The 144,179-nt window shown below is 42.8% G+C and overlaps 2 protein-coding genes across 6 annotated transcripts; both read left to right on the top strand.

Annotated features, from left to right (window-relative positions):
- Positions 1-5,094: 5,094 nt before the first annotated feature.
- On the top strand, positions 5,095-13,971 carry KCNK18 (potassium two pore domain channel subfamily K member 18). 3 transcript variants are annotated; one of them, XM_006111378.4, is made up of 3 exons: positions 5,095-5,395; positions 7,094-7,240; positions 10,629-13,971. In XM_006111378.4, exons 1-3 carry the CDS (start codon positions 5,179-5,181, stop codon positions 11,465-11,467), a joined length of 1,203 nt encoding a protein of 400 aa, XP_006111440.2. In that variant the 5' UTR covers positions 5,095-5,178; the 3' UTR covers positions 11,468-13,971. The 3 variants fall into 3 exon arrangements, with proteins under 3 accessions (XP_006111440.2, XP_075791498.1, XP_014429261.2); XM_014573775.3 differs by having other exon boundaries at positions 5,263-5,395; positions 6,908-7,240; XM_075935383.1 differs by lacking the exon at positions 7,094-7,240.
- A 67,010-nt stretch (positions 13,972-80,981) lies between these two features.
- On the top strand, positions 80,982-140,691 carry SLC18A2 (solute carrier family 18 member A2). Of its 3 annotated transcripts, none has more exons than XM_006111379.4 (17): positions 80,982-81,154; positions 82,999-83,061; positions 83,726-83,876; positions 86,033-86,384; positions 101,084-101,142; positions 102,432-102,515; positions 106,147-106,239; positions 108,712-108,801; positions 108,909-108,952; positions 109,035-109,095; positions 116,605-116,700; positions 125,062-125,140; positions 125,403-125,454; positions 125,951-126,014; positions 127,455-127,574; positions 128,196-128,329; positions 138,508-140,691. In XM_006111379.4, exons 3-17 carry the CDS (start codon positions 83,756-83,758, stop codon positions 138,610-138,612), a joined length of 1,554 nt encoding a protein of 517 aa, XP_006111441.2. In that variant the 5' UTR covers positions 80,982-81,154; positions 82,999-83,061; positions 83,726-83,755; the 3' UTR covers positions 138,613-140,691. The 3 variants fall into 3 exon arrangements, with proteins under 3 accessions (XP_006111441.2, XP_075791495.1, XP_075791496.1); XM_075935380.1 differs by lacking the exon at positions 80,982-81,154 and adding an exon at positions 81,553-81,774; XM_075935381.1 differs by lacking the exons at positions 80,982-81,154; positions 106,147-106,239 and adding an exon at positions 81,553-81,774.
- The last annotated feature ends 3,488 nt before the right edge of the window (positions 140,692-144,179 follow it).

The raw sequence follows: 144,179 nt of genomic DNA, 5'->3' as shown, positions 1-144,179 counted from the left end.
GCCAGTGTAGACAGCTGGCAAGTTTTTCCGCAAAATCAGATCATTTTGCAGAAAAACTTGCCAGTCTAGAGACAGCCTTAAAGTGTTATCTCTTAACCCCCTATCACCTCCCTGAGTGAGTGCAGAAGAATGTCTGAGCTGGACATCAGAGGCGAGAAAACTGTGAGGTAAACAGCAGGAGTAAACAACAGTGCACACAGCCCCCTGCAGGGAGTGCACATGGCCCCAAGAGGCCCAATGACACAGAAGCTGCATGTGGCTCATCCTAAAAGGAGAAAGGGTCAGAGACACAGTTGGTTGACCATCAAGTGGAGCCTCCCAGAACACCCTCTGCTTGGATCGCCTGGCCAGCGGACCAGCTTAGGAGTCAATTTGGGAAGATTAAACAACATGAACTGCCTTCTGCTCGCCTTATCATCCTGCCTGGGACTGTAAGGATATGTCTTACGGGTATGTTCATCGACGGAGCCATGTAGATGAGTTTACTAGACATAGGGAAATGAAGCGGCGATTTAAATAATCGCTGCTTCATTTACATCAAAATGGCTGGTTATATGCAGGAAGAATTATGTGCCTATCAGCTGTTTGGCGGCACAGCGCAGTAGTCTGGACACGCCGCGGTCGACAAGGGAAGTCTTTGTTGACCGCCCCGGTATGCCTTGTGAAATGCCTCTAGACATACCCTAAGGCTGTGTCTAGACTGGCAAGTTTTTCCGAAAAATCATCTGCTTTTGCGGAAAAACTTGCCAGCTGTCTACACTGGTCACTTGAATTTCCGCAAAAGCACTGACAATCTCATGTAAGATTGTCAGTGCTTTTGCGGAAATACTATGCTGCTCCCGTTCGGGCAAAAGTCTTTTTCCGAAAGACTTCTGCGCAAAAGGACCAGTGTAGACAGCAGAGATTTCTTTTCCACAAAAAAGCCCCGATCACAAAAATGGCAATCGGGGCTTTTTTGCGGAAAAGGGCATCTAGATTGGCCACGGACACTTTTCTGCAAAAAGTGCTTTTGCGGAAAAGCATCCTGCCAATCTAGACGCTCTTTTCCGAAAATGCTTTTAACGGAAAACTTTTCCGTTAAAAGCATTTCCGGAAAATCATGCCAGTGTAGACGTAGCCTAAGTGTAGTTGAGTGTATGACTGAGATTCCCCTCCCTTCCAAGTTTTAACTGAATAAACAAACCCTTTACACTCCTATGTGGTGATCCCCTCTCCTTAGTGTTTAAAGCAGTTGCAATCCACATCTCCTTGCAACAGGACAATCCAACAAGCATCACATAAGTTAAACCACTGGAGCTCTATTAGGTTTTACTATACGGCTTTTTGTCTCATCCTTTAAATCATTCTCAGGGCTCTTCTCTGAATCTCCTCTAATTTACCAGAACCTTTCTTGAAGTATGGGCACTAAGAATGGACAGAGCATTCCAATATCAGTCATACCTGCATGGAGTATCCTCCATACTCCTACTTGATAGTTCCCTGTTTATACATCCCAGGATCACATTAGACCTTTTGGCCAAAGACTGGCTAGATGATTCCAGAGGCACTTCTTCCCTAGATAGAGTCTCCCATCCCATAAGGATGGCCCACATTCTTTCTTTCTATACATATACATTTACTCAGATTAAAATAATTGAACCTGACTTACCAAGTGAGCCAGATAACTATCAGGTGACCCATCCTCTTCATTGCTGTACCACTTCTTCAAACTGTGTTTCGTCTGCAAACTTTATCCATGGTAATTTTACATTCTTTTCCAGGCCATTGCTAAAGCATAGTGCTTAGAACTGATTCTTGCAGCAGTCCACAAGAAACACATCTGATCCGATTCTCCATTTACAACTATGTTTTGAGACCCATTAGTTAGCCAGTTTTTAAATCCATTTAATTTGTGCACGATTGCTTTTGCATTGTTCTGGTTTCGTAGCCAAAATGTTGTATGAGGCCTACTCTACTGCCTTTCAGAAGTCTATTCCATCAATATGATTACCTTTAATCAATCAAATTTGTAATCTCATAAAAATTCAAATTAGTTTGAGAAGGTCTATTTTACATAAATTCACATTTTAAACATTCAGTACTGACTGGGCCTGAATACTCCAAAGAGCACTGCAATATACTGAGATATTCGTGCTCATGTGAGAATGGAGAGCACTGAATAGTGTAATGCATTTCAAACAAAAGCAAGCCAAATCCTTCAGTTGTTGGCACATAATATTGCAAGGAACTGAGTGCTTTCAGCTTCCATTGATTTGAAAGTGCTTAGGTCTTTGCAGAGCTAGTATCTTGGTCTTAATACACACATTTTTTCCCATTGGAGCCAATGCCGCCTGCAAACCTGTAGCTGAGTAATAATCTGTCCTTGTTTAATGTCTATGAAATACTCACAGATACCTACCATTTGCATCAGACATATATTGAAACAGAAAAAGCTTAAGCCTGGCTAGATATTGTGTTACATGGATTTGGATATTGGAGCATTTAATACTTGAAAGTACAGTATATTGAATGTAATGGAGATTGATTGAAGAACATCTAAATAGCAGATCTGTTGACAAAATAATGGCTGGTTATATGCAGGAAGAATTATCATTAATTACCTAAAAGCCTCTCTGTGTACAAAGAAATGACTTTCTAATTTGAACTTTTGTAATCAAAGAAAACCAGAATGAACTACCAATGGTAATACACATTTATTGGTATTGGATTAATTAAATCTTGCAGGTTTGCCCAAAACCTTTTCAAGTGTCATCTCTAGAGCAATGTGTATTTTGCACTAATGAAAGAAATGGAATTCAGAAATGGCCTTTAGCAAATGCGTAAGTTTTTCAGTCCATTAATATGAAAAGGAAATGTGGACTGCAAAAGTCTCTCTCTGAGCAAGTAACATTAACTCAATTTGGACTAGCTTGCGGTTATCAGTTTGCTTTTAAGCACTGGAGCCCAAATATGGAACACAGGAACGGGGGAAATGCTTTAGAGAAAGCAGCTAATGTAAAAATCATTTACTGAAAAAATAAATACACATAATTCATTAAATTCTCTCATTGCTGCAGGCTCTGAGATTGATACTTCAAGTGGCTGAGGATGTCCTGAAAATAGCGACACAATCTTTGGTTCTTCTAAATATCAATGGTTCTGAAGGGTCAAACATATCTTATAAATCTGAGGCTGAAATTTGAGAAGCAGGTGACAAAATCTATTGGAAAAAGCCAAGTCTGCCCCATGATTACAATCTTGTGATATGGAAATGCCGCAGGCTTTCTTGCTAATTAAAATTGAACTACAAAATAAACACAAGCAATTTTCAAGCATACAACTAAAGAAGAGCCGATTAAAATGGCAAAAATTATTTCTAGGTCTATTGCCTCTATAATTATAAACTGGCTGATTTTTATTTATTTATTTATTTCACTGAACTAATCATGTAGTGTCTCCTACCAGGGACTAAGCCCTGAAAAGCCATCTGATGGTCAGAATGCAGTTCCCAGTTCCTGCTTTACTAGCAGAAGAGCCAAGCTGGGATGAACACATCCTCCCTTGGTGCTCCATCATGGAGCATACCCAAGGATCTAGCCTATAGATCTTAAGGCCAAAAGGGATCATTATGATCAGTTAGTTTGCTCTCCTTCATTGTAAGGGCCATAACATTTTAGCGGCCATTAGCTCAGTATCTTGTGGGTATATTAGAGGGTTTCTGGGCTTTGTTTAAAGCCTTACAAGAGATATAGAATTTACCACAGGCTTTTAGTCGCCTGTTCTAGTTTACTCTCGCTGTTAAAACAGAAAAGGACAGCAACTGTGCTCAGCACTTCCAGTCTCTGGGACCAAGTCTACATGGTCAGAAAAAAAAAATCAATGTAAATATGCAATTATAGCTATGACAGTTGCATAGATGGTGCGGACATACCTTATATCTTTTTTTGGTGTGGCCCCACAGTGAGAGGTTGATGGGAAGAAACTCTCCTGTTAACTTCCGTTACTCCTCGTGACTAAGAGGAGTACCCGTGTTTGATGGGGGTGCTGTCAGTTTTTGATTTAGTGGGTCTTTATTAGACCTGATATATTGAATGCGGGAAAAACGACCATTGCAGCATTGATCTCCACAGCTGTGAAGATAAGCCCTAAGAGTGAGGGTTTTAGTTTTGAAGGTGGAGATTAAAAAAAAAAAAATCACTAGCGTGGGGCTAACTCATTCACTACAAGCTGGAATGACAAGCAGTGACTGATCCAGTAGGGATCAATTTATCATGTCTAAATTGACTGCTGAGTGCTCTCCCATTGACTCCAGTACTCCAGCAAAATGAGAAAAGTAACCAGACTCAACGGGAGAATGTCAGCTGTCTACTTCACTGCAGTGAAGACACTGCATTAAGCAGACCTAAGTACATCGATTTCAGCTACGTTATTTACGTAACCGAATTTGGGTAACTTAGGTTTACAATCCTCGGTAATGTTGAAAAGGCCTCACTCACTGAAGTCAGTTTTGCTTAAATAAAGATTGGGTAACAACTGGGCAAGAGCTAAATGATTTGGCCTGATAGACAAAATCTTTTACAATTGAAGAAAACAAAAAATATTAGGAGGCCTTGACAGCAGCTTAGTGCAGCAGTAGGAGAGAGGGAATTATTCTACAGACTGGAGGGAAATGACCATTAGTACAATGATAGAGTCCAAGCACTGTCTGCCCCTGATAAATAATAGATCCCTCTCCTTCATTCCCAATGGAGTGTCCCATATCACATACATGTCCATTATCTATCCCGTGAATCTTTTCATCTGTTACTGGAAATTTGTTTATGTTGTTTTGATAAGAAACCAAAGCAGTAATTCAGTGCAAGAAACTTTAAACAGCAATTAAGTCCAATAGATATATACAGTAGCTTACCATCTGTGTGCATTACAGCTCTCCCTGATCAATAGTAATTCAGTGCTATAGTATGGTGCATCATCATCTGACAGATATTTTAAGACTTGATTAGTTGTAGGCTCTTGCGAGGGCCCACTGGGACACTACTACTATGTTCAGTCTTCATTTATAAAGTCCTGGCTTCTGAAAGCATGAAACAGAATGTTTCTCATTTAACAGATGGGAGAGGCCTCACTGAGATGCCAGAAGTTTGCCACTTCCCTGTTTCTGAAAGCTCTAGCTGATTTTTTCCTGATAGAGAACTGAGGATGGAACTCAGCTCTCATCCCCAGCAAGACAAAAGGTTGTGCACAAAAGTCTTTTGGGCAGTGTTTCCTCATGCCTTCTTCATCTCTTCTCTTGTGATCTATGCTCTTCTGGGGGCTGTCATGTTTTCTCACATTGAGGGTAATAGAGACTGGAATGAAAGTGAAGAATTTAGGAATTTTATGCTGGATCTGCGGAACTTCTCAAAATATCTAACAGGTATGTACAGTAATAGAAAAATGACTTGGCTTACAGGATATTGCATCGCTTAGTTTATGAGCAGATATTTCAAAATCTGGTAGGTTTGGAAGCAGCTTTTCCTTCTGTTTAGAGTGTATTTATTTGCTTTAGTTATGATTTCCAGGTTGTAAGCTTCCATAGTCCCTATGAGAATGTTTTGATGAGATGTTTGATGAGATTATTTACCTCTTTTTTTCTTGCATCACTGGAAAGATTTAAAAGTTACTTTGGCTAGTTAAAGAGTGACAGAGATTGTTTAGCTATTGTAACAAGATCAGTTCAGCATTTCCCACATCCCTCATGGGGTCCCCTGGAGTCATCTAGCAATAGGAGATCAACCTACTGCCCAACAAAGCAGAAATATAACAATTCAGAGAATCAGAGAAAAGCTGGATCTTAATAATTATTTATGTGAAGGATGGGTCCAAGTACAGGGGATATAATGTCAGGATGGCAAAGGAAGATCGGATGGTAGGAATGGGGTGGTGGCAGCTATTGATTGTCTACAGTAGACTAAATAGATGAATAGCTTTTGGTGAATGGTCACTAGTTCTTTCTAAGTGATTTCTTACACTTAAAAATTTATCAAAATACCTACTCCAGAATAATTATTCCAAAAGTGTTATTTATTTCAGTATAAATCCTCTGTGGACACTGTTATTCCATAATAATAATAACACATTTCAGCTGATCTTATTCCATTTTGAAAGTGATTCTAAAATAAAATAAAATAAAATAAAATAAAATAAAAAAACGAACTGGAAGGGACCTTGAGAGGTCATCAAAGCCAGTCCCCACCATTCTCATAACAGGACCAAGCATAATCTACACAGTTTGTTTGTCTAATATCCACCGATGGAGATTCCACAACCTCCCAGGAAATTTATTCCAGTGCGTAACCACCTTACAGTTAGGAAGTTTTTTCTAATATTTAACCTAAAACTCCCTTGCTGCAATTTAAGCCCACTGCTTCATGCCCTATCTTTAGAGGTTCATGAGAAAAAATTTTCTCTCTCTTTATAACAATCTTTTAGATGCTTTATATTTATCAGGGAGGGATTATGGGGTTAAATCACATCAAAAAATGTCTGTTTGTGCAGATTATGGGAGTAGCTGCTTGAGGTAATGCATTTGGTATTTATCCACAGATAGGGGCCATGGTCCTCAGCAGTAGACTACTGAGAGACATTTCTGTTTACCTTCTGAATACAAATAGTTTTACTTTGTTAAGTAAAAGAACATGCTGATTGCACCTTTTTCCCCCTTTCACCTCCCTCTTTCCCCAGCTCTGTTATTCAATCAGAAGAAGAATAAACCTAGTAGAAAATAGCTAGATATCGTGAGAGACAGAGGTCAAATTTTGTGTCATTGTATCTTTGATATTTCTAGCATTCTTTTTAAATATCCCCCAGGTTCTTTGTATTCGTTTTTTTAAATGTTATATGCTTTCATCCATCCTCCCTCCATTCTCTCTCTCTTTCTTCATCACAGAGAATAGCATGATTCTACTTACAACACGGGAACAGATGTGGTGTTTTTGTATGGCTATATTCTTCTTTTAAAGTAACAGTGCCAGCGACTCAGCTGATGTAATGGAGTTGTACTGATTTACAGCAGCTGATGGTGGGGCCCAGAGTCTTGAAGCAGTCACCACATGCTATTTTGTTATTGTAACAGAAAATATGACAGAAAATGAGGAGGTCTTTAAGAATAAAACCCGTGAGTTGCTCACCAAAGCTAAGCTGGAATGGTTTGACAATCCAAAAGAACAATGGTCTTTCCTTGGGTCTCTCTTTTTCTGCTGTACTGTGTTCACAACAGTGGGTAAGTTCTGAGGTAAAGTACACTTAACATTTGAGGCTAATCACCACATTTAACTCATTATTTTTATCACTGAATTCACAAAAAAAAAATATTTGTATTGAGTAATTTGAGTTAAAAATGCTATCAAGAGCTCTATAACCACCTTCTAGTGCATTTCAGGGCTTAAATTACTGTAACTGCACATGCAAATTAGATGCTCAGTTGGATGCACACATGGTCATCATAACTTAACTTGAATTTTTAAGTTGCATTTTTCTCTATTGTTCTGGGTCAAAATGTGTTCTTGCCCTTTCCCTTGTTGTGTATTATTCTGGGTGTTGTCTTCCACCCAAAAAGAGGTGATCTGATTTTAAAGAGCCTCACAGTTGGTTAGCTTGAAAAGCATGTTATAAATGTAACTAACAATCTCTGGCATATCCACTGAAAATGTTGTGAAAATGTGACTCATCAAGCTCCTGATATTTTCCATTCCAGCTCCAGGTATAGACAGATGGCCTAGATACAAACAAAAAAGACTTGTTCTAGTCCCTTCTCTGAAACATGACTGAATGCCAGTTTTCACATGCTCCCGCTGTGCTTCTTCACACCATTCTCACATGTTGCACAATGACCAACATCACTTTTTGTGAGGGAAGATCAGGAGGCAGCAATCCAGAGAGTTTAACAAGGAAAGGGACAGAGAGAAGATTTCTAGAGTATGGGGTTTATTTTAAAGGTAATATGATCAGATATCCAGCTGAAACCTGTATTTACTCAACTGACCAATATTCAATTAACTTTTAATACCCATATTTAGTTTCTCTGACATAATTCTTCAGCGCAAGATATGACAGAACCCACCATTTCCGGACAATGTGCACATCCTTGCCTCTAAAAGAGTATGAACTCAGAATTCATCCTCATGTATGAGCTCAGCTATACCCCTTCCTATTCAGCTCTGCTCTTAAGAATTAGTTTCAAGATCTCAAGTTGTGTGGTTAATGTTCCCACTCAGACTGTTTTCTTTGGTTACTCTTTCTGCCCTTCCATGGCTGTTTTATCTTTCTCTTAGATTTTAAACAAAAATTAATTTCTTTTCTTTACCACATAGAACCAGCTTGTAGCCATATCAGGGTGATTATTAGACATGGAATGCCACGCACCACTGGCTTTCTAGATATGACTGAGCTCTCCCACAACTATTCAAATACTTTTAAATATGTAGAATAAACCATCTTGTTAGTCTTTAAAGTGCTACATAGTTCTGTCTTTTAAATATGTAGGCAGTGGATGAGCTGTAACTAGCATGGGTGTGTTTACACCTGCACCTTTTCTTACTGGACTTTTGCAGGAGAGGCTTCAGGATTCTTTTTTTTTTTTTTTTAATTATTTAGGTAAAATCCCCATTTTACTTCAGTAAAAGTGCTGATTGACATAATGGGTCTATATGGAAGTGTGGTTCTCTTTCATCTCTACAGTTTCACATTCTTACCATATAATATTTTGTTATTGCACATTTTTTTTTTTTAAAGAAGACAAATCACAGTTAAAGCTAGAAGCCATTAATTTCAATGGGAAGTTGTGCTTGAGTAAGGATCAATATGGACATTTGTTTATACATCAAACCAAATTGGCTAAAGATATGATCTAATAAGTGCTTTAGCTGATGATATTGTTTTAGGAGGGCGAGGTGCAATTTAGGAGGGTCTCACTCTAGGAGTGCAAAATATAGTTTCCTCTGTGGTGAAAACCGAGGAAGAATATGCAGCAGATATTTTAGTAAGTAGTAGAAATATTTAAGACAGATACTTTTTTCCAAATCACTTAAGTGATATAGAAGCTCATGCTTCATTTTTAGAAGTGAGTTAAGCATTTAAAGCATTCCTACTCTCCAATGTGCGTGAGCCCAAATAATCCCCTATGTGTTGACCTTCTTCCTAGGAATCTATAAACCACATTTATTTGCTAAGAGTCTTTGGGAGGCCCAAGATGCTTGGGGGTTTAGAGGAAGTGCAGAGCCAGGATTACTCATTTTCATTGTTGGCTGACAGCCACTTGTGTGGGGTGAGATCAGCTGTTGATCTGTAATTTGGCTGGATTATATTTGTAATCAATGTTACAGTAATTTATAACCTGTATTAGGCATTTCTATGCATATGAATCAAAAGGAAAAAAAATCACTCTCCACATATTAATTACAGTAATTAATCCTCACCTCTTACCTTTGTAGAGGAAGAATTAGCATCCCCATTTCACAGATGTGGGAATGGAGACACATCAGATAATTAACCTGCCAATGGCCACATACTGAGTAAGTGGCAGAGGTTGGATAAAACCACAAAGACTATAGGCATCTGTAGTAAGAATGAAGGTGACTTGGTGGTTATACTCCAGCATTTGGCTAAATAATTACCTTCTTCACATTCCCCATCCTCCCTCCACTCCTCCCTCTCCCCCTCCCCACACCCGTTTCTCATCATATAGGAGGAAACAGTGTTGACTAAGGCAGAGAAAAGTGGTTTTTTAAAGGATTCTTTATGACTTTATGAAGGACAAAAAAGAGAACTTCCATTAAAATTTAATACACTGTCTCTCATCTTTTCCCTAATGGAAATGCATTAATTTAGGGTTAGGGTTTTTGTTTCACATCTGAAGAAGCAGTGGCATAACTGCAGGAAAGAAGTCCCATGTCTTAATTTAATTTGCAGTTGTATATCTTATGCTACCATTTTGTTACTTAAAATAATCAATTAACAGTGGAAATCTGGTAATACTTTTGCATTAGTTACATTTGATGTGTACTTTTTAGATCACTAGAGTAAAATGCTGTTGGTTTCCAGTCATGCTCTTCAATGGAGAAAATATGTGTTCCCTAAAGTCCAGCTTTGCAATTCTCTATATATCTGCCATTAAAGTCATCTAACAAACTAAATAATTTCAAATAGTTCACAGTGCCAATTATGATCAACAGTGGGCCTGAGTCATATGGTTTGAGGGTGTTGAGATTCATTGTTCCCAGCTGACAGAGATGAACCAACTGCAAAGTTCAGAACAGAATCCAGCTCTGAACTTGCCAAAATTCAGGGAGTTTTGATTTGGTGGTCTATTCGGGATTAATTTCTACATATGAGTTACCACACACAAAAGACTCTGCATTCAGGTAAGTTTTATAGTTTGTGCATATGTTCTTTCAGAAGCAATACAGTGAAGGCCCTTGTGCTCTGAGTCACACCTAAGTGCAAACCCCTCAGGCTAAGAAGTTTTAAAAAGGATAGAGACAAACGTTCAAAAAAGACCCACCGACTATTGACTAAAATATGACCACACAAGCCACTTACTATTAAAAAGAAAAAAGTTCAGTGTGTTGAATCAAAATAAATTGCAGTGTTCTATTTTTGTTTTGTTTTAGGTTATGGCCATATCTACCCCATAACAAAGTCTGGGAAATATTTGTGTATGCTATATGCTTTATTTGGTATACCTCTGATGTTCTTGGTTCTGACAGACCTGGGAGACATCCTTGCAGCTATCTTATCCAAGTCTTACAATGAAGTTAGAAAACTTCAGTCAAAAATGCTAGCCTCTAAAGCATCTAAACGGTGTTCTGGATGCATCTGTAAGAAAAACAGCGATATAAAAACGGAATCATCATTGCTTATGCAACACAAAATAGTCATCCAGGAACCTTTAAGTGTCACAGAAGTGCTGAAAAGTCAATCCTCCATTAAAAGGAAGTCACTGGAATACCAGAATGCTGAAATATTTGAAATACTCGTTGCAAAAGAAAATCAATACCTTTTGTTACCAAAAATTAATAAATTTGAACGATGGAGTTCATGTCCTGAACTGGATTCAGGGAGGATGATCTGCGTCACTGAAAATTTTGACAAAATGGGCAAAGAAATTGAAAAGTTAGATGTGCCCATCTTGCTAATGGCACTAATTGTCTTTGCATACATCTCCTGTGCAGCAGCGATTCTTCCCAATTGGGAAAGCCATATGGATTTTGAGGAGGCTTTCTACTTTTGCTTTATCACCTTGACAACAATTGGGTTTGGTGATATTCACTTGCAACATCCCAACTTTTTCTTGTTTTTTTCCCTCTATATTGTCATTGGCATGGAAATAGTCATCATTGCTTTTAAGCTGGGCCAAAACCGATTGATTGGCTTATACAAAAAGGTGATTTCATATTTTAATAAGATGACGACACAGTATGAGAAGTATCCATTTAAAAAACAGTCATAATTTCCCCCAGTCAAATTCATTGGCAAATGCAACAAAGCAGATGAAATTGTTAGTGTGTTTTCTTCTCCCTGCTTTGCGAAAGACTTTGGCATATTTCCCTCATTTATATGAGCTCTGTTTGTTCTGAAATCATTAATAACATGCTGTAAACTGGTGGGATGCCTGAGGACAGGTGTAGGCAGGAAAACTAGACAGGTGCAGGCAGGAAGGATTTTCCTCAAGGGATATTTGAAACCAGAAAAAAAAAATCAACTAATATTTTAAAAAAACCTCCCCAGGCAGGATTCTGCTCAATCTTATGTGCCCTAGCAGCAGAAGTCTGTCTGCCCACAGGCAGACTCTCTTTTCTGCCTCCCAAAGTGTCAAATTATGGTTCTTCTCCACAGCACCTGCAGAAGCAGAGCTAAGGATTGCTTCTTACTCACCAGAGCCAGAGAGTAGCCGTGTCCTGTTACACACATACCCACCCACCCACCTCCTTTTCTAGTGGCAGAACCAGGCCTGAGATAATTAAGCATAATTAAGGTATGCATGTCAGTGTAGTATTAAAAAAGGGCTAATTTTGCTCAAAACCCGTCCCCCCCTCCATCTGTTTTGTAGTGTTCAGGCAGTGCAAAACAGACAGAAGATTGCTCCTGAATGGATATGTGAGGATGCTCTTTGGGCAGCATCATCCCTGGGTAACACAAAGCCCATCAACATAGCTGACTCGATGGCACCCATTTCCTGCCCCTGCACAGCAGGCCTGGCAGGAGTACACTGGACTCTGGCGATCTCTAACTGACCAAGTATCTGCTAGAGGATTATTCTAGTTTATGTATCTATAGCAGTTTTAGGCTGCTTTAAGTTATGCATGGAACCAAACAGATTTTTGGCTAGCTCCAGGATCAGAGAAGTGGAAAAATAGCTTAGCCACCTTCCCCACCCCCCGCCCCCATTCACTGCTCAGCCAAACCTGCGGATCTAGCCCAAAGTTTTTAACCTTGAAAATAATAATTTATTCTATAACTTTCAACATGGCTTTGCAGTTAGGAACAGGATGTTTGAATTCCAAGTTAAATACCATAGATTCAGAAACTTTACTGTCCTCCACAGTAAAACAATTTCCTATATTAAGGGTCAGCATATGTATACTTTCAACTCTTTGTACTCAGCATAGTGGACATGTTTATAGTGTTTATCTATAACATGCAACCACTAATCACAGTTTCTAGTCTCAAGATAGCTATTTGTGGGAAACCATGCAGCAAACCCAAGACTGTTATAATTTATGAACTATAGCTATTGGTATATAGTATAGCAAGGCAGTATGATTTAAACTGACACAGCTTGGCACTAGAACCCTAAAAGCCCTGAGCACTAATCTCAGCTTTGCTACTGACTATCAGTGTGGCTTTGGGCAAGCCACTTCACCTACATCACTTTCCCAGTCTGTAAGTAGGGAAACACGACTCCCCACAGCCAGGAATGTCGTGCAATTTACATAGGTAAAGCTTATTATGTATTCTGAACCTGAAAAACACAATATATGTGCCAAGTGTTAGTAATAATAATTTTTACTAAACAAAAAAATCCTATCATGCTAACTATACTTCTTTTTATGTATCAAAACTAGTTACGTATTCTATAAAGAGCACCACTGCATTTAACAACTCTGCCTTGGCTTGTAAACTATAAGCTTAAAAATGGAATTTGAATGAAGACTCTGAATATTATAGTGCATTCTGATCATGATGTGATATACATTATTTTTATTAGCAGGTTTGCCCTTTGAAGTTGATATTTTCTGAATATTTATATGGCATCTCATGTAATCTCAATGAATAATGGTGATTTATATTCAGTACTAATTATTAATGGTTATTAGCAGTAATTAAATGCAGATGATGTACAAAATACATGCACTGAACAAAATGTGTAGTATACTAAAATTATTAATAATAAAGAGCATACGAATCCTGGTTAATTGTTCAAACATTAGGCTGAATTCAGGCATCAGTGTAAAGTAGCTTAAATTTGAACAAGTCTCACTGTGTCCACAGAATTAAATTTGACAGGATTAAGGCCTTGGACCCTGATACAAAGTACTATAACACTCAACTGACAGACTCCTATTGGCTTAATGGGCCTTGTATCAGACCTGAACTGCCCTTCATTGTTTTCCCCTAGAGTTTTCTTTATGTTAAGGTCCAGTGCTGTAAATCTCACTCACAACCAGCCTTACCCATGTGATTGGTCCCACTGATGACAAAGGGATAACCTACATAAATAAGGTTGGGCCCAGGATTAGGCTCATGGAAGCAGGGGAATGGTCCCGCTATTGTGGGGAACTTTCCTGGCTTCTATACTACCCCGGTGAAATGGACCAGCGAAAGGATCTGAGTCCCCGCTCCCACTTCTTTTACCCAAAGGCCTCCCTGACCCTGAGGGCTCCCCTTCACCTCTCCTGAGTAGCAGAGTCCTCGAAATCCCAACAAGGCTGGGCCCAGGTTTTCTGGGGCTTAATCCCCGACCCTGAAGTCACTTGGGGCAGGGGCTAGGGTGTCCCCACTCCAGGGTGCTCTCTTCACACTGGATGCTTTCTTGACCCAGTGATCATTTCATACAGTTCAAAGCAAATACAATTTATTAAACAGCAACTGATTAAAAAGAAAAGAATAAGGAAAAAACGAGAAAGGTTAAAAGAGAACACATAGTCCTGCTCTGTAGCACGGGGACATCACAAACAGCTTTGCAGCATGTAAGGACAGTTCACAGTCTGTTCCTTATAGGTCTCAGGGCTCTTTCTCAGGCCCTGGCTGTGCTGCAGGGGGGCTGCAGGTTGCACACACTTGCTCTGGCAGTGACCACATGACTTCAGGCTCTAGGTGGCAGGACCCCTCTCCCAGTTGGAGTTACAATCCCTCTCCAAGTCTGGCCTGCAGGGCCTCTTGGCTGGTGGTGTCTCCCTGCCCAGAACCTTTCTCCCCTCTTAGCACAGGGTCTGCACTCTGTGGGCTGTATGGGCCTTTGACTCTGACCCTGCAGGTCTGTCTCTCAACATAGCTTGCTCTTCTTAGCTCTCTCTCCTTTTCTCAGAGAGACCCAGAAAATCCCAGCTCACAGGGAGGATGGGACCTGGCCTCCTGATTTCCTCATTGGCCTGTCTAACCTGTCAATCAGGCTGAGCTGGAGTGTTGGCCTCTTTCCATTATCCCTGGGGGCTGTCAGTCTCAGGGCCCTGATTTCTCATGGCCTCGTCCCCTTTTGGTACTGGGAGCTGGCCAACCAAAAACTCCCACTGAGTTTTAGTAAGGGGTTAATAGTCCCCTTACACTCACATTGTTTTCTTGCCTATATATAGTGAGTGTGCCTGTATTTTGGTGTTTAATTTTCATACTTATTCAGAAACCATTTGGCAGAGCACAAGGCATCAGTCAATACAACAGGACACGAAGAACAATTCTAAGCACCAAAATGCTTTGTTCATAGCACCAAGACTTGACTATATTGAACTCTTTCATCTCCAGATCACTGGTTCAGATTTAGCCAAGATTTTAGTAGGGGAAGTGTTGATCACACCAGATGGCTCTGTGATCTTCTTTGTGGCTTTCCCCCTAGTTCCAGGGGGATGTGCATCCACTTCATTAAAAAAAAAATCCACCTGTACAATTAACAATAGACGGCACTCTTTATGGCAGCTTCATCAGAAGCAAGAGCCCGAGAATCTCAGGTGGGAGAATGACCTTGGTTTCTAGCTTTCCATTTCCTAGAAATACGTTCAGACCCCTGAACTTCCAGCTTAGTGGCATGGGGCAGAGAATATTTTGACCCACTATAACAGAATTTTATTCTTCAGGGCTAGTGATTTTTGCTTGTCTATAGAGAAGGATACATGATGAACAGTGCATGGTGCTGGATAAATTACATTTTAGGAGCCTGTACCAAAACATATTGTTAGTCTAACTTTCCTCTGTTATTCTTCATCCCCTCAACGTAAAGAAAAACATGTACTGTGACACAAGAAATCGCACATGTTGCTTTACACACACAGGCGAGGGGGCTCAAATGGTTCAGGATAAATTCCAGTCATATTTGTTAAAATACACAGGCAGAGCCAGTGAGAGAAATGTTAGGAATCTGCTCCCTCACTCCCAGCAAATAATAGGTGTCAGCAGACAAATGATCTCCCATCTACGGGACCAATTTTTTTTTTTTGGAGGAGGAGGAGGATGGCTGCTGTCTAAATGTAAAAAAGGCATGCACAATTAGTTGAACTGCATCTAGAAATCCACTTATTGTGCATGCCAATAACTAGACATTTACATGTGTCATCTGTGAAATTTTAGTAACTGAACACAGAGAAAATAGTGAGCAACTGTGCATACAGTTTAGCACAGGGAACTTCGACTTCCTTCTTAAATAGTCAGCCTCTTGAGGTCAGACCAAGTTGACTCCAGCTGAGGAAATTGTGGTACAGGTAGAATAAGAGCCACCAAACTTGATTTATAAATTCCTTCAATCTGAAATGACCAATTGTTGCAGTTTTAGCAAAGCATGTGTCATATCAGCCAAATATTTAAGAAATAGAACATAAGGATTACCAATGCCATGAAGAAAAGTTATTAAATATTCCATGCCAAAGATCTATGGATGAGAATTCAGGGTAATGAAATTCAGTCTAATGACATTACTACATTATGCAGGCACTTCCACAAAATCCTATATAAAATTGGAAAGCCGAGACATGCTGTGCAGTGAACCAACATATAAGACTGTCAATGCACTTGCTGCTCCACTGAAAGTGTTACTTAATCCGTTGAACATTGCTGGCTGCCATCAGGCTTGTTGCTGCATGATCTGAAAGAGAAACCCACTGGTCTGTTAAAGTAAGTGAGCAATGTCAGTGCCGTCTACTTCAGATATGACAAGAGAGACTTGAGAAGCAATCTAAGGTTTGGAAGCTGACACATGGTACAGGATATTCAGCCTGCAGCTTTGCCATGAGATTCTTTCCTCACAAGGAGTCAAGTAGATTTTGACTGAAAGGGATTAAAGTGGTGCAGCGTGTATTCAGGTGGGAGCCTCTCAATCTTCAGACTTGTTCTTATACTTGTTCCTACAGCTGTCTGAATACAACACAATACTTAATCAGAATGGAGCATATTTACCCACAATAAGGAGACTATTGACCCCCTTTGCTGGGCAGAATTCACCCAGAGAAAGGCATCCAGCCTAAATAAGGATGACTGCTCAGCTTTTCAGAGATACATGATGTGAGTGGCTGTCTTATGAGAACCTACACAGAAGCAGGTTTTCCAATTTTTTTTAGAAGTATATCTACTTACTGAGATTTATGAACAAGCAGAAGACATGATGCAATAGAGTCACTATGGGTAGATATAAAGACACATCTAGAACAGAGGTCTCCAAACTGTGGGGCATGTCCTCTGAGGGGGCATAGAGGTGTGGTGAAGTCTAGGCCAGTCCCCGTGGTGAGTAAGGAGTGAATGCCATCCAGCCCTGCTCTGCTATCAGCTCTGCTCTGACTCCACCCCCAACTGTGGTCCAGCTCCCATGCCTCACTCTGCCCCCAGCCTAAGCTCCACGCCTGGCCCCACGCCCACCCTGACCCAGCCTCAGCCCCCTTAGCCTGGCCACATTCCCCTTTCCCCTAGAGCTGCAGCCCTGCTCCTGGCCCAAGCCCGAGTCCCAAGGGGAAGGAATAGACAAGTCGGAGGTGGGGAGCCTGAAAAGTTTGGAACCACTGATCTAGAATTAGGCATGGATGGAAAAATATGCTTGGTAAAAGATGTGCAAAGAGAATACAAGTATGATTCTCATACAATGTGCTAAAACACTGGCAGCAGGAGTCCCATCCCCAGCAAAAGTGGCAAATCTTTTTACCATGCCTAGGCATTAAGGTAGAAGTCGCTTTTGCTATCACATCTGCAAAGCTGTGATCAGAGCGTTCAGAATGTTTTTAGCATTGTAATGCCCTGCCTATGCACGTCATCTGCTATAGTTCACCTGTGAACTGTGGTGATATTCTTGGTCAGTGTGGGGGGAGTGGACAGCTTGGGGTGAAGGCATCAATAGTATGGAACAGGTGATTATACTGCAGTACTAAAATAGAAACTTGGGCCTTGAATCCAATATTCCTGCTAATATTTTCCATTAATGTGTGGAATAAATTTTATGTGCACCACTAATAGAAACACATTGCCAGCTGTGGGCAATTCTCAGTATTCTGCCAATGCGGGGGGAGGGAGAGAAGGGGACAGCACCTGAATCTCTCCTGGATGGCTACCCAAGTGCTCATTTTACAGGGAACACTGATTGTATCTGGCAGCTTGTTCTCCTAGGTCAAGTATAAAATCTAGTAAGTTGAAATTTTATGGATGCACCAGCTTTGTTTGCTAAGTACACTGGTGGAAAAAGAAGAAAGGCTCTGATCACTGCCTGAACGAAATAGTGGTTAGATCAGGAAACTGGTATATTGGAGATGTCCAAGGCCGAGTCCAACATATGTCCAGCTACATGTGGTAGTCCAGAGAGTGCTTAGGGGAATATGATGGTTTCTATGGAGACCATGTGCTCAAGTATTACTGTCTCACAGACAATCAACAATGTGAAGTTGAGGTCACTAAGAACTAGGAATGTGGAAGATTCCAAAACCCTAATGGGCATCAGCTCAGAAAGATCCTCCAGGAGGAGAACAGGTTTCTTTCTGGAGGTCGGTATAGTACTCCGAATCCAAGGTTTCCCTTGTTTTTCACCTATAAGATAAAATATTTTAGTTTCTTGGGGTGGAACATCATCTGCCCCGAGGCTGGAGGAGAAAGGGAGACCGCTACTCCACATTCGCTGTTCTTTTTGTTAATGCATTCTGAAGTCTGTCTGGACTTGTTACATACAGAGTATCCATGGGAGACCAGCTGTAGGCTAGGGTTCTAGGTAGTGCTAACTAGGTTTCAGCGATGCAGGCAAGACCAGGTACGTCGCCCAAAATGAAATCATGGATGGTGCTGGTTTGGTAGCTGGCTGATCTTGCATTCAACTAGTCAAGAGATTATAAGTCATTAATTGCTAATTTAATCACTATTAGGTAGCTATTGGGAAGTGAACTGGTTGCCTGAGTTCAGTATGTAGCAGACAGGGATCAACAGCACAAACAAAACAAAAACAAAAAACACTGGAACAATTAGGATACTGCATTTGTTATGAAGTCCAGGGGAATTTTGCCTACATAAAGACTACAGAGCTGTGGGGGTGCTGCTAGGCAATAGCACGAGTTGAAATTGTTGATTAAACAGTGGTGAATTTTTAAATTCAAAAGTAGTCAAAATTTCAATGTTTTGATGAAAAAACCCAGGGAAAAACTTTGGGGCTTTTTGTAAAAATGGTAACTACCAAGCTAATTTTTAAATGAAAACACAAGGGGAAAATTCATTTAAGAAGGAGGACGCCAATTTTGCGTCTTTTTTTTTTGACCCATTTAATTGTCTAGTTTAATCCTAGAGGCCAAGAAGTGGCAGGGAGAATAAAGAACTTCGTTATCTCAGTGCCTGTCTGTCTAGATCCAGCTGTGCATACAATGGTAATGCAGTGGCAGACCTTCTCTGTGGCTAGGTAAGGTTCTCTCTATTCTCTCAGGTCCTGATTCAACATTGAAATCAGTGGGAGTTTTGCTTTGGACTCCAGTGGGCTTTGGATCAGACATTTGTTTCGTATTATTTCACACAACCACTGACGATCACCTTGATTTAAAGAATGACAAAAGCAATCCTTTTTGTGCTGTTTATTATTACTTTGGACTGCTTGCTCCATTCATCTGAGGAAGTGGGTGGTGCCACAAAAGCTCATGATACCATCTACATTTTTTGTTAGTTTCTAAGGTGCTGCAGGACCATTCGTTGTTTTTGTAAGTTTTATCACCAATCATAGTTTGTATTGATCTGTCTTCATGGGACATCACGACCCAAACTGTGAACAATGCTAACTGCACTGGCCAAAGAGCCATTTGGCTAATTATGTTAATTAAGTTGCACATTGTTTCTATGCATAGGACTATACTTCCATCTACTCCTCATGATTCTTCTCATAAGAACATAAGAGCGGCCATTCTTGGTCCAGTATCCTGTCTGCCGTCAAAGGCCAATGCCAGGTGCCCCAGACGGAACAAACAGAAGAGGGAATCATCAAGCAATTCCACCCCTATCACCCATACCCAGCCTCTGACAAACAGAGGCTAGGGACACCAGTCCTACCCATCCTGGCTAATAGCCATTGATGGACCTTCCTCTATGAATTTATCTAGCTCTTTTTTGAACCTGTTAAAATCCTGGACTTCACAACATCCTCTGGCAAGGAGTTCCATAGGCTGACTGTGCATTGTGTGAAGTACTTCCTGTCAATCATAGATTACTATACCTGGAAGGTACCTCGAGAGATAATCAAGTCCCTTGCCCTAGCAGGACCAACCACCGTCCATTCTAGATCATCTCTGATAGATGTCTATCCAACCTGCTTTTAAATGATGGTGATGGTGATTCCACAAACTCCTGAGGCAATTTATTCCAGTGTTTAACCACCATGACGGTTAGGAAGTTTTTCCTAATGTCCAAACTAAACCTCCCTTGCTGCAGTTTAAACCCATCGCTTCTTGTCCTATCATCAGAGGCCAAGGAGAACAATTCTCCCCCCCCCCCCCATGACACCCCTTTAGAAACTTGAAAAACACTATCAGGTCTCCTCTCAGTCTCTCTTTTACAAACTAAATAATCCCAATTCCTTCAGCCTTCCCATATAGCTCATGTTTTCTAGACCTTTAATCATTTTTGTTGCTCTTCTCTGGACCTTTTCCAATTTCTCCACATCTTTCTTGAAATGTAGTGCCCAGAACAGTACACGATACTCCAGGTGAGGCCTAATCAGTACAGAGTAAAGAGAAAGAATGACTTCTCGTGTCTTGCTCAAAGAGATATGTTTGTTTTAAACCTGCTGTCTATTATAGTTGCAGACACCCACCCTTACAGTGCAGTGCCAAGTAAATACAATCATACAGCTGATTGTACACATATACCAAATATCTCCTTTTTAGCAAAAAAGTTTAATGTTTTTCTTAATTGCTGCAAAATAAGTGAAAGTAAACTATGGCTCGTGAACTTTTACTAGATTTGAAAAGAAGCACCTGATAAGCTATACTCAAAACACTGATTTACTGTCTGGATCTAGGAATAATAAGCACGTGTTAATGCTTGCTGCTAACAAAGTTTCTTTTCAAACCTCCCTGAAAGCAAAAGTTAAACCAACTACCAAAATTGTTTCTACAGCAATTTGCTTCAGCAATGAAACCAATAAACTTTGTGCTGGATGAGATTGGGACTATGTTTTTTTCCTTCTTCTGTTAAAAGTTTATTGTCCTTGAAGAACAGTGGGATGAATCCTGGTCCCTCTGGAGTGCAACCAGTGGAACACAAATGAAGAACAGAATGTGTGTGTCATGGGGTCATGCATCCCATGCCTCTCTGGGAGGGGAAAATATGGCTTGGTGGCTGAGTCTGTATTGCCTCCTGGCTGGGGGTCAATACGGCTCAGCGGCCTAGTCTGTACTGACCCCTGTCCATGGGGTCGACATGGCCCAGCAGCCTAGTCCATGCTTTCCCCTGGTCTAGGGTCAATATGGCCTAGCAGCTGAGTCTGTACTACTTCCAAATGGCACCCCTCTCTGGGGTATCAGGGTAGGGGGGTAGAGGGGGCCCCGCCCTTCCCTCTTCACCGAGCCCCAGCCCAGGGCCCTATCAGTGGTGGGTGGCTCCCAACACTGGCTCGGCAGGGAGTCGTCCCCGAAGCATGCCGAGCTCACCAGGTCATCTCCTGCCCCCTGCCCTGGGCTGCTTCCTACCCTCGCCTGCTGGCTGGCCCCGTTCCCACCTGGGCTGGTGAAAGTGCCAGTGGATACACTTGGCCCGGCAACGGCATCGGCATCGACAACAGCTGGGGTGGGAGCTCGGGACAGGCGCGGTGGCCATGGGGATAGCTATGGCTCTGGCTGATGTGGCTGATCCCGCGGGGGTGGTTGATCCTAAGCTCTGGCAGGAGCTCTTTCTCCTTCAGTGGTCAGCCCTGATTGAGCTGCCTCACTGGCCTTTATACTGATCATGCAGCTGAAGCATGCCCAGCAGGGCCATGGGGGAGGGGCCTTCTCATCCCAGCAAGTCTGGTTAACCCCTTCACTACCAGTGCAGGGTTGGCGCACCCCATTACAATATGTCATGACAGGAATCCTTTTGATCCTAGTTTTAAGTAGCACTTGAAATCTCACCGTTAGTTTGTAGCTACACTTCTCATTTGCAAATTTTGCTCACTTCCTATCACTTCTTGTCTTTTCTGACTGGTCATGAAAGAAAAAACACTTTATAGCTAGTTTACAAATATATTCAGTAATCCCAAAGTCATGTACCTGTGTAATAGACCACGGTTGAGTTATCTCCAGAATGAAGAAGTCAATTAAATAGAAGCTTTGATCATCCCACAATCAAGCCAGCCTTATGTATATGCTTTATTTGTAATACTCAGTTGTGTTGAATGGCCCAGCCTGTGTATTCCAGCTGTGTTACTTTTATCCTGAAAATTACAGTATGGTGTGGAGCCATTTGACCAATATTTTACTCCCGCCAAGTAAAAAAATGTCCAGTACTCACAATTTAGTTATCTCTCTTGCAAGTGTAAACTAAGTTGAAACTCTCTTGTAAGAACTGGTGTTACAAAGGTGGACCAACACAATTTGGCATCTTAGATAAGAAAGAGGATACAGGCCCCTATGGGTATAAAGATGGGTCCAGCGGCATACTTACTCTGAGCGTCAATCTACCATCTATCTGCTGGTAGGTATAGGTGATTGGCCTCCTGAGGTTCCACGGGGATGCCCGCCTCGTATTCGTCTTTCCTAGGAATTGAGGGACCGGACCTGGCCTGATACGCTGGAGTCGAGAGGCACAGAAGGGGGTAAAAATTGTACCTGTACATGTCCTTTGTCTTAAGTGTACACATAGACTTAGAGCTCTTTAAAGATTAAGCTGTCACTTGGTAGCATTATTTCTATTTTCTATCTTTATTTTCTTTGTAACCATTTTTAAGATCTGTATTTGCTAGCAGTTAAGAAATAGAGCAATAGCCATTGTAACCATATGATTTATAAGCTTCTTTAATAAACCTGTAACTGTTTAAGCTTTAACCTGACTCCTTCAGTTGCTGTAACAGAACCAAGCACAAGTTAAAAGAACTCCAGCCAGTCATAAGGGACAGATACAAGCAGAGCTGGGCATTTGGATCGTGTTGCTTCCAGAGGACAGATCCGTAGGGGCATCTCTCAGCCTTCCCAAGGCTGCCCACTGCAAAGGGATCCTGTATCCTAGCAGTCAAAGTCTGAGGTGTAAGAAGCTCTCCCTGTAAACTCTGGGGCGTCTGTCAGTCTGTTGGCTGCCCGCCGTGAAGGGATCTGGTCCTAGCAGTCAAAGACACGGACGTTAAACTCTCGGGACGCCCGTCGGTCTTCCATAAGGCCACCCGCTGCGACAGGACCTTGTGTCCCAGCAGTTGAAGACTCGGGTGTAACACACACACACACACACACACACACACACACACACACACACACACACACACAAACTGCCCTGACCATCAGCTGACAAGATGTCAAAATTGAGAAGATGGAAGCTTATATTAAGCTCTCCCTCCTCCCCAGATATAGACTGGAGAGGAGGAAATGAATGAGAATTGAAGCAAAATACCCTCAACTCATGGAAGGGAGCAGAGCAAATACGGCAAGTAGACAGTCCTCTTCATCCAAGCCTATGGATGCTTACTCTGTCATTAGACCTACTCTGTCATTCAGGCCTCCATTAGGACACTGTGATACACACCTGTCTTAAGGTTTTGTAAGTGCATATCTGTTAAAAAGCACCATTAAATCTACAGGTCCCCCCTTTATCCTTTGCTTAACAACATGGGCACACTCTAGCTTCCAATGGTGTAAGAGTAATACAAAATTCAATAGAGCACGTCACGAGGCATATTGTCATGTGTCATGAGGCATATTATTTGCATCACCTGCTGGTATGAGTCCCTCTTTCCCAGCAGATCCTGGTGCCCTGTTAAGTTTGGAGCACACATGCCCCTAATTCTCTCTGACAAGCTGACATGGGAAGAATATCTTTAGTTTTGCTGCAGGAGGCACACATACATTCCTATGTTTACATTACATGTACACTGCAACATATGCAAAACATTTCCCAATGGATTAGTTTCATTCAGTTTTTTTTCTCTCTCTCAACTTGCAGGACAATGTGAATCTGTGTTAAAACATCACCATTTCAATAATGGAAATCCTGACGCAGTATCAGGCTATGTCTACACTGGGAAGGTTTGGCAACAAAAGTGCTGTCAACATGCAAAAGTCACCAAAAGTGAAAATTGGTCAAACTGACATTGTTGGCATTTCATGGCCAAATTGCAAGCACCCAGTCAACAGACAAGAGCAAAGCAATGTGGGTGAGTATCCCACAGTGCTGCGTTGTGGGAAGGCAGAACTCATCCCTGCACTTCTAGGGATTCCCTTGTAGCTCTGTGAGCTCTGTGCTGAGGCATGTGAAAGCAGCACAGCAATCTCTCTAGCCCTCCCCCGGCAGCAGCAGTCTGCCTGCTGCTGTGTTCTATCAGGGCAAAACAAGATTTGTTCTTTGTTTGTTCCCCATACAGAGCAGCTCACTCAGCTGTCAGATGCTTCCCGGAGCTTTGAAAGGGGAGGGGCACATGCCTGCAGAGCTCATAAAACTCTGAACACAGCCATCAGGGCAGGCATTGTGGGATACTGGCAGAAGCCAGCTCTCTCGACAAAACAGTAGAGTCCACAGTGGCTATTTGTCAACAATAAAGGGAAGGGGAAAGACAAAAGTCTCTTCCAGGGCTGGAAGTTTCCTGTCACCAAAACTAGGTGTTTTTCCCCTGACAAAAGTCACATTTGCATTGTAAATGCTCTCACAGTTTTGTCACCAAGGGTACGTCTACACTACATGCCTCTGTCGGCAGAGGCATGTATATTTGTTTATTCAGCAAAGGTAAATGAAGCCGCGATTTAAATGATCGCGGCTTCATTTACATTTACATGGCTGCCGCGCTGAGCCGACAAACAGCTGATCAGCTGTTTGTCGGCTCGCCGCTAATCTGGACGTTCCCCGTCGACATCAAAGCCCTTTGTCGGCAGCCCCGGTAAACCTCATTCCACGAGGAATAACGGGGCTGCCGACAAAGGGATTTGATGTCGACAGGGGGAACGTCCAGACTAGCGGCGAGCCGACAAACAGCTGATCAGCTGTTTGTCGGCTCAGCGCGGCAGCCATGTAAATGTAAATGAAGCCGCGATCATTTAAATCGCGGCTTCATTTACCTTTGCCTACAACCCTAATCTACATGCCTCTGCCGACAGAGGCATGTAGTGTAGACACAGCCCAAAAGACAGTTTTTGGCGACAAAACATGCCAGTGTAGACAATATCTCATTGATAATTAGCCTTCTACTGGGAGAAGGTGTTTTATTTTACTTGCGCTAGGTAATTATGAGAGTTTAGGATTGTAGTGGAAAACCTGTGAAAGGATTCTGTATAAAAAAATCTCTTTTCTCTGAAAATTTAATGAGAGAGAGAGAAAAAAGTTACCCATCAATTTAAGAATTGCCTTTGCATTTAACAAATGAGTACTAACACAGCTAACTGAGCATTTTGCTGTAACACTAAAATTTCTGTCCTTGTCTTGACTAGTTTGCTCAGTACAATCCACACAGGTAGTGTAGTTCATGGTGAGACAGCTGGATTTTAGTTCAAAGGGTAGAAGTTCCTGTACTAAGCTTCAGAGGTCCCAGGTTCAAATCTATCTGGTGGTGGCTACAACAGCACTTTTCCTAAAAAAGGTTACCCACAATGCTTCACTCAAAAGAATTAAAATCTTCCTTTTAAATATCTGCCAATTAACTAAAATGAGTAGTCAACAGACACTTAGTTCATCTTCAGCCTTTAATGCCAGAATGTTCACAATGAAAACACACTTTTTAATCTGACAATTACAAACGTATCTTCAACAAAATGGCCACTCAGCTACTAAACTACATTTCCCAAAAGTCTTTAGTCTAGCTTCAGTGTTTATGCCCCTGGGACTCAAATAGCCCCATTGTGCAGCCACGTATTCATTACAAGCAGCTTCTCACTTCTCTGGATGTCCTGCTACATAACGATTTATATACATTAGCAAGCAAGACAGAGTACCTTTAACAATATGCAAGTCATTACTTTGTAAACTATCCCTCTCTGTATTGCATAGTATCATATTGATTTTATAATTAACCTTATATTTAATTGCTTTGACCCAGAAGGATCAAAGCATTTTTTCTAAGATTAAAAATTCTCAGAGGTAAAAAAAGAATGTTTAAAAGTCTCTTAACAAATATGCGATGTAAAACTTGCACTGAACAAACTAAACTAAAAAGTTCTGCCGGACTGCAAAAACAAATTAGCTATTTATACCACTCCATTCGCATACACGCCACACTGATACTGGTGACTTACAGTTCTCAGCATTTCTACCCAGGACTCCAGCAGTTACTGAAAAAGACAGGAGCTAAAAGCCATCTGGGTCTCAGCTAAGGCCGTAGAGCAGACTTCACTCTCCCTTGTCAGTGGTCTCACTTCCTCTCGGTTGCATACTTCCCTCAGGTGAGGGAGCGCATCCTGAGCTTCAGAGCCCCCACTAGGACTCTAGTTGTCAACAGGTGGGATTGAACCTGGGATCTTAGGGGATAAAGCCATGAACCTGGATAGCATGAGCTAAAAGCCAAACAGCTCTCAGCTAAAGCCATAGAGTTAACTCCAATCTCCCTTTTTTTGGTGCCTTTGGGTTACATAAGTAAGCTCATTGTATGTATTTTTACTTATAACTCATAATCACCATAGGCTTTTTTCTTCATACTTAAGTGGGGCTGGGAAGTACTTATTTTTACAGTGGGGAACTGACACATGAAGATTCAATGACCTGATTATAGTTACACAGGAAGTCATAGAAACAGGAACTATGACTAATTTACAGCTGCCTTAATCTCAAAGCCATCCTTCTTCCCACAAAGTCAATGAGACTCACTGCCTAAGGAAAGGATGCCACTGTGCGTATGAGTTTGCAGAAGTACCTTCTTTGGTCACCAGCACAGGATAGTTAGCTAGCTGAAGAGCAGTCACTGTGCCTCGCAGTAATAAATGATATCATCATATTTTATATTGCTCAGGGCAAACATTTATATTTCAGGAATTATGTTTAGTTAATTAATATTCCCTTGCTTGTATGTAATTACCTCCACATTTTAAGACCTCTTACAGATTAAATCATAATTATTTTATTATCGTAATGCTTAGAGACCAACATCAGGGCCTAGATGTGCTAGAGACTGTAGAAACATATATTAAGAAGCAGTCCTGCTCTAAGAGTTTACAGTATAAACAGACAAGACAGTCAAAGGGGAGATCCTGTTTGGTGTTGCCCTTCTTAACCTTTTTTTTTAAATACAGAAGAGACTTGGGCTCCTTTATTCCAAACTATGACTAACTGCATCATTTCATAAACATAGTTAGATATAGAGAAAAATATTTAGAGTGAGGCTCAATCATTCATCTTATATTGTCTAAAAGTTGGGTTTGGTCAGTTTGTTTATTGGGATGAACTCCTGGACTGAAATAGATGTGGTCCTGAATACCAACAAACATTTATCTTGAATATTATGCCAGTGTTGGGGAAAGTTAGACTTCTGTCAGGGTATGTCTACACTACAGTGCTAATTCGAACTAACTTAGTTCGAATTAGTTAATTCGAACTAAGCTAATTCGAACTAACGCATCTAGAACTAAAAACTAGTTTGAATTAGCGTTTTGCTAATTCGAACTAGCATGTCCTCATTAAGTGGACTCTGAACCGGGGTTAAGGATGGCCGGAAGCAGTGCCGGCAGGCCATCAGAGGAGGACTTAGAGCGTGGAGATGCTGTCTCAGGCTAGCCGAGGGCTGTGCTTAAAGGGTCCCAACCCCCACCCCGGACAGACAGTTCTCAGGGGTGCCCCGCTTGCAAAGCAGCCCTGGCTTGGATTGCCCGGACTACCCACACTGGGCACATCACACCACTCGGCCATCAGCCCGGCTGCACTTGCTGCAGGCTGCCATCTGGGGAGAGGGAGCAATTGGGGGGCTGCAGGAGAGCTTCCACCCCCAGAAGCCCACAGAGCCAGCTCAGTCCTCCCCATTGGGGGCTCGTGCCCCATTCCTCCCTCACCTCCTTCCACTTACCCTTTCCTAGCCCCCCTTCCTGATGTACAAAATAAAGATAACGTGTCTTCCAAAATGGAATCTGTCTTTATTGAACAAAACTGGGGGAGACTGGGAAAAGGAGGTGGGAGAGGGGAAGAGAGAAGCTGGGAGAGGGGAGGGCAACTAAAATGATCAGGGGTTGGGAACAGGTCCCAGATGAAGAGAGGCTAAAGAAACTGGGACTTTTCAGCTTAGAAAAGAGGAGACGGAGGGGGGACAGGATAGAGGTCTCTAAAAGCAGGAGTTGGGTGGAGAGGGTGCATACAGAAAAGTTCTTCATTAGTTCCCATAAAGAAGGACTAAAGGACACCAAAGGAAAGGAATGGGTAGCAGGCTTCAAACTAGTAACAGAAAGTTCTTCTTCACAAAGCAAAGAGTCAACCTGTGGAACTCCTTGCTGCAGGAGGCTGTGAAGGCTACAACTAGAACAGAGTTTAAAGGGAAGTGAGATCAAGTCATGGAGGTTGGGTCCATGGAGTGATATTAGCCAGAGGGTAGGAGTGGTGTCCCTGCCCAAGGTTTGTGGAAGGCTGGAGAGGGATGGCACGAGACAAATGGCTTGGTCACTGTCTTCGGTCCATCCCCTCCAGGGTCCCTAGGGTTGGCTGCTGTCGGCAGACAGGCTACTGAGCAAGATGGACCTTTGGTCTGACCCAGGATGGCCATTGTAAGCTCAGGGCTCAGGGTCGGGGGTCTCAGTGGACCCCCTTGATTCTCTTGCACACCTGCTCCTGGGTGGCCAGGCTGGCAGCTCTCCTGCCCTAACCGGCCACTTTCCTGTGCCTACTGCGGAGATCGTGGACGAGGTCCACGATGTCTGCACTAGCCCAGGCGGGTGCCCGCCTCTTGTGGTCCCGGGCAATCTCGCGGGAGCTGCCAGCCTGGTCCCGGGAAGAGGGGGAGGGCTGGGGGGCATCGGGTGGGTGGCTCGATCCGTGCCAGGTGCAGGGTCTGCTGGCTGGGTGCTGGCAGGCTTGCACCTGGCACGGGCACCGTAGCCAGCCCGTGCCCCTTTAAGGGGTCCGGGACCGGGAGGGGGGCATAGAGTTTCCCTGGTGTTGGCCAGAGTGGCCACCAGGAAAACCTGAGAAGGGCTAGCCTCCCACTAGCTCGAATTAAGGGGCTACACACCCCTTAATTCGAACTAGTTAGTTGGAACTAGGCTTAATCCTCATGGAATGAGGTTTTCCTAGTTCGAATTAAGCGCTCTGTTAGTTCGAACTAACTTTGTAGTGTAGACATACCCTCACTTTACCTGTTCTTTGTTCTTTCTCAGAACCCATACAAGGGACCCTAGAATGCTGACAACTTGTTTTTGTTTATCCCTAGTGTCCTGCAATACAGTCTCTAATTTATTGAAACCCATCCATATCTGGTTTATCAGGATGCAAGTTTGAATTATTATTTCAGTCCTATGGATGTTTTAAATATTTATTTGGTCAGTGGCGTGGTAAGTGGTTTTCTAATGGACAGAAGTCCTTTCTTTATGTACCATCTTGACTCAATGATGGGATCAATTTTAAGTGGGAACATCTATTGGCACCTATTAAATGTGACTTAGAATTCTGCAGCTATATCCCTCTCACCACATTTTTTAAGCTGATAGCACCCAATTTGTTTTCCTTTTACCCTTACTTGTTCCATTTATGCATGGCTGAGATTCTTCTACCAGGGGAGAGAAGAAGACACTATTTCCTAATAAGGATTTGATCCACTAAGAGCCCATACTGTTTGTCATTGACATTAACCATAACACTTCCACTGTCTACAAAGAACGTGAGTTCAGCCCTGAATGGGACCTAATGCCCTAAATGATATAACTTCTGTCATTTTACTCAAATGATTAAAATCCTAAAGTCACTGCTCAAGTGAATAGGAGAGTTGCCTGTGTAAAGGTCTACAGGATCAGGGCCTTTCATTAGTATTCTTTCCTTTAAATCACATATTCAAAGGACTCTTGGCATTTCTAAGCCATGGGCAGCTCTGCAAGTGTATTTCATTGCTTATATGAAGGCTTGTCATAAATAGGAGCAGCTAAGGAAAATCTGACTTACCTGGAGAGTGAGGAAAGGGTTAAGCAACTGGCAATGCACCTGAGGGAGAGCGTTTGGGCAGTCAGCCAAAAAAAAAAAAAATGCAGATAGGAATTTCAAATCCAGAGAGAGGAGTTTTTCTTTCTCTCTTCTTTGTTTGAGAGCAGAGCAGTTTTTTCAGGTATGGTGGGAGATTGGCTTTCCTAGGAATGGACTTCTTGAAATGCATAAGAAGGGAAAAGTTAAGATAATCCATCAGGTGTTATTGTTTTCCTTGTTTGGGGCATTGGAAATCATGTCTAAGCTGGTTAATTGTTTTTCTTTTTTGTAACTAAGGATTACCGTCCAGGGATTTTCCCTGAGCCTATGTCACTTCATGGCTATTTAACACCTAGTCATTTATTATGCTGGCATCAGTAGTTTTGTTTTGATAATAAAAGAGTTTTCCTTTTTGTTTTGATTAATTGGTATTGGTTGATTGTTGTGTCCTTAAGTTTACATGCCTAGTTACCCAGGCAGAGTCCACTGTTCTCTGCGGATTCCCTCTGTTTTCCTAACTCCAGGCAAAACAGAGGTTGGGGCAGGGAGGAGAGCTTTGCCTTAGGGAGGGGATCCCAAGTGATCTCCTCCCTGGAAAAGGGTTTATTTTATATTTTCTTTTATTCACTTAGGTGGTGGCAGCAAGAAATCAGTTTGTCTTTTTGGATCTCAGGAGTACTGAGATTGAACAAGTTTGTCTTTGAGAGTCACAGAGACAGGTTTTACAGAATTTATTCTGCAAGCTGGCTCCCTGTCTCTGCACTCGGAGTGTCAGATTGGGGAACTGAGCCATGACAAGACTAATACAAACATTTGCTTGAGACAAATATGTAGCACTTACACCTTTCAACTGCAGATTTCAGAACTCTACTCAAAGATGAGTAATTATAATTATTTTAATGAGATATACAGACATGAGGAGACTTACCTAATCTCACATAGCAGCAGTGCCAGGACTAAAATCCAAGGCATTGACACTCCCCGCCCCTCATCCCTGTACTGTACTTTGGTATAGACAACACAGGAATCTCGATCTTTGGGTTTGCTCTATTGAATGTAGGCCCTAAGGGCTCTCTGCCTTTTCTCTGCTCCCAGAATCTTGAGGCTGGCTTTGGGGCAGGGCTGGTCCATCCTCCCATGTAATTTAGAGATAGATGGGATGCTCTAGGTTAGGCTGGTCCCCTAGGGCAAAGCACTCCTCTACACCCATTGCCAGCTTCTTATAAGAAGGGGCTGGGTGCAGATGCCATTGAGCCAGCTATAATGGTTTTATGGCAGCTGGAAAGTCTCCTTTGTTAGGGAAAGCCTGGCCTCCTTCATTAGAACAGCCTTCTGGTTGCTATGCATCATCTGTGTGGTGTAAAGCAGCCAGCTGGGCTGGGGATCTGGCCAAGTATTCTAGTCAAATTGTTCCTTACTGTTGTCTGCATTACCAGTGTATAGTTTCATGAGCCACTGGATTAAGGAGTAGGCAGGGTCTCCAAGGATACCTACTGGCATTTCAATATCACCAATGGCAATTTTTTGGATTGGGAAGAAAGTTCCATCTCACACTTTTCCGAAGAGACCAGAGTTCCTAAAGATGCATGCATCATGCATATTTCTTAATCATCACACATTGCTATCACTGAAATGGCCCTTGAGATCCACCAGCAATTGCAACACCATTGAGAAGTACCCCTTATAGTTTATCACTCTTTGGGAAGGTTGTCAGGTGCCAAGATAGAGATATGTATTCCATCTATCGCCCCACCATATTTAGGGATCCCCCATCATGGCAAAGACATCCATTATGTCCTGCATGCTTGCCCTGGTTCTCAGCAGCCCCCACTGTTGATTTATCCACTCCAAAACTGATTCCTGAAAGACCGGTAGCAGTTTAGCATTGTAAGCGTTTATAGGGCTATCTCCACTTGCTTCTCAACTGTCAGAGCAGGTCTCATTTTGGTACTGGCATCCTTCAGAACAGGGGAAAGCAATTTGCAAAGTTGCATGAAAGTGGCTTTATGCATATGAAAATTTTGCAGCCACGCGTCATCATCCCTTACCTGCATAGCTATGTGGTCCTACCAATGGGTGTGTCTAAACAACATGGCTCCATCGATGGAGCCATATAGATTAGGCTGATAGGCAAAGGGAAATGAAGCCACGATTTAAATAATCGCGGCTTCATTTAAATTTAAATGGCTGCCGCACTGAGCCGACAAACAGCTGATCAGCTGTTTGTCGGCTCAGTGCGCTAGTCTGGATGCTCCCGCGCTGACCTGAAAGCCCTTTATCGACCTCCCCGGTAAACCTCATCCAACTGCTCCATACAATGGACCACAGCTCTGTGTGTGGCCTCCTCATATTCTTCCGCATGCAGGCAGTTTCTGGCAAGGCTCTGGCTAAATTGGGTAGCCCAACAGCTAGAACTTTCCCTAACTCCTTTCCTACACTCTATTGTAACCACCGTTTTAATTGTAGTAATCATCTTTTGTATAACATTGTGTATTGTAAAACGCTTGGTTAATGCAGCTATCTTTTCTGCACACATTCGATATACAGCAATAGAAAAGGGTCCTCGCCAATTCCTCGATCCCTAAACCATTGGGTACTTTTAGATTCATCCAAGGTGGGCAAGAGGTGCTGGCATCACCGCCATCTTGTATCCTGGGATGTGGTGTGTCATATCAGTAGGTGGAATGTAGCCAGACACGAACCCCCCTGCAACATCCATCTTGCTTGCCCCTCTTAGGTGCCTGGAGTGCACAGGGCATAAAGAGCAATAAGATCAGCATAGTCTTTGATGTCTTGACAGAGGCCCGGATATGCTGGCTGCTGTGACCCTGGATAACTATAAACACAGATACGAGAGGGTAATCAAGCCAATAAGCTGACCTAGAGGCTGCGAGAACTGCCTTGGCTGGCACCTATATTGATACGATCACACGGCCGTCCCTGAAAGGGGAATCTGCCGCTGAGAAAAGAATGTCCAGTACTTCCAATTTAGTTCTCTCTCTTACAAGTGTAAATTAAGTTCACAACTCCCTTGTAAGAACTGGCGTCACAAAGACGAACCAGCACAATTTGGCATCTTAGATAAGAAAGAGGATACGTGCCCCTACAGAGTGGCCACCAGGGAAACCTGGGGAGGGCTAGCCTCCCACTAGTTCGAATTAAGGGGCTACACACTCCTTAATTCGAACTAGCTAGTTCGAACTAGGCTTAATCCTCGTAAAATGAGGTTTTCCTAGTTCGAACTAAGCGCTCTGCTAGTTCGAATTAAGTTCGAACTAGCGGAGCGCTAGTGTAGCGCCTAACGGACGTTAGTTTGAATTAACTTTGTAGTGTAGACATACCCTTAGATACTGTGGTGCTAGGCAGAAGTATAGAAAATTAAGACAAGGTATTTATTTTATTACAATAAGTTGACATTCCTATTCCTGCAGCAAAATGTTGAGGAGAGGTGGTCTCAAAACTGAGACACACTGGGGAAAATAGGATTTTGAGATATGTATCTTTTGTAGCTCCTGCCAGAACATGTTTGATACAATTTGAACTCCCAATAAAATCAAATTTAAAAGGAGAAACAGAGGCTAGTCCTGATATTGTGCTGACCCTGCAGCCCAAGAATAATGTCTGCATAATAAGACTTTGCACTAATAGCACCTGCTATTAGGGACTCAAAGTACTTTACCAACTATGGGTAAGATTCAACCCTTGAATGCATATACACACACGGGGCAATTCCACCTCATGTAGCAATACAAAGCACTTGCAGTCTCCAAGGGTATGTCTACACTACCCTCCTATTTCGAAATAGGAGGGTAATGTAGGCATACCGCAATTGCAAATGAAGCCCGGGATTTGAATTTCCCGGGCTTCATTTGCATAAGCCAGGCGCCGCCATTTTTAAATCCCGGCTGGTTCGAACCCCGTGCCGCGCGGCTACACGCGGCACGAACTAGGCAGTTCGAACTAGACTTCTTAGTTCGAACTACCGTTACTCCTCGTGGAACTAGTGGGGTAGTGTAGACATACCCCAATACTCTAGGGCACTGTGGCCATGAGAGGTGGTTCCGGGCACGGCACAGTTAGATTGCCTATGCTGGAAGGGCTTCCGTGGACTTGAAGATTTGGCCTTATATTGTTTATTATGGTACAGACCTGATCCAAAGCCCATTGAAATCAATGGGAGCCTTCCCATTAACTTTAATGGACTTTGGCTCAGGCCCTAGTACTTAAATATATTCAATAATGAAAATAACTGATGTTCTTATGTGTCTTTTCATAGTGTTTTCACTGAAAAATTAATGCATCTATTTAAAGGTACTTACATGGTTTTATTACCCTAATATCTGAGCCCTTAATCTTTGGTGTATTTATCCTCAGAGCACTCTTCTGAGGAAAGGAAGTGCTACTATCCCCATTTTACAGATAGGGGAACCCAACATGATTTGCCTAAGATCTCACATGTAGTCTGTGATAGAACAGAGAACTCAAACTGAGTCTCCCACATTCACAACCAGGTGTCTAAGCACTGTACCACCCTTCCTTTTTACACTGTTCTAGAAATGTTGTTTTCCATAGTTGCCCATCTTCAGCTCTGGAGAGTTGCCTTTGACACACATCAGATTTCAAACAAGAAAAATGAGGCTGATTTGAAGTGAAGGAGTTGACATGAACTCTACACCCTGCAGAAGGGTCTTATGGGCTTTGATTATCTCTTTAGTACATGGGCAATGGGTGGAGGAGACAACTGGCTGGAAGTCTAAAGCTACAAAGTAAACATTTTAAAGGTGACCAACTGCAGTTTGCAAGTAGTGAACCCTACTTTAGCACAAGTGGGATTCCCTGCAATTAGTACAGGAAAAACATGAATTGGGCAAAATTGTAAGGATTTTCATGGGGATAACTAGACTGTCTCAAAACATGGACCTGCCTACTCCTGGATTCCCCTTCCAAAGCAAAGTCTATCTTGTTATAGTACAGGCTGAACCTCTCTAGTCCAGAACTCTCTGGTCTGGATACACCTGTCATCCGGAATGATTTTAGTTAGCCAGATGTCCATTTTTCATTGGTGTGGCCAAGTTTCCCGTGGTCCCATAAAGTTTGTTTACAGCCACCAGTCCTAGCTCTCAGTGTTCTGTGCTGTTATTTAGCTCTAATTTACCCCTAAATGTCCTCTAACAGACCAGTAAGCCATAGAAGTGTTGGCAATGCTGCTAGACAATATTGACCTCCTGTGGTCCAGAAGATTCTCTGATTCAGAACTAGTCAGATCGTGAGGGTGCTGGACTAGAGAGATTCAACTTGTAGTCCAATCAATAAACATGTCTCTAGTCAGATACATTTAGACCAGATCCTATGCTGGACAAAAGGCTTATCATTAAATTGTTAGATGATCCTGAAAGCATTCCCAGGCATTCCAATTAAAAGTTAGGAAACAAATGGTAGAAATATATGGTCTGTTTTCAGACTGGAGAAAAGTAAATAGTGTGGTCCCAGTACAAAACCCTGGGGGACACATGCTGTTCAATATCTTCATAAATGATCTGCAAAAAGGGATAAACAATGAGGTGGCAACATTTACAGATGATACAAAATTACTTAAGATAGTTTAGTCCAAATCAGACTGTAAAGAGTTACAAAGGGATCTCAGGAAACTGGGTGATTTGGCAACAAAATAGTAGATGAAATTCAATGTTCAATGCAAAGTAATGCACATAGCAATATACATACTCGACTATACAGATAAAGTGATGGTGCCCAAATTAACTGTTATCCCTCAAAAAGGAGTTCTAGAGTATATAGAAATGCTTCTCACTGTGCCTGAATCATCCTGAACATATTCTCCAGCTTCAGAAAATTTTAATTATCTCCAGTCGTCAATAGAACAGATGCAACTGAATAATGTAACTGTCCTTAACATTACTTCTGGGGATTTTTGTGTCACTGTGTATGCACAGAGTTCACGTCCCCCACAGATTTCTTTGCTTCCCCACAGAAAAAGGACCCTCTCATAGGGAAGCAAAGGAAGCTGCAAAAGCAGTCATGCACCATTCCCTAGCAGCACAGGTAGGGTGTCGGGCACTCAGAGCAACTGGCAGGGAGGTAAATGACTGCAAAGCTGGAGACACCTCAGTGGATCCTACCCTGAGCTGGGATCAGCTGCTAGTCCTGACTGGGCTAGAAATTGGAGAGGACAGGACTTCCTCTTCCCCTGCAGGGAGTATTTGGGGCTGTGTCCGACCACCCTTAGCAGCATGAAGCTCAGCATCCTCCCATGCTTTCTGGCCCCTCATTGTTCCTCAGCTGTCAGTGGAAGGAGTCACTATATGGGGAGCTGCTCCTCTAGCCACCTAACCCCTGTACTTCTGGGCTTCCCATACCCAGACATGCCCATCAAGCTTCAGCCCCTATGCCCAGAACACCCCTAACCCTTCATATCTGAACGCAACTCCACTGAACCTCAATCCCTGAATATGGAGCCCCTTGACTTTGGATCCTACCCTCAACCTTCCCACTGATCTCCCTTCACTCAACCCCACACCCTGATGTAGCCCATCCCCCTGAGCCCTCACATACAGGCCCCCATACCATTGACCCCCCCAACTAAGTGCACCCAGGTTGGGTATGTTAGTAGAGAGAAGGAGCACACCCTGTTTCCCCCTCCCAACCTCCCCAGCTGGGCTTCTATGGGAGAAATTAAAACTGCCCTCATGCAGTGGAAAACCAAAAGGAAGGGCAGGTGGCAAAACAGCTTGCCCTTCTGAGGTTTAAATCCCTGCTCTCAGCACTCAGGCTGACCCTGGGAAGAGACACTTCTACTTTCTGTGCCCCTGTGAGTAAACCTCGCCCTCCTCTATTCTTCCCCTTCGGGGTAATGCTTTTCTAAAATGGCAAGCTGGTCTATTCACTGATGGCTAGAAGCTCCAGGATTAGAAATATGTCTAGCTCTGTGTTTTGCTATGTTCTTTCATAATTACCTATGACCTTTGGTGCATTTTTATTATTTAGCATCAGCTTATCAAATCCAATGTGCTGCGAATGGTAAAATTATGTATCTCAAATGACAGTGAAGCCACTAGATGGTGCAGCTAGACCTGGTTTCTTCAGAAGAATAGAGACCACCAGAGGGCACCACAGAAACATATAAATATTGTACAAAGATAAGCACAGTTGTATTTTTCTATTTAAGCCAATACATAGAGCCAAATGCTCTGCTATTGGGCCTCTGTGAAAGCACACCAGCAAACACTTTGACCCAAAGACAACTTTAATGTTATTTTTAAAGCTAGGGGGAAGTTATAAAAATTTAGTGTGAAGCTAAACAAGGGGATTTGTACAAGCAAAGATAAGATATTGGGGCTGGTGGAATAGGGAGTGCTCATGAGAAGAAATAGATGTTGGAAGGCAAAGATAACAATCCTTAGACCTTACATAGAACTTTTCATCGGTAGAGCTCAAGGAACCTGGTTACCCTTTCCCCCATGTTACAAGTGAGGAGACACAGAAGCAGAGGGACTTGATTAGAAATTGCTCATCAGGAGAAAGACAGGTCCAGGAACAGAAGCCAGCTTTCCTGCCCTGTACTCTAACACCCCATTCCCTACACCACACTGCTCCTCCTCTTCCTGTTGTGGGTGGGAACAGCCATGTTTGGTTTTGAGACGATGTTTGTAGACGTAGCTGATGGATGAGGGAGAGTGGTGGAAAGGCAGGTATTGGGGAAAGAGGATGAATGTGGGGAGGAGGCAAACTATATTTTTTGTTTAAACAGAAAAATTAAATGCAAAAAGGGACAAATTTCAATGGGCATTTTTCTCCTGGTGTATTTGGCAAGCAAGCTACTACATTGATTTATAATGTGTTATAAGTGATGCAGTTAATTACCCAGGAAAGCTATGTGTGTGGTTTATAATTTTTTATTAATGAACAACTTTCCAATATAGCATTTATGGTGCAGAGTTTTTACATGCAACTATATAGTACAACCTCTGTTATCTGAATGTCAGTGGCATGGGAGGCACTGGGGAATCATTTTTTCAAACCAAAGTGTTAGCTAAGGGGGGGGGGAATTCCTCCATAGAATCAATAAACACAAGGGAACACAACCTTACTTTGGGTGATTGGGGCTTTTGCATAACTGAGACTGAACTGTGTCCCCAGTATACCACATAATAGGAAATATGGGAGAGATGTTATAAGGAGGACATTGGGCCTTGGCAATGAGAGATGTTGGGACAATAATGATAGGAAATAAGATTTCAGAGTACAGTACCATCACATTTACTGCTACTTCTATCCTATCCTTATACACCTTTCACTGATCCCCCCTTTAGGCCCGTATAAGGTGTCCCTATGTCTATTCAAATCCTTGTATTAAACTGTCACTCTGTTCTGCAAGAACATTTTGCCCCCATGTAGCACTTTTCATACAAAAGATCTCACAGCGCACTTTCAGTGCAGCAGCACCTCAGAGTTACGAACACCCCAAGAATGAAGGTTGTATGTAACTCTGAACAAAATAGGATTGTTCTTTCAAAAGCTTACTACTGAACATTGACTTCATACGGCTTTGAAACATTACAAAGAAGAAGAAAAATAGTGCTTAACTATATTAGGTTAAATAAAAACAAGCACAGAAATGCTTTCATTGCTAATTGTTTTTAAAAACACCTTTCCCTTAAATTTTTCAATAGTTTAGTTTAATACAGTACTATTTGCTGGTTTTTGTCTCTGCTGCTGCCCGATTGCATAATTCCCATTCCAAACGATGTGTGTGATTGACTGGCCAGTTCGTAACTCAGGTATGCACAACTCAGATTCTACTGTAGGTATCAATATCCCCATTTTAAAAAAAGGGAACCTAATGCAGAGAGAGGCAGAGTTAATTACCCTCCACCCACTGATCATATTGGAAAAAGAACCCAGGTTATGTCCATCCACATTTCCTGCTCCATCCAGTAAATCATGCTGACTGGAGACCAGAGTTCAATTCCAGGGTCAGGCCAGGTTTTCTGAGACAGTGAGCAAGGTTGATGCTGTAGGGATTTGCAAGTAGTGCAGATCCCTGCACCCATGCATTGAGCTACTGACTTCAAAGGTCTGCCCTTATGGCAAGTCTAGGACTAGTGCTTTTACCTCTGTGCCTCCCTTTTCCATAAAAATGTATCTTTTCTCCATACCAATTGTAGTCTCTATGTCAATTGTAATAGCTTCAGGGCAGTGACAATCTCTTGCTATGCATTTGTGCAATGCCCAGCACAATGGGTAACAGAGGATTAGCCACTGGGCTAAGGCGGCCCATGTTCAGGGCCCCCATCAATTGATATGTAAAGAGGCAAGGTGGCAGAGGGAATATCTTTTATTGGAAGAATTTCTGTTTGTGGGAGAGACAAGCTTTTGAGCCACACAGAGTCTCATTCAGGTCTTCTTCCCAAGTCATAGAAAAATGCAAGGTGGAACAGATTGTTTAGCATCAAGAGTTAGAAATATTGTTTGAATAGCACCTTTGTGTGGGTGTTCTGGTACAGCAGTAACAGTTGAGGTAAGGAGGAAAACCATGGCGAGTTGAAGTGCCATGATTGTTTTATCTCAAGTCTTTTCACATAGTTCAGTCTAGAACCAGCAACAGTGAATGGCTCATTAACACCTCTTCATAGCACAAAAATAGGGGGTTGCAGATTATTGTAATAAGTCATAAATCCAGTGTCTCCTGCCCTGAGCCTCTCACATCTTCTGCACTGATTCCTGCATCCCCCGTATCTTCTGAACTGATACTGATACACACCATATTCCCCTCCCTAACTCCTGCACTCCCCCCACATACCACTGCCTTGAGCTCCCTCCCTCCACTCCATCCCACACTGAAACTTCTTACAGACTCTATCCTGTCACTACCACTCAATCCCTTGAACTGAGCTTACCCCTCCCTGCAAAAGCGGGCGGCAGTACAACAGTACCTGTAAGGAATGTAAGGGTATGTCTACACTACCCTCCTAGTTCAAACTAGGAGGGTAATGTAGGCATACCGCACTTGCAAATGAAGCCCGGGATTTGAATTTCCCGGGCTTCATTTGCATAAACTGGGTGCCGCCATTTTTAAATCCCTGCTCGTTCGAACCCCGTGCCGCGCAGCTACACGCGGCACGAACTAGGTAGTTCGGACTAGGCTTCCTAGTCCGAACTACCGTTACTCCTCGTGAAACGAGGAGTAACGGTAGTTCGGACTAGGAAGCCTAGTCCGAACTACCTAGTTCGTGCCGCGTGTAGCTGCGCGGCACGGGGTTCGAACGAGCAGGGATTTAAAAATGGCGGCACCCAGTTTATGCAAATGAAGCCCGGGAAATTCAAATCCCGGGCTTCATTTGCAAGTGCGGTATGCCTACATTACCCCGCTAGTTCGAACTAGTGGGGTAGTGTAGACATACCCAAAGCTACTTTCAAGCTCTACCATGCTCCATACTTCCAATCATCTCAAAAGACTTTATAAAAACTCACAGAGAAGCTGGAAACAAACTTGCAAAACCCATGGGAAACAAAAATAAAATCCTGTGGCTGAAAAGACAGCCCCATAGCTATTTTATTCTTCCTGTTTAAATAATGGTAACACTGGTTACAATGATGGCCTGACAGCAAAGAAAACCATTTCTGTGCAGAAATAGGAATGGCAGGCATAGCAACCCATGGCCACTCCCCATTTACTGCAGTTTTATACATGCACCTGAATAGGATGCTTTTGGATACATTACCAAAAGTAAATCAAGAACCTTAATGTGACCCCTGCCCCAAAGACCTTACAATCTAATTTCAGGCATGATACAATGATTGAGCATAAGAGATCACACTGTTACTCAGGGTTGGTATGCATACAGCTTATTGGTTCCATTGAATTAGGAATGTTTTTAACAGAAGGCAGCTCACTTCCTGTGGGCCCTTTTGTCATAGAACCAGGGGCAGAATGGGTCATCACTGACAAGGTGGGCTGTGTTTAAAGTGGTGAACTATTAAAATGTCTTCAGGTCGCATTAGTATTTTTCTTGTATTTAAGCTGAATAGTGGCTTGAATCACTATTTCACCCAGTAACACAGTTCATGGGCCTGGCAGCTGATTATAACTGCACCAGGCATTTCAGATGTAAATACATTAAATGTCATGTCTTGTACAAGAGCCTAATTGCAGAATAATAATGGCCTGACCACCCCTTTAAGTACTAGTGTGACCACTGAACTCTTCCTGCCCTGAATGCTCAGCATTGTGTATACAAGGCGCCACAGTAGCTATTTGTCTGTGTGTCAAACACATTCTGGATGATTCCTTTGAAACCCAGGGGGACCATCCATAGCAGTGAAGCACTTTTCAGTTCTGGAGTTTCAGAACACAGCTTAAACGTTGGGCCTTTGAGACCAGTGGTGAGAAAATGGGCACATGCACTATTCAAGTATCACTGGGGATCAGATCTTAAACAACATGGTCCCTCTTTTTCTCCCCAGCCTTTCTCCATCTGAATGGTGTATGTATGAGGCTAGCTAACGGCAGGAGCTGAACTGAAGGAGCTAAGGGAGACAGAGATACATGCTACTGACAAGCATCCCCTCCCAGTCTGATAGCCTCTGTGCTGTTACAGAATAGGAAAGTTTCAGGGAAGGAAAACATTGATCCGGAGCAGAGAGAAATGGTTCCTTAGCTTGCTCTGTTTGGGTTGGGACCCTCCCCTCCAAAAAAGGTCATAGTATCATCTTACACTGAGGATAACTACCCTAGGGAGGAAGGGTATCAGGAAAAGACAGGTAATAATGAAGGTAATAGTAACAGTCACTAATGGTGCTCTCTGAAAACACCTGCTCAATGTGCAGCCATAGTCAAAAAAGCTAATAATGTTAGGAGCCATTAGGAAAGGGACAGATAGTAAGACACTAAGTACCATGATGCTACAATATATATCTATGGTATACCCACACCTTAAATATTGCATTTAATATCTCTTTAGACCACAACTGCAAATACAGAAAAAAGGGCAAATGATTAGGTGCATAGAACAACTTCCACATGAGGAGACATTAAAAACATGGGGCTGTTCAGTTCAGACCAGAAATGACTAAAGGGGGATATGATAGATGCCTATAAAATCCATAAATGGTGTGGAGAAAGAAGACAGTAGTGTCACTTACTCCCTCACCTAACAGAAGAATGAGGAGGTTACCCAATTAAATAGGCAAGAGGATTAAACCCAACATAGGAGCTTCTTTACAGAACCCACAATCAACCTGTGGAATTCATTGCCAGGAGATGATGAAGACCAAAAGGTACAACTGGGTTTAAAAAGAATTAGATAAATTCATGGAGAATAGGTCAATGGTCAAAGGATGGAAACTCATGCATGGGTGTCCTTAATCCTCTGACTACTGGATGCTGGGATTGGCCACAGAAGATGGATCACACAATAATTGCCTTGTTTGTTTTTTACCCCCTTCTGTAGCATCTGGCATTGGCCACTATCAGAAGACAGGTGTCTGGTCTACATGGACCATTGATATTACCCAGTATGGTCATTCTATGTTTTTATGTTCATATAAAATGATAGAGTGTAAGTGTAAAATGATGGCACGCATCCTTGGCACAAAAAGTTTTGCTTCCTTTGTTACAAAAATAAATCATCAGAAGTGACAGTGTGAAATGTTTATGACGACTGTCAGTGCTGGACAAGTTTTGCCAGGTATTTTCCACAAACACTCATTTTTAAAAATTAATTTTGATCATAGGCCCCTCTAGCTTTAAACTTCACCTTTGTGTTAAAAACCAATGCGTTCAGAGTAGTGTTTGAACCTGCTCCTCAAGTATCTACACTGTAAATGTACATTCCACCAAAAAATCAACCCCCCAAGTGAGGCCTGTTAATCCAAACAGGTTTGACATTTTCTGAATGTCTCTAGGGGTATGTCTACACTACCCCGCTAGTTCGAACTAGCGGGGTAATGTAGGCATACCGCACTTGCAAATGAAGCCCGGGATTTGAATTTCCCGGGCTTCATTTGCATAAGCGGGGAGCTGCCATTTTTAAAACCCCGCTGGTTCGAACCCCGTGCAGCGCGGCTACATGGGGCTCGAACTAGGTAGTTTGAATGAGGTGTACTGGTAGCTCGGAATAGGAAGCCTAGTCCGAACTACCTAGTTCGAGCCCCATGTAGCCGCGCTGCACGGGGTTCGAACCAGCGGGGTTTTAAGAATGGCGGCTCCCCGCTTATGCAAATGAAGCCCGGGAAATTCAAATCCCGGGCTTCATTTGCAAGTGCGGTATGCCTACATTACCCTCCTAGTTCGAACTAGGAGGGTAGTGTAGACATACCCTAGTTCTGTTAATAGCTTTCCACTCTACACTTATAGCCAGGGACTTCTTGATGCTTCCCTTCTAATTCTAAGTGCTACCCACATAGAATCAGCAAACGGACACAAAACCCTAATAATTGTGTGCTTGAACAGAACAAGCCAACACATTTCATGTTCTGAATATCAAATATTTACTCTACGAAGAATTTGCAAAGGGAGATAAAATCCCTCATAAAAAAATTTAAATATTGAATAAATCCAAGGAAAAATTGAGTCTACTCATGAAATGTCCAAAAGGAAAAGAGGTCCCGCCTGAATAAGTTTGCAGTATAATACTCTCTTTGAGCTAATTAATGTACTGTATATGGTCAAATTACAAGTTTAAGCATTGATTTGAACATAGAATCATAGAACTGGAAGGGACCTTGAAAGTTCTCTAAGTCCAATCCCCTTCCCTCACAGCAGGACCAAGCACCATCTAAATCAACCCTGAGAGATGTCTGTCTAATCTGCTCTTAAATATCTCTAGTGATGGAGATTCCATAAACTAGCCAGGCAATTTATTCCAATGTTTAGCCACCCTGACAGGAAGTTTTTCCTAATGTCCAACTAAACCTCCCTTGCTGCAATTTAAGCCCATTGCTTCTTGTCCTGATCACAATTGTCACCCCAGATGGGACTTAAACCCACAAGAAAGTCAATGTCTTGTCCATTAGACTACTGAGGCACACTACCCTACTGCAGATTGCACATCAGTAGGTTAAGGTTTCAAACCTGTTATCAACATTAATGGTAAAGCTCCCATCAATAAATTTATTCATACTCAGATAGCACCTATGAGCCTCAGTCCTGAGCCAAGACTGCATTGTGCTAAGCACTGCACAAACAATAAAAAGATAGCCACTGCCCCAAACAGTTTACAATTTATATGTAAGAAAAGAGATTGTGGGAAGATACAAAGATAGAGGCACACAAGAAAGCGATCCGGCTGTCAGCAGGATAGGCTTGTTCTGATCACCCGAGCTGTCTACCTAGTGTCAAATTCTTTGTAAGCATCACCGTAAGAGAGGAATTTGAAATAGTACCATGAAGTTGCTCTGGGGATGCTTATAGGAAGCCCCTTCATGCGTGAGGAGGGGAGAAGACACAGAGTATGGCTACATTGCAGTTAGACACCCACAGCTGGCCCGTGCCAGCAGACTTGGGTTAAGAGTTAGTGAGGAATTAACCACTGGGCCAATGGGACCTGTGTCTGGGTTCCCTGGTCAATTGAGAAGCCCCAGAAAAAATGAGCTCCCTGGCGCCTCATCCCACTCCACCCAGTGTTCCTGCTGGGGAGCAAGGTTGGAACATGTGGGCTTGGTCCACACAACCCACCAACCTGGCATTCCTGCTGGGGAGCAAGCGAAGTCCATGTGCCCAAACTCCTGGTAGGACCACTGTGTGGGCAGGGGAGCCCCAGCACCTTGGTCCCATTCCCTGGCAGGTGTCAGGTGGGGGGCGGGGCAGCCCTTAAACCCAAACCCTATTTCTCCAGAGAGAAGGCCAGAAGGCAGAGACAGCAGGCAGAAGAAATAGGGAGGGACCTCCACTTGCTCAGGCCCATGCGGACAAGGGGGATCCAGTAGATATAGTATACTTGGATTTTCAGAAAGCCTTTGACAAGGTCCCTCACCAAAGGCTCTTGTGTAAATTACATGGCCATGGGATAAGAGGGAAGGTCCTTTCTTGGACTGAGAACTGGTTAAAAGACAGGAAACAAAGGGTAGGACTAAAAGGTAAATTTTCAGAATGGAGAGGGGTAACTAGTGGTGTCCCCCAAGGGTCAGTCTTGGGACCAATCCTATTCAACTTATCCATAAATGATCTGGAGAAAGGGGTAAGCAGTGAGGTAGTAAAGTTTGCAGATGATACCAAACTGTTTAGGATAGTCAAGACAGAAGCAGACTGTGAGGGACTCCAAGAAGATCTCACCAAACTGAGCGATTGGGCAACAAAATGGCAAATGAAATTTAATGTGGATAAGTGTAAAGTAATGCACATCGGGAAAAATAATCCCAGCTATACGTACAGTATGATGGGGGCTAATTTGGCTACAACAGATCAGGAAAGAGATCTTGGAGTTATTGTGGACAGGTCTCTGAAAACTTTCACACAGTGTGCAGCGGTGGTCAAAAAGGCAAATAGGATGCTAGGAATTATTAAGAAAGGGATAGAAAATAAGACACAGAACATCTTACTGCCCCTGTATAAAACTATGGTATGCCCACATCTTGAATACTATGTACAGATTTGGTCTCCTCACCTCAAAAAAGATATTTTGGCCTTGGAAAGGGTTCAGAAAAGGGCAACTAAAATGATTAGGGGTTTGGAACGGGTCCCATATGAGGAGAGGTTAAAGCAACTGGGACTTTTCAGTTTAGAAAAGAGGAGACTGAGGGGGGATATGATAGAGGTATATAAAATCATGAGTGGTGTGGAGAGGGCCAATAAAGAAAAGTTATTTATTAGTTCCCTAAATAGAAGAACTAGAGGACACCAAATGAAATTAATGGGTAGCAGGTTTAAATCTAATAAAAGAAAGTTCTTCACACAGCATGTAGTCAACCTGTGGAACTGCTTGCCAGAGGAGGCTGTGAAGGCTAGGACTATAATAGAGTTTAAAGAGAAGCTAGATAATTTCATGGAGGTTAGGTCCATAAAAGGCTATTAGCCAGGGGATAAAATGGTATCCTTGGCCTCTGCTTGTCAGAGGCTGGAGAGGGATGGCAGGAAACAAATCGCTTGATCATTGTCTTCGGTCCAACCTCTCTGGGGCACCTGGTGCTGGCCACTGTCGGCAGACAGGCTACTGGGCTAGATGGACCTTTGGTCTGACCCAGTACAGCCGTTCTTATGTTATGTTCTTATGTCCCCCAAACACTATAATCCACCTCTGCTAAGGGTCTCTAACTGTGGTGTAGACATTTGGGAGCAGGCTGCAGCTGGAGCTCAGAGTAGTAGCCAGTTGAGCTTTCACTAACAGTGCTATATTTCTATCTACAAATATTGTTTACTGTGGGATTCAGGTACAATTCACAGAGCCTTTGAGAAATGAGAGAGACCATTTGTTGCTATGGATAGTAAAATGAGCCTCTGCGTAAGAGCTAACTTTGAAGCTGACTTTAGCTATCTGGAGAACAAAGATACTTTGAGTTAACTATGCATGCAAATTATTTCTTTTATCCCTAATTTCTCCTTTATTACTTTGCTTTTGTCCCTTTTATTTAATCCCGTAAAGAGAGAATCTACTCAGATATTGAGAGTTAAAAATGTAGGCAATGAAGTAAACCCATTGAAGTTTCCTTTCATATAGATGGAAGCTCCAGCAGAGCTAAATTATGTCTCTTTTTTGCAGGAAGTAGAGATTGACAAAAAATAGCCACTTTAAATTCTGCATAGAAAATAAGTGACATATATCTGCATGTCACAGGGAATAGGACCACAACACTTACTAACTGCAGCTGCAATGAGAACAAATTAAAGTCACAATAAGCAGATGCTGTGCTAGATTCTGAACACCAACATTTCAGGGATGTTTAGCCCACTATAAAAATAAGGGTTATTTGTAAAGTAGCTCTGGGTTCCAGATTGTAACTAAATCTCGTGTGGCTTGTTTGTGCCATTTTGATTTGAGTTCTGTGAAGGGGGTCCACTCGCTGCATGTGCGTCTCCTTTTGGCTGGGTCTTGGACTTAGCTCTCCCACCATCTGCTGCTCTTTCTTCTTCAGGTACCCCAGCTGGCTTTATCTGCAGTTAGTACTTATCTAGCTGTGGCTTCCCTCCAGGTGTAGTATTTAACATTAACAGGACCCTTCTGGGCCACATTAATTCACTCAGGCCCTGTGTGAGGTGGATATCCCATCATACGCCCTCATCTAAATCTGAAATTACATGGGATCCAGTTGAAAATAGCTATCACCACCTGAAGAGGAGAAAACGAGAAGAGTCCCAAAAATGGCAGATACACATGCGAGGATTAGCAGTCAGCAGTGTATGCTACTATGCATGCAGAGACAGCTACATATCTCAGGAGCATGGTAAAGCACTAGGCTAAAGGCTGAATGCTTGTAGCACCAACAAAATGTCATTTTTTCACTGCAGTTAAATGCCTGGGGCTGGGTGGGGGAGGGTATATTATTCCTAACATTACTAAGCATTAATGCTAAGTATTTTGGAAAAATGTGAATGCCCCTGCAATAACTAAGTGGTGGGGAAAAAAACCCACTATTTATCTAGGGATCTGATCCAATGTCCATTGAAATCAATTGAAAGCCCAGATATCCCACTGTTTAATTCCCACTTTTCAATAGCCTTAGCGACACACTTTGCATGGGGGAACAGTGAATGAAAAGATGCTGGACTAGAGACTCTTCATGCTTTAACCATTAGGCAATGCTGATCAGGAAAATAAAGGAATCACAATATTTGCTGTTGGGTTACAAACTGAAAATTAATGGGACAGTTTCATTTGTAGCTGGTAGAATTACAGAAGGAAGGAATCTATGGATCACTGAGACCTATCTTTCCATAAGTGGACTCTAAGGGTATGTCTAGACTACATACCTCTGGTGATAGAGGCATGTAGTCTAGACGTACCCTAATTTTGAGACCTATACATCTGATATAGCTTCTAGCTTTTATTTTACTGATAATTCCGTTCTGTTAATATTTTTGTAGATGGGCATTTTTTATTATATTCTTCTTCAGAATGGGATTGTTCAGAACATACTATTTAAAACTGCCTGCATTTCACAAGAAGCATTTTTAATACTACCAGGAAGAGTTATTTGAAAAAACACTGCATAGAAGCCAATTAGTTCTTTCATCAGTTTTCCTCTTTCCTTGCTCCAGGTGGTCTAGACATAATTAGTTATAATTACAGTTATGGCTAGTTACAATTTGCCTGCTTTTAATGGATGGCTCAGTTGAAAAATATGCAAAAAAGAGAAGAGAAAAATGAAGATAACCAAGCTTGTTAAAATAAAAAAGCCTGTTTGTTTCACCTTGAGTCATAACTAAATAATGTGCTTTACACATTATGTGCTTTACTGAATGAAGCAAGCAAACCTCTGTAAAAAGAAGACAAGGAAATCACAAAACATCTATGATGCCTCAGTTGTTAGGACCTGAATGTGCTTTCATCAAAAATATAGTGGATAACATCTAACCAAACTTCACAGAACAACTGGAAACTCATAATGATAGAATACCTTTTACTTCTTCTGCTCTGTCCTTGGGACATTTCATAATGTTTTGCAGACATTGATTCTGACCAACACTTCCTTCAGGAAAAACATGGGAAATTGGAATGCTTCTACAGAATACGTCAAGCTCGCCTATGTCTGACAAACTAGTTTTTATGTATGAAAGATTATGCCCAAATAAATCCATTAGTCTTTAAGGTGCCACAAAACTCCTCATTGATTTTACAGATACAAATAAACATAGTTACCCCTCTTGTCTACAGAACTGGTAACTGAATGACAAAACAAAGAAATGGATGAAGACTAAATCATTATTTTTTAACACCCCATGTCAGCAAACAATGCAAGACAACTGTAAATTTTGAGGACAGGTGAGCACATGCACTGGACTACTCCTATTCTTAAAGTTAGGCACACGCTTAAGTGCTTTGCTGGATCAAAGCCTAAGAAGGCAAAGATACTCTGCTGCCGTAGGTGATGTGTGGGTAGAGGAGGGATGCGGGGTTACATGCTCCCTTACTGGTACTGACTTCTGTTTTGCCAGTGAGTGCACCTTTCCACCTTTCTCCTCTTCCCACCCCTGCTGCAAGCAGTGGGCAGGGCCTTTAGGGGAAGAGGCTGGATGGGGCCTGTTGGTGAGGCCCACAAAAGATTAGTCCAGCCCTGCAGGGCCTGAGAACTCCCTATTTTTTCAGTGGGTGTTTGAGCCCGAGAGTACCCACAGAGTCAGCACTTATGTGCCTCCTGCCCAGATTTCTGCCAAGGGGGGAGTTCAACTGAGCATACCTGAAGGGACGTGAAAGGCAACAGCAGCTAGAGCTTCTGCCAAGCCCCACTAGTAGCACCCAGACCAGGGAAGCGACATCAGGCAGGCAGCACAGCTCTCTGCTGGGGGAGGAGGTTGGGGAAGCCTGCCAAGTTCCATCCCCTCAGCCCCAGCACCTGCAGTTACCTGCTCCAACACATGTCCCGACTAGCCAGCCTGGAGTGTGAAGAAGGGAGCTTGAGGAGTTGAGGCAATACAGCAAGGGGGGACAGCAGAGCCCGTGGACATCAGGGATGGGGCGCTGCAAAGTCTAGTGAGGCAGCAGTGACCAGGCACAATGGGGGCACTGAGGGAAGTAGTGGAGGAGGCAGTGATGTAAAAAGTAGCTCTACAAATCAAAACTCCTGTGTTTCTTGAGTACCTGCCTTGAATCCAGCTGCATACCATCATGACCTTTAAATTGTGCCCCATCCCCAACTCTTAGCACTTACCAGTGGCCTGTGTCCCCAATGAACTATGTAACTATCAGATTTATTGACCATGTCCACACTGACACAGTCACACAATACTGACAATTAAGCTGCAAAATCTGCTCCTCCAGTGCAGTGAACTCAGTGCTAAAACTGGGGGGTGGTTATTTCTGGGCAGCCCCTTTACTTGCTCTAAACTCCTAACAAGGAATGTAAAGGGCTTCATGCCAAGAAACTGCACTGAACACAGCTGATGCCTCTTCAGGTTGGACCTGCCACTGCTCATTAGAATTCCCTTTTCATAAGAAGGTAACAATGCTAAAAGAGTCCTATGGCTAGAGTCTAGACCAATTTTTACATTTTCTTTGTTTTCAGAACACAGAAAAGTATTATGAAAAATTAAAAGCCTGATCAGACCAAGTACATTTGTCTAATAAGTGCGCATTTGGATCTAAGTATCAGAAGAAAAATACCAAATCCATTACTCATAACCTCTCAGATTTTAACGGCTTATTGATTTACTAAATTATAATGAGCCAATTCTTCAGCTGCTCTGGACTGCATTAAAATCAGTGGAACTATATTGACTTATATCCAGTGAGAATGTGACTAAAAAATGTTGACAAGTGTGTGATTTTGTTTAGGAAAACTGAAGGTGACTTTTGTTCTGTTAGAGGTTATTAAAAACAGGACTATGTAACAAGGAAAATATTTTCTCTGCTTTCTGAAAAGAAATAAAGTCATAACACAGGTTTAATACCATGAATTGAAAACTCTTTTTGTTTCCTCTGCAGAAAATCCAGACTCTCCAGCTAGTCCCAATAGCCACAGGAAAATTTATGTTCTAGTGGGTTGGTCAATCAAGTTTAAGTCAATAGACATTTAATGACAGAAAATGTAACCTGAATCTTTTGAGAATGATCCAACAAGTTCTTAATCAATTCATAAAGTAGATGGATAAACTGCTGGCCTTTTAGATATAGTGTTTGGCAACCCATATCTTTTGAATTTAAAGGTTTCTATGCTTCCATCAATCACGTTGCATTTTGTTATATTAAAAAATCTCCACTTTGGAACTTCAGTTTAGAAACCAAGTACTTTTAAGGGTGGGAGGGGAAGGGGAAACTTTTAAAGATTTGGTTCAGGGCAACCATTAAGCTTTGGTCCGCTGTATGGCTTTGTCTACACTCGCGGATTCTTGTGTGAGTAATAGGCAAATGAGGCTAAGCGTGGAATATCACAGAGCCTCATTTGCATAGCTAATGAGCCGCCATTTTTGCAGAAGAGGCTCTTGCGCCAGAAGCTGTCTACACTGCCCCTTCTTGCGCAACAAAAACCCTCTTGCACAATGCCGTTACGCTGATTATTTTCAGGAAGAACAGCATTGCACAAGAGGGTTTTTGTTGCACAAGAAGGGGCATTGTAAACAGCTCCTTCTGGCACAAGAGCGTCTTCTGCAAAAATAGCGGCTCATTAGCTATGAAAATGAGGCTCGGCGATATTCTACACTTAGCCTCATTTGCATATTACTCGTGCAAGAAGCTGCGAGTGTAAACATAGCCTATGAGTCAGCTGTACTCTCTGGTATAATCACTACTGGTTTTTTTTCAACACTAATACATATATGTTACTAGAAAATTCAATTTGGTTGTTGAGTAATTAACCCTTTCAGTAAGTTGCCAAATAATCAGCTGTTGATTGTTTAGGTCTGTGTTTGGTGTCACTAGACTCTCTGTAAATAGATTTCTACTGATAACTGTGGAGACTGATTTATTTCTTCTTGCAAGTTAAGGCAGTTTTACTCATGAAATATCATGAGCAGTGAAGCACAGGCTTGCTTTTGTTTCTGGTCACTGACTTTATAGATACTGTGTGCTGCTGCATGTGGCATGAAATTTTTCACACCACATCAGGCCACCAAACAGGAAAATGTGTATCCTTTCCCACTACTGTAAAAGTGCAATATTCTGAATGAGAATAGAAAGTAACAGAGCAAATTACTGTTACTTTAGCATAATATTTTAATCCCTATTTTCTCTCTCATAGCAGGAAAGACAGACTCAGTGAGAGTGGGTAAACCCCACTGCAGTTATCCACTTAAACCAATTTTAGGTGGTCTCAGTGTAGTTCATATAAAGCAGTGGTCCCCAACGCGGTGCCTGCAGGCGCCATAGTGCCCGCCGGACCATTTCTGTGTGCCCGTGGAGCAATCTGGGCTGGCCCCACCCCCGGGATCGCGGCGCACGCTGGTGCCGGCCCCGGGTGCGCCGCACATGCCGGTGCCAGCCCCGGGCGTGCGGCGCATGTTTGGCCCCGCCCCCAGTCACGTGGCCTGTGAGCAGCCCCGCCCCTGTACACCCAGCGCATGAGCGGCCCCGCCCCCAAGTGCCCGGCACCCCCAAAACGTTGGGGACCACTGATATAAAGCAAAATCAAAGAAGGAACATATTTTCAGATTAATGCTTGAAGAATATGCAGGTTCAGACTAGATACCTGGAATCAATTCAGATCCCAATTTCTTGTTCTGCAAGCAGGCAGGCAGCCACCCACTTGGGACCCAATCATGCAATGAGCTTTGTGTAGGAGAAGGGCCCAGCTGAGTGAACTGAAGAACTGGAGCCTTGATTTGTATACATACATGCTGGAAAATCTAGCACACTTTCAGAGCTATCAGATATATTCCTCACAGAACTTAGAGTTAATTAATCCCTGTGCAATCTCTACATAGTTTGCTCATGGCTTCATTCCTTGTCTAGACCTAAGAGCTCTAGTATAAAAAGTAACTTTTTTTTTTATTAAAAGTTAGACACTGACAAAATGTATTGAAAGAGAATATGTCATAGTGCCAGAAAATCTTGATCGCTTGTAATAAATTTATTAAATAAAACCAATCTCCCCCCAGCAACCCACCCTCCAAACACCACAGTTGGCCAAATTCTGAATTCCTTACTAAATTTTAATTCTCTGCTTTCCATGAAAGTTTTTCATTGTGGCTGTGTCTAGACTGGCCAGTTTTTCCGGAAAATCAGCCGCTTTTCCGGAAAAACTTGCCAGCTGTCTACACTGGCTGCTTGAATTTCCGCAAAAGCACTAACTTCCTACTGTAAGAAATCAGTGCTTCTTGAGGAAATACTATTCTGCTCCTGTTCAGGCAAAAGTCCCTTTTGCGCAAAGCTTTTGCGCAAAAGGGCCAGTGTAGACAGCTCAGATTTGTTTTCCGCAAAAAAGCCCCGATCGTGAAAATGGCGGTCGGGGCTTTTTTGTGGAAAAGCGCGTCTAGATTGGCACAGACGCTTTTCCGCAAAAAGTGCTTTTGTGGAAAAGCGTCCGTGCCAATCTAGACGCTCTATTCTGAAAATGCTTTTAACTGAAAACTTTTCCGTTAAAAGCATTTCCGGAAAATCATGCTAATCTAACGCAGCCCGTGAGTAAAAAAAGATAAATAAGGGCTTCAGAATTTGCCCCCAAAGGTCCTATATGGGTGGGCCCCACACTGCAAACAATGCTGACCTCAAGGCTTATAATCATGAATAAATAGACACATTGATAGGGTTGCCAACTGCTTCTGGTCTGACAGGTCAGGAGAGCTGGCAACAATCCTAGGGTATGTCTACACTTGCTCCCTAGTTTGAGCTAGGGATGCAAATGTAGGTGACTGAAATTGCTAATGAAGCAGGGATTTAAATATCCCACGCTTCATTAGCATGATCTCGCCGGCGCGTTACTCCACTCAACAGCTGATCCGAACCAGGAAGTGCACTCTGGGCCATGTTAGTTCGAATCAAACCCCTTGGTTCAAAAAATGAGGAGTAACATTAGTTCGAACCAAGGGGTTTGATTTGAACTAGCATGGCTTGGAGTGCACTTCCTGGTTCGAATCAGCTAGTGAGCGGAATAACGTGCAAGCGAGATTATTCTAATGAAACGCAGGATATTTAAGTCCCCATTTCATTAGCAATTTCGGTCGCCTACATTTGCATCCCTAGCTCAAACTACGGAGCAAGTGTAGACGTACCCCTATTGACTTCAATGGATTGCTCATGGTAGCCAATGGAATTACTCACAATATTACTACCTCCAGTAGTAAAGTATTTGCAGAGGCAGGACATAAATTTGGTTTAGGACCCAGATCAACAACATTTATGCTCCTTAACTGGGCATACATCCATAGTCTCATTGAAGTCAATGGGACTATTTATATACAGGCAGTCCCCGGGTTACATGGATCCGACTTACATCGGATCCCTACTTACAAACGGGGTGAGGCAACCCCGCACTAGCTGCTTCCCCCCAGCAGACCAGGGAGACGTGGAGCGGCTTTTCTCAGCAGACACCTCATCTTGAGAATAAAGGAATGAGGCAAGTGAGGTGTGGGAGAATAAAACTGAGCTCTGGAGAAATGTTTGGCTAGAGTTTCCCCTACAATATGTACCAGTTCCGACTTACATACAAATTCAACTTAAGAACAAATCTACAGTCCCTATCTTGTACGTAACCCGGGGACTGCCTGTATTAAATATAAAACACATGTGATTCAGAGTCTAAATTTCCATTGTTTCCTCCCATTTTAATTTCCTAATTTCCTTGGTCTCTTTCTTCCTAGTTTGGTTGCAATTTCAATACCCCTAAAGGGAAAAGGGAAAAAGGGCCTTCTATGTATTAACATTAGTACAGCATATACTCTGACATTTGCAGATGCTGGGCAGTGCCTTGAAATCAAGTCTTACATCTGTGTTATAAACTCAGACTCCTGATTCTCTTTTCTATTCAGGTTGACAGTACATTTCCTCTTCAGCTGAGCAATACAGCCAGCCAGCTGTAAAAAATTACAGGCTGGTGAAATTTCACTGTGCCATTCCCTTTGCTCAGACCAAGGATATAATGTAACTGAGCGCCTTCCTATTCTGTAAACTACCTTTCCCTGGAAACCTCTAGTTAACTGTACCCTAAACAGCCACTGTGGATTATTCGTAACCATTACAGAGATTTTCTTCAAATAAACTTGTTTAGGATTTTCTAATAGCAATTTAAACCTAATCTGAGAATGTCTGGAAGTCGAAAATGACTTTTACGTGCTGAGGATAGTATTCCATTACCAGAAATTTATTGCCTTTAAGAGCATCACTGGAACATTTATTAACACAACAAAACACAGACGTTTCCAGTTTATTGTAAAAGCTCATTGCCTTTGTCCATTTGTGACTAAGCACAGCAGTGCAATTTGTATTCCTAGATAGTTTTCCATTTTGAAAAGAGTATTTAGAACTCACATGAAGATTTCAGAATCCAAAAAAAGACAGGAAAAAAACCTCCCCACGTTGAAAACACGATGCCAAAATGGAAACAGATTTAGCTGAAGAAAAGTGGATGAATAAAAAATGCATTGACTAATGACTTCCGGACTATAATGTTCATAGTACTGTATGCACTGTGACAGGGTCAGAGCAGAAGGCTATAAAAAAGTAGTCCTATTGGAGTCTGGGAGGTGGCAAGGCAGAAGTCTGCCCACAGCTAAAAGGACCTCCCCCTAGCCTGTGGGGAGAAGCCACAGAACCCAAAACACTAAATGATTACAGGGGACAAATAAAGAGAAAACAGGGAGGGATATGGAGGTCAAAGGGCTAAAACAAGGGAACCGGATGGGGACACCAAGCAGAGAACCATGGACAGTGCCCACTATCCCTCAAAGTCACCAAAAAACCACCAGATGCCACCCAGGGAAACTCTGTCCCGATGTGTGAACTGATACAGGAGTGGAAATAGGCCCCACAGTCCCTCATCCAGCCTCTGCTCCCTGGTCTTGTAAATGGCCATGTTGGCTAAAGCCAGGAGGAGGTTGATGAGACAGTCTCATGGCTTTGTGGGGTCATAGATGGAGTGTGCATAAATTAATAGGTGAGGGGAGAAATGCAGCCAGAATCTCTTGTTGAGGTTCTGGAGGAGCCGAAAGAGGGCTGTAACCTGGCACACTCAAGATAGACATGCGCCAGGGTCTTCCTCATGCCACAGAAGGGGCAAGTGTCAGGGACAAGGGTGAACAGTGCCTGTGCTCACAGCACCGTGAAGGATTCTCCAGCTGATATCCCCAGCACGCTGCAGAACAAAGGTAGAGTAAAGACTAGTCCACTGGGGCTCTCCATCCTCTATTGGAGGCAAGAGGTCCTGCCATTTGTTATCTGGGTGGGACACAAGGGTGCGGAAGCAAAGGATGTGAAGCATGAGTGTGTACAGATGACTTTTTGGTGCGGTTCAAAAGGGGACCGGCTGCAATGCATGGGAGGCAGTCAGGAGGGGGCATGTGGGGGGAGAGGCTGCAATGCATGGGAGGCAGTCAGGAAGGCATGTGGGGCCAGAGGCTGATGAAGAGGCATGTGGGGCCAGGAGTGAGAAGTGGGTGGGGTGCACCCTCTCGCAGGACCTACATGAGGTAAACCTGAGCAGCAGGCAGCAAAGCATCCCTCACTTTCTGCAGTACATGCCGGGGAGTGGAGAATCCTATACACTGGGTGAGCACTGGAGGATCCGCCCAGTCTGCCCACTCATAGTCCAGGAGGTCTCCGATCCTGGTGACCTCTGCCAGGAAGAACCTCTGGTGCACCGAGGGAGACTCCTCCATCTGCACACAGAAATGGGGATTGTGTAGCAGGGGCTCTGCGAGGAGGTCTGCCCCCAAGGACCTGGTTGCCAAAAGCAGCTTCCAGGTCTGGAGGAGGTCCTGGCAGAAAGCCGGCAGCTCAGAGAGGTCTTGTGGAAGAAAAGGAGTAAAGGTCATATCAGAGCCCTTGGAAGCGGTGAAGGAAAATGTGCATTAACATGCTCCACGTCAGACTACCTGCATCGTATAGGAGCTTCTGCAGGGCCTGGAGGCAGAGGACATGGACTTGCATGCGCAAACACGTCAGGCCTTGCCCTCCCTCCTCCAGGGGAAGATGGAGAGACCCAATGAAATCCTGGCCAGGAGAACCGCAGTATCAGCTACTGGTTCTGAGCGAGGAAACTCTGGATTGGAACCAGGGTGTTGAGATGGTGCTAGAGCATGGAGAGGACCAGCTGGTTAAGCACCTGGGAGCAGTCCTGTCCACCTCTGCAACTGCTCAGCCACTCTGGACTCTAAACCTTGCCAGTTCTCCAGTAAGGAGGAATGCGCGACAGAAAGAAAAAATGCCAAGATAGAGCAGTGGACCCGCGCTCCCCCAGATGGCCTGAAGTGTGGGTGGGAGGAAGCTTGCCTGCCTCCAGGCCCAACCACCAGGCCAGAGCTCTTGACCCACTTGACCCAGGTGGAGAAGGCCATTGAGTAAACAGTTTGACAAGCCTCCACCTGCGCCAGGTTGCCTGGGTCCTAGACCATGAGGAGCACATCGTTGGCATACACTGACAGGACCAGCCACATCTCCAGCTCAGAGAACATCAACCCCATCAACCTCTTGTGAAGGAGACGGAGGAAAGGCTCGATGGCCAGAGTGTACAGCTGACTTGAAAGTGGACAGCCTTGACGTCCTCCCTGCCCAAAGCTGACTGGTGCTGTCAGGGTCCAGTTGAGCTTGACCAAGCACTCTGTGGAAACGTACAGCACCTGGAGAAACCCACAAAGAGGGGCCCAAAGCTGAAGGCCCACAGAGTGCCCAGGAGATACCTATGGTCCATCCAGTTGAACGCCTTCTCCTGATCCAAGGACAGGAGAGTGAATGACAGACCATCCCTACACCCAAGCTCTATGAGATCCCAGACCAGATAAAGACTATCAAAGATAGTATAGCCCAGGATGGTGTAGGTCTGGTCTGGATGGACCATGTCCACCAGCATGGACTGCAGCCTCAGCAAGATGGCCTTGGTGATAATTTTATAGTCCATGCTGAGGAGTGAGATGGGATGCCAATTCTTCAGATCGCAGAGGTCTCCCTTCTTAGGCGGTAAGTAAAGCACTGCTTGCCTGCACGATTAAGGGAGGACCCCGCTCTCTAAGGACTCAGTCCAGATGCTGTCATGGTCCGGTCCTTCCAAGGACTTCCCAGAACACATGGTAGAACTCCACGGTCAGCCTGTCCATACCTGAGGACTTATTGGTGGGCATGAGAGAGACGGCTTCCGAGAACTTGGCTAGAGTGAGAGGCAGCTCCAGCCAGCCCTGGTCACCTGCATTTACAGTAGGGGGTTCGTCTCAGAGAACTCTGCAGGCATCGGCCAGATTCGGGAAGACAAGGGAGGTGTAGAAGGCTCGAGCCCTGTCATGCACTTCCACTGGATCCATGAGGGGGTGTCATCCTCTACCAGAAGGCAGACACTGTGCTTTTTAGCCTCCTTCTTTTTCTCCAGAGTATAGAAGAAGCAGGAGCCACAATCCATCCCCCGAAGGAAATGGATGTGAGACCGAACAAAGATGCGTCAGGCCCGAAGGGTGTTCAGGGCCTGGAGCTCCTTCAGATTCTCCATTACGTTCTGCAGAGGGATAGATTTCTGGGGCTGGTGGCCAGACATCTCTCCGGCTCTAAAACCTCCCATTCCGACTGCTCTATCACCACATCCTGCCGCCAGCTGGCCCCCCAGGTGCAGTCACGGCAGAAGAGCCATGTGTGCACCTTCCCCACATCTCACCGCCTCCGGGCCAAGGGAAAGGCACACTGCTGCCCCTTCAAGGTCAGCCAGAACTCCTGGAAGGACACTAGGAAGCCCTTATCGTTCAGCAACCTGTTGTTGAAATGGCAGTAAGCCGACCCCTGCCTCTCTGAAGAAAGAGAGGCTGTCATGGCCACAAAGTAGTGCTCTGAGAATGGGACAGGCCAAATGCTGGAGGAGTGGGCCCAAGAAAGATGATGACAAGAAAGGTAAATGTGGTCCAACCAGGCGTGAAATGAACATTGACCCTCCACCCAGACTTGTCCTCGTCTGGGTGGTGGTTGCGCCAGACATCTACCAGGCAGCGTTGATCTGTAATCTCCCTGAGGATGTCTGTGGCAGCCTGGCAATACTCAGTCTCCATATGGTCTCATTCCTCAAGAGAGCAGTTGAGATCCCCATCCAGGCCCAGGTACTCACGAGCATCCAAAGAGCCAAGGAAGGCAGGTGCCTGCTGAAAGAAGGGGAGTCTCTCCAGGCCTGACATCGGGGCATAAACGTTAAGAAGATGTAATGTCAGCCCCTCTACCTGAACCTGGAGGTACAGCATGTGACCCTGCATGACCTCAGTGGTCCCCAGCACCTTGGGATGAAGGTGTGGGGAGAACAGGGTTACCACCACAGCTTGATGAGCTAACAGGTGGCTAAAAAAGGACCCTGCCCCCCACTCCAATCACCAGCTAGCCTCGGCAGCCAGAGTAGTAGGAATATGACAGAGTACCTCCTCTCCCTGCCCCTGCCAAAAGGAAGGAGAGCACCGACACCTGTGGTGACCCAACCTACAGCTCCGGGTATTTAGGGTGGCAAAGATGAACAGCATAATTGGGAGTGCTGGGGAAGATCCTTACTTGTGGGAGCACTGGCAGTCCCTATTGGACCCCACAGTAAACCATGATCAAACTTGAATGTGAGCAGGACGTCACAGAAGCAGCGGGTCCTCTGGTAAGCCACAGCCCTTTGCCCTCTCCCAAAATGTCCCTTACAGTTCGGAGGACGAGATGGAAGTCTCCCCAGCACTGAAGGGCAAGAGCCACCTTGTTCTTGGAGCCATGAATGTCCTCCAAGAAACTGTGCATCTCGTCCTTCAGAGTGTTGGGATATCAGGCCTCTGAATGTCCTCAGGCCAGACTCCCTTACAGGTCCCATGGCCAACTGATATAACCATGAAGTCCCTGCTGCAATGATGGTAGGGGCAGTGGCAGAGGGAGAACAGCCCCAGACATGCTGGGAGTGGGAAAAATGAGAACTGCCTCCCAGGGGCCAATGTCTGAGGTAAATGCAGCAACCCTGGGGGCAGCAGCAATAGGGTAAGTGGACGGCAAGAGGAGGAAGAGAAGGAGGGGGCAGAGGGGAATCAGGAAAAGGAGTAAGAGAAAGGGGTGAAGAGGAACAGGAGGAGGAGTGGGAAATTCAGTTGGGAGAAAGGTTGAGCAGGGAACAGGGGCAGGACAGGGATTGAGAGTGGAAACAGGGTCAGTAGCTTCAGCAGAAGAGGCACCGGGATGCGGTGCTTCCTCGCAGGGCAAGGGATAAGAGGTGGTGGTAGAGGAAGTTAGTGTCTTCCCAGCACCAGGCCCCGGTGCCAAAGGGGGTGTAGCAATGAAAGCCCCAGTGCCAGAGGTGATGGGGACAACGGGAACTAGAAGCGCCCAGGGCTCAGTGGCTATGGCCCAAGTGACGCTCATGGCCAGGCAGATGGTCGCATCTTGCTGCGACTCAAAGGCAGGGAGGATGAGTGGTCACAGGGAGAAGGAGAGGACAGCTGTTGTCCCTCCAGGACAAGATGATCCCCTTCTGAGGCAGCCAGGGTCAAGCCTAGGGCTTCAACCTCCTGGGAGAGGAAGGCAAACTGCCACCATGTGGTCACCCTCATTGGTGGCAGGGTCAGTGGCCACCTTCACACTGGCGGAGGGCATAGTAGAAAAGGGGGCAGAAGGAGCATCCTCCATGGCAGAGACACTGGAAGGGAGGCATTCACCCCTTCTGCAATCGCCATGGTCACCTCAGCCACCACCTGGTGCTGCGAAGGGGTGAAGTGCGGGCCCGCTTGCAGTGCCTTCCCATGGCAATCTCCCAGCTCTCCAAAGAGGGAGACTAGACTTTAGAGGAGGAAGGGCCAGGGGACAAGGCAGTGGTTGGAGCGTGAGGGAAGACAGGCGCTGAATAGCAGGGGAAGAGAAAGCCTCCGCATGGGGTAAGCCCTGTCCGAGTCCTGTCGCTGACCCTGCTACCCTCTCCTCTGCAGGCCCGAACTCGCTGTTTATCGTGGTGCCAGCAGCACCCAGATGCTCGTCTGGGCCTGGTGGGGCCTGAGCAGGGTTGACCACAGTCATGGATGGAGGAAGGGTTACCCCAGGGTCTGAATCATCAGGGCCACCGGTGATGGCAGAGCCAGTGCTCTCCTGGGTGTTGGGGGTCACAAGTGTCTCTCGGGTCCGAGCCAGGGAGCAGTTCCTTCAGATATGCCCTGTCCCCCAGCAGAGAAAGCATTGAGCCTCCCTGATCATATAATATACCTAGTACCGGGCCCCTTGATGAGGCACCAGAAATGACCCTTCTAGAGCTTCTCCATCACATCCCACTGGTAGTTGTTGGATCTGGACCTGACGGCAGAAGGAGAGGATGTGGCAGAGGACAGGTTCTTTGTAGCCCAGAGGAAGGGGCCTCGGGACTGACAAGAGACTCCCCAGGGTGGAGAGGAAAGGCTGTAGGGTGGCATTGGAGAGGAATGGAGAAAAAAACAACAACACTTATACACCGAGGACCTCCAGAGGTTCAAGTGGGATGTGAACTTCCCCCATCACCAAACCTCTCTCCATCACCTCCTGGGCAGTGGCCTCCGAAGCCAGGAAGAAAACTATTTTCACAAACATCTTAGAGACCACCACCATGGCTGCGGACCCCACCACACGTGCCAACATGTGGGGCGTGGCCAAACCAGGAGGCATCGGACCCTGTGCCTCTTGGTCAGGGTGGGAAATGGGGCCTGTGCCATTGGACCCTGTGCCTCTATGTGGGGTGAGGCCAAACCAGGAGGCATTGGACCCTGTGCCTCTTGGTCAGGGTGGGAAAGTGGGCCATGGCCGCCAGGAATGGAATTCCAAGAGGTGACCAGAGCAGATTGGGAGGCAGCAGCTACCTGGGTGTATGCCTTGGGGGCCAGAACGCCATCGTCCCCAGAGCTGGTGAAGGGAACGGGGGGAGGAAAGATGGGAATCCACAGCTGACACCTGGCTGCATCAGGGGGATGAGCCACCACCGCAGGAGGTTTTGTCTTCTGGGCAGGGCTCTTGCTCTTCTTGGTCCGTTGGCCCTTCCTGCCCTTCAGGGGGCTTTCTTAATGGTGACACAGATAGAAGGCGCCATGGCAGGAGTGGCAGGGGTCCCAGAACTCCCATCCATGCCCGCTGCCACCATTGTACGAGTGGGTAACCCAGCAGTTTCAGACGGGATAGCATTTACATAGGTTGTGGCGGGCGGGGGTTGTGACAGGGTCAGATCAGAAAGAGAAAAAAGAGTAAAAAGGTGGAACATTCACCTCAGACTGAGGAGATCTCTGTTCCCGGGGTAACAGGGAGGGGCTGGTATAGACCCAGCAGAGGCAATCAGGGGCAGTGGAACACCAGGGGCCTGCAGAGTCAGGCCTGCCTAGAATAATTAGGACACCTGGGGGTAATTAAGAAAAAACAGTCCAGACTGGCTATAAAAGAAGTTTGTCCCTCCAGTTGGTGTGTAGTTAAGAGGATGGAGGAAGGTACAGCTAGGAGTAGAAGGAAAGGAGACAACAACTGAATACTAGGAAGATGAAACAGGGAGAAGGAGGATGTAGGGAAGTAGCTCAGGGGTCTTTATGAGCTGTATTATATCAGGTGTCAGAGTCTCACATAGGCAGCTACTATTACAGTACCCGGGGCTGGAACAGAGGAGAGGGTTCCCCCAACACTCACCTCCCATTTTCACTTGGGGGAAAGGATTTACTATATGCTGGCCACTGATGCAAAGAGCTCAGCAAACAGCAAACTAAAGCCTTAGGCATGGTGCCTAAAATTGTGGGCTGCTGTGAGCCTCCGAGGCAAGCAAATCTGCCAGGAAGCGCAGGCCCCACTGAATTTTCGTAGGAGCTTTGTCACAGTACTTACCTAAGAGGTTAGTCACATTTGATTAAACAGAGGATATTTCTCCATCCTCCCAGGACACAAATCTCATTTTAGTGAGTTACGAATTTCGGTTTAACCAGCTCTCAGTTTTGTTTGTATTTATTCACTCTACTCTAGAACAGAAAAATGTCATTGTAAATGACATAAGGACATTCAATAAGACACCGTTAAGACACGGGTTTTTAAAATGTTCTTATTGTTACTAGCAACATTTTGGGATCCAGTCTCACAGACTCTTATATCGTGAAGTCAATGGGATTGTGTGTGTGAATGAAGGTTGGAGTCATCAGAGTATGAGAGTCTGATCCTGGGCCCACATTGTTAAGGGTTCTGGTTCCTTAGAATTAAACGATGCATAAAACATTGTTCACTCTTTTTTTCTGTTTGTTTCACTTTCTACACTTGACTCAGTTTAGACCATAAGACTAGCTCTGAACTCCAGCCTGAGTCGTAATGTCTACACATACGCAGCTATTTTTAGTATGCCAGTGCAAGCTCTGCTGCCTCAAGTCTGTGAACCAGGTCTGGGAGATTTGCCCCAGATGAGGTGTAGACATACCCACATAAGGCAGCTGCCCTTTGTATTGGGCCATAGCAGAACAGAAAACAAGAGGCTGTGGCAGAAGCTGCAATGAGCTGGAACATTCTGAAGAAGACTCTTGCCCTCTGTCAAGTTTGGGTCTGAAAGGCAGAAGTTGTAGCAGGACAGCAGAGCGTGAGAGAGGCTCTTGCAAAGAACACCCTGAGATCAGGGGAGATGCTCCAGCTAAGAAGGCCCCAGAAAACCCTGTGGGGAAAACCCTGAGGCTACGTCTACACTGCAGGCTTCTTGAGCAAGAACTGTTTTGCGCAAGAATTCTTGTGCAAAAGGTCTTCCACAAGAGCATGTCCACACTGCCATGTGCTTTTGCGCAAGAGGTGTGCTTTTGCTCGAGCATCCATGGTAGTGTGGATGCTCTCTTGTGCAAGAAAGCTCTGATGGCCATTTAAGCCATAGGGCTTTCTTGCACAAGAAATTCATGTTGCCTGTCTACACTGCCTTCTTGTGGAAGAGCTCTTGTGCAAGAGGACTTATTCCTCATGGGGAGAGGAATAACTCTTCCAGAAGAAGCCCTCTTTTCTGACGCTGTACTGTAAATTTACTTGCACAAGAATACGCGTGCAGTGTAGATGCTCTGCAAGTTTTTGTGCAAAAAGCCTGCAGTGTAGATGAAGCCTGAGGGTATGTCTACACTTACACCCTTTTTTGAGAGAGGGATGCAAATGCAGCTGAGCAAAATTGCAAATGAAGTATGGATTGAATTTCCCACACTTTCTTTGCATAATTGCGGACCGCTGCTATTTCTAAATACCCTATTTCGAAATAACAAACGCTGTGTAGACAAGGTTATTTTGAAAGAAACCCCTTCTTTCGAAATAACCCTTACTCTTCGAAAAATGAGGTTTACCGGTTATTTCGAAAGAAGGGGTTTCTTTCAAAATAACCACATCTACCAGCGGTTGTTATTTCGAAATAGGGTATTTTGAAATAGCAGCGGTCCGCGATTATGCAAATGAAGCATGGGAAATTCAAATCCGCGCTTCATTTGCAATTTCGGTCAGCTGCATTTGTATCCCTCTCTCGAAAGAGGGTGCAAGTGTAGACATACCCTATGATACCAGCATGTTTTCAGACAAAACCTCAGGAAGAAAGGACTGTGCCCCAGCGTAAGTCGGGGGAGGGGGGGGTAGGTGAAGAGTAGGAGATATTTGTTTATTTTGAACTTTATGCCCCATAACCAGATTGTTAGGAGGATTATTACTCAGAGAGAATCCAGTTTATTTTAGTTACTGAGACATAGTTGGGGCCATGAGGGGGCACCTAGTGCTAACTCTGTTACAGGCTCCCAAGAGAAGCTGCCTTTAGTCTCTTATCAAATCTCACATTTATAATTAAGTGTATTGTGCACTTAAAAATTAGTGTATTGCATTTCATTATAAAATATGCAGACATTTAATCAAAACTTTTATTTAATGTCTTGTATTTTGGCAAAAGTAACTATACCTCTTTACCTAGCAGTGTACATTTCTGTGTTTACATTTAGCATGTTTCACAGAGGGCTAAGGAAGACTTTTTTTATTCTAGTAATATAAATAAAGAGCCACAAAAGCTTTTAATCTCAGGGCTAGTCTAGTGTCTTTGTTGCTGTGTTACAGCCGTTTGATTTTCCTCATGCTCTGAATGCATCTCTGTGCTCTTATACCATAATTATTTCATTAGAATCTATAAGGCTATTGAATCAGCACAATAGTATTCAGCACAGGTGCTGGTCTAATGTTAACACATTGGGAATAATCACACTGCCCAACAGCCTGCATATCCTACTGGCCTCATACGGCTTGTTTGTTTTTCACCATTAATTTTACAAGGATAATACATTTAGGTTTTGTCTTGATAGCTGTTTATAGGATGCTAATATGGATTCATAGATCACAGTGAATGAAGATATTCTGAGAACACTGCTGTTGGCTGCCTTCTTGGGCCCATCCACATTAGATAAAGCAGCTATATTAGGGAATTATAACTGTGTTAGTATTGCTACATGTATATAAAGGAGACCATGCAGTACAGTATTGTAAATGTGTAGCATCCTGATCTTTATGAAGACAAACGTTAGCATGATTTGATCCCTTCCACACAGACAGAACCAAAGCTATATTATAGTATAACAGTGCTAGAGAACAGGCGCCACTGCTTTCAGTGGTGTTACACCCTCTTACACAAGGGCTGAATTGGGCTTTCATTCTAGAACATTACTTAGTTCAGCATATTCGTTATGCTGAATCCTGGGCTGGAATTTTAGCTTGTTTAAAGCGGATGTGTAATGGGGTGTGAGTCAGCACTCCAGTGCTTCCTTATGGCCCATATGGGAATTAGCTATGGGAGCCAGTGTGCCTTGTTCTGGTGGTGCTGTGCCCATCCCCACTTCTGCTCCTGGATGCATCTCCCTCGAAGAACTGTGAGGTCCTCTTCAGTGCCACAGCACTCCAGCCATGCCACATTGGGTGCTCCCCCCTTCCGGAGGACATCTCTGTAGTCACCATCCAGCCACTTCTCTCACTGGTGACTGCATTCTGCTGTTTAGACACTTTCCCAGTGGCAAGGAGTCGGACGGTGCATGAGGAGATCCAGGTCTGCCCACCACTCCAGGCCGCAACTCAGGGACACTGCAGATAGCAGCCATTTGCTGCATTCTCTCCAGCTGCTCACTCTATTTCTCTAGCTCGCTTCCCCACAGTCATAGCACCTTCTTCACCCTTACCTCAGGTGCTCAGGAGAAAGTAGGGCAACTAGCTAGTTATCTACAGTGCTTGTACATGAATGCAAGAAACCTGGGAAACAAACAGGAAGAATTGGAAGTTCTGGCACAGTCAAGAAACTATGATCTGAAAGAGGAATGTAAATGAGGCAAATCAAAAGTGAAAATGAAGTGCGGATTTAAATATCCTGTGCTTCATTTGCATATTCACGTCCGAAAGTGGGTCACTGAGGCAAGGTGGATATGGGAGGACTGGGGATTCCCTGGGAGGGGACGATCCTAGAGTGCAGAGGCACTGATTGAGGACATGCTGGGGATGAAAGAGCACCGTGGCCAGGAAGGGACATGGGCTGAATTAGCAGAAGACCTGCACCAGAAATGGAGACACTGACCTGCAGAGGACATGTTGAAGCAGGCGTGCTGATTCCCTGGTGGACTGCGTGGAGGTGCAGTGTGGGTGAGTGCTCGCCCTGTGACAGGCCACAACTGGTGTACCATGTCCAGTTTTGTACCCCCTACAGAAAGGATGTGAACAAATGGGAGAGAGTCCAGCAGAGGGCAATGAAAATGATTAGAGGTTTGGGGCACATAACTTACGAGGAGAGGCTGAAGGAATTAGTCTGCTGAAGAGAAGATTGAGGTAGGATTTGATAGCAGCCTTCAACTACTACTTAAGGCAGGGGTAGGGAACTGGATGCAGTCCAAGCTTGCCTGGATCTGGCCTCTGGCGCTCAGGGCTCTACCCCAGCATTGAGGAGCCTGCACTGGTGCTCCAGATCCCTATCCCCTCTCCACAGGGCTGGAGCCCACAAAATCTACTGGTCTGAGTCCCCATAGGCTCTGGTGTGCAAAGGGAATATGGGGAGTGCGTTTCTCCTTCTCAGTCAGGGGCCACATCAGTGAGGGTTTTTTTTGCTTCTCACTTGTGTTTGGCCCCCGACTGATTTTTTTGTGGGTCAATGGACCCTGACCCAAAAAAAGGTTCCCACCCCTGACCTAAGGAAAGGTTCCAAAGAGGATGGAGCCAATGGTGGCAGATGACAGAACAAGAAGCAATGAATGGTCTCTAGTTGTAGTGGGGAAGGTCTAGGCTGGCTATTAGGAAAGACAGCTTCACTATGGAAGTGATAAGGAACTGGAATGGGTTGCCTAGAGAGGTCGTGGAATCTCCATCTTTAGAGATTTTTAAGGCCAGGCTTGACAAAGCCCTGGCTGGAATGATTTAGTTCGGCTTGGTCCTGCTTTGAGCAGTGGGTTGGACTAGATGACCTCCTGAGGTCTCTTCCAAACCTAGTCTTCTAGACTTATAATTAGGAAAGAATTTTCAAAGGCAGTTCATAAACTAACCTTACTTAAGGAGCTAAACTGGGAACTGGCTTTTAGCTACCTGAGCAAATTTAAGGAAGACCAGTTAGTTATTGTGCGTTGAATGTCAAGTCTCCTCTTTATTTTTGGAGTATTGCTCAACACTGCATCTACAGTCACAGATTTGGTCATGCTCTCCCTGCAGGGTGGCCATGGGACTGTTGTGAAAAGAAATCCAGGTGTTTTAAGGCTCCAGAATTTGAACAGAGCTCATGCTCTTTCAGTCTTGGTGATCCTGGTTACACTGGGATCCTTCTGTCCAATATTACCGCTTGAGAATTGCAATCACATGATCCAAGCCAGCACTTGCCTTTGAAATCTGGATACTGAAGGAACAGAAACTACTGCTTCCCTTCCCCAGCCTGCCCATCATTCAGTTTGGCTCAATGTCTCTCAATGCTCCAAAGAGTGCACCAGTATTTAACTAATGCATGTAATAATATGGCTAACCACTATAAACAGAAAAAAATAGCTATTCTTTATAGTTGTAATGCAAACTCTATCATAGCTTTATATACATTAATGTGAACTTCCTAACATACCCAGAGGGCAGTGTTGGCTGCAAAGCCAGTTAAAGGGCAACAATTTGAACAGAAACATAACCAGTCTATATTAACACAGTTTGCATGTAATGACTGGATTCCTCTAAGCTCCAGGGATGAGAGAGATTGTTTGTCAGGTGCCTTTTAGTTGCAGACAAATTTCTGGAGAAAATAATTAGGTTTGTAACACTGGCCAGCGTGCCTTCCCATTGATCAGGGAGCTAATACTGGATTGCCCTCAGGGCTGTCAACTGCAAATAGAATACTAGCTCAGAGAGGACAGATAAAACAAGGTGTTATTTAGCCTGATCATTATCCAGCTTTTACTGGGCTTGGAAGATCTTCTCTTTTGTTAGATCAGCTAAATATGTCAAAACTAGACCTTACTTTCACTGAACTGTTGTAGGTGACATCAGAGTGTATAAACAATACCTTCCACTAATAGTACCTGTCACCAACATCTGGCTGTCTAATGGCTTTCTTGACAGATTCAAAAGATACGCATGGTAACTTCCATAATAATGCACCTCTTATTAGCCCTCGCTCTCAGAAGAAAAACGTTTGGGGCACCAAAAGCTTGCAGTCAAAATACCCAGGTGTCAAATCTCCACTTGCATCGTATCAGGGTTAGGGAGAAAAATACTCAAGAGAATCCAAAAACAGCATGACAACATTTGAAATGTTTTTGACAAACATTTCACAATGAATAGTAATAGAAAAGTAGCCGTGTTAGTCTGGTGTAGCTGAAGCAAAATGCAGGACTATGTAGCACTTTAAAGACTAACAAGATGGTTTATTAGATGATGAGCTTTCGTGGGTCAGACCCACTTCCTCAGTCTTCCACTATTTGATCTGAGGAAGTGGGTCTGACCCACGAAAGCTCATCATCTAATAAACCATCTTGTTAGTCTTTAAAGTGCTACATAGTCCTGAATTTTGCTTCATTTCACAATGATGCATTTCTAAGGGACAGCCCGATCATAACCTTTTTGCCAGAAAAGGTTTATAACTATGTGTCTGACAGGACAGAGTCTGAAGCCCTTAATGTAGGTCAATGGATGCCAGTGAAGTGTAGTAGCTAATCAAAAAGAGTTTTTTATAATTGTTCCTTAAAAAATGCAGCTCTAAGTTACAACATACATTCTTGGAAAGACTTAAAAAAACAATGAATAGTCTAGTAGCACCTTAAAGACTCACAACACATGTGGATAATATCATGAACTTTCATGGGCAAAACCCACTTTTTCAGATGACCGGAGTATAATAAGTCCAGATCCAAGAATAAATAAGGGAAGGAGGGAGGGAGGGGGGGGGGGAGAAGAGAATGTAAAAGGGGCGGAGAAAGAAAAAAGAGACAGTGAGTAGATAGTTCAAATAGTTACAAGAGGCTGTTAAGAATCATTAGCACCTCCATTGTTTGGTTGATTGGTTAAGTCATTAAAGGTGGAAGATAGTATGTGAGCCACCTCAGGTTCAGACCATTTGCATAAGAATTAAACTAGTGAATGAAGTTAAGTTCCAATCCTTCTCTGTGCATTTGGCTTGTGGAATTGGTCTGAAACAAAACGGTGACTCGGAGTGTCCAGGAAGATTAAAGAGTTCTCCAACAGGTTTTTGTGTATTGTCTTTTCGGAGATCTGATTTATGACCATTAATTCTTTCCTGTAGAGGCTGTCTAGTTTGGCCAATATACATTGCAGTGGGGCATTGGTGGCATTTGATGGCATAGATCACATTAGTGGATGTGCAGTTAAATGAGCCTCTGATTTGGTGGCTGATGTCACTGAGTCCAGTGATGAAATTGCTGGTACAGATGTGTGGGCAGAGTTCTCACCAGTGCTGATTGCAGGGGTGGGTTCCCGGATGTTTATGATAGAGGTGTGTTGCATGGTTACCAGAAAGAATTTGTTTGAGGCCTCTGAGAGTGAGGGGTCATTTTCAAGAATAGGTTATAGATTGTTGATAATGCGTTGGACGATTTTAAGTTGGGGGGATTAGTTATACTTTAAAGCAGTAAATCTTTGAAACCAATTTTCAGTGGATATTTTTGAAAATAGGCTCATTAGTTCAGTAACTGAATTATTAAAACTGTACTTCTGTATTTGTCTTAATTTCAGTGAGAGCCTGCAAAACATACAAATAAATTGGGATTTATTCTGTCATTACTGTATCTTAATATTCAGACAGGGAGTAATATATTGTTTACATAGTGATAATATGCTAACTTAAATACTATGGGTCAGATGGGGAAAGTGAGGGTTTCCTGCTCAAACTCAACCCACACTCCAAGAGTAGCTGGATGTTACAGCTAATGTGAACAGCAGCAAAATAGCTTAAAATGTAAACTTTCCATTGTCATCATTATACTAGAGTTAAGGTTTACTATTTCTTATATACTCAAAGAATTTCTGACTTTGCTGCAAACTTTTTCCCTAAACATCTGAAGGTTTTGCTACAAGGTAGACAGAACTGAAAAAACAAACAAAACACTTGGTTATAATTAACACCATTAGTCATTTTGTTTCAAGTCTGCATGTGGACACTCCTATGTCAGAATAAGGGTACTTTATTTCAAAATAACCTAATTAAATAAGTTGAATTGACAGTTTGAAGTGGAGCACTCTTATTCTGAAATAGGAGGGTTTGCACACAAAATTAAACTGAAATAACTACAAATGTGAATACAACTGAGTTAGTTATTTTGTTTCTATTGTACAAGCCTCAGTTTAGCTTTAAAAGACCTTTCATCTACTATATATTTGAGAGAATTTGTCTGTCTGTGTGTCTGTCTGTTTATTCAAGAACTACTAAATGGCAAGAATGAGGACCACCAAATTTGGTATGCAGCTTCTTCTTATCATAACTTAAAGCAATATAAGTGTTTGGTTGTGCCAGGAAAATAGCATGTGCCTGGAATTAAATTGCTTCTCATAAAACCATACTAAAAAGACATGGACTCATCAGGCAGGTGAAAGGGGCTGGCTGAGGGCATGTTCCTCCCATCTGGGACTGCCCCAGCCCCGAGACTCCTTGGAGAGGGGCTGAAGCTCCCCTTTTCTCCCGTCCCCAATTTGTATGGGAATATTGCTGGCTGTTCCCCTTCATCTGGGAGTGAGGGGAAAGTGCACATTCCTTGCTCTGGATGAGGAGCGTAGAGGCCATAGGAACCTGGACCTGCCCCAGACTCGTCACATGCACCCCTCCCCTAGCTGTGCCCACTGGAACTGCAATAGCCATGGAAAAGTGCTTCTCATCTCGCTCCAAACTGCTGTGGTGAGAGAGGACTGGGATAGTCCTTTCTCCCCAGGACAGCCTGCATACTGAACCTCTCTTCCCCAGAGCAATGATTTAAATGAAGCATCAGAGGGGTAGCCGTGTTAGTCTGTACATTAAAAAAATAACAACAACAATGAGTAGTCCTATAGCACCACACAGGGCAATCTTCACCTACAGACAACCCCCTAACCTGAAGCAAATGCTTTCCAGCAACCACACATCACACCCTAAATATACTCTTGGAACCTGCCCCTGCAATAAAACCCTTTGCCAACGCTGTCCACACATCTATGGGTATGTCTACACTACAAAGTTAATTCGAACTAACAGATGTTAGTTTGAATTAACTTTGATAGGCGCTACATAGGCAAACCGATAGTTCGAACTTAATTCGAACTAGCGGAGCGCTTAATTCGAACTAGATAAACCTCATTCTACGAGGACTAATGCCTAGTTCGAATTAAGTAGTTCGAATTAAGGGCTGTGTAGCCACTTAATTCGAACTAGTGGGAGGCTAGCCCATCCCAGCTTGCCCTGGTGGCCACTCTGGGCACTACCAGGGAAACTCTTCTGACCCCCTCCTGGCCCCGGAGCCCTTAAAGGGGCACAGTCTGGCTACGGTGCCTGTGCCAGGTGCAAGCCTGCCAGCATCCAGCCAGCAGACCCTGCACATGGCACGGCACGAACCAGCCACCCGCTACCACCCAGACCTCCGCCTCTTCCCGGGACCAGGCTGGTGGCTCCCAGGAGCCTGCCCGGGGCTGCAAGAGGTGGGCGCTCGCCTGGTCTTGTGTGGAGATCGTGGACCTCATCCACGACCTCCGCACTAGGCACAGGAAAGTGGCTGTCTAGGGCAGGATAGCTGCCAGCCTGGCCACCCAGGAGCAGGTTTGCATGAAAATCAAGATGGTCCAGTGAGACCCCCGACCCTGAACCCTGAGCTTAGAACATAAGAATGGCCGTACTGGGTCAGACCAAAGGCCCATCTAGCCCAGTAGCCTGTCTGCCATCAGCGGCCAACACTAGGTACCCTGGAGGGGATGGACCGAAGACAATGACCAAGCCATTTGTCTCATGCCATCCATCACCAGCCTTCCACAAACAGAGGCCAGGGACACCATGTCTACCCTCTGGCTAATAGCACTCCATGGATCCAACCTCCATGACTTTAACTTCTCTTTAAACTCTGTTATAGTTCTAGCCTTCACAGCCTCCTGCAGCAAGGAGTTCCACAGGTTGACTCTTTGCTTTGTGAAGAAGAACTTTCTGTTATTAGTTTGAAGTCTGCTACCCATTCATTTCATTTGGTGTCCTCTAGTCCTTCTATTATGGGAACTAATGAACTTTTCTTTATGCACCCTCTCCACACCACTCATGCTTTTATAGACCTCTATCATATCCCCCCTCAGTCTCCTCTTTTCTAAGCTGAAAAGTCCCAGTCTCTTTAGCCTCTCTTTATATGGAACCTGTTCCAAACCCCTGATCATTTTAGTTGCCCTTCCCTCTCCCACCCTCTCTCTTCCCCTCTCCCACCTCCTTTTCCCAGTCTCCCCGAGTTTTGTTCAATAAAGAAAGTTTCTATTTTTGAACACACGTGTCCTTTATTTTGTACATCAGGAAGGGGGGCTAGAGAGGGGTAAGTGGAAGGAGGTGAGGGATGAATGGGGTACAAGCCCCCAATGGGGAGGACTGGGGTGGCTCTGCGGGCTCCTCGGGGTGGAAGCTCTCCTGCAGCCACCCGATTGACCCCCTCCCTCCCCCGGATGGCAGCCTGCGGCAAGTGCAGCCGGGCTGATAGCCGAGTGCTCTGATGTGCCGAGTGTGGGCACTCAGGGCACTCTAAGCCAGGACTGCTTTGCAAGCGGGGAACCCCTGAGAACTGTCTGTCCAGGGTGGGGGTCAGGTCCCTTTAAGCACAGCCCTCGGCTAGCCTGAGACAGCAGCTCCACGCTCTAAGTCCTAAGTTAAGTTGGGGGTCACCGGCCCCCCCAACTTGCTGACTCCCCCTGCTGCCAGCTCTGCTTCTGGCCTAACTGGGTGGCCAGCCCCAGCCAGCCTCTGGTTCCCCTACCTAGCCTCAACAAGGGCTGCTGTAGACTCCCCGGATGTGCTGCTGTGAGCTCTCTGCGGGGGCTGCCATGGGCTCCTAGTATAAATGCTCATTCTGACAGTGCCTCTCTAGATTTGGGAATAAGCTGTGACCAGCTGGCTAACTCTGTATTTATAGCTCTCTAGCCCAAAGCACAAGGACTTTATCCCCCCACACACAATCCAATCAATTATGATCAGTCACCACACAAGGCAATTTTTACCTTTGACTCATTCATTTCAAACTCTCACACACTCACAGACTTCAAAGAGACTACCCCCAAAGCAACTAGTTCAAAGAGACTAGCTTTATTAGCTGGCTCTCACAGCAGTTACGTCCCTAATAATGAGATTCCAAATGTCCAAGGGACAGTGCTAATATACGTATTTTCCAAAACGTCTCCTTGTCTCAGTTCCTGGCACCATGTAAGGGATTTGCAGTTTCAAATGAAAGCTACTGCAATATGCTGTTTGTCTAATTTTGCATTATAGTTAGTTTTACATCTCATGCAATATGTGACAAAGCATGGCTGCCTGGGTGTGCTAGTTAATGGAGGAGAGTGTGAGGAACCTTCCTTCTTTGCTGACGTGCAGCCACAATACAAGACTGCAACTTAGTGAAGTCATTACAGCAGGAGGAGGGACCAGGTAACTGCTCCACTGAATGGAATATAGCCCCAAGGAGGCATGGTCTGCTGGATAATGGGTCTGGCTTAGCCTCTCAGCACAATTTTCTGTTGTGTGCAACAGATATGATATGAGATATGCATACAGCTCCCTTTTAAAGTAGAATGGATCTGGGCCACACAATGAGTCTAAGAACCTGGGTTATGACACACACATATTCATGGCCATATTCATGTAGAGCAAAATTTAACTCTAAATGTTGATTAATGATAACCCTTCCAAAGCAAAATGTCTCTTTTTTTCCTCCTCATATCAAAGAGAATTATGGTACCAGTATGCTACATGCTGCACTGCATAACACACTGCATATTCCAAAAGCATGTGAACTATGAAATATATTATTCAGGGATCTAATTACCTCCCATAGTTACTATTTATTAATGAGTACCACTGTACTGTTAGGTACAATGTAAAAATATTCTTGAGGGATCTACAGAGGTGAAAAAGTTAACAACGTTTTATAGTATTAGTGGAATAGAAACTGTGGCAGTATACTTGTTAGATAAGACTTGTTTTCCAGTTTAGTTCACTGGAAGGATTTATAACAAAATAACTTTCTCCCTTTAAAAATAATTGCAAATGACTAATTCCCATAATAGACTTCAGTGATTATGAATGATTGTAAATCAGTAAATGCAACAGCACAGTCTAGAAATAACTGTAAAAAGTAAAAGAGTGGCATTTTAACAATGGGGGGATTAAGTAGAGTTGCTTGTGAAAATTCAATAAGGTAGGAATATGAGGACTGTATTTGTGGATATATCCTGGGACCAAAGATATGTTCCTAAAGTAGGTTCCTCATTTGATACTCAATAGATAAAATGGCAATGGATGCAAGATGCTGTAACCCCCCCTCCCCCCCTCTTCCCCTGGGCCATCCTAGGCCCCACAATATCAGATAGCCACTCTATCACACTTCCATGAGTAATTCTGTTTACTTCAGTGGGATTAACTGTATGATCATGGGTTATAGGATTGGGCTCTTATATATTGTAATTAAAGTACAAATAGCTTCTTTCCTTTGTTGTGCCTTCATGTTTCCATTTACATTTGCCTGCTTCACTATACACTGGTCACACAGTCCAAGATTTGCAAAATTGGTGCTTCTAATTAGACTCCTAAAACCATATTTTAAAACCTAAATTAGTGTCCTAATGTTTTAAAATTGCTGAGCACCCTGCAGCTCCCAATGACCTTTGTGTGAACTTCTGAAAATCTGTCTTCTTAGGTGCCAAAATATGGACTCAAAAGCCTATTTTCTCTTATGTTTCTCAATTCCATGCACAACATAGGGCCTTCATCATCTTTGCTGGTATCCTGGTGCACTCATAACTTCTCAAGTCAATTTTGAGATTTCAGTTCTGCTTCTATTTTACATTTCCATGGTATCCTTGCTCTTCTACCTCATTGCCCAGGGCTCCTATCCAACACATGTCTTGTTATGATATTTAGATCTTTCCTCTATGTATGTCCTAGCCCTCTTTGTTTTTCTGTAATTTCCCATTCTACTGGTTTCTGTTTCATCCTCCTGAATTTTTCATGTGTGACTTTTCCTGGTCTGCAGTAATCTTCTTGCTCTGATATGTGCTATTTCCCTACCTTGATACAGAATTAGATCTCCTAGAAGAAAATGGCTTCAGACAGGACAACATTCCTCACATTTACATAATTAAGTAACTGAAGGTTTTTGGGTCAGAACTGGGAAAATATAGAATCCACACTCATAGAATCCACAAAATGCAGGCATGTCTAAAATGCTGATAGGAAATTAAGAGGGATGCAAAACTCTAAAGTAATCCTTGATGGAGACCCCAAATTTACTAGATAGGCTGTATGAATCTGTACTGCCTTTGGGTATCTATGGTGAACTTTTTCACTACCAGAAGAGGAGTTATGAGAGACATGGCAGTAATATACATCATTTCCTTTCCTTTTTGTGTGTAATACTTACATAAGCCATAAGAAATAACTCAGCAAAATGATACACCTGCCCACTGAATGTGGAAACAGCATGTTCATTGCCTAGGCCCTAGGGCAACATCCAGTTATGTATAGATGATATGTTGCTGCAGACAAATCTTCATCTACTGTTGAAATTTGGACTATTAAATAATTAGTAATGTTAATGTCATCTCTAGGTAGGTACTCATCTGCAACAGTAGTTACATGCTCAGTAGCAGTAACATTGACTCTCCTCTTTGGCTTTGCCTCTTTATTTGGCTCTTCTAATTCCATTGCATTAAACCGATTGATTAATTTAAGCAGTGCTTTCAATCTATCAAAGTCCAGGTGTGAAATATAAAGGGAGGATTGAGGCTCAAATGCCCTTGATTTCTTGGTCTCTGACTTTGTGTTAGTCAACCTACCTTTTAGCCCACTCTCTGAGGGTATGTCTACACTACAAAGTTAGTTCGAACTAACGGACGTTAGTTCGAACTAACTTTAATAGGCGCTACACTAGCGCTCCGCTAGTTCGAATTTGAATCGAACTAGCGGAGCGCTTAGTTCGAACTAGGTAAACCTCATTTTACGAGGATTAAGCCTAGTTCTCCATGCTCTAAGTCCTCCTCTTATGCCCTGCCAGCACTGCTTCCGGCCATCCTTAAGCCCTGTTCAGAGTCCACTCAACTAGTTTTTAGTTCTAGATGCGTTAGTTCGAATTAGCTTAGTTCGAATTAACTAATTCGAACTAAGTTAGTTCGAACTAGCGCTGTAGTGTAGACGTACCCTGATAGGTTATGAGGTGCTGTGCACATCCTCTGTGTTAAACTGATGACTCAACAGTTAATCTATTTCCAACTACTACTTTCCTTTGGAATAAAAGAAAGGACAACATTTTCATAACCACTTAAGTCATTTAAGAGTGTAGGTCCCATTGTTTTACACTGAGATTTGGGCATTCTCTTGAAAATGTTATCCTGAATCTTACTGAAAGATAATGGGACTTAGGATCCTAAGTGGCCAAGTCACTTCTGAAAATGAAACTTAAGTCACTTAAGTGCTTTTGAAAGTTCTACTCACGGTGATTCAGATTTTTAATAAATAACTGAATAATATTATTCAATCTGGATTGCAAAAATCCATTATACTTAATTTTTTCTATTATTCTTGAAATGATAGATAATATAAAAGATCAAAGCTAAGAAAATATTTTAAAATATGAGATTTTGACTAAATGTTTTCTTGACATTTCAAATACCAACAACTGGAGGAAAAGTTCACGAAATTTTAACCCATATTTTTCAACAAAGCACTTATGTCACTAAGCAGTTGCATAACAAGTAAAATCTTAATAGTAAAAACTAGCCACAAACATGCTCTCAAATTCTCCCATCAGTTCAGCTTGGTTGTCATTTTCCTTGTTGCTTGGTGTAAGTGAACATTTAACATCTTTTTTAAATTCATACAAATATTCATTGAGGAACATGGGTTCCTGGCCTGGTTGGCTTTAGTAATTATCACAATAAAAATGGTAAACAATAATATCTGTGCATGAGTAAATATAGTTGCATGCAAATATATGTATTTATGTGCAATCATAGCCACTTCTATAAAAAATGATGGCATACCCACCTTTATATGTATTGATGTTGTGTGTCTGGCAGTCAAAATATTAAGCTGTCCAGAGGCAACGAGAGTAGGAGAAAGAGAAAGGCTGTCATTTAAACTGTAACAACACAGAGTGGTCAGAGATTGTCAGTGTGAAGAGCAACATGGAAAAGAAGAGAGAGAAGAGAAGAAGGAGAAAATGCTCTAGCAGAAGACATTTTATTTGGAGATGTTTATAACATGGTCTCATGAGAGCTTATTAGAGAAACATCATTGCTTCTCTATCATCCGTATGACATGTAGTACTGTGGGAAACAGGTCTACTTGAAGAGTATGTAGGACACAGAGAGGTTAATTGTCCTCTGAAAAATTCTGTGAATACAAAAAGATACAACTCCTCCTTTTCCTGAAGTAATATTCCCATTGACATGTCATTAAAATTCACCCCTTATCAATGCCATTATCTGCTATTCACAGTACCTATCACATGTATTTCCCTTTCTGCACTGAATTCAATGGGACTTCAACTGAATAAAGTTACTTGCATATGTGTTTTCAGAAAGGGGTTCAGTAATTGGAGAGCAACCTCTTTTTCATCACTAAAGTCAATGATGCTGTTTAATGTATTTGGAGGGCAAAGAAGAAAGTCATTATCCCTCATTGGAAGGTTAGGATTTTAATCCTAAGTGTAAATGTGACTGAGTCCTGTAGTTTCTAGTTAGGAAAGCCATGCAAATATGCACAAAACATCTCAACAGCTCATACAATAGGACGATGTATTGGAATTCAATATCTATAACAGAAAATATCATTTCATACATCAGAATATAAATTATGTAAGAGTTCCTGGTAGAATAGATCAGTGTAAAATTAAAATTACTTTTGTGGAAACAGAAAAAAATGCTGGAATACTTTGAACACAATTCCATTACTATTAATTACTGGACAAAGCTTTGAATATATAATGAAAAATATACTTTACTAAAATGTACCCCTAACTACAGAGACCTACTAGAAGGTGTTTTCATTTACGTCAGTGGCAGTTGGATGAGAGCCCAAGAGAGTAATTTAGACCACATGATGAAAACCTTATTCACTAAAATCTGAAACTGTATTGCTAGGAAGTCTCTGATATAGAGGCAGGAGTAGACATGTAAAACCTAAAAGATTTTAAAAGTCTCAGAAGGGTAGCTGTGTTAGTCTGTAACTTTAAAAACAAGTAGTCCTGTAGCACCTTAGGGTATGTCTACACAGCAAAGTTATTTTGAAATAACAGCCCTTATTTCGAAAGAACTTTCCTAGCATCTACACAGCCAAACTGCTATTTCAAAATAAATTCGAAATAGCAGAGCACTTATTTCAAATTTGGTAAACCTCATTCCACGAGGAATAATGCCAAATTCAAAATAGCTAATTCGAAATAAGTGCTGTGTAGACACTTATATCGAAATAGGGGGCCTCCAGCCTTCCCAGGTGCCCCGGTGGCCACTCTCTCCCTCCCCTCCTCCCTGGAGCCCTTAAAGGGGTAAACTCTGGCCACAGTGCCCAAGCCAGCTCCAAGCCTGCAAGCACAGAGCCAGCAGTCACTGCCCCTGACCCAGTGGCCCCAAAACATGAGCCAGCAAGCCACTGGCAGCCAGCCCTTCACCTCTCCCCAGGAGCAGTCTGCCAGCTCCCAGGAGCCTGTCAGGGCCCGGAGAAGGCGGGCACCTTCCTGGTCCACAGCGGAGATCATGGACCTTATTCAGGTTTGGGGGGATGCCCCCAATGTCCATGATCTCTGTACTAGATGGAGGACCGCGGCTGTCTATGGCAGGCTAGCTGCCAGCCTGGCCACCAAAGGCCACATGCGAACCCAGGAGCAGGTTCGCATGAAAATCAAGTTGGTCCAGTGAGACCCATAACCCAGAGCCCTTCTTCTTCTTGCTTCCCCCTTTCAGCTCCTTCCTCCCAGTTTTCCCTCTCCCCTCTCCCACTCTCTTTCCTCCCCTTTCCTGCCTCCTTTCCCCAGTCTCACCAGAGTTTCAATCCTCCCCCCGTTTTGTTAAATAAAGAAAGTTTGTGTTTATGAAAATATGTGTATTTTATTTGACATCGGGGGGGTTAGGGAGGGGTAGGTGGAAGGATGTGAGGGAGGAATGAGGCACAAGCCCCCAGTGAGGCAGACCAGGGAGGCTCTTAGTGTTCCTCAGGATGGAAGCTCTCCCGCAGGGCCTCCTGGATACTGACACCCCCCCGATGGACCTCCCAGATGGCAGCCTGCAGCAAGTGCAGCCAGGCTTGCAGCAACGTGTCCATGAGAAGCACCAGAGTGCCCATAGGCAGCTCTGGCTCCATGTAGCAGAGTGTTGTGATGTTCCAAGTGAGGGCAACCAGAGCGCGCAGAGACAAAACTGCTTTGCCGTCCCTCATCGATGTAGGCAAGCAAGCAGGGAAACCTGAGAACTGGCTGTCGGGGAGGGAGGGGGAAAGAGGTCCCTTTAAGCACAGACCTCAGATAGCCTCAGGCAGCAGCCACACAAAGTAACTCCTGACCTTAAATGCGATTCAGAGTCCACTCAGTGTGGACGCATTATTTCAAAATAGCAAAACACTATTTTGAAATGCATTTTGTGTGTAGATGCGTTATTTCGAAATAGTTTATTTCGAAATAACTATTTCAAAATAAGATATTTCAAAATAATACTGTAGTGTAGCGAATAACAATAATATATATAGTCTGAGATGAGCTCATCTGAAAAAGTGGGCTTTGCCCACAAACGCTCATGATACTATATATTATTATTCTTAGTCTCTAAGGTGCCGCAGGACTAATTGTTCCAAAAGGATTTTTTTTTCAACAAATTTTCCAGTGAAACCTGCATCATTTAAAAAGACTCATCTGCTCAGAAAAGGGCACAACTTGATCAATTAACTTTGTAAACCTGGAAGAGCTGAGGTGTGCAACCCAGCCTAAGAAACAACCTGCTTCTCTAATAATGCCATCAGTTTTAAGTTAGAGATTCTCAAACTGTGGCCGGTGGGCTAATTCTCAGTGTAATGGGGCTCGCCAGTCAAATCTGAGTGGTGCAGCCCCTACTTCTGCCATAACCATGTCCACATCATCACACTCCCACCAAGTCTGATATCCCCTCCCAGGGGGTAATCCCCAGTTGAAAAGCTGTGATCTGCGAGGAGGAAGAGGCTACAATGAAGTTTTGCCTGTGGGGGCAGAGTGTCTTGGATGCTCTCTAGGGCTGTGTCCAGACTCAGGGTTTTTTCCGGGAAAAGTAGCCTTTTTCCGAAAAAACGTCACCTGCGTCTAGACTGCAGCCGCGTTCTTTCGAAATTAAATCGAAAGAACGCGGCTTTTCTTTTGACGGTGGTAAACCTCATTTCACGAGGAAGAACGCCTTTTTTCAAAAGTGCTCTTTCGAAAAAAGGCGTTCTTGAATGCAAACGGGTTTTCAAAAGAGAGCCTCCAGACTGCCTTTCGAAAAAGCGGCTTGCTTTTTCGAAAGTTCTGCTTGCAGTCTAGATGCTCTTTTTCGAAAAAGCCTCTTTCGAAAGAGGCTTGCAGTCTAGACATAGCCTAGGTATGCCGAGAAACTGAAGTGGTTGGAAAGGGTTACCGAGAAACAATGTTCTGTGAGAAGCTTATGCAGGCTATCTCGCTCACTCTTGCCAATTCCTCTATTGTGTTATTGTTATCCTTAACTCTATCCCGCAGCAGAGCGCCTCTGCCCTGCCGCCCACGCCGGGGGACAGACGAGTCTTCCTACGCCAGTTTGCCCGGCAGTTGCCTTCTTCCCTGGCCGCCAGCCTGCCTCGCCCAGCCAGTTCTCGGGGGCGCGCCCAGCCCAGATCGCAGCAGCGCTTTAAGGTCAGTAAAAACTTTGTGATGCCCTTTCCCCTTCGCGCGCGAAAAGTGGGTCCGTGTCACGCGCGGCACTGAGGGTCTGAAGCAAAAAGCGGGTTTCAGGAAGGGCCCTCCCAAAGCTAGCCAGCCACCCGCCCGCGTGCCGGGGCCAGGTGGGCGAGCCTGGGCACTAACTGCAGGAGCGCCCTGCGGGACAGCCCCAGAGCCTCTCTCGGTGCGGCTGGCACCGGGAACCAGCAGGCTCCCCATCAGTCCCTGACTCCCAGCCGCCGCCCGGGCGTTAGGGGGCCTCTGCTGGGAGAAAAACGGCTCCCTCTGCTCCCAGGCGTCTAGCTCTGCTCGCTGTGAGGGGCAGTCCCGCCGCTGGGGCCGGGCGGGCGCTCGCTCCCCGCCGCGTGGGGCACAGGAGCTTGGGTTGGCGGCGGGGCTTGCCCGGGGCAGGGCGCGCGGTAGCGGGTGCCTTGGCCCGGGGGCGATAAGCATCGCTGTGACGTCAGGGAGGAGGCTGCTAAGTGGCGCTGCCCAGAGGCGCTCGGGGCTTTTGGCGCCGCTCGCCCGGCCCAGCAAGAGCCGCGGAGAGCGAACAGCGGCCGGTACCGGCGGCAGCAAAGCAGCCTTGCTGGGTAAGCGCCCGCGCGCCTGGCGCCACGGCAGGGGGGCGCCCCGGGGTGGGGGGACAATGGGCGGTATCGGGGCAGGGGGCAGTGGTGCCGGAAGGAGAGCGGGAGGCAATAGTGGCGGGTGGCAGGGTAAGCGCGGGGGGGGGAGGGGGGTAGTTCTGGTGGAGGAAGAGTCGGGGGTGGGGAGAGTCCGGGGGCAGGGGCGGTGGGGCGGTGGGAGGCTGTGGTGGCAGGGGGGGAGAGTTGGTGGGGCAGGGGTGGTGGGGCGGTGGGAGGCTGTGGTGGCGGGGAGGGGGGGAGTCCGGGGGCAGGGGCGGTGGGAGGCTGTGGTGGCGGGGGGGGGGGAGAGTCCGGGGGCAGGAGTGGTGGGGCGGTGGGAGGCTGAGGTGGCGGGGGGGAGAGTCCGGGGGCAGGAGTGGTGGGGCGGTGGGAGGCTGTGGTGGCGGGGGGGGGGGGGAGAGTCCGGGGGCAGGGATGGTGGGGTGGTGGGAGGCTGTGGTGGCGGGGGGAGAGTCGGGGGGCGGTGGGAGGCTGAGGTGGCGGGGGGAGAGTTGGGAGGCGGTGGGAGGCTGTGGTGGCGGGGGGGGGGGGAGAGTCCGGGGGCAGGGATGGTGGGGTGGTGGGAGGCTGTGGTGGCGGGGGGAGAGTCGGGGGGCGGTGGGAGGCTGAGGTGGCGGGGGGAGAGTTGGGAGGCGGTGGGAGGCTGTGGTGGCGGGGGGGGGGGGAGAGTCCGGGAGTAGGGGTGGTGGGGCGGTGGGAGGCTGTGGTGGCGGGGTGGGGGGGAGAGTCCGGGGGCAGGGGTGGTGGGGCGGTGGGAGGCTGTGGTGGCGGGGGGAGAGTCGGGGGGCGGTGGGAGGCTGAGGTGGTGGGGGGAGAGTCGGGGGGCGGTGGGAGGCTGTGGCGTCGGGGGGGGAGAAAAGGGGGGCAGTGGTGGCGGGCAGAGACTGAATCCTGGCCAACGGGTGTGTTGTCCTTCGCTGAGACTTGCACATCTTGTGCAAACCTCGCTCCAACCTCCCAGCTGCCTGGTGGTTCAGAAACTAGAGCGAACCGTGAGCTGAGCTCCGGCTGGTAGCAGCTTCTCCCGGGGACAGTAAAGCATTGGAGCCGCTGATTGAAAAGACCGGTTCCCATTTATTACTCGGCCACCAGAGCAGAGTGAATGGGAGCGGCTGAGTTGGAAAGCGGACAGTTTGACGCTCTTATTTTACTGCATATTCACTCCAGGTGCTGCCTTAATCCTCCTGAGGTGGGGCTCTCGAGAACAGCTCGGCCGCAATCTGTTCGGAGGTAAGCAGGCAGGGGGCAGATTGAGTCCGGTGACTGGAGTACAATGTACCAGCACCGGTGAAATGGTCCCCTTAGTCCCTGCAGAATCTAAGCTTTCCTTAAAATAATAAGCTTCTGGCCCGTAAGGTTCTGAAGTCGTTGTAAACACGGACCCAATGCAGGGATGAGTCTGCATGCGGAGAGAAGGAAATTGCTCTACACCTCCGCTGTTAGTGGGGAGGGTCCCAACCACACCAGAATGGCTGTGATTCCTCTGTGCAGAACCGATGGCTGGGGGTGCAAAGGACACGAGGCGGGAGTGAAGGGCTGAGTATCTTTTTGATGCAGTAAAGAGTAAATCTACAGAGGAGTAAGCCTCCACCACATACTGGGGGAGGTGGGATTCATCCTCTTTCAATTTACAACACATAATGACAGTTTGAAGTCAGGATTTAACTGATCATTTTGAGAGAAACATCAGGCTTGTCTAGGATTGTGGGTAGAGATCTAACCAGGCCTCTCCCTCCCATCCTAGAGAGTAGAAAATAAACTAAACATGGTGGTCTACAAAATTCCCATGTTGCTAGAAATGGTGAAACAAACCTGCACCAGCTTAAGGAGCCAGGAAAGCAACAAGGAGACAGCTTTTCCTCTATTTACCTAACTCTCCTTTATATGTCTGCAGTTCAAGTCGTTGTCTGAGGGAGCCTGTGCCATGGCTTGGAATGAATTCAATATTCTCAGTTGGTTCAGGGAGAGTCGGCAGTCCCGAAAACTAATCCTGCTTATTGTTTTCATTGCATTACTTCTGGACAACATGCTGCTAACTGTAGTGGGTATGTGGAGCCCTTTCTTTCCAATTTACTCTAGCACTACAGCCTCTCCAGTGGATGCACTGAACAGTCCTGTACATCTTCTGCAAGTTTGATTGGTGTTTCTTTCAAATAGTACATTCTCTGCAATACATTTTTTCAAATTATATATGAAATATTCTAGATACATCAGTTTATATTTATAAAAAAATATAGGATAATTGTCTAAAAAGTTCAGCAATTAGTAGTAAACAGCAGTTTATATTTATAAAAAAAATAGGATAATTGTCTAAAAAGTTCAGCAATTAGTAGTCAAAAGAAATTATCTGTCATTTTCTAAAGTATTTTTAACTGTGCTGCATTTTCTTTCCTCTGTGGTCATGCAAGCCAAAATGATAGGCTAGATAACACTTAAGAAATATGTTTCCCTATGATTGTTCCTGTGCACTTGCCCCCATCGTCATCGCTCTTATGATTTTCGTGGCAAAACAATATTTATTCAGACTAATATGAAAGCTCTTTAGATAGATTTTAAATAACTTACACAACTAGATTTAGTAAAATCAGCTTTGATCAGAACAAAGATTATGGGCCCTACTGTGCATCACTGAAATCAATAGCAAAACATCTATGGTACAGAGACAGGATATAACCACGTTTGTGGATAGAATACTTAGTTAAAAATGAGATTAGAGTTCAAGTTTCTTGAATATTTTTAACTGGTTGTTTTAGAAGTCCTCATATTAATGTACATTTGTATTCAAAAATGCAAATTAAAAAAGTCAAACCAACGTAAAGTATCAGTTTGTTCTTGTATTATATATATGTACACGTGGGCTACATCTACAATATGAGTTTTCTCTGCAAAAAATATGCAAACGAGGAACTCAGTTGCATGAATTGCAATCTCATTTGCATATTTTCTTCCGATCTGTTTTTGCGCAAAAACAAGCAGTGTGGACGTTTTCTTTTTGAGCAAAACCCCCTTTTTTCCGCAAGATTTTCACAAAAAGAAAACATCCACAGTGCTTGTGTTTGAGCAAAAACCCTAGTGCAAAAATGGATCCGCAGAAAATATGCAAATGAGATTGCAACTCATGCAACCGAGTCCCTCATTTGCATATTTTTTGCCAAGCAAACTCGTAGCATAGATGTAGGGAGTGTACAGATTTGACACCTTGGGCTATGAGATGGCAGTTTTACACTAAATTCCATATTGATTTCATTAGGGAGTTCAGCACAGTATGGCTTCTAATGAAAGGATAATATATATTTTGGCAAGTAATTTCTTTTTTTAAAGGAAAAATGTTCTCTTATATTAATTTCATTGGTTGTTCAGTAACGATGTTAGATCTTAGGTTTGCTAGAAAAATATATTTCAGAACCATATATAGATTGACTTTTGCAAGAGGCAATTCAAGTTAATAATGGTTAGTTTTTTCACTAATATTTCCTGACTAAAAATTACTATCTCACCTGCTTTTACTATTTTGAAAATATTTCCTTTACTATATATTAATCCTGTTAGGATACATCTAATATCTTTAAACATGTACTAAATGTTACTTTTAAATTACATTCTTTTATGTGAACTTAAAAAGCCCACCAGTGAAAAGCATGAACATCAATATTAGATCTCTATTAAATATAAAATATTTCCCTCTTAATAGTGTTATTTATACCAACATTTATTGAGCATAGTATGTTTTATTGGGAGTTTCCTTTGGTGTAAATGTCTTGTTAGATCTGTAAATGTTCTTTGTAAAAGCATCACACAACAAGACTGCACAAAAAGTGTCTTGGGGTTTCCTCACATGTTCTGCCCTTCAATAGTACTTGTGTAGACAGCTTACATTCATGCCAATGAACATAAACTGAATATTTATGGAAAAGACTTACAGAAATTGGTCATAACTGCACTACCTAATTATAATTCAGTGTAGTCAGTGTTTTTCCCTGGCATAACTTTTGTTGTTGCAATTCTTTTCTGAAAGCAAAAACAAAAAACCAAAAAAACCCAAACCCTTATAAAACAAACTACTTATCTCTGTTCTATTCAGCAAACTCCTATTTTTATTTCTTCTATTATATTTCCTGTAATAAAGTGTGATAGCTAATGAAATTATGGTATTTATATACAACAGATGTCAACTTACTTACATACTATGTTTGATTTCCAGTGCCAATAATTCCCAGTTACCTGTACACCATTGAACACCAGAAAAATGTAACAGAACCCCCGACTATGAGACCTGAGAGAGCTGCCTCAACCATGTCCAGTTTTCAAAGCATCTTCTCCTATTATGACAACTCCACAATGGAAACTGGAAATCGTTCTGCTAGGACAAGATGGAGAGATTTGTATGGTACTCACACAGAGCAAATGATGGTAAATGTAACTAATACACCATCTGATTGCCTGACAGAAGACAAGGACCTGCTAAATGAAAATGTTCAAGTTGGTTTATTGTTCGCTTCTAAAGCCACTGTGCAGCTGATCACAAACCCTTTCATAGGACCAATGACAAACAGGTATGTTGTTTCTTGTTATACTGTTTGCATTTTATACTAAGATTTTACTATAATCAGTATTTCAAATAAAGATTTGTTTTCTTTTTCTAAGTTGACAACTCCCTGGAGTTTTCATTTCATTTATAGCCACTGAAATATGTTTGACTAGCACATCTGCTTTATAATTAAAATCTTTTCAAAGTAAACTTAAGTATCATGCTTGAACCATTTTTCTACTTTAATAATCATCCAATTTCTCTGTCTCTCTCTTTTTTTCTTTTTACTCCTAAGTCTGTGTATCTTTATAGAAGCTTTTATTGAAAGGGTCAGTCAAATTCTTTGAGCACGGCCAACATAAATACTACATTACTTGGCCAGAAAGATAACATGGTTTACTAACTACAGCCAGATCATTGTGAGTAAACCTATAATGTGATAAAGTTATAGGCAGCTTTGAAGTTGAAGTTGTAGGCAGCGTTCACATTCCTGCACCTTCCCCCCCATGCGTATGCTGTAGAGACTTTTTATTTATAGTGCATCTTGAGAATCTAGGACTGTTGTTAATGTTCCATGAGCTCATAGCGAGGGAAAAAATGCAAAGCTGTGCTTGACTTCAGTGGGATAGAGCGCAAAGCTATTGTATGTATTCTTGATGCTTTCTTGTTCCATCATTAAATTATTATATAAATCCTCAGCTGGTGTAAATTGTTTCACATTATTAAAATCAGTGGTATCACACTGATTTATTCTAGTTGATATTCTGGTCCAATGACTTCATACAAAGTACATTTCTGTGGATGTCAGATATATGGAAAGGAAGTGTGTTTAACGTTTTCAATTTACTTGAATGGAATTAGAACCACAGCTATGGTTATTCATACTATATTAGTATTCCATCAATGAAATTCCAAAAGAAAATAAATGAAACACTGCTGTTCTTTGTTTGGAGATAGAATATTCATAAATTTAGTTTCTTTTAAGCATTTGGTGTAAATGGAGCAGACTAAAGGTTATTTTATTGATGATAGCTAACATAATACAAAATTGTAGTATAATAAGGGACATGATGGATATGTGGACAGGAGTGCCATGTGAGCAAAGTACAATACTTATAAGCTTGAAAGATTTCTTTAACAATTGTGGTTGTTTCATTATTATGAAAATGAACATCATTTTAAAGCCCTGTTTTAATGTTAATGATTTTGTGCAATGTTCCCCATTGAAGCATTTATTTCAATCCCTGGGCATAATACAGTGACATGTTACCTAATCAGTAAGATGTATGAGACTATAGGATCTCTGTGTACAAGGTTACTTTTCATTTTGTTAAAATTCAAAGCATATTTTTTTGTGTTTTATATGTAAGCTGTTCTTTCAGCAAATTGTTTTCTGTCTGGAAAGTGTTCTTTGGCAAGCTCTCTATTATGTTACCCTGGTTAGATGGTTTTCTTTTGTTGGTGCATGCATTGCTTCTCGTATATGCCAGTTATACAAACAATCAAAACATGTTTGCTTCTGAAATCAAAACTGATACTCTTCTTAAATCTTTGGGCTTGTCTATACACAGAAGACGTAACCATTTACATTTTTAGTTTTAATCTTATACAGTATAGCTATATATACCACAAGCAGGGTTTGCACTTGTCAAATCTTCCATTACATGTGTGCAAGTTTGTGTTTTTAGATCAGCCTTTAAACAAAAATCTCTCACTTCACCTCACACTCCTTCCCCCCACTTTTGCAAAAAATTTAGTATAACTACTTAGCAGAAAAAATTATTTTTGTTAATTTGCTGATAAGCAACTCTTATCAGGTTATTCTTCCTTGGTCGTCATCATAATAAGGGTGGCATGTAGACTGGTACATTCAGATACTTTCGTAAAAAAATAGTCCTCTTTTATTAATATGACACTTAGATTTTTTTTGTTAGTGGTCAGTTTAAGTGGCCACACTTTAATACAATTTATGTAATTTCTTTAGAAAACCTACACTGTGGAAGTGCTCGCAAGAAAGACTGTTCATAAAATACAAACAGCTATGCACCCATAATTATGCATACAAAGTCCTGATGCAGCTATGCGTTGGAGTAGCATTGCTTTTGTGAAGGATACTGGGGGTGGGTACTGCTGGGGCACAAAGTCTCCCTGGTGAGCTGCTGTGGATCTCTAGAGATCTGCGTGGGTCTCTGGGATCCACTAAGTTTGAGAATGGTCCACCTAGCTTTTGGTGGTTGTTAACATGGCTAGCCTCTGCTTTCCATCAGGCTGATCTAGGGAGTGCTTTGTGAGAGGTTACATACTGAGATTTCCTCCTCTACACTTCTTGGACATTTTCCAATAGGAGGGAGTATGGGCCATTCCATTACCTACCACATTGTGTATGGGTAGTGTAAAATGTATGATTAAGTGTTAGAGCCAAACAAACAGTATATTTTAAAAATATATAGAAAAGAATGTCATCATAACACAAAACTTCTAACTTTCATCCATAGAGTTGTTGTAGTTTCATATATAATTTTTACCTTGACCTCAGTATCTAAATACCATCTTTTGAGGGATGTTTTAAGTAAAATATCATCAATTCATAGAATAATAGAATACTAGAACTGGAAGGGACCTTGAGGGGTTCCCTGCACTTATGACAGGACCAAGCATCATCATACTTGACAGATATTCATTATCTCACAGAAAGTTTTTTGGTGAATTTATAATAGAGCATGTTCTCTCTCTCGCTTTCTAAATTGAATAGAAAGTTTAACAATATTGAATTATTATATGTAGAATTGGTAGCATTGTCTGTAGTTGAATTTGCCACAGATTTCTTATTATAAAGACCCTCTTAAGTTGCCTTTAACTTACTCAAACTAAATTGTTCTGCCAGAACTTTTCCAGGCTGAAATTTTTTGGAAAGTTTCTGCAGAAATGGTTCTGCCGTTTTCAAGAGCAGGATTAGGGAAAAATGTTTTGTTCATGTTAAAAAAGTCTTATAACCTTCTGCTTGAGAAGCTCAGCATGTTTTTCTCAAGACCTGCATGTTGCATTTTTGTTTTTTCGATCACTGTGAAAGAATTATATTTATTTTGGGTGGTTGTTTAGATTTTATGAAGAAATATACACTTTAAGCACTCAGATTTGTACCTGATGCAACAGATGATTATATTAATGTCACTTTGCAGCTATAACAAGCTTTCTTTTACTTGGATATAGAATTTTTCAGGATTTTTTCCATCTTTTTTCTTTTATGCAGTTATGTAGTAATTTTAATTTTTAATTACTAGATTAGTGAATTAAAGGTGTGAGTGATTCTAACTAATGGCTGTCATATAGTCCAACATCATTCCATGGACAACTGGCAAAATATGGATATTCCTAAGAGAACTGTGCCAATATTATTTTGCCTGATCTAGTTTACATTCAGCTAGTATGGAGAATACTAAGGGTACATCTACACTACATGCTTATTTCGGAATAAGCTATTCCAGAAGATATATTCCGAAATAGCTTATTTCGAAATAGAGCATCCACACTACAGAGATGCCTCAAAATTAGTCCAAGGCAGGCTCCCCTAATATGGATGTGCTATCTCTATTTAGAGCCCCAGGAAGCACTGGAGAGAAATTACTTAGAATGGCCCTGGTGAGGAACTATTTTAAAATAGCTTCAGTGTGGATGTTCCACTGCTACTATTTTGAAATAGCTATTTCGGAAGAAGAGTTATTCGTCATGGAATGAGGTTTACAGAAGTCAGAATAAGCCACTCGTTATTTCGATATTATTTTGAAAATAATGGAATGGCTGTGTAGATACTCTCATTGTTATTTTGGAATTACGCTAAATATTCTGAAATAACAGTACAGTGTAGATGCACCCTAACAGTGCAGTGCAGTCAAGATAAGTAAGACTTGTATGGATCTTGGGTACATATTTTGTTCACTAGCCTGCTCCAAAGCCTGCATTGTGCTGTCTTATCTGAGATTATGTCTACACTACACTATATTCAACTCTGAGCTCCCAGATGAGAGCTGTGGGCCTGAGGTTTCTGTTCTCCAGCAGGGAGATCTACATCTGGAGACCAGTCAGCTGCCATGCTCCCAGCAGGGAGCCACTACCCTGAGGGGCAGAAGGGCTTTCAACAGAGTGTGTGGTTTTCAGATGGCAGCCCAAGCTGGGAGCCTGGTGGCAGCCCAGTCTGGAGTGAAGATCCAAAGCCAGCTTAGTGTCTACACACATATATCACCTAACTACACCAACTTAAGTCCTATGCTTCTCATCGAGTTAGTTTTATTATGTCAGCATAGCAGAGGAGTTACACAGGTGGAACTGTGTGTACAATGCCACAGTTTTGTTGATGAAAGCTGACTTTTTTCCAACAAATTGTGTAGCATAGACCAGGTCTTATACTCTCACCTAGGGATGTAAAGGGTTAACCAGTTACCTGGTAAGCCTGCACCTTACTGGCATGCTTACTGGGGTAACTGGTTAACTAGCCGGGGGGAGGAGAAGAAGGCTGGTCTGGCTGGATTACAGTGACAGAGCTCAGTCTATTGAGATTACAAAGATCGATGAGTGACTTTATTAGCCCATACATATATATGTGTGGGGGAGAGGACATTTAATAATAGGCTTTTCACCCTAGCAGACAAAGGTACAACAAGATCCAATGGCTAGAAATTGAAGCTAAATAAATTCAGAATATAAGTAATACATATTTTTTCACCAATAAGGATAATTTCAACAAGTTATCATTTACATATGTAAATCGTCTCAAAAGGTGAAAGGAGTTTAAGAATCAGGCCCATTCACCTACACCAAGAGAACAGAAGTATGAGATAACACGACTAGGGTTGCCAGGTGTCTGGTTTTCAACTGAGAAGCTCAGTTGAAAATGGACCCTTGTGCCCTTGTGATTCCAGTCAGCATGACCCACCAGCCTGTTAAATTTGGTTGGCAGTGCTGTGGGGCTAAGGCAAGTTGGTGACTACCTGTCCTGGTTTTATGCTGCACCCCAGATGCAACCAGTAGTTCAGGCTCCTAGGCAGGGAGGCCAGAGGACTTCACATGATGCTCTAGCCCCAAGCAGTAGCCTTGTGTTCCCATTGGCCAGAAACCATGGCCAATGGGAGCTGCAGGGGCAATGTCTGCAGTCAAGAGCAGTGCGCAGAGCCTACTAGCTCTGCTATCTAGGAGTCAGATCTGCTGGCTGCTTCTGGGGTACAGCATGGAGCTAGGAACAGCTTAACTCTGCAGCACCACTTACTGGGAGCCACTTGAGGAAAGCCTTCACCCCAACCCTGAGCCCCAACTCTTTAACTTAGCCTTGAGCCCACTAAACCCAGAACACTCTCCTGCACCCCATAGCCTTCATCCATGGGGCCATACCTCAGAGCCCACACTACTAACCAGAGCCCTTACCCATCTGCACCCCAAACCCATGTGTCAACTTGCAGCCCCCTCCCTAACTCCAAATCCCTTGGTCCCACCTCACAGCCTGGAGCCTCTCCTATGCCCAAAGCCCCTCATCCCCAGCTCCAGCCAACTCAGAGCCCACATCCCAGCTTAGAGCCTGAACATTCTCCCACATCCAACCCCCTTCAACATGCAATCCCCTCCTGAAGTCTGAATCCTGGAGCCCACTAGCCTGGAGCCCTCTCCTGCAACCCAAACTCCTGCCCCCACCCCAAGATGGAGTGCTTACCCTCTTCTACACTCTTCCCCAACCCCATCCCAGCCTAGTGAGAGTAAGTGAGGGTGGGGAAGAGCAAGCTACCAAGGGAGGGGGAATGTAATGAGTAAGAACGATACTTTGCAGAAGGGGCAGGGCAGGGGGTGGCCTTAGGGAAGGTGCAGAATTAGGGTGTTCGGTTTTGTGTGAGTAGAATGTTGGCAACACTAAACAGGACAGCAGTGAGATAATAGACTTAAATTGCCTTTGCTGAAAATGGCACAATTCTTAGAATAAACACAACAAAATGCTGACCATAGATAGCCTATTCTCAGTTACATCAGTACTACTTTGGAGTAAGGGCACTGACATCAAAGTATTTGTGCCAGTAGAAGTAAGAAAAACACTGTTCCGCTGCGGTTTTTTTTCAGTTTTATTTCACTGACTAAGCATGAAACACTAAACCCATCAATGGTTTATCTCATCACCATAAGGTATGGTCTACATTACCAGGTTATTTCCAAATAATAACTCCCAAAATAACCATTTTGAAATAAACATATTCCTCTTTACAAGCAGGAGTTATTTAAAGATAACAATCCCATTACGTCAAAATTACAGGCTTGGTAGTATGGATGCTTGCCTTGTTATTTCAAAATAAAAGGAGTTATTTTGAAATAATTCCCCAATGTAGACATGCCCTAAGGTGCTACAGGACTACTCATTTTTAAAGTTACACCCTAACATGGCTACCCCTCTGAGACTTGTTAATGAGTGTAAGCCAAGGTCTGAATGAGCTCTCTCCTGCTATCTGTTGAGGAACGTGGTGGGAGAGGGCTTCAGGAGCAAACCATATTTGCATAGATATAGACACAACTACTTTGCCTAGGTGATCAGCAGACAGACTGGCTTTGACAAAGTGATCAATTTTGGCTGTTGTGGGATAAAATTTACTTTAGTCTTGGATGAAGAGGTAATGAAATGTTATTTTCTTTATTGTATGACTAAAGGGCGGGAAAAATAAATTCATGGAGGTAAATGGTAGAAGGGTTATAATGTAATATGAGTTTACCAAAAATAGATCATGCAATGGTGACCTGTTTTCCTCGTTTGAGAAAATAACTGATTTTTTTTTAGATAAGGGGAAGTGCAGTAGATCTAATAAATCTGGATTTCAGCAAAACATTAACATGAGAAATTATTAGTTAAATTAGGAAAGCTGGGGATCAGAAGCCTTCTCCCTTTTAGACAGTTTTTTATGCAATGGGTTGTACTGAAAGGTGATTTTTTTGACTGAAAGGATGTTATTCATGGAGTTACTCAGGGACTGGTCTTGAGACCAATTGTAGTTAATATTTTTATTAATATCCTTGGCGCACAAAAAAGGAGGAGCTAATGATATTATATTGGGAGTCATCAATTCAGAGGAGGACTGGAGTTTTATATGCGTAAATCTGGATGACATTGAAGACTGTAGTAACAGAAAGAGGGGGATGAAATTGAATAGTACAAAATGCAGATCTTGCTGTTAAGGTCTAATAAAAAGAGTTTGTTTTACAAGCTGGAGGCTGATCAATTGGAAGCAGTGAGGGGGGGAAATACCTGGGTGTCAGGAGATTGCTCACAGGATGACAAAGAACCACCACTGTAATGTGAATGTGAAAAAATTCAATGTAGGATGTATCACTCCCATGGAAATGCCTCAGCTGATAAAGAAGTATTAGTGCCATTGTGGAAGGAACTAGCAAGACCTTATTTGGAATACTGTGTACCTTCTGATCACCCATATTTGTAAAAGGAGAACTTAAACTAGAATAGATGTAGAGAAGAGCTATTAAGATAGCCTACCTTATGAGAGGAAGCTAGAAGAACTTGGCATATTTAATTTAGCAAAAAGAAGGCTGAGATGGGAATATCATTGCTCTCCATAAATACATTAAGTGGTAAATACCAGGGAGGATGAATAGCTGTTTAAACTAAAGGACGATGCTGGCACCGTAATAAATGAATATGGCCATGAACAAATTCGGACTGTAAATTAAAAGGTTTCTAGCCATCAGAGCGGTGAGGTTTTGGAACACCCTTCCAATAGGAGTTGTCGGTTCACAATCCTGCTGGAAAGGCATAACAAGTGGGGTTCTGCAGGGGTCTGTTTTGGGACCGGCTCTGTTCAATATCTTCATCAATGATTTAGATATTGGTATAGAAAGTATGCTTATTAAGTTTGCAGATGATACCAAGCTGGGAGAGGTTGCGACTAATCTGGAGGATAGGGTCATAATTCAAAATGACCTGGACAAATTGGAGGAATGGTCTGAGGTAAATAGGATGGAGTTTAATAAAGGCAAATGCAAAGTGCTCCACTTAGGAAGGAGCAATCAGTTTCATACATACAGAATGGGAAACGACTGTCTAGGAAGGAGTACGGCAGAAAGGGATCTAGGGGTCATAGTGGACCACAAGTTGAGTATGAGTTAGCAGTGTGATGCTGTTGCAAAGAAAGCAAATATGATTCTGGGATGCATTAACAGGTGTTGTGAGCAAGACACGAGAAGTCATTCTTCTGCTCTACTCTGCACTGGTTAGGCCTCAGTTGGAGTATTGTGTCCAGTTCTGGGCACCACATTTCAAGAAAGATGTGGAGAAATTGGAGAGGGTCTAGAGAAGAGTAACGAGAATGATTAAAGGTCTAGAGAACGTGACCTATGAGGGAAGGCTGAAGGAATTGGGTTTGTTTAGTTTAGAAAAGAGAAGATTGAGGGGGGACATGATAGCAGTTTTCAGATATCTAAAAGGAAGTCATAAGGAGGAGGGAGAAAACTTGTTCATCTTTGCCTCTGGGGATAGAACAAGAAGCAATGGGCTTAAACTGCAGCAAGGGAGGTTTAGGTTGGACATTAGGAAAAAGTTCCTAACTGTCAGGGTAGTCTAACACTGGAATAAATTGCCCAGGGAGGTTGTGGAATTTCCATCTGTGGAGATATTTAAGAGTAGGCTAGATAAATGTCTATCAGGGATGGTCTAGACAGTATTTGGTCCTGCCATGAGGGCAGGGGACTGGACTTGATGACCTCTCGAGGTCCCTTCCAGTCCTAGTATTCTATGATTCTATGATTAGTTTCAAAAGAGAACTCGTCAAATTTGTGAGTGCGATTGTATGATAGTGAATCTTGTGACGGTAGTGGGCAGAACTAAACAGTCCCTGGAGCTCACTTCTGGTTTATGTCTTAGGTTGCAAAAAGCTCATGTTTTAGGGTTTCACATGATCACCTGCAGGGGGTCAGGAAGCAATCCTCTCCCACCATGAATTTAGGATGTGGTTTGACCTCCATCCTCTGATGCATCAGATGTGGCCATGGTTGGAGATGGGTCATTAGGTGGGATGGGCTAGGGCTCAGATGTGCCATTAAGCAATCTGTCTCCCAGGTGCTTGGCTGGTTGATTTTCTTGCTCATGCACTCAAGGGAAGGAGGCAAATCTAAGGGTACAGCTAAACTTTCTCCCTATCTTGAGAAAGGGATGCAAATGTAGTGTACCAAAATTGCTAATGAAGCGTGGGATTTAAATATCCCACGCTTAATTAGCATAATTGCGTCCGGGTGCCATTTTGAATCACGTTATTGTGAAATAAAACGCCCCGTGTAGCAGCGTTATTTCGAGAGAAAACCCTTCTCTCGAAATAACTGTTACTCCTCATTGTATGTTACAATGAAGAGCGGCTGCCAGGCTGTTTCTCTTCTAAAAACTGTGAGCCCAGAGGAAAGGGGGGAAGGTTTTAGATGCTGCCCTGTTCCCAGCACAATCCCATTGGCTGGTTTCTGACCAGAAGGAAAAAAAAGAAGTGTGTGTGTGGGGGGGGGAACCAAAGTTGTTGAGCCAAAAAAAAAAAAAAGGGAAAAAGGACTCCAAGAAAATGTGCGGTTGAGCACTAAGACCCTTGGTCGGCAGCCATTTTGTGCTGGCAGACTTGCTGGGGTCGGGGGGCTGGGGGTATTGGGAGCCGGGGAAGGAGGCTCGGTGGGAGGGGGATGTGTGCGGCCAGGTGCTGAGTATTTATAGGGTTTCCAGGTACCTGGCATTTTTGCCTCCTGGCCGGGGAAAAAATCAGAAAATACTGGACATTTTAGGTGTCCGGTATTCTCTGAATTTTTTTACTGGACTGGAGGCGAAAATACCGGACTGTCCGGGTAAATACCAGACACCTGGCAACCCTATAGCCAAACCCTTTGCCCCCCTCCTACATCCAGAGCCCACTCTCCCTCCTGCACCCCAAACACTTACTCCAAGCTCCCTTCTGCACCCAACCTCCATTCCAGACCCTGCACTTCCTCCATTAATATCATGGAAGAGTGTGGCCCTTGTCCACTTTCCAAAAGCTTGGAGTGGACCCCCATCAAAAATTAGTGCCCACCCTTGGTATAAAGTTATCTCAAATCTGGGGAGAAAAGACAAGAGAAGGAAACAAAAGCTAAAAAATGTTCTATCCCTTCACAGTCTCACAGCTTTTCCTTGTATATAAAGCACCACAGAGGAAGAAGGGGAGTGACCCAGGAGAAAGCAACTATTTTATTATTTCTTCCTCTGTGGGATTATTTATATATTAAAAAAGGTTTCGTAACTGATCTGATCAGAGCACAAACTCCTGAGCAGTGCATTGTAAACTGTATTGGAAGGTCAGAGAACACAGCTACAGGCCAGGATCTAATGGTAGCACAACAACCAATTAATCAGTGTTTCTGTTTTAGAAGGATGTGTCGATGTTTTAAGAGAGGAACTAACAGGAAGAAAAATTGCTCACTTCTAAGGTGTGGGGGAGAGTTTCTCTCAGCCTATCTGCTAAACCAGGGGTGGGGAACCTCAGGCTCAGGACCAGATGTGGCCCCTTAGCTTGCCTGGATCCAGCCCCCAAGGCTCAGAGGTCCCCCTAGTATTGGAGAGTCCATACTGGTGCTCCAGTCCCCCTGATGCCCCACCATGGGGCTGAAGCACACATCATCTACCAGGCTAGTTCCCTGTAGGCTCTCATGTGCAAGTGGAATGTGGGGAGTCTCTCTCCTTCTCAGACAAGGGCCACTTTTTTGGGGTTTTGTTGTTGTTGTTGTTGGGTGTGAGGTTTTTTTCTTCTTTTGTGTGAGGCCCCCAACTGGCTTTTTCAGTGGGTCAGTGGCCCTGACCCGAAAAAGGTTCCAACCCCTTTGTTAAACCCAGCCCCTGCTTTCTAGTGATCTAGGAGCATGATGCTGCATCGCATCAATGTCTTCTCAAACCCTTTGCAAGATTTCAGGCAAACCTTTTCTTTCCCCACATCTAACTTTCCCCACCTTTTAACTCACAGACACTTACCTTCCTCCCCCCCCCCCGCATCACCCTTCTGTTCTGAAATGTGATTTGTCCTTTTCATATGTGTTCATTTTTTTTAATTGTATCCTTTGGTATATATGGTTGTGACTATTTTCTTACACTATTTGATCTGAGGAAGTGGGTCTGGCCCACGAAAGCTCATCATCTAATAAACCATCTTGTTAGTCTTTAAAGTGCTACATAGTCCTGCATTTTGCTTTTCTTTCACTGTGTAATTTCCATAGAAGAGGGATCCAGGGCTATAATCAGCCGGCAAACACATCTTGCACTGAACCAATATCTCTGCCTTATGCTGTTGAAGGATTAAAGACATTCTGTTTTTATTCAGCTAAGGGAAATTAATATGCACAAATGAAGTCCAGGCATGCAGCAATTAATGTCTATATGGACAAAAATTTTTATATAAAACCTTTACTGTGATAGGTGGCATGGCCCACTAGATAAGGTACATGGGACAGGAGCTATGAGTTTTATTCCCAGTGTAATGCCAACAGGTGGAACCGAACCTTAGACTTTTGAAGCTTAGAACTTGAGCCTCTGCAGCTTGAGCTAAAAGCCAGCTGGTTCTCAACTAAGGCTATAGTGCTCACTCATTGTTTCTCTCTGTAAATGATCTAAGTGCCACTGCATGGGGCAGTACCCCAACCTCAGTGTTGAGTGTGTGTGTTACACTAGCTCTTCCTGAGACATGCTCAGATCATGGTGCGAGTCATTTTTTCTCTGTGTGTTTCCCCTTGATAAAGCAGGAATAATAATAATAATGCTTATCCATTTTTGTAACATGTTTTAAGATTTAGGGATTAAAAATGCTATATAAAATGTTATAATTCTTCAGGGCCAGTGGGTTCCAACATTGAAGGGTGTGATCCTGCAGTAAGTAGTTTGTTCTGCTCTAATGCAGCAGGATTGGATCTATCTCTTCCCTTGGTTTTGCCTTGTCTCTTTCTAAGAGACCCCATTGGCAATTGCTTGGTACATACACATATTACGAAATGCCTGTCCTGAAAAGGTTAATCTCAGTACACAAGAGAGAAAATAGGAGTATTATCATCATTTTACAGATGGAAAAGTGAGACTGGGGTGCATCTTCACAGCGCCCTAAACTCGAAATAAGATATGCAATTTGCACTATGCAAATTGCATATCTTCTTTTGCCTCTATTTTGAAATAGTTTATTTTGAAATTTGGCACATCTACACAGTGCCAAATTTCAAAATAACATGCCATTTTGAGCCATCCCTTAACCCTTGTGCAGCGAAGTTTACTCAGATGGCAAAATAGCCCACCTATTATTTTGAAAAATATTTTGAAATAACAAGTGGCTTTTTTAGACCTATGGTATCCCATATTAGCTGTACAGCGTAGATGTACCCAGAGAGATTAAGTGACTTGTTTAAAGTCCTACACAAAGCCTGTGGCAGAACTGAGAATTGAATTAAAATCTTCTGAGTCCCAGTTGAGTTACCTAATCCTAAAACTAACCAATTTGCTTTAATTGTTATCTTAATGACTAAATAATTGGAGCATATTATTTTTAATAAAGTAGAAGCATTTCTTGCAGATATATTTCTTGCAGATATAGTACTCCCATAGATGCTAATGTGAGTTCTGCATGAGTAAGTGCAGCATTTGCCTTTCTAAAACAGATGCATGTTCTGTAGTCTTTAATTTAAAGCAGATTCCTGTTAACAATTAGTTTCGTTTAATTCAGGACCATGCCATTTGGTCCATATAACTCAGCAGCATGCTATTGCAAGCACAACACAACAACTGAAAGAACTTCTACAGTAGCTGAGTGAGTCTATTAAATGCATGAATCCTCACCATTGCCTTCCCTTTTTCTCTGTCTACTTCCTTTCCTCCTTCACCTTTTTTCTGAAGTTTGCTTCTATTCTTTTTCCTATTTAAAAATATCAGTTTGTACATAAAATAAGGATAAGGCAGAATAAGATTTAAAACTATTTTAATTTTTATAAGCAATTTTTGTAAACTGAAATACAAATAATATGTTTATTTTAACTATTCATATATAATAAAATGTTTCAAGTAGAGTTAAGGATAGGTAGGAAATGGTTAATATTATGAGAAGTTTGTGTATATATCATTGTCCCCCCCATATATTAAAAATTTAATACAGTCGTTTCCCAAGTTACGACCACCTCCACTTATGACCATCCGCACTTACGACCAAAGCGGTCATAAATGCGGATCTGAGTTATGAACGGCGATCTGCGCTTACGAACAGCGTGGTCGCCATGTAACTCTATGGGATCCGAGTTACGAACTCTTCGAGTTACGGACCAAGTGTTGGTCCATAACTTGTTTGTAACTCGGGGAGCAGCTGTAAATAATTATTAGGAACAAAAGTTCTACAATAGAAATTCTTCCACTCTTCTGCTTTGCAGTGCTAAACTGATCAGGCCTTCCAATTTAAGGACCTGATTCTTGCAAGTCATTGGAAGGGTAATTCAACATCTCTTAAAAAACAATCTGCATTACGAACATTTGGAGCCCTATAGTATTTCTTTAAAAATACATTTAGTGCTCACATAACATAGAAATACTCATTTTGATGAAAAACTCATTTTTTTTAGCAAAACTTTGCCAATGACGAGAACGAGTAGTCCTGTGGCACCTTAAAGACTAACAAAAATATATATTTTCATGAGCTTTTGTGGGCAATACTCACTTCATCAGATGGGTAGGTTTTGCCCAAGAAAGCTCATGATACTATATATTTTTGTTAGTCTCTAAGGTGCCACAGGACTACTTGTTTTTAATGTTACAGACTAACATGGCTACCCCTCTGATGGCAATGAAGAGATTTGACCATCGATGTTCTTTTTCCTGTAGCCATGAGGGCAGCAGAATGTTATTTTAAGACTCTTTGGGTGCAATCATGCAGTTCTAGTGTAGGCAAAACTCCTGATGAATTCCAAGGAAAAATTTCCCAGGTAAGGGCTAGAAGACTAAGTCTGTCATTGGCCTGAAAGTATCTCATTGTAGTTAGTGGGGCTGTTCTATGTGCTCTTTATAGTCTAGTTCCAGTGTATAGAGAAAAACAGAATAGTTTCTTAGACCAGGTCTATACTAGGCCTGTAAGTTTGGCTTAGGTTATGTAATTGACATACTGTAAGCCGAGTTTGGCACTGTCTTCACAATGGGAGGTTGACGGGAGCAAATGCAACTCTGAGTTCTGGCACCAACCGGAGGCACTCTCAGCATTCAATTTAATAGGTCTTAATTAGACCCACTTAAATCAAATGCCAGAAGATCCATCTCTGGCATGTTAGTGTAAACATGGCCTTAATAAACAGAGAGACATTAGTAGAATATTTCAGAGCTGAATATGCAGAGCCAAATTCTGTCAGGCTTAAACCCCATGCAACCCCTCGGAAGCCTGGGGAGATTACAGAAAATGTAAATATAGCAGAGTTAGGCCAATAGAATTATAAAGGGCAAGTCATTTGAGACTTCTGATACAGAATACACTCTATAATACAGACAGTTCTAATCATGTGGTGTAGCCAAAATCGAAATCCAAAATTCACAAACAAAGCAGCTAAAGTTTTTTTTTAATACATAAAAAGCAATCATTGTTAGCCTCTGGCAATAAATTTACTTGAACAAGCCTGTTTTTAAACTGTGCATGAACAAGTACTATTCTTAAATATATTTGTGTTCACTTTGTTTTCCAGAATAGGCTACCAGATACCAATGTTTGCTGGCTTCTGCATTATGTTTGTTTCCACAATTGGTAAGTGTTTGTCTTTTGTATATTTCATGCATTTTTCATAAATGATCCATCCTTTAGAAGGTGCTGTGTTGATGGGGGTTGGAATACACCTTGTTTTGAAAGTAAAATACTGGGATGCCTGTTACAGGAAGAAGTTGAGACTTGAATTAATGTCTTGAGCGATTTTGATGGGCATCCAAGTCGGTATACAGGAGATGGTAGAAGAATAGGATGCCTACTCCTTCTCTTAATCTGAGAAACTCACTTCATTCCTTTTATGCTATCCAATGGATTAGACTATTGCTCTTACTAGCACAAATCATCAGTAACTCCATCAGGAGCTTTAACAACGTTAAACTGGTGAACAGAATAAGGCCATATGTGCAGTTAAGGGCTGGTTGAAGGGCTTGTGCCATGTCTGGGGAGGAAGTATTAAGACTCGTGTGGTTAGCCAGCAAGATGTCAGCTTCACAAGCTCGGCTGATAGGGGACTCCTTCAAGTGGCCCACTTGCAGATTTTGTAAAACTGATAGTAACACAGGAACACACCCTGAAAGACAACATTCCCTGTTTTCAGGGACAAGTGTTCACTGTACACTAACATCAGTGGGGAGTCTTTCCAGAACATAGTGTAGGATCAGGTGCAATACATAGGCGGCTAGATAGTGCCTTTAGGTACAGCTTTATGCAAGGGATAGGGCACAGATACAGCCCTTCAGGGGCAGCAGCGGGAGGAACTGTGCCTCACACATAATTTCTCTAGTGTTCTGCTATCAAGAAGATCTGTTAAGTTGCTAGAGTCCTTACAGGGATGTCACACTTTCCTCTACATGTCCAGCCAACTATGTGCAGAAGTACATAGTGAGCAGTAGAGAAGAGCCATTGCTAAGTCTCCCTTTGCTTAGTTGTGGGAAGCAGCATTTGGGGTGCTGCCCCTGCTTTTCCCAATGTCTGAAGCTGCAAATTGGGCCATGCTATTGCAGCAGTGCAGGGAGAGGGGGTGAGGGTGGGGGCAGTTGCATTAAACCAGGGCATACTTAGTTATTAGTGAAGATAGCTTTTATACATATATTTTGTGTGTGTGTGTGTGTTCTGTGTTACCAGGAGGCTTAGATGTGGAGAAACGATTCAACACTGACAAATCTAAATGTAATAAAAGAAAATAATGTGGTTAGCATTGAAAGTGACAACAGTGACAGAAAACACTTGGCTAAATTGAATGGTGTTTTCATGATTGTTAAAATATCTTTAACTTTTAACCTTGTTAGATTTAACCTGATTTAAAAAATCTACCTTGGCTTTTTCTGCAGTGTTTGCCTTCTCAGGAAGCTATACCTTACTATTCATAGCAAGATCTCTTCAAGGAGTGGGATCTTCCTGTTCTTCTGTGGCTGGTAAGAATGAAAGTGCATATGATAGATTTAATTAACTGTATTTTAGTCTGTCATTCTAGTGACAGTCACTACCTTAATTATATAATGTTGTCTGGACGTTTCAATAATTAAGGTAGAATTCAGTTACATTCCTTTTACATTCAGTCAGCCTTATGTATACACAGTGTCTCAGATTAATGTCAGTTCTAAGTTCTTTGGTATTTGGGTCACGTTACTGTAGAAAATTAAGGATCTATATTTTTTCAGGTACTAGTACACAAATGTTTTTAGGGTTTTTTTTTTATTCCTTTTATCAGTGTGAAAGATCAGCAAGAATAGAGGTTTGCACTGATGGCTGGTAGCTTGTTGCTTCCCATTATAGGACCCTGTTTTTAGTTGCTTACATCCTTGCCAAACTGTAACTGTTTGGATTGAGATTTGTATGCTGGGAGTGTGTGTCCGGCTGATTATTTTAATACAAAATTTTAAAAAAGAGTTCACAGGATGAGGGTCTGAATAAGAATGAGATTAGGGCAAAAGCACATTATTTTGACCATGTTTAAAAAATATGTCAACTCTTCTTTTTACAAATAAAAAGTTCTGGAGCCCCCATCCTTTGAAACAGAGACTGGAAATTTGTCAGGGAGTGTCCTTTGTGTCAGAGATGTGCCTTTTGCCATATTCATAAAAATCTCTCCAAATTTTGCCAAGTTAAGTCTGCAAAATTGCAGTACATACATTCTTAGCAAAGACTAGTTAAGAGGATAGCAGCTAAATTCGATGAAGACTCTATCTGCACTGGAAATACTCCAGTCTGGGGATGAACAGGACTTTCCTTGCAACTACCACTTTGGGCTGCTTGAGTATTCAAGGCCAAGCCTGGGCATATGAACGAATGGCAGAGAAAATTAGGCTTTCTATACTTTCAGTGATGTTGGGAACATCAATGAGATGAGGCACCAGGGAGAGAGCACTAGAACTTGCTGTGCAAGCAGACTGGGAATGGGAGGAGTAGCCTGAGAAGGATCTGTCTATGTGAGGAGAAAGGAACTATGATGATGATCAAGGGATAGAAAAGAGACAGGACTGGGAGAGGGACAGATTGGAGGGGACAGGACAGAAAGGGTCATGGGTAGGAAGGAATGGGAAGAAGAGTCTATGCCAGCTACAGCATACTCCACCTTCAAACAGAACCTACAATTCCTAAGTCTCACCATTCTTCCGCTCTCAGCAAATATCTGTAAAATCTAGTGGCAAAGTGTCCCACCTGCCTTTAGTGCTGGTCTATGCAGAAGATGACAACCTACTAATTGGGATGTGAACAAATAACTAATTAACTGGTTACCCAGTGCCTCACCCTCACCTCTTGACAGCTCTGTGTGGGCCATTTAACCAGTTAACTGATTAAATGGAATTTTATATCCCTACTTTCTAATGCTATAATTTACTCTGTTTGATCAATTGGCTGAAGTCTGTACTGTGTCTCCGGAGGTTCTAATCTTGCTGGTGATCCCTCTGCTTGTCAATATGGTGCTGTGTGAATCATGAGGGAATTTGTGTTTTTTCAGTTTGCTTTTTTAAAAAGTAGGAAATTAGAGATAAAGAACATTGAGATTGCAAAATCATATTCAAAATTTAGGAAATTACAGAATTAAGATTACTTTCATGTAAATGCTTTATTGTACAGCAGGGATCTCAAACTCACAGCCCATTGGCCATCTGCAGCCTGAGCTGTTCCACACTCTGGCCTGATTGCAGTTCCTGGCACATGAGTCCCCAAGGGAGTGTCTGTACTCTTCCTCCCAAGACAGTCCCTGCTATGTCCCTCCCTCACCCCGAGTGATGCAACCTCAGATGATATTGGATGACCTGGCATGGGGTGGCAACAGGGGTCGGGTCATCCCTCCCCTGCAGCTCCTGCTGCCATGATGAGAGTGGGAAGTGGAGCTATGCAGCAACCTTTGTTCTGCTCCACTGCCATCTCCTAGGCCAGCCTGGTCACTCCATTTCACTATGGCAATAGGCAGCAGAGAGTCCCAGCCTCAATGCAGGCTGGCTTGGGAGATGGTGTTGGAGTGGATCAAGCCGCTGCATAGCTCTGCTTCCCTGTGGCTCCCATTGCCATAGTGAGTGTAAAGGGACCCAACCTCTGCAGCCAGTCCCAGCCTGCCCAGGGCTCGGCAGGTTAACCTGAGAATGGGGGACCATCCTATCTATAGGATGGTTGGGGTGGCCACCATGGGGCCCCCAAAGTATGGGGCCCAGAGCAGCCACACTGAACATCCTATGGATGGGACAGCTCTGCACATACCTCTCCCAGGCACAGCGATGTGCTGGCAGTAGAGCAGGGCTAGCAGCCGAAGCTGATTTATCCCCTCTTTGCTTTAGCCCCTCATAGTGGCTCCTGGGTGGGGGTTCCTGGCAGGTTTAAATTGCCCCAAAGTGGCAGGCAGAGCCAGAGGATGAAAGAGGGAGGTAGTGCACAAAGAACTCCTTCGCCCCAAGCCGTGCCTGCTGGCTGACTAGGAGCATTTGAGGACTGGCACTGGCCCTAAGATAAATTGAGTTTGAGACCCCTGTTATATATTAAATTACATTATCACATACTATTTTTTTCATAGAACTCCTACCACATTCAGTGCACAGGATTGATCTGTTCCGACCCCAGCCTCACTTGTTGCAGAAATTGTAAAATTTAATGAATGAGACGGGATTTCAGGCAGACAAAAGATAGATTCCTGGCTAAAGCAGTTGAATGCTGCCCTAGAGAATTGAATTATATCTCTGTTTTTTCCAAATAGTACCTCTATGATGCTAGTCAAGTCACTTAAACCAGACTTTTCACATGTGGTCACTGTGTGCTCCTCATTTTCTGAGCACCTGACTCTGGGGTCTGACCTACAATACTGCTGAACACTGACAGCTGCAACAGAATGCATTGAACATATAAACTGCTATATAATGCTAAATACTTTGAAAAAATCAGGTCCTAGGCATCTCAATTTAGGCACACAAAATTAGCAGATCCTATTGGCCACAGAACAGAGGTCAATATCCCCTCATTTTACAGGGGTGTTCAGAAACTAAATGCCTTAATGTGCATGAAGCACTTATTTTGTAATGATGAGCACCCTTGAAAAGTCCCTGAAGAAATTAATAATTCTGTCTTCAGGCAGGATTTGAATTGTTAAGTAAATAAGTCTTATGATCACACATTGAACAAGGAGTAAAACATTGACTAGCTGCTCATTTAGTCAACACTTTCCATTCAGTGCACTAAATGGAAAAGAAAACTAGTATGTGATCAAGTAATTAGTGACTATATCATAATGGATACAGAGAAGGGGTCCAAAGTAAGGCTATACAGGAAGCTGTAGTTCTGGCATTTCCCATGAGTGCTTAATTTTGCAACCTTAAGAATTTTTTTAATACAGTTTGTGTGTAATGGTATGTATAATGAGGCATAGCCTTAAAGCTATTTATTTCTGCAGGATTTATTTCCTCTGACTTCAGTAGGAGTTATTAATGGAGGAAAATAAATAAATATAAACACAGAAAATGTTTAATGTCACATTTTCCCACTATTTAATAAACTGGTATGTGATGAAAATAAGTTATATTATAGAGCTGTCTATTTTTTTTTTAATTTTAGGGATGGGCATGCTGGCCAGTGTTTATACAGATGATGAAGAGAGAGGCAATGCAATGGGAATTGCATTAGGAGGATTGGCTATGGGAGTATTAGGTCAGTGAGATGAATATTTATGGCAACAAAAACAAACAAAAACCCTAAAACCCAACCAATCCCCTACCCAAGTCTAAAATAACAATGCACATCTGTAGTGTATAGATGCTACCAGAGATTCCACTTAGTAGCTCCTTTCTATAAAAATAGAATTTTGTCATCATAGCTCCAGATTACATTAACAGTGTACATAAAAATAGTTTTTAAAAGCTAAAGTAAATTTCATATGCAAATACATTTTGCTAAAAAAAGACAAATCTGCTGACTTTGAATCCGATAACTGATGAGACTTTGAGAGTGCCTCCCCTTAGCTGTGTGCTGGAGAACAATGATTAACATCAGAGATATTGTTGCTCCTTCTCAGTTACGTAAATGTTATTTTTGGGGTGGGGGCGAGGAGAGGGGAGATTTACAACAGTTTGTTTGGAAAAGCCTTTGAAGTTAGGTCACAGTGTTTGTATTTCTATGCTCACATCCACATAAATCTATCTTTAAATCCTAGAGTTGAACATAGAGATCTGCCAAATCATAGAATCATAGAATCATAGAATAATAGGACTGGAAGGGACCTCAAGAGGTCATCGAGTCCAGCCCCCCGCCCTCAAGGCAGGACCAAGCTCCACCTACACCATCCCTGACAGATGTCTACCTAACCTGTTCTTAAATATCTCCAGAGAGGGAGATTCCACCACCTCCCTTGGCAATTTATTCCAATAGTTGACCACCCTGACAGTTAGGAATTTTTTCCTAATGTCCAATCTAAACCTCCCTTGCTGCACTTTAAGCCCATTACTCCTTGTCCTGTCCTCAGAAACCAAGAGGAACAAATTTTCTCCTTCCTCCTTGTGACACCCTTTTAGATATTTGAAAACCGCTATCATGTCCCCCCTTAATCTTCTTTTTTCCAAACTAAACAAGCCCAGTTCATGAAGCCTGGCTTCATAGGTCATGTTCTCTAAACCTTTAATCATTCTTGTCGCTCTTCTCTGTACCCTTTCCAATTTCTCCACATCTTTCTTGAAATGTGGCGCCCAGAACTGGACACAGTACTCCAGCTGAGGCCTAACTAGTGCAGAGTAGAGCGGCAGAATGACTTCACGAGTTTTGCTTACAACACACCTGTTGATACAACCTAGAATCATATTTGCTTTTTTGGCAACAGCATCACACTGTTGACTCATATTCAACTTGTGGTCCACTATGACCCCTAGATCCCTTTCTGCCATGCTCCTTCCTAGACAGTCGCTTCCCATCTTGTATGTATGGAACTGATTGTTCCTTCCTAAGTGGAGCACTTTGCATTTCTCTTTATTAAACCTCATCCTGTTTACCTCTGACCATTTCTCTAACTTGCTAAGGTCATTTTGAATTATGTCCCTATCCTCCAAAGAAGTCGCAACCCCACCCAGTTTGGTATCATCCGCAAACTTAATAAGCGTACTCTCTATCCCAATATCTACATCATTGATGAAGATATTGAACAGTACGGGTCCCAAAACAGACCCTTGCGGAACTCCACTTGTTATCCCTTTCCAGCAGGATTTAGAACCGTTAACAACAACTCTCTGACTATGGTTATCCAGCCAATTATGCACCCACCTTATCGTGGCCCTATCTAAGTTATATTTGCCTAGTTTGGGTCCATCCTGTTTCAATTAGTCGCTGGCAAAAAATCTTTCTTCACAGGCTCTAAGATCAGTATTTCTATTATGCTCATCCTCATGAGCAACTTTCAGACCCTTTGTCAGGTTCCTAATAGGAATGTAAAATCTCTATTATCAGTTAACCAATTAGTTGGTTAACTCGTTAAACATTTAAGTGGGATTCCAGGGCTAGGACGGCCCTGGGCAGCAGCCACCAGCAGCAGGAGGCTTCTGGCCCTGGGGCTGTTGCCATTGGTGGTGGTAGAAGGCTCCCATGCCTGGGACTAGAGGGCTGCCACCAGGTACTGGCCCTGCTGGGGCAGCCCTATGCCAACAGCAAGGCATGGACGGTAGGGGGGCTGCTTCTGGGCACCAGTTAACCGGTACCCGGTAAGCATCATACGGTAAGGGTGATGCTTACCGGGTAACTGGTTACCCATTCACATCCCTAGTTTCTAGCATTCTTTCTTCCACTGGGACAAAATCCTGCTTGCCTTATTTACACAGAGTGTTCTGTGGAAATCAGTGGAACTGCTCATGTGAGTGAAGCAAGTGGGATGAGGCCCAGGCTTGACATTTATTGTTTGGGCAATGATTGTAGACTGCAGACAGCAATCCCTGAGAAATTCTCTAATCTAATCTAAATAAAGACGTTCCTCATCTTGAGTTGCACTGCTTTGGCTATTTTAATTAATGATCACTAAGATGGATGGCAATTTAGGCACAGAATTTCAGTGTTAAGAGAATTTGTTTCCCCAAAAGTACAGTTGATTCAAATCTTTTTTTTTAAAAAAGACCATGAATATTTTTCTTGTTTTTTCTCTCCTAGTGGGTCCACCTTTTGGGAGTGTGATGTATGAATTTGTGGGAAAGACAGCACCTTTCCTCGTGTTGGCAGCATTAGCTCTGTTGGATGGAGGTCAGTAAATACTAACATTCATCATTTTGTTTGTCATTCATTCATTTTTATTGTATATTATGGCCACCATCATAAACCACAGCTACAGCATTTATTTCTTTTTGCAGCTATTCAGTTATTTATTCTACAACCATCCAGAGCACAACCAGAAGTAAGTATCACTATAGTATCACTTATGTAAGAAGTAATGTTTTGCCCTTCCTAACCCTGAGGTTTTATTATTTGTTTGACAGAGTCAAAAAGGGACACCGCTACTGACCCTCTTGAGAGATCCATACATCCTTATTGCTGCAGGTACAGTTTAATTCAAATACAGTTTAATTCAAATACAGTTTAATTCTGACTGTGCTTTTTTCCTGTACCTTGAATCCCAGACTGCCTTACTCTGGCCCTGATTACAAATAACTTTCTACCGATGCATCTCAATGATTTGCATGTGAATTTAAAATAAGGCTCCAGGAACAAAATAACTAATTCATGGAAGATCAGATGGGCTCAAGATGCAAGAGCTGGATTCACATCAGACTTTGAACTTCCCAAAGAGCAGAGATTATGGTTCACATACATCTCTGTGTAGGATTCTGTAAAGCATGCATTGTTCACCAGAGAAACTTTGAGGAAAAATACTTATCAGTTAGGCTTGTGTAAATGCACTCTTCTGGTCAGCTAAACAAATATGTAACTATTTTTTCCCAAGCCTATTGTTTACCGGACAAATGCTTTGCAATAACGAAAACTCTAATCAAATGGAATTGAAACCGACTGGTAGATTAGAAACGCTCCAACTTGTTAATCCCTTCCCAGACAGACCAACACCCATTAAGTGAATTCTGCTCACTCAGGGTATGTCTACACTACCACCCTAGTTCGAACTAGGGTGGTAATGTAGGCAACCGGAGTTGCAAATGAATCCTGGGATTTGAATTTCCCGGGCTTCATTTGCATAAAGCTGGGCGCCGCCATTTTTAAATATCCGCTAGTGCGGACTCCGTGCCACGCGGCTACACGCGGCACGGAGTCCGCACTAGCGGACATTTAAAAATGGTGGCGTGCGGCTTTATGCAAATGAAGCCCGGGAAATTCAAATCCCGGGCTTCATTTGCAACTCCGGTTGCCTACATTACCACCCTAGTTTGAACTAGGGTGGTAGTGTAGACATACCCTCACTGAGGATAGGTCTACTTTGCAACCAGGGATATGAATGGCAGCTTGTGTAGATGTACCTGCATTAGCTGTGCTCATGAAAAAACAGAAGCAAGGACACCACATACAGGATTCTCTATTAGCTCTATGAATAAATACATACTAAAAGGTGTCAGGGCCCATCCACATGCAATGCTGTTCACAACCTTATGCACAATGTGAGTGAACCTTGAGTCAGGTGACAGTTGTGCAGTTTTGATATATGGAAATGTGGCTATATGGAGAGAAGGAAAATCCAGAATAAATCTTTCTCTCAAGCCTGTGAGAAAAGGGATTAAGCTGAACTTTGTTTTCATTAGCATGGGCGTGAATTTGGATTGTGCCTAAAGAATGAACTATGTTTAGAGGATTTTGAGATGTGTGCCTGCTTGTAGGTAGCTCATGGTCAAATAAGTATCACTTGCTATTAGAGGCATTAGTGATTTGATTAATCTTTCCCACAGGAAGTGCAACCTTGGCGATGGAACAATATTGGCCTAACTTAAGTGTAGGCCACAGCTTAGATTCAAATACATTTGAATTTTCTTTTCTTTCTTAAGGTGTTATCCTAGGGCAGTGTTTCTCAAAGTGGGCCATAGGCCCACTTTGAGAAAGCTACTAACAGACCACTGTGGTTTGTTTACTTAACGACTGCAACCATGGAGCCTCACAGCTCCCATTGGCTATGGTTTGCTGTTCGCAGCCAATGGGAGCTGCAGGAAGTGGCTGCAGAGCTGTTAAGTAAACCGGAGCAGTCTTTTAGCAGTTTCCACACAGCCCACTTTGAGAGACACTGGAATCCTCACCCAATTCCTTAGGACAATGTTCATTGTGAGTCTACTGGGAAATGTCAGGCTTGCAACGTATAGGAAGCTTATGGAGTATGACCGACCAGAAAACTAGAATTACTACCAGGGCAAGCCTTTCACTGCATATCCTGTGAGGATCCTTGCTCACCACAAGTAAAAGCATGATCTGTAATTGTCTACTTTAAGATATGTGCATTTTTCTATTTATAAACTAGTTTAGCGTATCTGTAGCAAGATGCTACATGAAAAGATCTGCTGATATTTCTAAGAAGTTTACATCCAGCACATTTTAAGCGCAAACATAGAAAGCTTTTCTTTGTCCCCATTGCTGTAACACATTCCTTTATATTCAGCTATTACTCCTTATTGCTGGTGGGTTCAGTACTTCCATTCCAGTGAATGTCACAGCAAAGAGGATGCCAGTAGTCATTGGAGCAGTGGTACAATTATGGTCCTTATGACCAGCTCTGATAAGCGCATGGGTTGTAGCATTTGAATGAGCTTGAAGTCCCATGTATAATGCATATGATCTCCAGACTGGACTGTTCCTAATGGCACAGATAACTCTGGTGGGGCCCACAGAAAGTAATGGTCACAATCTTATTGCAGATAAAGATAAAAGGCACTTTGTGGGTCCCCGATTGCTTTTTGAGGCCCTGGGCAGCTTAGGTGACCAGAAGTATCTCTGGGAATGCATACCTTATTAATGTGAGTTGGGAAGATCCCCTCAATCATGAGAGTTGATTTAGATGCTTTTTTTTCAGCTAACATTTCCATTTTGTCTGAATAAAGCCTCAGCCAGCTCATTCTATTTTGAATAACTTTTTTTGGTTGGCAACCAGGAACGCATGAACAATCTATACTATTGGGGTTTGAAGAAAGACATAGAATTGTGTATCATCCAAATACTGGTGTCATTGTATGTCGAACTGCCTCAATATTTCCTCCAGTAGCTTTCACATGTGAACAGTATTCTGAGCTAACAGATTAGCATCATATCATGATAATGCTCTAAAGAAAGAGATGTGTGTGAACAAAGCAAATAGACACCACCTTCTGGTATCTTTGTCAGAAGCAGAAGACTGGGACCAGACAACTACCAGATGGTCTGCAGTCAAGCAAACAAAACTTCCTGATCAGTAATAAAGAAACATTTGTGGACGTCTAAGCTCTTCTTCGAGGAGTGTCCCTGTGGGTGCTTCACTTAAGATGTCTTTGCAGCCCTGAACCTCAAATTGGAGAATTGTGATATCAGTGCCTTTGGTAGGCTGTACATGTGGGGCAGCTGACATATGCCTTTTGGAGCTGCTATCCCTCATGCACAGCCAACCGACCCTTCAGTTTCTTCTCCACTGCCTTTGGCTTTGGTTGGAACTTAGCAGTCACCCTTGCAATTGATCTAAAAACATTAGCTTTACCGTTACCAATTTTTTGGTCATTTTTATCAAATTACTTAGTTGTTTGAACTGTTTTCCCTTTTAAAAAAAGTTTTTGGTTGCTGCCTTTGTGGCTTGTCCACCCCCTCGGACATGCCTGACTCCTTAAGCTTTAAACGCTGTCTTACTTGCAGACTTTCAGTTTCTGTATTTGACAGACAATCTCAGGGTATGTTTACACTAGCTCGTTAGTTCGAGCTATATAGGCAAATGAGGGCAACTGGAGTTGCAAATGAAGCCCAGGATTTAAATATCCCGGGCTTCATTTGCAAGTTCCCGGGCACCGCCATTTTTAAATCCCCCTTAGTCCGAACTAACTGCCTGCGGCTTGATGCGTCAGTTAAACGTTAATTTGAACTAACTCCTTAGTTTGAATTAACTCTTACTCCTCATTCCACGAGGAGTAACAGTTAATTCAAACTAAGGAGTTAGTTCAAATTAATGTTTAACTGCCGCGTCTAGCCACGGGCAGTTTGTTCAGACTAAGGGAGATTTAAAAATGGCGGTGCAAATGGAACATGCAAATGAAGCCTGGGATATTTAAATACTGGGCTTTATTTGCAACTCCGGTTGCCCTCATTTGCCTACCTAGCTCGAACTAACGAGCTAGTGTAGACATACCCTCAGTGAGGCTACTGAGCTCCAACTCAAGCTATTTGCTCATGGAGAAGTTGTTCCATCCAGTCTCTGACCCGGAGCATAAGATGCCACCAAGACAACCATCTCCCGTGGCAATGTCAGAAAAGGCAGTTTCCCTGCGTAGAGCTCCAGAAAGTCCACTCCAGCTGCTATCTCCTGAAAGCACTCCTATTCTTTGGCTCGAGATAATTCTGCCAAAATAACCCTGCCCTGGCAACGGCGGCCCCTAGAGCACTAGACCACGAGGCACCATGTACATTAGGTACTGAGACGATCTGAAGAGTGCAAGACTCGGTATGAGTCAGCTGTAAGACAGCTTCCCGATCAAAGTCTAAATTGTCTTTATCGGTACTGACAAAGCCTGTGGCTACGTCTAGACTACATGCCTCTGTCTCCAGAGGCATGTAGATGAGGCTACCAGGCATAGGAAAATGAAGCGGCGATTTAAATAATCGCCGCTTCATTTAAATTTACATGGCTGCCGTGCTGAGCCGATCAGCTGTTTGTCGGCTCAGCATGGTAGTCTGGATGCGCGGGTGTCGACATCAAAGGCATTTGTCGACCACCCAGGTAAACCTCATCCCAAGCTCTTCGCTGAATCCACCAACACTGCTCTCCACACTTTAAAGGACTCAAGGTCCATCTTGAAGGCCGTGGGGATACATGTGCCTGCAACCAAACAAAAGCAAGGAAAGGTTTTTAATCAGATTCAGACTCACTTCCTATACACAACTCCAGAGACAGTATGGCTACGTCTACACTGGCAGCTTCTTGCGCAAGAAATGTTTTATGGAAGAGTTCTTGCGCAAAAAGTCTTCCACAAGAGCACATCTACATTGGCATGTGCTTTTGCGCAAGAGCATCCATGGCAGTGTGGACGCTCTCTTCCACAAGAAAGCTCTGATGGCCATTTTAACCATAGGGGCTTCTTGCGCAAGAAATTCATGTTGCCTGTCTACACTGCCCTCTTGTGGAAGAGCTCTTGCTCAAGAGGGCTTATTCCTCATGGGGAGAGGAATAACTCTTCCAGAAGAAGCCCTGTTTTACAACGCTATACTGTAAATTTACTTGCTCAAGAACGCACGTGCAGTGTAGACAGCAGGCAAGTTTTTGCGCAAGAATGTCTGTTCTTGCGGAAGAAGCTGCCAGCGTAGACATAGCCTATGACAACAGGCATTAACAGCACTAGATCAGACCCAAGCAACCGGTGGAACAATTTTCCAGTTTCCAGCCCCTGTCCCTCTTCAGGGACCCATCTCATGAGGCTACCCATGATAACTGAACCATCTCTTGCAACTCAGTGCAATAGAAGATGAGCTTCAACAACAGGGGGGCTGGGTTTTACTTACATTATGTCCTCTTGAGTAAGAAAATGGGGATGGAGAACCATTCTGGACTTAAATAAGCTGAAAAATTCATTCAAGCACAGCTTTTCAAGATGGTGATTCCTGCCATCATAATTCATGCACTGGAAAAGGGAGAGATTGGCTATCGACCCTCAATCTCCAAGATGCATATTTTCATATCACAACACACCCGTGTACAGATGCTGATTTGCCATCGTCAATTATCACTTCCAGTACAGAGTCCTTCCTTTTGGCCTTTCTCCTGCCTTTCCTCTCCTCACCCCCCATCTTCTCCAAGGTTCTTGCAGTAGTGGCCACACAGCTGTGCAGATTGGGAATTGTTATATTGCCCTACTTGAATAATTGCCTGCTGAAATGATCATCCTACCATCAGACCGCACAAGAAGTTACCTTTATCATGACCCTCTTCAGCAATGTTGGCCTACAGCTCAACCACCAAAAGTGCACACTAAAACCAATGCAACAACTCGATTTTTATTAAAGCATACCTAGACTGCATCATACCCACAGCATCACTCCCTCATCAGAGGTTCCTGGCACTTTTGTAACTAATCTCAGCAGCACAGAACAGACTACAAACCATGGCCTAAGTGTGCCTACTAGGCCATATGGCAGAAGCCACATATGTGGTCTGACGTATGTGGTCCATTACAGGCTTGGCTAAGATAAGTGTACAGAGTGCATTGCCATCACATCAACAAAGGTTTGACTGTACCAATCAAAATGTCACTATCTTGGTGGACAAACCCAGCCAATGCCTGTAGAAGAGTTCCTTTCTAATGCAACCAACCATTCATAATGATTACTACAGATGCTTCTCTTATCAGTGGGGAGCTCACCTGTACCATCACAGGGAGTCCAAACTTCATATAAATGTCCAAGAGCTGCAGGCTGTCTGCGCATGTCTACACTTTCTGCCTCTCATCTGCAACAGGATAGTTCACTTTTTGTAGACAATCTCACAATGATGTACTACATCAGCCATTGGGGCAGAGCCCATTATTACCCCTTGTGTACAGTAGTTGTTCAACTCTGGGAATGGTGCTCATCAGTTACTGTGCACACTTACATGCAGCTCCTTCTCCCCTCCTCCCCATCCCACACTGCTATCTCTGTATCAGTGGCAGCAGTGTGAGGAGGGAGAGCAGGTAGGATTCGATGTGCGCAGGGAGCTATCCCTCTTCCCGGCCCCTTTGCTCCCCCCCTCCCCCTCCCCCCGGTGGCATATAAAAGTGTAACTACTGAATTTTTCAGTGGTTACACATTTACTTGAATTAACATCCCCAGTTAGAAGTACTAGATTGTGGCAAACCCTGGATACACTTTCTGTTGTGTATTGTGCATAGGAAAGTTAAGTCCATTTCCCTAACATCTGTGTTTCTGCGCTTTATTTTGGGGTACGTTTATTAAGATCCAAATAAGAAATTTGTAACTTGAGCTCATCTTTGATTCTAACTTAGAATAGAATTCTTTCCTCTAGCTGTATTTTGTATGAGATGAATTGGTTTTCCAATATCAAGGTACTCTTTCAAGCTCAGGTGACATCTGGTTTTGGACAGAGTATCCTTGCGCATTTAATTGGAACTGTTCACAGACATTTGAAGGTTCCAGGAGCACAAAATATAATAGAAATTTTACTTTAGTCATTGCTGCTTGCCCCAGGAAGTGTATAGCTAGTGAGTCTGAAAGTTTGTTTTAGTAGTCTTAGATGTTCAGTCTAATGCATCTTGGCATTTTTGAACAAAGAATGACAGTAGTGCTCATTTTGTGTTGAACTGTGTGATGAGAGATTCCTTCCAGGGAAAATAATATCTGTGACCTCAGACAAATTAGACCTGAGCTTTTAAAAGTGAAAGTTGACTTATAAACTACTATAGGAGACATCCTACCTCCCACTGAACCAGGAAGATACCACAGGGACACAATGCCTCCTCTTAATATCCTCAGATACTTCAGGAATGGGGTCAGAGGCTATGCCTTGTACACAGCAGGGCTCAAATTTAGCCCCAAGAGTACAGAGGTAAAGACCAAAAGATTATAGTTATAACTTACCATTTGTATAACAGTCAGATCTAGTGCACTTTCTAAATGTCACCAAGCTCACTGAAATCTTTGCCTCCCTCCACCCCATTATGAAAATAGCTTAACCTTTATTGTACAATTCTTTGGAGAACTGAAATAAATAAGAAGTTGGAGGCTTACGTGGTCCTCCCTCCAGCATTTAAAGTTAATCCATATTTGGTGTATGACAAACAGGGCTACAAAGAGCACCGTTTCTATAAACACTGCCCTTCTTTCTTCAGCTTTTGGTGTTAACATTCAAGTTATATAATCCCTGAATTTCCTTCCCCAACCCCTCCTCTCTTTAAGGATCCATTTGCTTTGCAAACATGGCTATTGCTATGCTGGAACCAGCATTGCCCATCTGGATGATGGAGACCATGTGTTCAAGAAAATGGCAACTTGGTAAAGTACAATGAAATATATTTTATTTTAGTCTAGTATATTGTAGCATGAGTGGTTTTGTTAGCAGTGGTCTCCTGAGGTGCTTTGATGATAGACAGCAAGACTATCATTTCTGTCAGAAGGCTTTTGTTCAACATCGTATTCAGTTGTGTGATTACACCTATTTAGTGGCTGTCTGTATGTGAAATAAACACAAGGCAGAATTCTGTATTTAAAATAATTTCAATGGATAAGAGATTTTTTTATTAAAGCATTTTAAATGTTTATCCATTTAAGATATGGGAAATTATGGAGGGTCAGAATTATTTAGTGAGTAGATGTTGAGATTAAAAAAGTTAAAGATTTATAATGATTAAAGTACAATCTGTCAACATATGTTGAAGTCTCACCCTTACATAACACAACATTTTTCTTACCTGTAAATTTTGGTTATCATTGATAGGAATACTTTTTCATCAGTTTGTGTGTATACAGTGAAATCAATGTTTATTAACAGTTATCAATAAAAACTTAATCCTTATCTATATATCATCATGATGGAATAGTGTGCCAGCTCTCATGATTTCAGTATGAGCGTTGCAATATTTGAGGTTTGATTTCAAGCCCCAGCTCGTGAATACCAGTGAGTATAAAAAATATTCAACTTTCATTTCAAAAATATTTTTGGCTCTTGTAGTTACAGAGAAAAGTATGAAAATATGACCCAAGTGTACCATAAATGCTCAAAACCTAGAAAACAAAAAGAACCCCAAGATTATTGTATTAACATCTCATGATTTAAGCCAATAATGATGGTGAGGGGTGGGATTTCCATTCATTGTTTTGATGGTTGGGACTGGCAGTACTATATAAGCAGCTGTGCTATATATAGTACTCACACATCCTAGAATTGCCAGTTTATAGCAGTAATGCTGAGGGAGCTCTAGGCGTTTGTTAAAATTCTGCACCCAAATTGGAGGGCGAGTTGGGAGGATTTCTCCGAGTCTGAAGATTTTCATCTTTTTTTATTACTATTAAATCATAGATCTTCTCCACGGCACTCCTGATATTTCTTAAGATCAGGTAAAACCCCAGCTCTGCTGACATCAATAGGAATTTTATAATTGAGATCATTGGGGCCAGGATTTCACCCCCAAGCTCTTTTATTTTATTTAAATTATTTCAGTGGAATTGTATTAGGAGGAAATTAGCTACAGTATATGGACTGATTTACCTATTCATTTATCTGGGCTAGTTTGCTTTCTAGAGAGCATGCTGTGTTTGACAGTTGTTTATATGTCTGTGAAGGTGAAATGATTAGTTAGATTCTCTTTTCACATCGTTGAAAGTCAGGAGTTGTTTGTTGGACCAGATCTATTCAGGGAGGGGAAATACTGTAGAAGGAGAGAATGTATGCAGGGGCTATTTTAGAAAGATGCGCAAGCATATGCATGTAGCAGGTGGTGGAAACTGGCTAGTGCATCTGATTACTTTGTGATGCTCCAGAGTGGGGTAATGCAGTCAAAGTTTACAGCTTAATCTGATCTATTAAATTACCATTTTAAGAAGTTGAAAGTACATATCTTCACATTCTTTGAGTTATCACATAGTAACATTCTTTGTTTCTCCTTTAGTGTTAATATGTGACATTTTAATTAAAAAAGGAAATTTTCTAGTCAAACTTTGTTTTAACGATAGTGAACACAGAGCTCATTGCAGTAGCTGAAGTATAACATAGAAGGGCATGTTGTAATTACCCCAAATACTATTATCTATAAACAATACTATTCACTCATAACCATATAAACGTAAGTCATCACCACAGATGACATGCAAACTTTAGTTCTAAAAAAAGCACTCTCAGGAAGCAACAATGGAATTAGGCATCAATAATTGAGATTGCCAAATCATCAACCATGATAAAGAGTACTATATTGTAATGTGAGAGCATTAATTTATAAGAATAGAGATTTTTAAAGCCTCCCTTACAAAAGAAAACAGACTGTATCCAGTGGAGTGTTGCTTGTTTATCTGCCTCCCTCAACCAAAACCACTATTATTGATGTGAAGGGTTAAGAACTTCCTACTTGAATAAAGGTTGGTTGGAGCAGAATATCCGTTTTAATTAATACTAGTTTTGTTCCCAAATGTTAAAACAGTGGATTCCATCATGCTTTGTCTTTGTCTGATTTAATGGCATTCACACCTGAAAGTATTTAAAATTTATGTTGAACTGGAGAGTTTAAAAATGATAAATTTTATATGATTTAGAGTCTAGTTGTTTGAAGAATAATCTTGCAGTTTCTTCAGAATCCAAGTCAGGATGTTTTATACTCCATAAAACTTAGAAAAGCTGGTCATTCAGTATTTCACTGCATACTCATTGTCTTATATAGGTAACTGTGAATCTTGGCTAAGTTTAATACAATTTTTTTTAACTTTCAAGTTCTCCTATAGTAAGTAGAATTATGTATAAATTCAGCTCACAACAGGACTACGGTAATGCTATCCATTTATTATACATAAAAATAGCATGCTTTTTCATTGTAAACAGGGTGAAGGGATTAATCATAAGATGTTGCTGCTACTAAAATTCTCTAAATTGTGTTTATGAACACCAGAGAGAATGATACAGGCAAGAAAATATATGCTGTCTCCAGAGAAGAGGTAGTGTTGTATGTTACGGGAATTACCTGAACACATTCCACTCTGATTTATTTGACTGTGAAGTGATTGACTAGAATGCTAGGCATGGCCTGCATTGAGTTATCAGGCTAGTAATATGCTTGTCAATTTGGTTGCAAAAGAAGTAAACACAACAATAACTTCACAGCAACAGTTCTGCATTCCTCTGTTATGTGGAAGTTAGAAGTAACATCAGGAAATAAAAGAGAATTCACCCTGGCGGAGGACCAAGAACAAAAAAAGCAGTGAATGTATCTGGGGAAATTGTAGCTATCCTATGGGAGAAAGAAACACGAAAAGCAGTAATATCAAGAGACACCTAGATGTGACAGTAAAGAGCAATGAAATACCAATTTATTATATGAAGGTCATATGTAAAGCCCAGTATGATTTTTTTGGGATGCTTACTCTGACTCATAGGGCAGAGTCAGGCCATGGTGAGATTGCATTGGAATAAGACCATCTGTTTTTAGTTCTTCTTTATTCGGAACATATAAAGAAATGGTAGAGAGCTTCTAGAATAATCAGGAGTGATAGAATTGCTTCAGTCCAACTATTCTTTCCTAAGTGGCCTTTGACAGTTACTAGGTCTTCTATCTCACCTATATACAGCTATTTGAAGAATGTTTAAATGCCAGAACAAACAAAGGATAGAAAGGAATTACTAAGCCTTGTACAAAGGGGCAAAACTAGACTGAGATAGAATTATCTCATTCAGCTCCTGGCTGAATATTAGAAATAATCTTCATAGTTAAATTGATTAACCTCTGCTATTACCTTTTAAAGAAAATGTTGGACGCCCCTTGCTTGTATGAGAGGAAAGTGATCAGGAATAGTCAGCATGGATTCACAAAGGGCAAGTCGTGCTTGACCAATCTGATTAGCTTCTATGATGAGGTAACTGGCTCAGTGGACATGGGAAAGTCAGTGGATGTTATATACCTTGACTTTAGCAAGGCTTTTGATACGGTCTCCCACAATATTCTTGCCAGCAAGTTAAGGGAATGCGGATTGGATAAATGGATGGTAAGATGGATAGAAAGATGGCTAGAAGGCCGGGCCCAGCGGGTAGTGATCAACGGTTCGATGTCAGGATGGAGGTCGGTTTCTAGTGGAGTGCCCCAAGGTTCGGTTCTAGGACCGGTTTTGTTCAATATCTTTATTAATGACCTGGATGAGGGGATAGATTGCACCCTCAGCAAGTTTGCAGATGACACTAAGCTAGGGGGAGAGGTAGATACGCTTAAGGGCAGAGATAGGGTCCAGAGTGACTTGGACAAATTGGAGGATTGGGCCACTAGAAATCTCATGAGATTCAACAAAGACAAGTGTAGAGTCCTGCACTTGGGACGGAAGAATCCCAAGCATAGTTACAGGCTGGGGACCAACCAGTTAAGTAGTAGTTCTGCAGAAAAGGACCTGGGGGTTACAGTGGATGAGAAGCTAGATATGAGTCAACAGTGTGCCCTTGTAGCCAAGAAGGCTAATGGCATATTAGGATGCATTAAGAGGAGCATTGCCAGCAGATCCAGAAATGTCATTATTCCCCTTTATTCGGCTTTGGTGAGGCCACATCTGGAGTACTGTGTCCAGTTCTGGGCCCCCCACTACAAAAAGGATGCGGACACATTGGAGAGGGTCCAGCGGAGGGCAACCAAAATGATTAGGGGTCTGGAGCATATGACCTACGAGGAGAGGCTGAGGGACTTGGGTCTGTTTAGTCTGCAGAAGCGAAGAGTGAGGGGGGACTTGATAGCAGCCTTCAACTTCCTGAAGGGAGGTTCCAAAGAGGATGGAGAGAGGCTGTTCTCAGTAGTGACAGATGGCAGAACAAGGAGCAATGGTCTCAAGTTGTGGTGGGAGAGGTCCAGATTGGATATTAGGAAAAACTATTTTACTAGGAGGGTAGTGAAGCATTGGAATGGGTTACCTAGGGAAGTAGTGGAGTCTCCATCCCTAGAGGTGTTTAAGTCTCGGCTTGACAAAGCCCTGGCCGGGTTGATTTAGATGGGATTGGTCCTGCCTAGAGCGGAGGGCTGGACTTGACGACCTTCTGAGGTCTCTTCCAGTTCTGATTCTATGATAAGGGGATGGTTGGATGAAATAACATGATCTTGGTAACTAATTGACCATTCATTTCCAGTTGGAAATAGGTCAATGGAGGGATGATAGGAGTTGCTATAGGGAACTTTCTGGGTGTCTGGCTGGTGAGTCTTGCCCACATGCTCAGGGTTTAGCTGATCGCCATATTTGGGGTCAGGAAGGAATTTTCCTCCAGGGTAGATTGGCAGAGGCCCTGGAGGTTTTTCGCCTTCCTCTGTAGCATTGGGCACAGATCACAGCTGAAGGACTCTCTGCATGTTGGGGCCTTCAAAGTATTGGAAGGCTTCAATATCTGAGACATAGGTGAGAGGATTATTCTAAGAGGGGTGGGCGAGATTCTGTGGCCTGCACGGTGCAGGGGGTCAGACTAGATGATCATAATGGTCCCTTCTGACCTTAAAGTCTATGAGTCTATGAGTCTATATCTATGAATGCATAAGATACTAGTAAGTAGTTATTGCCTCTTGTATATGGAAGGTTGCCCCTGAACAAATTCATGAAGTACAATAGGCTCTCCTCCTGTAGGTCCTTTCTTAAGAACCTTTGCTGTGAGCTCTACAAGGAATCAGACAATTAATATTAGGTATCTTGGCATTTAATGCCAACTGCCCCAACACTGCACTCTTAAGAGTGCAGTGTTGGGGCAGTTGGCATTAAATGTTAGTTTATATTTTAAAAATTAATGAATAGGAACCAAGAAGTTGTGTGCAGAGTTTATCTAAGTAACAGCATGACTGTTATACTGTTAGCCCTGTCCCCTCTCTCTCTTTCCCTTTTCTTGTTTAAAACATAACTAGTGTGTATTAACTGGAGCCTGATTTCTGGAATCAGCTCCACAAGTGGTGAATCCCAAGCCCAAGAGGCACGCAGGGCATGTTCAGACCCTTAAAATGTAAATTCTTTAGGGTGCGGGACTATTTTTTTTCTATGCCAAAAGTCCTCAACTGTGGGGACTGCCCCTCTATGGGAACATTGAGGAACATTCATGGGGTGCATGGTGTGTCCAGGCGAGCCCCCAGAGGGTGGTATGAAGGAAATGCCATCCAGACCTGTTCCACCCTCTAGCTCTGCTCAAACCCAAGTTCTGTACTCTCACTTGTGTCTCAGTTTCTAAATGAGATAGGGATCTGGATAAAGATGAGCTGGTTATCACTCAGCCTGGGTAAGATGCAAGTAATATTGCTCTGGAATAGATACTTCTCTATTCCAACAAGCGTTTCTTGGCCAATGAGTCACAATAGACAAACTGAGGGGTTGTGACTCACTGAAAATTTTGTCATAATCTAAAGCAAAGAAAAATCTCACTTTGCCAATTCCTGCACACTCTTGCCCAGCACATATTTTCTGTCAGCATCTCAAAACACATCTTACATAGGTGTATAATAACTGATATATTCATTATAAAACTAAGTAAAAATATTCCCACGCCTTTGAACAATGTGCACCCTTCCCTGCACTTCCTAGCAGTGAAGGACAGCTCTAGTTCCTGTTCCTGGAATGAGATCTGTATGTTTTATGTTATTTGAGGGGCTGTGTGCATGGGGCAATGATGCAGCAATTTTTTACCTCCATCCCGCTCATCCACTCAACTCTCTAAGTACCAAGGACAATCTCCCCTAAATGTCGTCTTACTCATTCCACTTTATCCCTGAATTTATGATAGAAATGTTACCAGAATATTGTGGTTAAAATATAGGCTTAAGCTTAAACATTCCTAAGAAACTCAAAGACAGTGTACGAAAAGGCAGTTAGGTCTCTAAACCATTCTAAATTTTATTGTCATAGTAATGTCTTGGGGAGGCCAGCCACTAAGAAGTACAGCAACTCTGGCATTTGTCTGCATGCTTCAGAAAAAGATACTGTGCAAGTGTCCATTTAGGGAAACATCATTCTCACTCTCATTCACAAAGGTGCTACTTGTCATGAGCAATAAGAGTACCATTAGATACAGACCGAGTATATCTACCTACACAAGCCCCTTAGGCTGACAGCATGACATGAAGAACAAATGTCACAGCACACTACCCTATCTTGTGCTACTTCTCCCTTGTGCAAAGAGTGGACAAAGAAGGGTGAAGCTGAGTTGATGCAGAAGGGGAAGAAATCTACTTTTAAGAGTCAGCAGTTGGGGGGAGAGAGAGCAGCAGCACATGGAACTACTGCCTTTCCCCACCAGGCAGAGCCTTTGGGCTGGATCTGACCCTGGCTTGTTTGACTCCAGCCTTCCAGGCTTGCCTCACACCCCACAGGGAGAGCCCATGCTGATTCTCCAGCCCCATGGGGAGGTAGGGGTACCCCTGAGCTTCTGAGGCCAGATCCAGGCAAACTGGGGGGCCAAATGTGGCCCCTGGGCCTTACACTCCCCACTCCTCAGATTCCCATCTGAGGAAGTGGGTTTTTGCCCACAAAAGCTCATGATACTAATATATATATAAAATAGTTAGTCTCTAAGGGTATGCCTACACTACCACCCTAGTTCGAACTAGGGTGGTTAATGTAGTCAATCGAAGTTGCAAATGAAGCCCGGGATTTAAATATCCCGGGCTTCATTTGCATTTTGCTGGGCGCCGCTATTTTTAAATCCCCGGTAGTTCGGACTCTGTGCCTGCGGCTACACGCGGCACGGAGTAGGTAGTTCGAATTAGGCTTTCTAATTCGAACTACCATTACACTTCGTTCCATACCCTAAGGTGCTACAGGACTACTTTTTTTTTTTAATTACAGACTAACACAACTACCCTCTGAGACTATAAAACATGTCTGGACAAAGTACAGCATATTCTTCATGTGTACTGGAGCCAGAGACTGGAATCACCAGGCACACTTGAATCCCTTAAAGTTCCAGCTCATCCTCTAACAAGTTGCTAGTGTAAATTCAAAATTCCATTGCCCTAGTCTGTGAACTGTGCAAGTCTTTTGCCAACAAATCCGTGTAATAGTTTCTGCTCATAAAATACATTTTTAAACATCAGTTTATAAGATATTAACAAAGTAGCTTTGAGAGGAAGAGGTGGGTGTTATTGCAGGGTCAGTGGTAAGAGTGTTTGGTTGACAAACTGCAAATTACTTTAAATGACTCAGATGATTAATTTTCTTTCTTATACAGTATTAGCTTTCTAAATTATTATTTTTTAAAAACAGGAGAGCTCTCAAGATTTTTTTTTAACTTTTTCTATTACTGAGATATACTCTTAGCTTTTGTCTGCCTAACAAAGGACTAGGTTTTGGCATTATGATATCATCTCCAGAAAGGGGCATTTTTTTGCACTGCTCCTGAGGAGTGATATGCAAAATGGGCCTTGATTTGGCTCAAAGTTTATTGTGAATATAATTTTGCTCTCTCACGTATACAGAGATTCTAATAGCTGATACTAAAAGACTCTTTTTCAAAGTGTCACAATGGTATTGCAGTTGATGGATAATCTTGTTAGATTCTATGAAAGGGCTGAAACAAACCGGATATTTAATGCTTTGATCCAGGCTCCAGGATTCCATTAGATTGTTCTAATCACAGTTGCTGTGTCAGAACTTATTAGTTTTTCTAACATTTCCCTGAAATCATTGTTGATAAAATGTTTTTTTCATATTTTGCAGGCGTTGCTTTCATTCCAGCTAGTGTCTCTTATCTTATTGGAACTAATATTTTTGGGGTACTTGCACACAAAATGGGAAGGTATGCTTAATTAAAAAACCACAGTCCTTCAACATATTCCGATAGCATTTTCAGTTTCTCCTCAGGCAATTGCTTGATAATTAAAATCATAAGATTTTATTAGATGTTATTAACCTGAATATTTCATTTAAAAAAATCATATTATGTATTTGGTTACCTAATCCTGCTCTACTATCTTAGAAATAGCATTGAAAAATTCCAGAATATCTAACAAATCTGCATTTGTTTCTTGTGTAAGAGGTAACTGTATCTCTTTTGCTAGGTGGCTTTGTGCTCTAAGTGGGATGATAATCGTTGGAATAAGCATTTTATGTGTGAGTAAAAGCTGACATGTGAGCAGAATGAACTACACATTCAACTTAAAAATGTATATATTAACTTTGAGTATGTATTTTGTTTATGAGATTTTATTCAAGTTTCTGCTTGTAAAATACATTTTTAAACATCAATTTGTGAATAAGCTTTAGGGCCCAATCCTGAGCGCAGTCTACTCACATTGCTTTTTAGACAGTGTTGATCATGTTGCAGGGAGGTGATCAATGACTTGAAGAATAGGAACTATAATTTTTTAGTTATCTCCTAATCAACAGCCTACTATTATATGCTGTAATTAAATGCAATAAGTATTTAATGACATAAACATGCAAAATAATTACAAATGTTTTATTTGTATTTCTGTACAAACTGCTCCATACAGCCTTACTAAACAGTTAATTGTTTTGAGGATTTATTTGCAAAAAAGTCAACGATTCCATTAGCAAGATGTAATGGGACACACTTATCGGTAACTCTCTGAAACTTAATTTGCAGGTACCATTTGCCAAAAACATATATGGGCTCATAGCACCAAATTTTGGGGTTGGGTTTGCCATTGGTAAGTAACATTACCTATCTGTACATATTTTGCTGTTTATTTAGAAAAAGAACATTACCAAAGAATTACATTAACGCTTCTTTTTGTTGCCTGCCATTCTGAATGGGTAACACCAAAGGTTACACTATGGCTCAGGTTTGTCTGTAGACCAGCAGTAGTTTTAAGGCATATACTATAGGGCTACGTCTAGACTGGCATGATTTTCCGCAAATGCTTTTAACGGTAAAGTTTTCCGTTAAAAGCATTTGTGGAAAAGAGCGTCTAGATTGGCACGGACGCTTTTCCGCAAAAGCAGTTTTTGCGGAAAAGCGTCCGTGCCAATCTAGACGTGCTTTTGCTCAAAAAAGCCCTGATTGCCATTTTTGCGATCGGGGCTTTTTTTGCGCAAAACAAATCTGAGCTGTCTACACTGGCCCTTTTATGCAAAAGCTTTTGCGCAAAAGGACTTTTGCCCGAATGGGAGCAGCATAGTATTTCCGCAAGAAGCACTGATTTCTTACATGAGATCATCAGTGTTCTTGCGGAAATTCAAGCAGCCAGTGTAGACAGCTGGCAGTGCTTTTGCGGGAAAAACTTGCCAGTCTAGACACAGCCTAGGGGTTTTAACCTAGACTTTCAGCAATTGGGCTACATGCTGACCTTTGTTATCTGAGAATAACTCCAGTGACCTCAGTGGATCTTTTAATTCTTCCCAGAATTCTGGCAATGCACTGTTAAAAACAAAGCAACCCTCCCCCCGCAGCATTTTAGTATTACCTGATGTTTCACATAGAAGCAAACACTCTTGACTTACTGCTGATCCAGTGTAAATCCCCCAACACACACACATGTCCTTCTGGCCCACGAAAGCTCATCATCTAATAAACCATCTTGTTAGTCTTTAAAGTGCTACATTGTCCTGCATTTTGCTACATGTCCTTCTGTTATAGTACACATGAATAGGTTTGCTTATAATGTGCCATGCTGTGAAACTCGAGTGGGATGTTTTTAATGATTACAGGGTACAAGAGGTTGACAGATGGCTTAGTAATTTGATATTCAGCAGGTAATCATGAAGTGTCTGTAAATACAAAGGACTTTTAGTAAGTGTAGAAATTACAGTAATATTTATAAACCATAAATATCATGCAGCTTTTGATCTGATAGCTCATGTGGCTTTTGCACTTCACAGTGAAAAAAGCTCGCAAATCATTCATGTTAAGTATAGCATAATAATAACAGACTTGAAACTAGTACAGTGCTTTATGTTTATTGGCATAGGCAAAGATGTATAAGTCTGGATTGAATAGTTTGTTTTCTCTAGGAATATGTTATTAAAAGCATTTTTAATTAACAATTCTAGTTTCATTTACATCTTTTTAGCTCATATGAGGCTGATTTATATTGAGAGAACAATAAAAGCTATTTCATGAAATATAATTTTCTCCTTATCATAATCAGGAATGGTGGATTCTTCAATGATGCCAATTATGGGCTACCTTGTAGATCTGCGTCATGTTTCAGTATATGGGAGTGTGTATGCAATAGCTGATGTTGCCTTCTGCATGGGGTTTGCATTAGGTAAGGGCTCAATTTTCCCTGTTGTTAATGCACCTAATAGAAGTGAAAAGAGATACTATAAAATGGTTTGGAGCAAATATCCAGGTTCTGAAGGCTCTATAAACTTCAAACTGGTGTCATTCCACTTCCATTAGGTTGGTGGGGAACAGAATGTTGACAAACTGTGGCGATTCCATACCCTCTGTATGACATGGTGCTGCACTCTGCATAAGCTGAATCAGTGTTGACTAGGGTGTTTGGGAAAGGGCAGGTGCTAGTTAGGTCCCCAGAATGTGGGCATTTGTAGTACCTGAAGCTAAAGTAGTGGCTTCTCCATTGCTTGCTGGAGAAAAAAAGGATTCCATTGTCTTCTTCTCCGTGCACTGTGCGATGGAACCTTGTGCCTCACCTGTTTACTTAGATGTGATGCAAAAACAGTGCACTAGAGTTCTGATGCAAATACCCATTAAAACAATATACGATCTCCAGTTACTTTAGTCACTGTAAGATTGGCACGCAAGAGCATATTCTGCTTTAATATGAATTTTTAGATCATGAATTTTGTATTTAAAAGTATTGTTGTCCCAAATGCTTACTCTACATATTTTACAGTATTTAGAAAGAGCTTTTTACTTCCAAAAGGTCCCTCTGTTGGTGGTGCCATTGCCAAGGCAATTGGATTTCCATGGCTCATGACAATTATAGGGATTGTGGATATTCTCTTTGCTCCTCTGTGTTTTTTCCTTCGAAGTCCACCTGCCAAAGAAGAAAAAATGGTAAGCAGACAATCTTATTTTGCAGTAAAATGAACAATGTCTTATTTATACTTCTCTAGCACTAATTATTTAGAAAACCAAAGGACCTAGGAATCTTCTGCCATTTTTGCCCCATCTCCCGGAGTAGTAACTCTATGGAACTGGTACTGTATTTCTTGAGCCTCTCAATAGCATTTTAAAATTTCTCTCCATGTGTGTTTTTGCGCCATTTCTTTAACTCAGAGCAATGAGGGCCCAGAAGTTGTTCTCTAACTGTGTAATGGCTGTGTGGAAACCACAAATTCAGGTTTGCTCCTAACTCTGGAAAAGTGTTTTGTTGAGGTTCACCAAGTCCATGTTTATTATGGCTTATTCCTCTGTCATGAATACTAGGGCTACATCTAGACTGGCCCCTAATTCCGGAAAAGTCATGCAAAGCAGGTAAGTCAGAATAGGGAAATCCGCGGGGGATTTAAATATCCCCCGCGGGATTTAAATAAACATGTCCGCCGCTTTTTTTCCGGCTTGGGGAAAAGCCGGAAAAAAGCGTCTAGACTGGCGCGATCCTCCGGAATAAAGCCCTTTTCCGGAGGATCTCTTATTCCTACTTGAAAGTAGGAATAAGAGATCCTCCGGAAAAGGGCTTTATTCCGGAGGATCGCGCCAGTCTAGACGCTTTTTTCCGGCTTTTCCCCAAGCCGGAAAAAAAGCGGCGGACATGTTTATTTAAATCCCGCGGGGGATATTTAAATCCCCCGCGGATTTCCCTATTCTGACTTACCTGCTTTGCATGACTTTTCCGGAATTAGGGGCCAGTCTAGACGTAGCCTAGGGGATAGGTGCCTAGGGATAGGTGCTGAAACTAGGACTGCACAAGGTGCTGCAGCACCCGCAGACTTGAAGTGGTTTCCATTTTATGCGGGGTTTACAATTTGGGTCAATGTGTCTTGGCACCCCCACTATAAAAATTGTTCCAAAACCCTGACTACTGTTGGGCATGTCTATACTGTAGTAAAAACCCAGTGCCAGCTGACTCAGGATCATGGGAATGTTTAATTGTGGTGTAGACATTCAGGCTTGGGCTGAAGACTAGGCTCTAGGACAGTGGTCACCAACCAGTTGATCATGATCGACCGGTTGATCACAGAGGCACTGCCAGTCAATCTCGATGCAGTGTTCCCCGCCCTTCCTCTCCCTTCCACCCGCAACAAGGAGCCCGCACTGCTCCTACAGCCTCCTGCCCCTCGCAAAATTGGAGTGAAAGCTGGCTTCTCATGGCAGAGGATGGGGGTGGGGAGAAGTCCCACAGCTCCGCACCAGATCCAGCTTCTCAGGAAATGCACGCTGCTCCTCCCCTCCCCACAGCAACACCCGCAATTTCTTGTCTTGTTTTGCCTTCCTTCACCTGTGCACCAGGGAGGCAGGGTTGGGTGGGCAGGGGAGGGTTGACATGACAGTGGAGGATCTGGAGTGGCTGGATTTCTTAATGGAGCTGCACATGTGTGTCTTCCAACGCTGCCTGCAGATCCTTCTCAAGAGATACTTGTCCCTGGAGATCCCCAGGTACCTGTCAAAACTGCCTCTGGCCCCTCTCCTGGCCAGACACCCACCAGCACCCTGTCCCTGTTCCCTCTTCCCTGGCCAGACACCTACCCCCAGCTTGCTCCTGTACCCTACTGTACCACCATGCCTATCCCACTCACTGGCAGCTCTGTCCTGCACACTGGATCCCTCATTTTGGCCCCACCCCAGAGCCTGGGGAGGGGCAAAAAATCCACTAACCTTGGAACCCCAGAAGAGTTAATCTGGCCTGAGGCCTTCAACCTCAGTCCTACCTACCCTCCTTCCTCACCGTGGAGCTGGAGTGCCAGGGGAGTGAGGTGTCTTAGTTGGTGCCACATCAGTGAGGGTTGGTTTTTTTTTTAGAGGGGTTGGTTTTTTGCATCTCACTTGTGTGGTCCCTGACTGATTTTTTGCGTGTCAGTGGCCTCCTGGCCCAAAAAATGTTCCCCGCCCTTTTCATAAACAAAGACCATGTTGAAATGATTTGTGTTGGACATAATTTTTATTTTAAAATGAAGCGTAACCAACATGGCCCCTGTTGAAGCCAAGTCCCCATCTGGCTGCAGCAACATAACACCCCTGCACCCCCCACTCACCCCAACCTGTAGCCCATCATACACCTGAACCTCCTGCCCTAAGCCCTCCACATCCCCAGTCTTGTGCCACAACACTCCTGCACCATCCACACACCACAAACCTGTGCCCTGGGGCCATCATATACCCAACCCCTGTGTCCCTCATACACCCCAACCCAAGCTGCTGCACCCTGATATCCACAAGTCTGCAGCTTTCTCAGCACCCCAACCCTCCATCTGACCCACACTCTCCAGCCTGGAGCCTCCTCCCTGAGCCAGTATCTCCTTCTCCACCTCCCCTTGCACCCAAATTCCCTCCCAGAGCTTGCGCCTCTCACCCCTTCCCACTCCCAAATCTCTCATTCCCACCTCAGATCCCGCACCTCCTGTCTCAACCCGGTGAGAGTGAGTAGGGCTGGGGACAGCAAGGCTACATCTACACTGCAGGGTTTTTGCGCAAGAAGTCTTGCAGAAGAGTTCTTGTGCAAAAACTTCTTGCGCAAAAGCGCGTCCACACCTCAAAGTGCTTCACTAAAGGTGTATGCTCTTGCACAAGAAAGCTCTGATGTCCATTCACAGAATGGCCATAAGAGCACCTGTGCTTTTTTGGATAGGCTCTTTTTGCGCAAGAAACCTCTGCGGAGTGTCCACACTTGCCTTTTTGCAAAAGAGCTGTAGCGCAAAAAGAAGTTATGCCTCATAGAAGGAGGCATACCTACACACAAAAAGTTCTCTATTCTGTTGATTGACTGTAGATTTTCTTGCACAAAAACGTGCTTGAGATGTGGACGCTCATGGGTTTTTGTGTAAAAACGGCTATTTTTGCACAAAAACCTTGTAGTGTAAACATAGCCCAAGTGATGGAGAGGAGGGGAATGGAGTGCACAGGGCTTCAAGGAAGGGGCGGGGTCCTGGGGAAGGGATGGGGTAGATCTTGGCTTTCCCTGACATTTGAAATGATCTTGGGTGTGTAAAAGTTGGAGGCCACTGCTCTAGGCCCATCAGAGATAGGCGCATCCCAGAGCTTAAGCTACAGCTGGAACACAAATGTGTACATTCTAATTAAACAGCCCCTGACCTGAGCCTGAATCAGCTGGCATGGGCCAGCCAAATGGATCTAATTGAAATATATACATACCCTTTAAAATATCCTTTAACCATGTATTCCTCCTTTGTGCAGCACCTCTACCCTTACAAGTTAATTGGTCCGCTTCCTGTCTGTAGCCACAGGCCTTCTCTTGTTTCCTTTCGTTTCTTTTTGTTCACATTATCATACGCCTTAATCTTATCATGAACATTATCGTCAGACTTCTGTTTGCTTGCAGCTTAGCTTTTTGTAAGGCAGTTGATGCTGGTTTCCTTCCTGCCCTCTTGTTCACCTAGTTCTTTCACTGCTCTCCTGTTCTTCTTGCCCTCCACAGCTCTCCTTCCTTCACTGAAATTTGTGGCTTCTCCCTTCCCTTCATATCTCCCTCTCCTATTGCGCCCCATCCTGCCATCTCCTTTCTTCAGTCACATACTTTTCCTTCGCTTAGTCTCAGCCTGAAGATTCCCTTACCATTGGAGCTGATGTACTGCTCTGCTCTTATGCCTCTTCCAGCTATGTGCCAAGAGGCTGGGAAGATGCGGCTGTCTGACTACCATAGGAGTCATAATACAGGCCCATCATCAGGTTGAGTATGGCTGATGTAGAACAACCAGTATTCTGGTCCCAACACCCAAACAATGCTGCAAACACAGTACAGTACTAGCTATAACATCTTTCCAAGATCCATGGAATTGCAGGTATAGCCTAATACTTCCTCCTAGGGGACCTGGGTCCTTCCCAAGTTGGAAGAACACTGGCTCTCACCCAAGGGTTTTGTACTCCTTAAGTAAGCCAGGTGCAGTCACTTTTGCACTTAGGATAGCAAAAAAGTAAATATACATGGGCCTGTGTGTTCTAAGTGCAGTGGCATCTCTCTGGAAGGTAAGAATTAAACTGCCTGACTGTCACATTTAGTACAGGCAGAATAGAAAATGAAATACTTGTAGAAAATCTGCCAACTGTTTATTGAGTAAACAGTCTGAAGGTGGTTCCCAAGAGATTCCTACTGACTGCTTGTCATGACCTTTTTAGGCTGCAACCATAATTTTGTACAGTAATTGTGGTAGGAAGAGGGGATGAGAAATAAATAAGAACTACCGTTGTTTGCCAGAGATATGAACTTTGCCAAATGAGCTCTTTAGCTTTACTTCAGCCTTTGCTATATACAGATGCTTGTGTCTTGGAAAATGTTTGAAAGGCAGTAGAAGATTTGATGAGAGGCAACATAAGATGGATGTTTCCTATTAAAAAGGGAGCCAGCTAAGAAGAGAAAATTCAGACACTTCAAGAGCAGGAGAGCCTGGCTACAACTATGAAAAAAACCAAACACCCAGCATTGCCCAAAAGGGACCTGAGGAAGGAAGAATAAGCTAGGAGCCAGAGGAGTATGCAGTTTGGAGAAAGAAGTATACTTGGTGAAAGTGATTCAGTTCAGAAAACTGGATAAAGTTTAATTGTTGGAGGGTATCAATGAAGGTTATAACCTCTGGAGTAGTTAGAGCAGGAGGACAATTGCCCATGTTAGTGGTGTTAGGTTCATTTAAACTTACTGAGGTGTATTTTTTTTTTTTATAAAACATGGATTATTCATCCCATAAAATGACATTCTTCATATAATCCAGGATAGATACAAATTTTTAGTTTAGTTGACGTTAAACTGAAAACCACACTGAAGAAAAATGAAAACTGAATTAAAGCATAACATACACAAGCAGCACTTTTCTTCTCTCTGGTCCCATTTCCCTTTTATTCTTCTCCACTGACCGATCTGCTAACATCAAAAGGGGCATCTTACAATGTGGTTGAAAAATTCAAGACTAATGACGATATATGGTATGACACCATCTTTTTCCATTGAAAGTCTGATATTTAAAGCACTCATAATAAAATGGAAAACGTAGCTACTACATCCACTAATATTCAGTAGAACGGGGATTTGGCATTCAGTTCTGTTTTTGTGAACTTATGACCCTGAGCACGCATGTAGATGACAGACTGATCTGTGAATGAACTATACCCGGCAATGTGCAAACCCAAGAAAAAACAGAACTATTTTTGGGAGCAAAACATTCACTGAACCTTTCAAAAATATATTGTGTAATTTCTAATTCAACAGAGGGAGACTTTTAATACTGTATCTGGCAAGACATTCTTAGAGCTATATTTATCTAGTTTGATATACAAAGTCTTTCCAAAAGTCTGGTTAAAAAAATCTCAGGGATAACAGGACAAACCAAAAAGACGATTCTTGACACTAATTTGACTTTAACTGTCTTGCAGTTTATTTAGGACTCTTTTGTCTATAAGCAGTTAAACAACTCCTCCCTTTTTTCAAAAAGTATATTACAGGCAGTCCCCGACTTACGCGGATCCGACTCACGTCGGATCCGCAGTTACGAACGAGGCTGCCCCAGAGTACACGGACTGCGGGACCTCGCGGTCCTGCCGCCCGTGTACTCTGGGGCTTTCTCTGCGTCTCCCTGGTCTGCAGACCAGGAAGACGCAGAGCAAAGCCGCGGAGGGGCTCGGGCAGCCCAGGGGCACTGCTCCGCTGCCGGCTTCCCCGCGGCTTTGCAAAGCTGCGGGGGGCGGGCTCGGGCAGCGAGGCAGCCCAGGCGCGCCTGGACTGCTCCGCTGCCTGCTTCCCCGAGGCTTTGCAAAGCCGCGGGGGAAGCCGGCAGCGGGACAGCCCAGACGCCCCGCGGTTGTCCCGCTGCCGGCGTCCTCAGAGGCTTTGCTCCCTGTCTCCCTGGTCTGCTGGTCTCCAGCAGACCAGGGAGACGGGGAGCAAAGCCGCGGAGGACCCAGGCGGCGGGACCGCGGTGCGTCTCGTTCCGCTGCCCGTGTCTTCCTGGTCTGCTGGGGTGGGGGGGGGGGGCGCAGCTAGTACGCCCCCCCCAGCAGACTAGGCTTTTCTCCGGATGCCTGTGGCAGAGCAGCTGGGGTGCTGCCGGTTGGTCCCGCAGCGCCGCTCTGGGCGCTACTGGTCCAACCCAGCAGCACCCCAGCTGCTCTGGTCCTGATTCAGCCGCTGCTGGTCAGTTTCAGCAGCGGCTGAATCAGGACGCCTGGGGCAGAGCAGATGGGGTGCTGCTGGATTGGTCCAGTAGTGCCGAGGAGCGGCACTACTGGAGCAACCCAGCAGCACCCCAGCTGCTCTGCCCCAGGCGTCCTGATTCAGCCGCTGCTGAAACTGACCAGCGCTGACTACAGGAAGCCCCAGGCAGAGTTGCTCTGCCCCGGGCTTCCTGGAATCAGCTGCTGATCAGTTTCAGCAGCAGCTGACTTGGGGACGCTTGGGGTTCTTAAGTTGATTCTGTATGTAAGTCAGAACTGGCGGTCAGTTTCAGCAGCGGCTGAATCTGGACGCCAGTTCCGACTTACATACAGATTCAACTTAAGAACAAACCTACAGTCCCTATCTTGTACGTAACCCGGGGACTGCCTGTACTCTTTTGTCAGTAAGTAGCTGTATTGAAATCATAAGCCAATTACAGCATCGTTGCTAGGACTGTTTGTTATCCTAGGGCAAGAACAGTATATACAGGGAAAACATTATTCATTTATGAGTGCTTGAAGCTAGTTTTTATCTGCCCGTAGTGCAGGTGAACTAAAAAAATGTGTCCCACTGCGAAGACAACAAGCTTAGTTTCAGCTGTCATGTTATGGGTAAAAGACCACTTTTGGATTGGAGCAGTTCTCACAGAACTATTTATTCTGATGCAAAAAATTCAGAATCCCTTAGTCTCAAAAGTCTTAAGTAATATGGGTGTGTTTACACGCATGCATTTGCAACTATTGCTGTTTTGCAGTTCTGGGGAGAGAAATCATAATCTATTAAAATCTAGGGGACATCTGCCCCCTGACTTTAGCAAGACCTGGATTTCACTATGATGTATAAGATCTTCAATTATATATTTATGCAGCACCTTGACAGCCTAATCTTGATTGGGGCCTATAAGTGCTACCATAATTCAAATAACTTCATAGTTCACTGTTCTCATTTTAAGTAACTTCTTTGCATGTCACTGGCACTGCTCTGCTTTCAATTCTAATGAAAAGGACAAAGGGAGATTTCCTCCTTTATTCACTTTGCATGATTAATAAAAAGCCATAAGCTATCAATAGAATATGATGTCAGAGGTTGGTAATTGGCTGACCTGCCACTGAAGTAACTGGATTTTTATATTTGTTGTTTGAATTTTTATATATTAGCATTAAATAAACAGACCGCCAAACCCTGTTCTCACAGTCATAAGAACAGCCATACTGGGTCAGAACAAAGGTTCATCTAGCCTGGTATCCTGTCTGCCAACAGTGGTCAATACCAGATGCCCCAGAGGGAGAGATCACAACACGTAATCTTCACATGATCCCTCCCCTGTCACCCACTTCCAGAGAAACAGAGGCTAGGGATACCATTCCTACCCACGTTGGCTAATAGGTTCATAGAGGTCAGGTCCATCAATAGTTGTCTTGCTCTTTTTTGAATCTTATTAAAAGTTCTAGCCTTCTCCACCTCCTCTGGCAAGGAGTTCCTCAGGTTGACTGTGCGCTGAGTGAAGAAAAACTTCCTTTTGTTTTAAACCTGCTGCCTATTAATTTCATTTGGTGACTCCTAGTTATTTTATTGTGTGAATAAGTAAATAACTTATCCTGGTATGGAAAAAAAAATAATTTTTCCATACAAGTCGTGATTTAATAGACCTCTTTCATATTCCCCCTTAGTTTCCTCTTTTCTATGCTGAAAAGTCCAAGTCTTTTTCAACTCTCTTCATATGGGGCTTGTTGCAAACCCCTAATCATTTTTGTTGTCCTTTAATCTTTTTCAATGCCAATATATTTTTTTTGAGATGAGGCTACCACATCTGTACCAGGGCTGGCCCGAGCCATTCATGCGCCCCAGGAGCACGGCCCCACGCCTGGGGCACCGGCGCATGCGCGGGCCCGGCACTGCCCGGTCCGGCAGCCCTGCGCGACAGCCCCTAAAATTGAGCGCCCCGGGCAGTAGCCCGGTCAGCCCGTAACTTGGGCCGGCTCTGATCTGTACATAGTATTTAAGATGTAAATACCATAGTTTTATATAGAGGCAATAAGAAATTTTCTGTCTAATTCTCTATCCCTTTTTTAATGACTCCTAACATTCAATTTGCTTTTTTCACTGCTGCTGCACACTGAGTGGATGTTTTCAGAGAACTATCCCACAATGACTCAAAGGCTTCTCTCTTGAGTAGTTGTAGCCAAATTAGTTCCAATCATATTGTATTTATAATTGGGATTATGTTTTCCAATGTGCATTACTTTACATTTATCAACATTAAATTTCATTTGCCATTTTGTTGCCCAATCACTCAGTTTGGTGAGATCTTTTTGAAGCTCTTCACAGTCTGCATTGGTCTTAACTATCTTGAACAGTTTGGTATCATCTGCAAATTTTGTCACCTCACTGTTTACCCCTTTCTCTAGATCATTTATAAATAAGTTGAACAGGATGGGTCCAAGGATAGAGCCTTAGGGGACCTCACTAGTTACAACTCGGAAAACTGACCATTTATTCCTACCCTTGTTTCTTGTCTTTTAACCAGTTATCAATCCATGATAAGACCTTCTCTCTTATACCATGACAACTTACTTTACCTAAGAGCCTTTGGTGAGGGACCTTGTTCAAAGACTTTCTGGAAATCTAAGCATACTATTTCTACTGGATCCCCCTTTTCCATGTTTCTTGACCCTCCTCAAAGAACTCTAGCAGATTAGTAAGGCATGATTGCCCTTTACAGAAACCATGTTGACTTTCCCCCAACAAACTATATTCATCCATGTGTCTAACAGTTTTATTCTTTACTATTGTTTCAACTAATTTGCCCGGTACTGACGTTAGACTTACCAGTCTGTAATTGCCAGGTCACCTCCAGAGCCTTTTTTAAATATTGGCATCACATTAGCTATCTTCCAATCATTAGGTACAGAAACTGATTTAAAGGATAAGTTATAAACCACAGTTAATAGTGCTGCAATTTCCCATTTGAGTTCTTTCAGAACTCTTGGGTGAATGCCATCCAGTCCCAGTCAAGAGCTGATATTACAGTTGCAATTCATTGGCTCAACTCCAGTTAATAAAACACATATTAGGATACTACAGGGCTTTATTTGGGCTGCCAGTTTCTTTAGTAATTAATCCCCTCTGGTTGGCTAATGGCAGCTGACTAGGATTGTGGAGCTATAGAATTGCAACATAGCATTTGAGCTTGGGCTGGAGCCCAAGCCGTGGGTTCCTCACCTCTCGGAGGGTCACAGAGCTTGGGTTTCAACCCGAGCCCAAACGTCTATACCTCGATTTTACTGCCCCACTGCCTGTGAGCCTGTGTCAGCTGACACAGTCCAGCTGCAGGTGTTTAAATGCTGTGCAGATGTACCTTCAGAACAGAATTTGATCCATTGTACAAGAATAGAAGTCTCTGAAACCAGAAAAAAAATTTCTCCATGTGTAGGGGGCAACTGATAACATGATGATCAGTAGCCCTAATGTGGATTATCCACATTGCTTTATGATATCAGAGATGGTGAAACCAAGTGAGCCAGTATAGAACCATTCTTAAAGCAGTGGGATTCTGCTTTATTTTGATTCACATTATTCACAAGTGATGCAAAATGTAGCTGTAAATCTACTATCTGTAACAAACACACATTTCAAATTAGCTACACAGTCCTGGCCCCACTGATGTCTATAGAAGTTTTGTCGTTGATTTCAATGGGGGGGGGGGGGTGTCAAGCTTTCACCTGTAATCTTTATGGCCTTGATCCTACATTAACTGAACTCAGTGAAGATTCTGCCACTCACTTTAATGAAAGAAGAATCAGTCCCTAAAACAGTGGCTGAAGCTGTGTGGCTTTTTTGTGGAAAAACAATCAGCTGTAGACATCATTAAAATGTTTAGCAGATATGCTAATATTCATGCTTTGTTTTCTTTTAGGCAATACTCATGGATCATAACTGCTCCCTTAAAACAAAAATGTATACTCAGAACAACATCCAGTCATACCCAGTAGGTGATGAAGAATCCGAAAGTGATGAATAATAAAAAAAGCCATATTGAGTATTTTGGTGTACAAAATGCAGTGATTCCTGTGAAACAGCTCATTCAGAAATATGTTTTAGGTATACCGTACTTTTAATGGTGAAATAGTGAAGAAACCAAAGGTATATTATTTATTTCCCATTATTTTAATGCAGATTGCCAACTGCCTTATAAAGAGAAAATAGCTTTTATAGAGGTTTGTATAGTGTTGAAAACATTATTTTATGTATTTAATTTTATTATACAGTATATTTTTGATTAACTGTGTAGTTAAATATATATAAACATCTGAATCCAAATTATAATTTTTCTAAATTTTATTCAGGGACATTGACATAAGATTTCACAGTGTAGACTCCATAATAAGTTCTTGACAGTAAAATGCTTCTATTATAAATTATTCCTCTTACTAAAAAAGTGAAGTTCAAAGAACATACAACCTATCCAACTCTCAGTTCTTTTAAATTTACTGTGCTCTGAAGTATATCCACAAAAGATAGTCTTAATTCAAGATAGCACTTTATTACCAGTTGCTCAGCTCAGGGTCATACTGTACCATCAATTTTGGTTTCTTTGCAGAGCTCTCCCAATTCTAAAGTTGAGCTCTCCATAAAATTGATAGTATTGAGACCATATGATAAGAAAATAAACTTTTATTTTTCAAAACAAAAATTTTCAGACATATTGATAAAAAAAATAATGTTTTTCTGAAGGATAGGACTACTCTAACTAAAATGATCCTGGCTGGCTTATGCACTAAAGGATATTGTCTCTAGACTTAAAAGAAACTGCCTATTTGCTCTCTCACACAGGCAATACTATGGTTTCCATGAGATGTATGAAGGAATACTGGGTAAACATCAAGTCAAGAACTCACTTTGGTTATATAGGGATGAATCGAGAGGCCATTCTTTGTTAACTATTAATCTAAAATAGCTCTAGGCAACAAAAATAAGTCAATCTGTCCACATACATATGATCCTCCACCTCATCCTCCCCCCCTCCCCACACTTTTGGGGATAACAGTTGTATCAGAGTGAAATTTGGTCCTAACTCTACAGCTGATATAAATACAGATTGTAGATCCACAGAAATCAATGCCAATTTACACCAGGGGCACGTCTATACTAGGAAGTTATTTTGGGAGTTATTTTGAAATAATTATTTTAGAATAACATGTCCCCTCTACAGGGAAGCCTCGAAATTAGTTTGAGGCAGGGTCACTTAATGTGGATGCACTACCTCGACTTAGAGCCCCAGGAAGTACCAGGGAGTAATTACTCTGAATGATTCTGGGGAGTAGTTATTTCAAAATAGTGGTAGTATGGATGCTCCACTGCTGCTATTTCAAAATAACTATTTTGAAATAAGTGTTATTCCTCATGGAAAGCAGGTGTTATTTTGAAATTACCAGTCCCTTATTTCAAAATAACTCCCTGTTATTTTGAAATAACTTCCTAGTGTAGACCAGGGCCAGCTGAGGATCTGTAAATATACAAAAAAACAAAGTTAAGACATTGCCATTACTTTTTTGCCCTGTAACGTGGTCTTAAATAATTAGATATTCTTTGTATTGGGAAAACTGGACACAAGAGTATGATATCTGCTGCTCAAGTTATTTACGTACTTTCAAGAGGGTTAGAGCAGCACGAAGCTTTGACATTTACAATTTTTTTTTTTCAGATCTTTGCCATCTCAATTCTATTTCAGGGATTTTTCACCTTCATTTCAGGTTTTTTATGAATAGTTAAGATCACTGCAGTACCACAGTATTTACATTTAACATCTTACTTGAAGGACTCAACTCCAGTAGCTTCTACTAAAAATGATTTTACTCCCATTTGCCTACATGTCTAGAAATTTTATATATAATAAAATTTGTTTGAAAATGAAGTCAAATTATAAATTTTTAGTCAAAATAATGAAAAAGCAACAGCTCATTATTAATACCGCTGCTTATTTGAGGATATAAAATCTAATACAATGAAAGAACTGCATTAGGCAATATACTTGTCTGGACCAAGAAAAATCAAACTTCTAAAGTAAATATTCAACAAAAAAATTAAAGGATGTTTTTTATCTGGTGTTGTGTATGTGTAGTTTGTTTGTAAATGAAAATGTGCCTTCTTACATGTATCAGCAGATGTTTTGTGTATTACAGCAGATACTCTGTTTACATATGGTTTTGTAAAGCATATATAATAGTATGGTCAGAAAGTATGGAAATGCTGTGAATCAAATCAAGTATTGCTTTGTTGATAATTATGCATTAAGATTACATAAAATGAAAAGTAATCTCCAATAAATTCATGATTTACTGCAACACAATATGGTAACTATCTCATTCTCTTCTGTGCTGTTGGTTTGCACACACCAAGAAATGGAAAGAAGGTGATCAGAATATACCAACCTGCTAAGAAAGCAACATTCAATTAATGCCTAGCATATTTCTAATTTCTAACAGGCAGGTTAAACATTTTCACTCAAGGAGACAAGATGTCTGTATATAACCTGCTAATGAAAAATGAGCTCCTAAGCAATATGACAAGTGTCTTTAGAGCCAAATTTTAATTTTTGTAAACTGTTATAATGCAGAAAGATACAGAAAGAATTACTAGACTTACCAGAGACTGTTCACTACTGATGGACATGTGTAAGTAAATAGTAGTTACAAGGTCACAGCAGGAATAGACTCCTTACAAAATCTGGAGGATCACAGCAGAGACTTTGATAGTATCTGCAAAACTGACATGTTAATAACTGATTTTGCATGTGTCTATCTTCTATTTTGATGCACCACGGTTGACAGCATTTCTGTAGCTTCCGCCACTCTTAAGAAAATCATTCCTTCCATGCCCCACAAAGTATTTGGAAGATAAACATTTTTAATACTAGAGAGACCGAGATTTGGCAAATCCTGTTCAACAGTTTCTTTAGTCCACTGCTTTGGTTGTAACACCAACTATATGTAAAGTGCCATGCACAGAAATATCTTTTCTGTAGAGTTTTCTTTAAATTGAAGCAGTTTGTATTTTCAAGGTAACTTTTTTTAAAATAGCTTCAACTGTGTGACAATGAACATAGCAGCATAGCTAAGTAAATGGTACATATGAAATTCATGTTTTGACCTGTGAAATGAGTGAGAAACATCTTCATATTTATGACCTTGTGTCTTTGTTTGGGATTTGAATTTTTGTCATGTATAAGAGGGCAGTAAAATGGGTTAGAAGAATTTGTCATGACATTGAAATTTATTTCCAAGCAACTGTCTGCCTTAAAATATTTACATCATACAAATGTATTAATCAATGTGAAAAAAAACCCAACCTTCTGCTCAAGGAAAGTAGTCTTTTACTTTGTGAACACTTCTGGTTGATGACAATTGTTCTGTTGAATTTACTGCACTGAAGTTGAAACTATAATACTAATATTTAAATCAAGAAAAATACAAAACCAAATCTAATTAAGAATTTTTAAAAAGGAGATGACATTGCTACACAAATCCCAAATAAATGAGCATTGTGGGAGAGACCCATGAGAACAAGAACAGAGATGACCCCCCTGAATCTCAAGTGAGAGGTAGAGTGCAGAACAAATGAATTTAGGCTCCATGTATCTCCTCATTGTGGGGTTTCTAGTCAGTGTATTCAAATGTATCATAGCCCAGCTAGCTGTACCCTATCACTCTACCTCCAACCCATCCACAATCCATGGAGAGAATGGGAACAATAGAGACCCTCTATTCCCCCAACATCTATTCCATTCAATAGACCCATGAAAAATCTGATGTACTTTGAGTCTTCTGTGGCCAGTGAGGAATGCATGGATTTCATGCAGAATCTGTATTCACCCAATGGTGCCTCATGGCTGTAAATATATTTACCTTTAACTACATGGACAACTTTGGAAAATATTCTGTTTATGATAATTCTGCTGCTGTAATTGTGGCTATATCTACACTACCAAGTTATTTCAAAGGTATGTCAGCACTGCCACCCTCATTCGAACTAGAGTGGCTAATGTAGGCATTCAAAGTTGCAAATGAAGCCCGGGATTTAAATATTCCGGGCTTCATTTGCATCTTGCCAGGCGCCGCCATTTTTAAATGCCCGTTAGTGCGGACACCGTGCCCGCGGCTACACGCAGCACGGAGTAGGTAGTTCGAATTATGCTCTCTAATTCGAACTACCGGTACACCTCGTTCCACGAGGAGTAACGGTAGTTCAAATTAGAGAGCCTAATTCGAACTACCTACTCCGTGCCGCGTGTAGCCGCGGGCACGGAGTCCGCATTAATGGGGATTTAAAAATGGCGGCGCCCGGCAAGTTGCAAATGAAGCCCGGGATATTTAAATCCCGGGCTTCATTTATAACTTCAAATGCCTACATTAGCCACCCTAGTTCGAACTAGGGTGGCAGTGTAGACATACCGTAAGTAATTTACTTTGAAATAAGCTCATTCCTTTTCATAATTAGGAGTAATTCTGAAATAATGGGTTTGGTAGTGTGGATGCTCATCCTGTTATTTCAAAATAACTCCCCAGTGTCATGCCCTCAGTGTTTTTTTTCTATCCCTAGTTCCCTTGAAAGTATGTGCAGCTTAGCAGTTTGTGCTTTGCTATACATCCTCCTCCAGTAGTTATAAACATCAAAGTACATATTTCAAGGGAATACAAATGGGAATTAGCAGGAGAAACAGATAAAATGAGTTGTTAAATTGCAAGGATCCCATTTTCAAGAAAAAATGTTAGAGGATAAAAAAATAAAGCACAAGAAAAATGTAGGATAGATTAACAGAATGAGTCAGACTGTTCCCTGCTGTAATTAATTGATAGTTATCATTATTAGCAGTAGTATTTTTTGTACAGTGCCCAGAAGTCTTAATCCACATGAGCCCTGCTATTCTAGGCACTCTGCAAACCTTGATAGTTACGTCATGAATTTATTTAGCTCAATGTTTTTTAAAAGCTTCCCTGTTTTTTAAATTGTGCTGAGTATAATAAAAATGCATATCCTAAATAAAATACATTAAAGGCCAATACAGCAATCAGTAATTTTACTTTTCTATAAACATGTATTCTCCCCCCAAAGATATTGTGCTAAATTATCATACCTTATATAGTAATATTTTTAAAATATTGCATTGCAGTAGTTTAACAGTGCAAAGAGGTAACTGATTTAGTAAAACTGTTTTATTAAAGCTTGTTCTCATGATAAAATCATAGCCAACAAAATCATATCAGGCAGATTTTCTGTAAATGTGTAGCTGCCACCTAGCTACATATCACTAAGTCAAATATATTCTCATTTTCGGTGGTATTCTTTATTTTCAGCTATTTACAGGAAAGCAAAGATTACATTAAGAATGTAGTATTACAGCTTTTCCTCAAGAGTCAGTGTTTATTGTAATTAATGCCAGATAAGATTTTTGTTTTCCTTATCAAACAACTATTTCACCTCCCCATTCAACATATTTAAAAATATTGCACTACGTTTTTTATGTTTTACAATCATTAGCAATGTTATACTGTATAAAGAAAATTATATCCAGCTTTTCATACCCATTGT

This window comes from Pelodiscus sinensis, chromosome 8, assembly GCF_049634645.1.
Source record: "Pelodiscus sinensis isolate JC-2024 chromosome 8, ASM4963464v1, whole genome shotgun sequence".
Taxonomy (NCBI): domain Eukaryota; kingdom Metazoa; phylum Chordata; order Testudines; family Trionychidae; genus Pelodiscus; species Pelodiscus sinensis.
The sequence above is the reverse complement of the archived record's forward strand: the minus strand, read 5'-3'. Positions and strand labels throughout refer to the sequence as shown.

Coding starts and splice junctions, on each gene's coding strand:
- SLC18A2 (XM_006111379.4), top strand. CDS start 83,756: ATGGCTTGGAATGAATTCAATATTCTCAGTTGGTTCAGGGAGAGTCGG. Junction 86,385..101,083: donor ATAGGACCAATGACAAACAG/GTATGTTGTTTC, acceptor TTTGTTTTCCAG/AATAGGCTACCAGATACCAA. Junction 108,802..108,908: donor ATTAGCTCTGTTGGATGGAG/GTCAGTAAATAC, acceptor TTCTTTTTGCAG/CTATTCAGTTATTTATTCTA.
- KCNK18 (XM_006111378.4), top strand. CDS start 5,179: ATGGAACTCAGCTCTCATCCCCAGCAAGACAAAAGGTTGTGCACAAAA. Junction 5,396..7,093: donor CTTCTCAAAATATCTAACAG/GTATGTACAGTA, acceptor TTATTGTAACAG/AAAATATGACAGAAAATGAG. Junction 7,241..10,628: donor TACTGTGTTCACAACAGTGG/GTAAGTTCTGAG, acceptor GTTTTGTTTTAG/GTTATGGCCATATCTACCCC.